The sequence below is a fragment of the Oreochromis niloticus genome, linkage group LG18 (genome assembly GCF_001858045.2).
Source record: "Oreochromis niloticus isolate F11D_XX linkage group LG18, O_niloticus_UMD_NMBU, whole genome shotgun sequence".
NCBI classification, from domain to species: Eukaryota; Metazoa; Chordata; class Actinopteri; order Cichliformes; family Cichlidae; genus Oreochromis; species Oreochromis niloticus.
The window spans coordinates 17181918-17326096 of record NC_031982.2 but is presented as its reverse complement, the minus strand read 5'-3'; the positions used below and the strand labels follow the sequence as shown (position 1 = coordinate 17326096).

General features: G+C 39.3%; 1 protein-coding gene and 1 long non-coding RNA gene across 2 annotated transcripts; both read left to right on the top strand.

The window, feature by feature from the left end:
* The first annotated feature begins 28173 nt into the window (after nucleotides 1-28173).
* On the top strand, nucleotides 28174-89575 carry cdh2 (cadherin 2, type 1, N-cadherin (neuronal)). Its single transcript, XM_005476357.4, has 16 exons — nucleotides 28174-28491; nucleotides 30158-30266; nucleotides 63698-63906; nucleotides 68426-68593; nucleotides 69490-69645; nucleotides 72553-72697; nucleotides 72951-73123; nucleotides 74121-74258; nucleotides 74742-74927; nucleotides 75649-75902; nucleotides 76612-76754; nucleotides 77812-78045; nucleotides 78860-79093; nucleotides 79328-79467; nucleotides 85539-85703; nucleotides 88284-89575. Exons 1-16 carry the CDS (start codon nucleotides 28432-28434, stop codon nucleotides 88488-88490), a joined length of 2721 nt encoding a protein of 906 aa, XP_005476414.1. The 5' UTR covers nucleotides 28174-28431; the 3' UTR covers nucleotides 88491-89575.
* A 3316-nt stretch (nucleotides 89576-92891) lies between these two features.
* On the top strand, nucleotides 92892-105974 carry LOC112842964 (uncharacterized). The gene is made up of 3 exons (XR_003215052.1): nucleotides 92892-92942; nucleotides 102695-102862; nucleotides 105781-105974. It is a non-coding gene; the product is annotated as an uncharacterized LOC112842964 (long non-coding RNA).
* The last annotated feature ends 38205 nt before the right edge of the window (nucleotides 105975-144179 follow it).

Here is a 144179-nt window from a genome sequence, read left to right as displayed (position 1 = left end):
AACTAATGTTATATTTCACAATGACACCAGAATATGTTGATTAATTGTCCAACTCCATCCTAGCTCACTAACATTAGCTCACTAAGCAGCTAGCTATCGTAGCTTAGTTTACCTGTTTCAGTAAGCTAAGCAACTGCACATTAGCCTCCCTGACAAACGTTACTGCAGTGGCAATGTGAAATATTTGCATTGACAGTAGAAGGCTCCACCTGACTGCACTTACTTTATGCATAATTCTGTTTAAACAAAACTAATGACAACAACAACAAAAACCATTCATCAAATAGGAGGAAAAGCTATCCTCCTGAGAATTAAAAAAAGAAGAAAAAGTGGATGAACAAGCAAAAACAAGCAAGCCAGTGCTGAGTGGATCAGATAATAATGATCATATATAATAGTAAATAACTATATGCTGCTAGTCTAGGGTTAAATGTAGTGGAGACACACTTGAATGACATCCCTTCCACTAGGATTATATTATTTGTTTGTTTACTTTCACATGAATTAGCTTAGTTTGGAATAAAAATACCTGCTGTTGACTTGTTAGCATAGTTAGCAGGCTGAAAGAAGCTATCATTAACACTTCATAACCAGTTAACTTGATCACGTGTTTTACGGAGTAGAAAATTTGCAGGGGTAAATTTAACAAATTTGGATGCTACTATTTAACCTGCGTCCAACTGAGTTAACTGTCAAGTTATGAAATTTACATATTTCTCTTTTTTTGTTTTTTTGTTTTAGGTTATGTATTATCTAATGGTGATAAACATTGGTTAGAGGGGCACCCTGTGAATTTTTGCCTAGGGCCCTAACAGATGAGAATTTTAATCTCAATGAGATTTTTACCTGGATTAATAACAGATCACTGACCCCAACACATATCTTGGTCTTCCGCAGACCCAGGGATCTGATGTCAAGCGCATGGTCTTAGACAGGAGTTCATAACAGTGAAATAACATTTTTTCTAATTAATATATTATAGGGAGATGTCATCAGAAATGGCAGCTTGTTTACTTCTGGCTCGTCCATTGGTTTGTTTATTTGTACTCTATATGTGACGTCTTCAGGGCTGCTGTGTTTTGTTTGCATATCCATAGGTCTGCATGTGTATAAACAGCAGTGTAAAGGGAACTTTTTGCTGCATGATTAACTAGGCACTTTCCATTAAAGCACGCGAGCCAGTGACCATGAAAGCTTTGTATAGACTATTGTTATCTATAAACACAAGTATTGAAACACTGAGGCGTACCGCCAGAAGTTCCGTCTTTCTGAATTCCTTCCAGTCGATATGAGTTGGAGTGGGTGCATTTCATAACTGTGTGATATTGTTTTGCATAACTGCATTTTGTTCTAAGTTTAGATCTCAAACTGCTGTACCGAGCAAAACTGGCAAAATCATTGTGGAGCTATAATAAGATGTGTTTCTGTTAGACAGGTGCTCCAGTTCTTTAGACACTTGGATAATAATCCTGATTTCAGTGCTAGATCACTGTTAATATATCACATTTTAAATTTCATACAAGTAATGCTCCAACTCAATATAATAATGATTTACAAATGTACTGTTTTATTTTCCTTATTTAAGTTATTCTAAGTGTATTATTCTTCATACATTACACCAGATGTGTAGATTTATGCTAGATTAAACCTTTGCTTCCAGAACTTTATTTGGTTTACTAAAAAATAAAATAAAATTGGTTCAGCACCTGTGGTGGTTAATGCTCTTTCACTTAACTGTAAAAAAAAAATCCATTTGCTGTAGAGTTCACTATTCACTTGCTTGGATTTAATGCATACAGTGAGTGTGGCCCAGGCAAATAGGGAGAGAAGTATTTTCTCTCACTGCCACAGAAATCCCTGCTAAGAGAGAAAAAGAAGCTACACTTAGAAGAGATCAATACCAGCTCTCGCCAAAGTAAAATGGATGACACGTCTGACCCGCTGAACTTGTTGGAACAAAAAGTCATCAGACCATTATCAGAGCATTCGTGCAAGACGCCCACAACAACAGAGAGAACAAGGGCAGCTTGTTGTGGACAAACAGGCTGCACTTCCCGAAGAACCCTCTCCTGTAAACTTCTGGCAAATACAAAACAAATCATCGAGTCATAAGACAAGTGTTGAAAAAGTGGTGACGATAATATTGATGGTGCAAATCTGAAAAACTTAATGTCTGGAAAGAGCCGTTTTGTTAATGAAATATGTATTACTGCAACTTTATGGCATAAGAGGCTAATGTATTGCATTGCTGCTGCTCCGAATAACTTTGTCTTAATTGATTTGACGGAGCTTATTCATGAAGCTTTTTATTCAACATCCCCATTGTATCGATCAGGTGAAAATGTACAATTGCCTTGCTATGCCATAAGAGAGGAATCACTTGGGGGAAACTGTCCGGTAATTAAGAGCCTGGCCAAAACCATTAAACTGCTCAGTAGCCTCTTTAGTTTGAAGTGCACAGCCTCCAACAGTCCATTACTTTGATCTACAGGTCACAGTGGAACAAAACTCAATACTCGGGCTTAGATAGTTTTATGAGCTATATCAAGTTCAGTTCAGTGTCGCTTGGAAATCCATGACTTTTCCATTGTATAGCAGCTGTAATTTCTCAATACGATGGAGAATTGAGATAAAAATAGCTTAAGACTGTCACAGCGCATCATTTCAGTAATACAGCTGAGCAGCTCGATGGTGAATAAATGAATGAAAAGCCCCAAGTCCAAACAGCTCCATCTGAATCCCCACATAACGATAACTGAATTTCACCACATTTGAATTTCAGAGAAGTATTTGCTGATCGTGTGCCATACCTCAAACATTAAATTGTATTTCTAGATACTGTGCTCATAATGCCAGTGCTCTGCTTTAAATAAAAATGCGATCACCAATTTTAATTGTATGTTTAACTTTTGATCATGCCATAATGAATAATCTATAAGACTATTGTAATGAAGTAAAAAATAAAATAATGACATTCTTACAGCCATCAGGTTACATTTTTTCTTGCGATAAAACAGTTTCATTATCAGTGCACTCACTACACAAGTGAGAAGGCAAGGTACTAGATTTGACGAATTATAATAATACACTCTTTACATAGCTGATTGATGCTGACAATTTTTAAGACTACTAAAAATGTCATTCAGTAGAGAATCAAGCCCTAACAAACTATTAGTTAGTGAGAATATGGTTTTCTTCAATTTCTGATGGAGAGACTTGATTAGATTTCATTTTATTTCTACCAGTATTTGACATCAAATTTTAGTTTGTGGTAGACCACTAGAGGGCTCCACTCACACCCAGTTTTCAGGAAGTGTTTTGCTGAGTTTCGTGGCGTAATGCGGTCAGTTGTTAAGAGGTGAAGAACAAAGCTGGAGTGAGAAGTGAGAGCTCTCGTGTCATCCGTGTTTACCTCCACATTGGTGACCCCGACGTGATGTGCGAGCGGTTTCACCGGTCACTCAAGGCCGCGCTCCGGGCTTCTCTAACAGGTGGCAACTGGGTTGACTGTCTTCTGTGGGTTTTGCTGGGATTGCGCAGCGCAGTTAAGGAAGACCTCAGGGTTTTCCCTGCTGAACTGGTCCTCAGCCAGCCCCTCCAGGAATTCCTGCCTGAGAGCCCCCCCTGTGTTTCGATACCTCTGTGCTGTCTCTCCGTTCCCCAAGAAAAACTCATTTTCTGTTCCTGGCCTGGTCCACCATTGCCTGCTCGACACTATTGTTCCAAGTTGTTGGACTCTTCTCGGTTTGTTTTCGTCAGGCACGATGCCCATAGACCTCCATTGCATCCACTGTACGATGGCCCATTCAGGGTTATTCAACCGGGCCAAAAGCATTTCCTTTTGGACTTTGGAGGTCGGCAGGAGGTTGTCGCTGTTGATAGACTTAAGCCTGTACATGTTCTGCAAGACGATCAGGTGGTGCACTCACCCGCCTACTGCCCGGCTGACGGATTCTGCTTTTTCCTCTAGGAGCGCCCATCGGAGCTCAAGTTGTCTGCAGCTTTTTATGACCGCCAGTGCCAGCCTTGTCCCCAGGCTAAGTTCCGGCCGTTTATTGAAACCCTGGGACTAGTTGCAGTTCTGCTGGGTGTTCGGGGGGGACATGTGTGGTGGATCACTAGAGGGCTTCACTCACACCCAGTGTTCAGGAAGTGGTTTGCTGAGTTTTGTGGCGCGATGTGGTCAGTTGTTAAGGGATGAAGAATAAAGCTGGAGTGAGAAGTGAGAGCTCTCATGTCGCCTTATTTAATGTCTAGTTTTAGTTGATGAAATATTAGAATATTATCGTAGACTGATCTGAAGCTGACTGAAATATAAAATCCAAGTTTTTTCGTGCGAGAGTTGTTCAACAGTTTACAAAGCAGTCTCATTTTCCTGGACATGCAGAAGTAAGAACAAATAAGTAAGACCAATGTATCCTTTGCTCTCTCGGCATTCTTCTAGGAATTTTTCAGTGCATTGGTTTACATAACTCTTGTTTTAATGTTTGTCCCCCCCCCCAGTGAAAGATTTAATCAGTCTAAAGTGTGGTGTTCAACAGTTGTTGTTGGCTGTGTGAATGATGTAATGCTTTTTAAAAAACTTATCTGGCTCTTGCTTGCTGTAGACAAACAAGGTGACGCTGACAGCTGCACTTTGAGTCTGAACGTGAGAAAAGTGTTGAAGATGATGAACATGGTGTGAAGGAAAGTACTTGAATCTTACTGTGATGATAGAAAAACTCTTTATATTCATTTTCTGTATATAAATTGATATATAGAGAGAGTAATTATTCTTGTATAGTTTCTTCTTTTTGTGTCTACACTTTTTCTCTTATTTATTTTTTATATTTCTACTATATCTCTAATTCCTGTTTTCTTGTTGACCCATATGCTGCTATAACAGTGGATTTCCCTGGTGTGTTTTTAATCAAGTCTATGTCTAATAAATTCAGTAGACCACCACTGGTAATTACCAAATTACTGTTTGGTAATCACCAAAATCAATTTTAATGCTTCTTAATCTTAATGTTCTTTAATTAAAGTGGTATTTTTAATGTTAACATATAATTATTGTTGTTATTATTTTTTGATTAAGCTCCCTAATTACAGTTATTTATTTGTATTCCTCAACAATAAAAATAGTTTTACTGGCTTCCTAAAGAAATCTAGTGTGCAGGTCAATATGAGATAAAAACGTGCCCAATAAATAACAATATCATTTTAGCTTTAAACAAGCTATGACAGATTTTTCTAAATTTCAAAATAGTTTTCCTATTTGTATGATGGGTTTTGTACTAAATTACTTAAGCACTATAAATATGTGTATCTTACTGACACAATTACAGTAATAAAGTTATCAGTGAGTCACAAAATACCAAATATTATAGACGTTAGATTTGTTTATTGTATGTTACAATAATAGAGAATATCTTCACACAACATGTGATTTGGCTTGGATACCTGTTTGTGATGTGTGTACTGAAATGCCTTTAATGTGTTCGGAAATTGGTTTTCCAATTTTCCCACAGTTGGGATAAGCTGAAGTGATTTGTCTCCGTAATTACCACCTTAATTCTACAGCAGCAGCCTGAAAAACCTATTTGGCCTCTTGTACAGCAGTACCATTATAATATCTGATTTCACTGGTCTTAACATGCAGGTACAATAAGTGGTAAATGATGCAGAGTTAGTCTCCCTGCAGAGAGGAATGCCCTGACTACTGCAATGAATTTGCAAAGCCCTTGTGAGCTAATTATGCTGTATTTCAGGGCAAATTTATCTAAATCAATCAGCACAAAACAATAGCATCTAATTTGTGCTCTTGTGTCCTATTCTGTTCCTCCATGGAAAAAAGAGGCAAAAGGCCCACCATTCTTTTAGTGTTATTAACAGTTTAAGCACTCACACACACACACAAGATACAAAAGAAATAATCCTTTTTTATACCCTGCTGATAAATACCTACAAAACAGAGCCAGCACAATACAGAAAACTGCATTATTTTGGAAATGTGGGGACCTTTAATTTCTTGAAATTTAAAAAATGCAATCAGGAAATTTAATCATGCCATTTGTTAGGCGAGTTGATTTCCCATGTTAGGTGAACAAAAATATTCTTTTCACGATCGCACTCTCTAGATCCCAACTGTCATTTCATGTGACAACAGCAGCAGTATCCACATTTTCGTTTGAAAACATAATTTTTTTGTAATACCTTAATCATTGCTGTTCAGTGACAGTTTGACACCAAAAGATGTTTTGTTTTTCTTATCAAAAAGTCCTTTTCTACAATCAGCCGCTTGTTTGTGTTTCCAGTACTAGAACATCTTTGATGACAATCTTACCCATCTAAATTTAGGCATCAAAATTCTCTGCAGTTCCTTTCAATAAGCCACGTATACCCAATAACTGTTATAAGCAGCGGGGGGTATAATAGTGTTCCTCCAGTGGTGGCCATTTAATCTGTTCAAAGTACTGTGGCATTTTATTGACCCTGTTCAACAGTTTTTGAAATGTTATTTGAAATGTAATCTCTGCTCAATGAAAGAAAAGATCATTATCGCTATTGCAGTCTAAAAATGAAATCCAAGGATCAAATGCAGGAGTCTGCAGATTTGTTAATTAGCTTCTTGTGGTTTTGTTGTGTTTTGAATACTATGAGGATAATGTTTTGCATAAGAACAAAAGTAAGACCTTTTCTATAATCCTTCAAAACAATAACAACAACAACAACAACAAAAATGAAACTGCCATTATCACCTGCCCACATTTTATGTTGAATGACTTTGTAGCAAGAAGGTTTGTAACAAGATCCTGAGAGTCTTAATGTACTTGTGAATGTTTGTCTGTCTCTTCATGCTTTAGATTGGAAGCCATATGAATCAGAATACTTTATTAATTCCTAAGGATTATCTCTACGACTAGGCTATGACTGTAGTCCAGCCTATTCAGATTCAAGATTCCCTTTATTGTCACTGTAAAAAATAATACAACAAAATTGAATTTCACCAATGTAAGAAACAGATCTCAAAAAGGGTGATTTCCATTAAGAAAACATTCACTTCACACACTAAAAACACACATCCAGTCAACGTGTTTAAAAGTCCCATATGCTACATGCTAGATCATTATAAACGAGTAGTATATATTGCACATGAAAAGGTATCAATGCACATGAACAAAAGTTATTGCACAGGTTTGAAAACTATTTCATAGCAGCATTCAGTATTTTGATGGCTTTTCAATAAAAACAGATCAATCAACGAGAGGAGAAACTGTTAAAAGAACTACAAGGAGTAACGTGGTTATTGAACGACATTGAAGACAATGAGATGAAACTATTAGAAACAACAAAACAAACAAAACCAAGCTCCAAAATCAGGATATGGCAGAGTTAACAGGTAAGACAATTTCAATGACCAGCATTTATAGAGTGATTATAAGAAGTCAGCGAGTGTGAATAAGCACTGAAAAATGTTAATGTGGTTGTGTTGAGTAATACAGCGAGTGCTGATACAACAGCTTTAAGAAGCACTTGTAGATAGTAATACTTGTTTTACACTCTTTATGTTGCTAGCTTAAAGTAACAGTGTAAAGGTTAGCGTCTATTGTACTAAAGTGGTTACCATTTAAACAATGTCAAGACAGAAATATTATTATGAGAGAGGCTTTTCCTGGTTACCAGAGACAGCACCGCCTACGTCAGGGCTTCTCATAGTCATGTATTAATCATGATGATTATGAAGATGACAATGAGCGCAACTAAGACTGTAAAAATGCATGACCATGACTGTTTTGCTGCCTCCTGATTATTAATGAACATCATGAGCATGTGCGTGTGTTTTCTCATTTTTTTTCACCATCATTTGTTAATAACAAAGTTGACCAATCTCAAACACTTTAAATTCTGTATGTTTTCATCTTTACAAGCCACACTTTAACTGTAATTAACTAAACAAACTTTAGAGATTGTTGACTCAGTGACTTTATAAAACCTTTAAGTGGTTCAGGCAGAGCCAGCTTTTGAATTACTATTAACTCTTACCAATTGCACCTGTACAGCAGATTTGTAAAAGAGGCTTCGCTCTCAGTAAGGTTGAAGTCATTTTCTGATTTTTTTTGTTTTTGTAATCTCTGGTCTTTCTGTATTGTGCTCAGTTTGCATGCTCCCTTTAAGAGTTTTTTTTCTCTGTAAGTGACTGTAATTCAGTGAATATTCTCAGTTGCTTGTCCAGCTATTTTTTTTAATACTGTTTACATCTCTATATATGACCCCTGTGGATTGTTCAATGGACTGGTTGTCTTTCTGTTTGTAACCACTGCATGTGTTTGACCAAAGATTTGGATTTTTGGCCTTAATACAGCCTCTCTGTCCTCCATTTGTGTCCTCTTCCTCTGTGAATGTGTTAAAGACACAGATGTTTTATTTTTGATAATACAGCTTAACTAACTGTACAGATTCATACTAAAACAAGTACACAATTGACAATCTAACATGCATTATTGGTCTCAGTCATCATAAATAGTGAGCCTGAGCCTATGACATGAGAGTATGCCATTTTTCTTCGAAGTCTTGTGAGCTGGGAAGAAAATGACCTCACGATGTTACGCTTTTTTTTCTATCTTGCTTCTTTTTTCTGTTTGTGTTTTCCTTTTTCTTTTATAACTGAAACTGTGATCAAAGCTACTCACGCTCACAGAGTGTAATAATATTGACAGTTCAGGGCATTATGGTTTGTTGAGCTAGGGTTAGGGTTAGCAATTCAGACATCAATCCATATTACTCTTGCTGGATCTAACAAATATGTAGGAATATCTTGAATTATAACTCGATTTTCATGTAATAATCATATTCATTATCAGTCCTTTGAATTTATAACCACGTATCCACCCAGGCTTGTGGTGGGGCTGAGCTCTATCCTGGGTTCCTTGAGTGAAAACCAATGTACACCCTGGCCAGGTCTCCATTCTATCATAGTCATATTCAATATTTGGTTCAAAAATATGAATGCAAACAAAAATCAAACTAGGATTCTTGCATGAAAATGAAAAGATGGCTGTGCATATTTAAGTATGTCTTTGACTGTATCGTCCACCTGATCCATCAAATCACCTGCAAGTAAACCTTATTCATGACATATTTGAAGGTAACAAAGTAAAAAATTAAACAGTGACGGTGCAGGCTGAATGCAATGTGCATTTTAAACTAGACTTCAGTGAATTATAGGAATGTGCAAGGAGCCATGCAGGACTGTAAAACATCAACTACAGACGCCCCCCTGTCTTCATTAAACCTCTGGATGGTTCATTTTCCTTTTTATATCAGATATTTTAAAGGTGTTAGTAAAGCTGCATAGTCATGGTGTGGTCAAGTGCTTTATATGTATGTTTGTGTATAATCAACGGCTATAAAAGGATTTTCTTAATGAAAAAGTGACGTTTGAATTTGAGTTATGGCAGACTGGCAGCTACATCACTTTGTAATGGGACATAGCCCTCCTACGCAGACAGCTACCAACAGGAATCATTCCGCCCAAAAAACAGTGGCTGCAACCACCACAGCAACTGCCTAGGATGACCTTAAAACATATTCAGCCTTCATAACTAACAAAAATATAAAATGATTTGCAAACAATGAAAGTGTTACAGCTGCACTGGGCTATGGCGGTATCTTTGGAAGCTGTTTACAAAGGTAATAATGTACCATGTGATGTAACCACAGAGACAGAGAGAGTGTTAGCTAGCAGTCAATGTTTACTGCAGTGAATGAAGTGATTGTGTGCACCACCTCAACACACTGCACAGGTTAAAGACATTACTTGATTGTTGTACTAAAATATATTTTTACTTTCTGTTGATATTCAATACAAAATCCTAGCATGCACTAATATTACACATCTGCAAACAACAATCAGTTACTAAAGAGGCATGTTGCTTTTAAAACCACGTGCAGTGCGTGACCATGACTAGCACACTGTAATTAGGATTTACACAGCAATTCAATGCAGTGTCTCAGGTAGTCTTAGTCTTTTACATCTGTTGATATCAGCTCAATACAAGTAACACTCTGTGTCAGGGAGCTCCTGTTTGGTAACTAGTGGTTTTTATGTTTGTAGTCATTTAACTTCTATTCATTTAACCATTTAACTTATGCATTAACTTATGGGGGAAGAAATGTCAGGTTTGTGCAGGCTAGTTAGAGGTGCTAGGTACATTTGGTGCCGTATTGTCTTTAACTAAATGAGTTAGTTCACCTTCTGGGGGTGTATCTGGGGTTATATCATGTCAGTTTGTGCAGGAGTGCCTGTCCCTGGTTAGACTTAGCAAGTTTCTCTAGGAACTTGTTGTTTTTAGGTAGAAGTGAATGTGGATAGAGCTTCTAGCTCAGAAGCACATCTGTGGCTGTGCAGGCTGCCAGTTTTTTAGTTGCTCTTTTTACCCAACTGCATTTGAGTTTGGAAATACCCCTCACTAGTTAACGCTGACTGCAGACTTGTGTAGTAGCGGTGGGTCTCCTGTGACAAAAAGAAAAACAATTATTATTTTTTGTAATCGTAAATAAATTCGAACATGTGAGCTTTTCTCTATGTGTCAAATATCAACAGCAGACCTCTTAGACTGTAAGCTTTATTCAAGGACAACCAAAAACTGAGTTGTAGAAGCTGTCACTCCAGATGTCTTATGATAACAAGATAAAATACCCTTTCAGTACACGGCCTCAAATATTTCTTCCCCGACTTCTGAATGCCATCGGCCTTGTCGGCTGATTTGAAGACAATAAACCACAAAAAACAGGATTTTGTCATTTTATATGCATCATGGAACTTCAATGTGTAATGAGATTGAAAAGCCATAGTTATCCCTCCCGCGTGTCAGAAGTATTGTACTGTACAGCATCTGATTGATATGTAAGAAATCCTTATGTAATATGATAACAACCATCTGGTCTAAGAACCACAATTTACTAAATAGCTGGATGAACATGAAGAATATGTCCATCATTGCAAATGAAGATAAGAGTCACTCGAATAATATTCAACTAAAGATTTAAACGATGTTCTTAAATGTCCTCTAAGTGGCAGAACAAATGAACAAACCATTGTTAATCGCTTTCTTGAGATGAAATCTGTTCAGCCACTTTGAAAGCAGCTTCTAACTGGTTCCTCCCTGGTAAGGCCATCATGCAGTCCAACAACCTTTATAGTTCTGCTTTGATTCACCAGGAATTGGTAGGAGATCCTTTCAGTGCCTCCAGCCTCCTCTGAAACACACGGGCATAAACATGTTCCACAGTGTTCCACAGTTTGATCATTTTGATTTTCTCATCCTGTGGGAAACAATGTACATGGATGCAGGTTGTTGTAAGGTTTATTTATTTAACATATCCACCTCCAGCACCTCTGTGATCCTGAACTGGATAATTAGTTAAGAAAATGTGAGAATGTCTCGTGCTCACAGACTTGGAAACAAAACTTTTTCAGACTTTTCAGACTTCATGAAGCTTTCCTTGTATATCAGGTGTATTTAACACAATTACCTTTTCTATCTGCTTTCCTGTTTTGTAACTGGTCATTACTTACATTTTGATTACATACTGTGAGTTTTTAAACTATCAGATAACATAAATGGAAACAATGTTTCCAATTCAGGGTTGGCTGTGCCCTCAGTGCAGTTGTCTCTGCAAGTGCTTCTGCTTCTTGTCTTCTCCTAATATTGACTGCCTGCCTTTAGTATCATTCACTGTACCTAAAGGAAAAAAAGGACAAACACTTGTCTTCCTTTAATAAATATATTCATACAATCTATGGAAACTCACTAGCTCACCCTATGGTAGAGAAATCCATTTCTCTAAAACATTTCTGTAAATGAACATCGTGTGAGAAAGAATGAAATGAGTTTTTCAGGTGGCACAGCAGTCCCACACTGATAAATGAAACTTCTGTGGATGAAGAAACTGCCAGACACCATCCTGGAAAATGTCGAATGAATACAAGACTGGTATATAAATGAGAAATATGTTAAACGCACATAAGTATTGTTGCTCACCTTTGTTTCTCAGCATGTCACTTTAAATAATTGTATGCCATCAGCTCTTAGGATTGGGGCAGAAAAAAAAGCTTTTAAAGACCTTTTGATTTACAATCTGGCTCTGAAAGAGCAATGGCAAAAAACTACAGTGATGTAATAATTAGACATGCTGCTTATTGGTGCAGCACTAAACACAGGTTTCCGAACTGTAGCCGATGCAACTTAAAAGTACTAAGGATGAAGCGACAATGCTTCTCTTTGCTTTTCCTCTGAAATCTGTGTTCTCTGTACTAAACAAAAACAAACAATGTAAAATGTATTAATAAATTAATAAAACTTACTAATAAATGTATCATTAGGCTCCTAAATTTGCAACTTTAAAGCTCTGTGAACCATCTTCAACCTGTTTTCAACAGAGAAAAGTCTCACACTCAGTGCAGCCTGACTCAAACCTGATTATAAATGTTCAGCAGAGACACACAGACAGAGAGCTTAACTTAAGTAACTGATCATTTACCGTATTCCCCAGAGTGAAAAGACGGCCATGAGTCTGGCTGTCGTTGCATTAAACGTTACTGTAAACTTCTAGCTGATTCTCAGGTGTGACAGGTGTGCCAGCAGGAAAGAGGGTCTATAAATCTGCATCCTGCGGTTTCTCATGCAGGATCAAAGGAGTCAGACTTTGTTCAGAAATGTCGAATTTTATTTTATCGACCCTGGCTGAGTCTCATACAGTTTAAATGAAGCGCTGGAACTAGCACATATTGAATATAAATGCACTGAAGCTAATCAGGATGTTTATTTCAAATCTGTGGCTGTGATTAATCATTTTACTGGTAACTTGATTAACTATCAACTTAAATAGCCATGACGGAAGCTAACAATTCTGTCATAACATCCTTTAAATAGTAACCGCGTTACTGCAATATATGCTAACCTTTACAAAGCGACTTTAAGCCAGCACCATAAAGGCATTAAAACATGTTGTAATATCTACAAATATATCTCAAAGCTGTTATATCCACTCTCACTGACTTCTGGTGGATTCAGCGAGAGTGGATTCAGGGGTCTTCCCATACTCCTGTTAGTGATCCTCCATCTGAATATGATCTGATATCCGCTAATAACATCCATTGAATGGACTGATAACACCTGAAGCAGGTGTTTCTGTAGCTAAACTGCAGGACAGAGAAGAAAAAAAGAATTGAAAAAAAGTACTTACAATTAAAATAACTGGAAATTGTGAAGGTCAGTGTGGATAGACTGAGAAAAATGTTCTTCACAACAAAAAGTCTTTTCAAGGCGTTGGTATTTCATTTATTTAGACCACTAAACAAACAAACAAACAAAAAACCCTAATGCATCTATGCCTCTCTGCCTGGACATAGACATCAACACGTGGAAACATTTATTTCATCATATTGTCAGTGTTTGGATAATTTAGGGGAAGGGCAGGTTATCCTAGAGGTTTTCTTCCAAGCTCGGGTTTTTTCCACACGTGTCCTTTCCTTCTTGACCTTTCCCCAAAGGTGTGTGTAGAGAGGAAAAGACCAGAAAGTCCAAACACAAGCATGACAGATTTCACTGACATCATCACTATACCAAAACTAGGTGCTAAGCCACGCTACCAATCAAGCAATCTCCAGGTGAATAGGCAGGACAGTTGAAGAACCAGGTAAGGCTCCGCCTCTGGAACACACAAGCGGAGTTAAACACATACCTGCATACACGGGCAGAGGAGAGAGTGAGAGAGCAAAAGGTAGAGGTCTGGGAAACCATGACTGTTAGGAGCTAATGCCTGACACTGACAAACACTCATAATTCAAACTCATTATTTTCTTACATGTGAGGGGTTTTTTTTAACCACATGAAACAATAACATGTATAAATATACAGGTAACTGGGTAAACAGGTTAGTAGGTGAAGCAATGTTCTATGCCGATATTATAATTTAATCCATACGAAGGATAAATCCTAATCTGGATATGGATAACAAAGTTTGTCCTCAACTTGTATGATGCAGTCAGTGAGTCAGTAGTTGGAAAAAATACTTTGTATTTGGAAAAAAGAAAGCAGATTATGAGGACCAACAGCTGCATCCTCAGACTGTCATAATGTCACTGATGATGTGGTGAGAATGCTTCAAGAGTGCATGTGGCAAGTAAGAGGATGTTTTGGTCTAGTTCTTGGAGCAGGTCAACACACCTGTACAACACTGAGGACAGCCTGATGTTTTGTTCATGCTGTATTTTGTCAAAGTCTAAATCCTGTCCCAGATTTCTCCAAAGGATTGACACTGTCAGACTTTGACATTCTTTCTCCCTCTGTGTATTATAAAACATTCCCTCACACATTCACTGGTCACTTTATTAGGTACACTTTGGTAGTTCTGAGTTGGAAACCCTTTTGCCTTCAGAACTGTCTTAATTGTTCATGACATAGTTCAAAAGCATGCTGGAAACCTTCCTCAGAGTTTTTGGTCCGTAGAGAACTGATAGCATCACACAGTTGGGGCAGATTTGTCCGCTACACATCCATGATGCCAATCTGATGATGCCAGCACATATTTGAAGTGGCCAGCAGGTCATCTTGATCAGGTCAACATGGTTAAATGCACCGAGTTGCTGCAATGTAATGGGCTTATTATTTTCAATAACGTATAGTGGCCATTGAGTGTATATTTGGAAGTTAACTCAATGATGGTGAAAACTGGTAAAAGATAACAGACATTTAAAGATACAAACTGATAGGTGATCATGACACAGAGCAGAACTTAACTTTAAGTTAGTGGTAGTGTTAAATAGGACCATTAAAAGTAATTTTAATGCTAATAAAATATTAAAGTGAAAAGTCAGACATGAAATCAGGTAAGAGCAATCATCCAATATTCCAGGACACCAAAATATTCAGAAATGGTGCTGTATCATTTAGCTCCCTAAAATGAATCAATGTAATAATTACACATCAATGTTGAGTAATTAAGAGTTCTAATTGACTTCTTACATTTTAGTTTCCACCTTAGTAGAGACTGGTAGCCTTTCCTCTACCTGGTGAGACCTTGCGAGTTTGTAACCATTTTAAGTTTTTAAATATCACTTTTTAAAGCCCTCATAGATAAATGAGACTCCCTCACTTCTGAAGAATATGTTCTGGCTTGCACTCCTGTTCTTTGACTGCTTACTGTATTCATCTTATTTGCGCTACGTACACGGAGAACACGTGGCAGTGTTAGTGCCAGGTTAGAGAGAATCTGTCAGTGTCAGTCCAAGGCCCCCCCCCGTCCCACAGTCAAGGCACTTAGTGCAAGGCCTTTATTAAAGATATCTCAGGGTGAAACTGAAGCAATGCCAGCAATGCAATTAAGAGTTGGGAAAAAAAAAAATCAAAGTCAAGCTGTAAGGAATTTAATGTGTTATTTTATTTACTCAGCCTATCTCAGATTACCTCAGTGTTTGTTTTATTATGTGAAGCCAAACTTTCTGTCAGTGCTGAGAAGGAAAGGGCAACGTTAAACCGATACCAGTTGTGAGCATCTGGATCTTGTGAAATTCAGAGCAGCAAACGTGTTTTACATGATTTCCGCTTCCATCTCAGTTTAACTTTCCACCAACAAAAACAAAACAAAATTAAAAAAAACAAAAAATGAAGTAAAGGTTCACCACATTAATTACGTGCAAAGAAACTTGCTGTTTAACGGAGCTGTCGCCTGAGTCTACCGACCAGGACGATGGAAACTTGCTGTGCAGTTAATAGCGGTGCTCCATCTTTGATAGGCTGATCATACAGCCACCGAACTTTCTATTTGTCATCACCCTCCAGAAACTTCTCAGTGTGGCAAGTTTCTCTCAGTGGAGATTAAACCCTCCCAAAACAAACATTTTTTAGCATATCTCATTTCTCACTGAGCAGATATCGTTGTAGAGATATGGAGATATGCTGTAATAGAGGTCTTTTAGAAAATGACTCATATACTCGATACAATAATTTTGGCTGCAGCAACCTCATGCAAAATCATAATTTGTTATCATGCCAGCATCGGACATTTAACAGATTTAAAGGGTTACACATAGCCCCTAGGTTTTTATTTATTTTTTTACAATACATGCGTAAGGCCAGACTAATCAAGAAATTAAAGACAAGAAAATTAATTCTTACGGAGAAATAACTCGAGGCCATATGATTAACATCGTTTTAGATCTAACTGATGAGCTCGCTACACAGACAGCGAGATGTTTCCACTCTGTTGGAAGGATTAATAACAATCATAAACATGGGTATGGTCCATGAAGGACACTGGTAGGAGAAGCCTGTTTAACATGTCAGTATTTGTATCAGAAATCTAATTAGCTATTTTAAGATAACACATTTTTTCCTACTTTGGATGCAGGGAGATGTCACATTGTCCTTTCAAATTGTAAATTGCGAACACAAATTAAATTAATATCATAATATAGCAAGGACAATTTTCTGAATCTGCTTCACACGATTGTTATTTTTATCCTGCTGTAGTCCCGAATACATCTCAGATGTTTGATGTGTTTGAGAAGCAGAAGAGACATAGGCATGGCATAGAATAAAGTGGGTTTTCACAATAGATTTCACTAATCTTTAGCCACATGTTTGGCCTATTTTTACCTAACTCGCAGCGAAGGTTAGGAAAGGACAGCAAAGATGTCCTGCTTTTCAGCTGAACGCTTTGGCAGGAGCTGGATGATTATGACAGAGAGCCACAAATTTGTTTCTCTCACAGTGTAAGAGGAATCATACATGAGCAGTAAATCATAAAAAAGCAGCTTTGAAAATATATTAAGGGGATTAAAGCATCCAAAATAACCTGCCTTTGAAATCAATCATTTTAATCCCATAAGTAATAATTCAGGTTAACAAGGTGATTTGCTGGATATTGAGCAGCATTTTAATTGAATAAAATAAACAAGAGTATATAAAATGTGCTAAAAATATAAATGTAATTAATAGAATTAAAGAAAGTATATTGCAGTTTTTTTAAAGAACAACAGCGGGGAACAGTGGAAAGACGTGGAAAGATTTTAAGGGGCATAAATATGGAAATTGAACAAGTAGACCACAAGTGAAGTTGCACGTACATATAAAAGCACAGCCAACTTGAGTTACTTTCCTAGATCCAGGATTGCTCAAAGAATTGCTAAAAATAACATGCAGGTAATGGAAAGAGGTAAATCTCAGCTGGTTCCTTTATTTTATCACCGTATTTTTCTGATTCCAACATGGTGCCGTGGGGAGATTGAATGTTACACCTGTTCCAAGTTTATACAGTGGATAGGAAGGTTTGATAAGCAAAAGAGCTTTAAACTTTAATCCGATTGTTTCTGTGTGATATAAAGGATTTTTTTTTCTTTTGACACATGGCTCTTAAGTGTTTCAGCCTCCCCGTGGCATCGCGGATTCCAAAATGTGGTGGAAAAGGTGGATCGGTGAGTCAAACTGAAGAAAATGCATGAAAATCAACAAAAGCATATTTCTGGAAAAATAAATCACAAATTATTATCTGATTTTTAAGCATGCTCATCTGCTGTGGTTAATATGTACTGCTCAATCTGCATGTGTGTGGGGTTTTTTTTAAATTTGTTTTGTTTTTTTAGTTGTTGTATGCTGAGGTCTCTCAGCCACTGTAGAAAAGTGCAAAGCCCAGAAACTGAGAAAAAAAAAATGCTTGGCTGCACCGGCTCTTCCACTCCGAGCATGAGCAGCGTAAGCTTGTCAGGAGTGAACCGACTCATCTGCTGACTGCCTCTCTCCACCTCAGTGCCACCTTGTTTAGCCTGATCCGCCAATCTTCAGCAAGCTAATGCAAGATGACACTTTGTCACCAGAATCCTAAACTCTACCCACAATACAATTTGTCATCGCATTCAGGATCCCGTGACATTCATAAGAGCTTCTCTGTCAGTATCAATTTCAGTCTTACTTTAAGGGGGTCTGAGCCCTGGCATTCTCAATAACAGATGCTCCAACAGTGTCCCCAAGGTTCATCGGCACTGTATCCTCAGAGTGCTCACGGCCCTGACAGCTGGTCATATTCATAGCATAATATCTACATCTGCTCTGCGTCTTTAGATTGTCCCTAATTGATATAGTCATTTTTAGTTTAGTTTTTAAATTGTGCTATGTTTAGAGACCTGTTTCAAAAATAATTTCATACATCAACACACACTTTTATAATTGTGCATTGAATTATGCTGCATTTACTAGCCTATGAGGCTGTAACATCCATCTCTAATCAAGGTGACACCTGTCTGATACGGGCCTAAAGGCAGAACTGAAATACAAGCGTAATGATGCATTTATGAGAAGTAATGTCTGACCCTTGAGGAAACAATGCAAATTAGACACCCGGACATTAACATACTGGTTCTTGACCTAACCGACATTATACTAACATTTACATTAGTTGTTCAGCGCATAATATGATCACTGTGGAGAAAGTTTTAACTGAAGGTTGACGCAACCTTTTCAAGAGTAAGGCTGGGCAATCAGTCTTAATCTTGGGGGAGCAATGTGCGGTTAACCTACTCAGGTTACATCACATCTAATATATCTGCTTTTTGCAATCTGCCTGTATTAGAAAAGCAAAGTAATGAATTGAACGTGGAACCTAATTAAAAGTAGACTGCGAATCTGTAAGTCAAAAGGTCAGCAATCTGTTTCACTGTAAACTGGGCCTCACAAAATTAACCTTGTCAAGTAAGATTAGGATAAAAATACTTGTGTGCAAATCAAAAAACACCAGTAGAACCAACTCGGTGAAATCAGTGTGACTTCAAAAGGCGAATGGCTGTAACCTTCTCCGAGTAACCGCTTCCTATAGCGAGACCTGGCAAAGCGATTAATCTTTTTATTTTTGGATCACTTTCCTACTTCTCTATTTCTTCATTTCTTAATGCAAAAGTCAGACAACAGTTCTGCCAGAAGAAATACTTTGTCAGCAAGTTAATTGCATTTACATGGTAGAGTGAAGCCAAAGCTGGAGCAAATTAGAGAACTCAGCCATGGACTCTGCTGAAACAACAGGCACTTTGCGAAATGCCACGTGAAAAATAAACACTCGACAATACTTTAAAAAAACAACATTTGTCAAAGTTACTCGCCATCTGCATTTTATACAAGATCTTTTCAATATTTTTCCTTCTGATTTGTCCACATGCAGATCATTTTATATCCTAAAATAAAGAAAGAAAAAAAATAGTCCTCCAAGGGAAAACAACAGGATAAAGAGGACTGCATACAACGGCAGATGGCCAGTATTATAACCTAAATCTCTGAGGGACAAAATCCATAATTTGGATATTGTGCAATGCATCCAGTTGTGGTTGTTGGTGTATGAGACATTTGAACACTCAGTCGATGTTTTAAATAATAACAGCTTGTCATTTACAGTTTTGTTTCTTTCACTTTCTCAGACTGATAACTGTGTACTCAATAGTACCTTGATTTTTGAATTTCTACTTTTCCTGAAATTGGTTTTGATTATTGCAAGAAAATATACTTCCGAATGGCTAACGGTGTAATTTGAGCACAGCAGTCGACCAGGTTTTGAAGATGTCCCTGCTGATTTAGAAGGCTTGATGACTCAGTGTTTACCACTAATGTTTTCAATGAAGTATTTCCACTGAAAAACATTTCCACTGCTGGCAGCTCTTAAAAACTCTCAAGGTGACCTCACCTCACTTCACATAGTTTATAGCTGGCCAGTACTCGCCAGTAATACGTCATCAAGCACCAGGCCCAGAAAAATATCGCTTCCTACATTATAAATAACATTTGGGGTTTGGATTTGATTTTTCTTTTCACTCAGCGCAGATTAGTGAATCTAGTTAGTGAACTGGAATAATGAAACATAAATTAACATTTTCAGCCAAACAAATTATTAACAAATGTAGCTTTTATTACTAGGGTGAGAAAACAGATGTTTATTTATATATCCAGTAAAGATAAAGTAACTTCACCAATAATTTGAGAGTAATACTCAATATAATTTCTCTAATTAATTCTGTTTGCAGTTCCAGGAAAAATCTGTCCCTTTCAGAGCCTCATTTCTTTGCACCATTCAAGTTAGTTGCAAGCATCGGGTGTTTTCTGTGCAGTTTGTGAAATGATTTTAGACATTCGCAGCAGTTTTTAAATATTTAATGGTTATATTTAACAATTAAGTTGTAGACAAAATGAAGATGCTAAAACTTTAGGCACAAGTAAGGGAAACCAGATAGTTGCTTGTTGTTTTTCGCTTTTCACGTTGCACCCAGTCTAAAACTTAAAGTTAATAAATAAATATTAGAAGTAAAAACTGACCACATAGTGCTTTTCTGGGTGTATCTATACTGCTGTAAGCAGGAGTTAAAGTGCACTGGAATGATGTGGAATGGTGTTCTGACACCTTCAGTAAATCAGTATTTAAGTAGTAGTTTAACTAGTGAGTCATTGCTTTTTATGCATTAATGGTGCAGATGGAAGAGTTGCTCTCATGGTACTTCAGCATCTAGCTCGTGTTACTAAAGAGCAGTGAGCATAAATGGAGTAAAGTGGCAGGTACTTTCAAATGCATCTTTTCAAACAGCTCAACAAATCACAAATCACCAAACTAAAACTTTTGTTCTGTGCTGTTTGTCATACAATGTATCTCATTAGCTATGTTTAAACTGGGTAAAAATAATGTAACACATGAGAAGAAGATAAGCGAATATTTTTCAAAGGTAAGAAATGCTCAGCTCATGACATTTAATAAACTGAAATTTTAAAGCTTACATGTAATGTCCTAATTCACTATTACTTGATGTGTTGCTGAAGTTATGATCTTTTCATGTTGGGAAACATCTCGCATGAAAAACTCTGCAGTTTAGTGCAGGGTTGTTCACAGTAATGCACTTTGTTGGACTGGTGCAGAGTACAGTGTGGCGTTCATGGTCAGTTAGGTTAAATAAAGGGTCGCAGACATCAATTTAAATTTATGGTGATGATGTTGATTAGATTTACTGACCAAATTCTACATTTTATACTAGCTTCATTATGTGAGGGGTTGGAAATTACCCATGATGGCCCACGAAACATCTGCTTGTAGCTTGTTAAACTCAGCTAGCTAAAGCCACAGAGAGCAGGAGAAGCGGCAGGACAGATCAGCTGATCACAACCTGCAAACAAAGTAAAATCTACTGAAGCTCACAATACAAATCATTGCGTGAGTTATTTCTAACTGATTCTTTTTCCCACGCTCCACTGCTGCACCTGATCTTAGGGTCCCCCCACCTGCCAAAGCCCACTTTAACCCCTGCCTGTAAGGTATGATTTGTAAATTGTCTTTGCAGTGTGCTCCAGGAATCCAAATCAGCCCATCCTGTCCATTAATTTAAAATGAAAAAAAACAACATTAACCAAAAAACAATTTGCAATTACAACCTCATGAGCGCACCAGGGGCCATTGAAAATTTAAATCAAACAATAAAAGCTTAATTTCATTTGTGCGTTCAGATCATAGGACTGCGAATACAACAGTTGTGTGAGGCTGATTCATGTAATACCCCCCCTCTCTCTGGTTCCAGAATCCCGCTGACACAGCAGCTGTGAGAAATCCGTTGTGCTTGTGTGTGTGTGTATGTGGGTGTGGGATCTGTGTGTGAGTGGGAGGGTGAGTGTGGGTGTGTGCACCTCTGCCTGCGTGTGTGCATTTGTGTGTGTGTGTGTCACTGTCTGCGTGATTGTGTGCCTGTGCAGGTGGTAAGAGGGAGGGACAGAAATGCCTGTGAGCTGAATAACAAATCTAGCATACGGCACACCTGAGGAGCTGTCACTGTCATAATCAGCCGTTTATAATGCATGGCAGAAGGGGGACAGGAGTCGAGAGGAGGAAACGAGGACACAGTTGGTATCAAAGCTCTGTCAGTATTATATCCTTTTCTTTTATCCTCTCTATTGCTGCATGCAGAATTGAAAAGGTGAGGCGAGACGCTTTTTTTCAAATTAATTTTCACTCTGTTCAAATGTTCTACGAGTGATGGCGTGGATTTTTTGCTCAGTCACATTTGTCACATGTGAAAATCTGGACAGCTCTACTTCCTCCTTGCCTTCATCCTTTTTTCACACCCCGCCTGGCCCAGCAGGTGTATGTCCGGACACCTCCTCCAGAGAGAACTCAAGGTGACACGTAGTTCCTCAGGCACAGATGAGAGGCTGTGTCCCTCGGCTTCCTGACAACCGCCAGTTGGCCCCCTCATTTCTTCCTTTTCACAACCGCACCAGAGTCTCTGCCCAGTGTGTACAAACACCCCTCCTCTTGAGCCCTGTGTTGTTTCAGTGCTACGCTAATCTATGGTTCAGCTGTGAGGGCCACAGGAGCGGCAGGTTGACTCAATTCCAGCTCACTGACACAATCATTCACTGCTTGCACTGGGAGTGCTGGGGTTGTGTCCGGGTAGCCGGAACGCTGCCTGTTAGACAGCCTGCCTGATATTTTTCCGCAGGGTCAGCAGAGACTTGGCCAAGCTAGCATCGTGATGGAGTAAATCAATGAAACCCAATTAGATACCAAGAAAGGTGAGGGGGTATTGAGTAGAAAAAGTACAAACAGACAAAAACGGATCCTTAAGACTTTTTTTTTGGATGAAAATATCCTGAAGCACAGAATATCATATTTTTAAAAAACGGAACTGCAGATAGCTTCAGTGAAGATCCATGAGATTTCCAAAGTATTGTGTGAGACATGATTTGTGTGTTTAAGGAATGTGGATTCTGTGATTCACAGTGATGAATCATTCTTTGGTTTAACCAAATATAGTAAAGCTCCGCTATGACTAAGGAAACACCAGAAACACTGACCCTAAAAACTCTTCACTTCAAAGTCTTTGCTGTGTCCTACTGACCCTTCCTCAGCATCCCAGCGGGTGAAAGGAACAGTCATGAGTCTGTGTGGAGGGCGAGAGTAAAGGCAATATGTCTCATGATCACCTCCTGAGTGAGCCAAATGAGGCACCCTTCGCACTGAGCAACCTGCCACTAACATCTGCTGCTTTGGCTACAAGTGCCTTTCTATGCTATATAATTTGTGTGCTGCTTAATGGTTTGAAGCATTGTCTGTGATACAAGGAAAGAGCTGAATAAAAAAACTACCATTAGTTTAACAAAAAAATGCATTTTTTTATTGATGTCAGTGGATCGTTTTTTATTTGGGTTTTTTTTTTTTCTTTGGATGGCAGAGAGTTGCACATATTGAAGGCAAACACAAACACTCTATCACTGGATGAAATCCAGGCAGAATCACAGAATGAACAACAATGCATTACAACCTTCTCCATATTGCTCATTTTCAGGTGCTTTATTTTTCAGCAATTATCTGTTCCAGATGAAAAGTGCAGCAATATTTTCAAAGTTAATGAAAGAAAAACATCACTTTTGATAACCTGCTGACTGCTAATGAGCTGTAAAGATAGCATTATGCACCAGATAATAATCCTGTTCATACTAATGGGGAAAAAATAAATACTAATATCCACGAGCAAGCGTGTTGGAGTAGGTACTATGACAATTACTGTGAACTAGGATCATATTTTAATCTCATTAGAGCACAGTATAATGTATCAAATCAACAATGTTGTCTTCAGTAAAATTCATAATGATCTTAATTTGGTTGTCCCTAAGACGATTGGTTTTATATTAAAAATAAGCATCTTAATTTTCTATGTTTAATCTATAATGATACACTGTGATGATGTTTTATATTCACAAACTTTCTTTTTATAATTTTTTCCCCCTTGTAATTGTAATGAACACACTGTACCGCTTTAAGCAATCTGACAAACTCCGAGAACAAGCCAGACCTTTGCCACCTTTTTAAGCCTGCAGTAATTATTAACACATTTTTGTTACCAGGCTTCTCCTTCATTTGCATTAAAGCAATCTAATAAATGTGAAAACTAAACTCTCCCAGCTGAAAACATGAAGATAACCAAAAAAAAACTCAAGCATTTATTGGGATAACCTCTAATCTCATTACCTCTGTGATTACAGAAAAAAAAACAACCAGTGTCTTATTCCCCAACTGCCTCCAAAATTAAGCTCCTAATAAGAAAGCCCAGTGTGAGGTAGAGGGAGATGCAAGGGGTAGATCAGCAGCAGCACCAGCCTTCGTATAAATCCCCTGATGCCCCTGTGCTTAGACAGGCTGTTGGTCCACTCCTAAATCATACGGGCTGGGCTGTCACGGCCAAAGACCTTGTCTTCTTGCAGATCAATAGTGATAAGGGGAAATACATTTTTGAGCTGGAAATACTGAAGACAAAAGAGACAACAGATTTCAGAAAGCTCAGGAGGAATGTTAAAAGAATAAAAAGAAATGTTATGTGTCAATTTGGAAATTGATAGTCTCCCTGCATTAGCTTATCATTTAGGCAATGCAGTGTGGTCATGCAGTCAAGTGCTGTGAGTGTCTGTATATGTATGCATGTTTTCTGCAGAAGCCTTACTTTGATCTGTCATATAAGATAACATGGTGATATGATAGCATTATTTATTAAAGCAAACTTTCAAGTTTCGCTCCAAAAGCTCAAGTGACAGAATCACAGGCGTGTAAAGGAAACTTGTTAAGCTGCTTTTCTCATAACCATTAGGATGTGCATGGCAGATATTTTATGCCATGTTTGCGGGTTGGGTCTGTGGATAGACTAAGATGTCTCAGCACCTAATGACAGAACACTCCCATTAGCTTGTACTGTAGGTGACTGTGTGTTTTGTGCTAATGAGCAAATGTAGCATGCTAACACTCTAAGCTGAAATCTGAGCAATAAATAATTGGGATAAGTGTCTTTTTGCACACACATGTGCCATTACAAATCAATAGCCACACTTTTATTGCATCACTAATTAAAGATGTTTTCTTCTCTCCTTGGGTTGCTCGGGAGTTCAACACAATTTCCCTCAATCAGGCAATCAATCACTATTAGATCTGTGTGGCACACCAGCATGCAGCAGACAGATGTGGCCTCCAGCAAAAACTGCAATCCATAAATTGGGGCAGACACACACTTGTAAAAGCCCCGTGACTCCGTAGACATTGCCAGAGCTGCTTGCAAAGCAGCATTTTGCCTTTATTTGTCGACAAAGGGGGTGGCACCAAGCTGCTTTACTGACATGTCTTTTCACAAGAAATTACAGAGAGAAAATGCTCAGCAGAAATCTTCGTGCATGTCTCCCTTGCTGTTTGTCACTTTGCAAATAATAAAATATAATCAGATCCTTTCAAGGTTACAAAACTTCAGCCAAGTAACCGTGCAATATTTTCGTCAACATGCCACGCACTATGTGGAGGATGCGAAGCGGAAACCTCGCTAAAAATCATTGTAAAAAGCAGGAAAAAAACAGGCGTATATCTGTGTACATGCTATACAGAGTTGCAGCTACACCTTACTATACGCCATGTCTCTTTTTGGCTCTATTGTTCAAATGGAATAAAAGACTCAATGAGCCGATTTGGAATGAGAGGAGAATAATCAGAGCAATACGACGGTCCTTAGAGATCCTTTATTGAATGCATAACAATGAAGCTTGATTGAAATTGATAATGGCGTTGAGGTGCTCCTTTCCACTCACTAATTTGTTCCAAAGCAACCTTTGACATGCATAGGACAATGGCAGTGACAATGTAATTAGCCAATTGTTGAAGGAGGTCGAAATATGTGTGTTTATACCCAAAGGGAATATATTTCAATGCTAAATACTACTATTTGCAAGATACAAAGCTGTGCCCACAAGTGTCATTGAATATTGTGATATACAGTAAATTTGGCTTTCGCAAGAAAATGCCTAAGCTCCGCATTACACTGTGTGCGAGCAGAGGGTGAACTGTGTCATATTCCTGTATCAACACAAAGTCAGCATGAAGAAGTGCCGCGGATGTGAAAGTGCTGCTGACCTCGTCCATTTTTCTTCCAGTGCGGTCGAGGCCACCGTGCTGCAATACACCACACAACATCCAATTGTGCAGACTAAAAGGTGTGGAATCGAGGGCTCCTCCGGGCCACCGGCCCCCAGACACCTGTGCTTATGAGAGTCAACAGCAGTGTCAGCATCACCACCAACATGCATCATATAGCTGCCTCACCCACGCTTGCAAAACAAAGTTATCTGTCTGCACACAGAGTCGCTCAGGCCTGAGAATATATTATCCATAGACTGCAAAGTGACCTTGATGGCAAAAATGTTCTCCCCTAATCGTACATTTTGAAGCCACGGTAAAACATGTGCTGCACGAAGAGTTCTTGGGGGTCTCAGATTGGTATTATGCATCATGCAATGTGATATTGTTTGATTGAATGCACCAAGTCCAAATTGGATTCCCACTAACGCCTCCTCCCGTCCCTGCCTAGACAAGTACTGATGAAAGATAACCGCCTCTGCATTAATCAAAGAGATGGAGCATTTTGATCCCACTCTCAATTAGATTACATAAATGTAACAATTTGTACAAAATGTGATATCAATTATCAACAGGTCATTCGGTTTGATCTCTTGCCCTATTCTGTCACAGCAAAGAAAGGAAGGGCACGTGAAATGTGGCTGCCTTGGGTAAATAAAAACATGACTTTGTGACTTTCTTTAATCGACGAAAGAAAGGGAAACGTGACCACAACAGTTTATCTGTGACAAGTGTGTGTTTTATTCATTTTTCATGTGCATTCTTTTTCTTCTTCTTTTGTTTACATTAATGAACGGTTTAATTATTACTTTTAATCATCAGGCTTGTTAATTAATGATAAGAGTCAGAGGTGACTTAAGTCCCTTTTCTGCAAAAAGGAAGCACTTAAAAAACAAAACTACACATGGTTTGCTTCTCATGTGTGTGTATGTGTGTTGCGTGTAAGAGGAATTTGATGGTGCTTACTGTTTGTTTAGGATTACAACAGACTCTCAGGAGTGGATGGTTTGATTTGTAGAAGGAGTGGAGGCAGCATCACACGCATACTTGTCTGCACCTGAAACCGCCAATAACTTGGAAAACAATAGATTGCCCAGGAGGAGGTGAACCGAAAGTCAGCCTTTGTTTATTATGTGCAGATGGAATAAGTATTTTTTTTTCCCCCTCCCTCATCTACAGAAATAAAATATCTCAGATGCGATCTCTTTTGTGGAGCTATCTCATGATAGTTAATTAGGTGTCAGCAGCACAACCCAGGTGACTTAACCTTCATCAGGCTGTATCACATGAGGAGGCAATTTAAGAGAATTATTCATTGTGTCTTTGAGTGGAACATGAAAAAAATATCTTTACTTGCAAATTCTAAGCCGAGGAAAGATGAATAGACTGCAGAATTCCAAATTCCAGAGCGAGTGAGCCATTTATGAAACAATGAGCTTGTTAGCCTGTGATGGGGTGCTCAGTGTATATGTGTATATGCATGCGTGTGTGTGTGTGCGCCTGTGTGTGTGTGTTAGAGAGAGAGAGATCAATAAAGGATAACCAAAGCAGATTCACACCCTAATCACTGATAAATGATAATCCTTAGGATGTAACATGCGGCAAACAATATTTATCCGAGGGCTGGTGTGATCTGAATGTCACACCTAATGATCGGTAAAATCTGGGCTGTTTTTCATGCCAGCTGACAGACAGCTAACTGGTTTACTGATGCCCATGACATTCAAAAAGCATTTTCTTTCTCAGAGGAGTCTGGAGCCAATGACCAAAGAGCTTGGCTGGGAAACTATAAGGAAATACCAAAATGTTCCACTAAATGTGTGACAATCAGAGGCTAAATAACTGTGTGAGTGTTTAGTTTGATACACTACTAAAACTTTGTAATGCCTATGTATATGAAAACCATATATACTGTTTGGAATCAGGACACTAATGTCCAATCAGCAGTTTTGTAATTGTGTATCTTTTCAGGCTGGAAACGTAAACCTATAGTTATGTCTTCTGCGTTTGAAAGCATACTTTCATTTGATGCATACTTTACCTATAAGACAGACAACAAGAACAACGGCAATAAAAATGCCATGCCAATAGTCATTAGACGAGATAGCTAAGGAGAACCCGCTCCTTTCCAATAGTGAAATTGGCTGTGTCACCGGCAGGGAGAGACAGTGAGATGGGCGGTTTACAGACTAGTGGCCGGGGCTTTTTTTTTTGTTTTCGTGTCGGACTGGATGGGAGGGCGCAGCAGCCTCAGTACCAGGCAGTGCTCTCCCTCCGTCAGCTACGGACTGGATAGATAGACAGAGGAGGAGGCTGCTACATGCTGCCGCCGCTCCTGCCTTTGTCGTAGAAGGATCTCTCTCTTTTTTCTCCATCGAGGGCTGTTACTTGAGTCAGCGGGATATTCTTTTTTTTATTTTTAAATTTCTTTTTTTCTCCCTTTCTTTTCACGGATTCGGAGGGAATTAAGCATTCACGGGCGTCCAAATGTACTCCTTACACGAGGGCAGCGGTCTGCTTCTGCTGCTGGTCTTGGCAGGACTGCAGGTAATGTAACGTGTAAAGCGGCTTCGAGCAGGAGTTACACCGGACAGTTTCGCCGCTTGTTCTCTTTAGTAGCGACGCTGTTAACGTTGAGTTTAGGGGACCCGGGCGAGCTGCTTAGACCCTCCAGCGGTCACTTTACATTGCGTGCAGTTTGATAAAAACAGTACACAAGAATCCGCTATAAAGTGGATTTGACTTAAATGGCTTATTTCTTTCTTTCTTTTCTTCTTTTTCAAGAGATGCTGCGTGCGCATTTTAGCCAAAAAATAAATATAATCATTTAGATGATTTGCAATCATGTTGCAGGCTAATATGTTCTCAGTTGGGCGATACAGGCCCACGTTAACCTAGTTATGACTTGGTTATATTTAGTTTGGTTTAATATTTATGTAGATTGCTGCAGCGTGTCCCTGTCCCCCCGGGCGAGTTAATTGCATCTGTGGTAGAAAAGAAAAGTATTTAAGAAGAACAATGAAAAGTAGCCGACTACATATTATTGTGGTAATTTCACCTCAGTGATGGGATAATGATTGTTGTCCAGCCTTAAGGTTGGAACCCCTCTGTGTAATGGGGTGACTTGTGGAAATGTATTTATTTTCATTAGTCAGACACTTTGAGCAACAGAAAAAAGAGCAATCAGGCAGTTAAATGAAAGCTTTTGGGGATTTGAAAAAACGGCAACTGTGATTTATGTTAACATTTGTATCTAGAAATATACATCCCTTATATACCTCCCTTATTCTAACGTGCCAGACTTCCAGCTCTGCTCCTCCTCCTGCTCCCCAACCCCTCCTCTCTGCGAGCATTTTCCATTTAAATTCCTCTGATTAAGAATGGCAAGTGGCACGGATACTCACAATGCTCTTTTTCAGCGGGGCTCCTCTCGTCTTACATTCTTTTGAGAGTGCACGCAAAGAAACAGGGCCAGGCCTCCCTTCCTAGGAGCTGTTAGTTGGCTACATTTGGGCATGCCTGGAGACCAGAGCATTTTTTCTTAATAAGTATACCCTGCGTGTGTTCTTCAGAGTCGCTGTTTTCTTTGTTTCGCGCAAAACTCACTCTTGATGGAAACACAAGTGTCAGTGATTCACATAAGCTTTGTTTTCTTTCTTTACACCAGGCATATTACTCTCTAAATATCTTGTCCCCCCCCCAACTATAGCTTTCTTCTTGAGATTAGGGTTGGAAAAGAAGATAAAAAGGAACATATTGATCAGTCACAACCTCGCAGAGTCTTTAGAAAAAGCTGTGGTTTGGGGGTGTTTATTCAGACATTCACACGTAAATGTTTATTCCCTCAACAGTGGATTGTTAGCATTTACTTTTTATTCCCTTGTTCCTGTACTTCAAAGTGAAGAGTGTTTGTCTAGAGTAGTGTGTTGATCAGAGGGGCTGGCCGAGAGCGTTGGCTATTACCCTGTGCCTGGGCCCCTACACAGAGACAAATGGAGCTTGTTCTTGCCTAGCCATGCTTTTTGGCTAATGCTTAACCCTTTTGGCCTCATTATCCTAATTGCGGTCCCTGCTATAAAAACAACAGATGCTTTTGTACAACTGTAGGGACTTCAGAACGTGACCAAGGGGTTTCGGAGGCAACAGGAGTACATTTCTGAAGGTTGATTTATGACATTGTTGCCCCTTTCCCACCCCCACCCCACTATTACAGATTGCAGCAGAGAGCAGGGGTGCCCCACCATGCAGGCCAGGCTTCTCTGAAGATGTATACAAGGTTGTGGTGCCAGATATCACCGAGAAAGGACAGCCCCTTTTTAACGGTAAGTAGTGAAACATTCCTTGCCCTGTTATGTCTCTCCTTGAGGGTGCGAGTGTGTGCATGCATGCATATCAGTTGAGCGTGCTCACCTACCTCCATGTAGTAGAATTCGGGGAGGATCAGAACAAGCCTGACAGATTTAAACAATTAGCTTTAGTGCTGTTGTGTGGTATTGCAAGTCATGTAGTTTGCCTTGTAAACCAGCTTAAATGTGCCTCAGCTTTTTATGGCTCTTTTCCGCTTTGCTTGCATGGTGTTTTTTTTTCTCATCTCAGAGCAAGTTGAAAACCAGGCACATTGTTAGCTGAGTGCTGGGCAAACACTGTGGCTACATTATTATTATTATTATTATTTTTAGTTGACCTTTTTAGCAACTAATATCTGGTGGATCAAAACTTGTTGAATCCAGTGAAGATATGCCTCCTGTTGCAAAGCGTTGAAACCCAATTACTCACACATTCGAACACTTACACAACGTTAATCAAGCAAACAGTTTAGTTATTAAACATTCCCTGCCTTGCAGTGATGGGATGAATCATTTTCATTATCTTATGCCATTGCCTTGCAATGTGTTGTCATAATTTATCCTCACTTCTGTACAGATTTAAATCAAACTCGTTAAACATTTCGCCTGTTAGTTCAAACACTCAAAAGTTCCTGCTACAATGATAGTGTTCTCAACTATAGGGTGACACTGCTAAGCCCACTCAATAGCAGTAATAACAGCAATTTAAATATCCTGGGGAATGTTTGTTACCTTCTTTGCTGAACACAGAAGTGGGTTTTATGTTTTTTTTCCAGCATATAAACTGGCGCAAACAAGAAAGTAGCAGTTCATTACATTGCAGCAGGCATGACCAATACTGCTTCTTTGGAGTTTAATATTGGTGAAATGAGGATGCAGCTACTGTGAAATGGTACGCAGGTCTGGAGACGGTAATAAAAGTGGAATATATCACCGGTGTGCCATCAGAAGGGTTTAGAGCCTTGAGGTCATTTGGACTAGGAAACATTTTCGCTTGTGTTGGATTTCACAGCGCGTGCCTAAAACTCGCACGCTGCCGTTGGTGTGAGTCTGAGGGGTGGAGGTGGCGGGGTAGCAGTGCCGAGGGAAGAAAGAAAGGAGCGAGGGAAGAGAGCGCTTCGATGGGTGGGTGCAGCTTTCACTGGGCTTTACCTTGTGCACAAGTTCCTGTTTGATCCAGCAGGTGATGGATTTCCCTCCGTCGGCTCGTGGATGAGCCGTGACTGGGGGTAATCAGGTTCTCTTTTGTTTGCCCCCACACTACCCCCCCCTACCTCCTCTTTTCTCTGCCCTCCCCTCCCCCAGACGAGTTGCTGCTCTGTGGAGATTTCCTTGACAGAGTGGGGCACTCCTGTGTCATTGTAATGCAGCAGAGCTCAGCAGCGTGGGATGATGTTAATGAAACTGCATTCTCTAATGAAAATCTCCTGTGGCATGTTTTGAAAGACAAAGCCCCCACAGTGTGAAGAGTATTCCCAAAGTTTTACAACGTTGCTTTCACCATGCTGGTGTAGAATATTGCTTTTCACTAGCAAGCTTTTATTTTTTTAACTAACGCTTCTTTAGCCACACTGAGCAGGCTAACGCTTTATGTTTCCTCGCATTTCATTAACGTCGTCAGTTGTGAGCCTGAAGGTTTTAAATAACGAATCGGAAAAGACACTGGCTGAATTGTGGAGTAGCTGATTAACCAGTGAAGGTTCATTTCAGTATGCAAAGTTTTCTCTTTAAGTTGTTGGTGAAGGGTCACCAGATGTCTGATGGTTTGATTAGCTTATTTGAAAGAGGATCTTCTGGACTGGCCCATGTAATACTATCAGTGCATTGTGTCTGGTGTCAGTAACATGAGTCCTTTGATCATATGATTTTGCATTTGACCCCAGATGCATTAGACACCTCGGAGGTGAGTCGTCTGACATCTTTGTCCCATCTAATTGCAGCGTCGTCTTTGCCATTGAATGACAATACACATCCCGAGGCCTGTAAGACCTGGAAATGGTGGCGGTTCACATGGAAACTGCTGACATTGTATGCGCTAATTTAAGACATCCTGTGGATTTAATGATAGGAACTGTGGCCAGCCAGTTAACAATGTGTATTTAGTAGTAAGCGTTAATCAGGCTTATGTAAAGCAGACTTTAACTGTTTGCTAACCATCTGAAAGCCCATTGATTTTCATTAGATTGGTAACAACTAATTGCATCAAAGTAACATGGCGGAGCAACACACAGAAAAGTCAGGGAGTACAACTATTCTTTTATGAGGATTCCTCTACAATGAGCCATTCAAGGGAGGCTGTGCTCATTGTTTGTAGATGCAAAACCACATCAGGCATGGGCAGTTGCGCGCTATGTCTCCTCTGGGCTGGACATGACCTTGCTTTTAGGCTGGAATATTTGCTTTGGCCTGAGACTACCGAAGAGAAATGACCAAACATAGTTGTTTATTATCAGACCATCACACACGTGAAGGCAGTGCTTCCCCCTTATCTAGTTTAGTTGTTTGACAAAGTGACTTTACTAAATTGCATTTAATTTCAGGTAGGCTGCGGCTGCGGGTGGTTTGCTCCTGGGTTTCTAATGGAATCCTTGCGGCTTTGGAGAGCTGACACACATTGTGCCGTTTTTTTTTTCTTCTTCTAGATGAAGCCTTTAAAGCAGGGTTGCAAAGCGAGTTTGTTGGAGCATTATTCAGCAGAGGTTTCCCTCCCTAAAAACTGGGTTAATGAAAAGCCCAAAAGCTTAATTGAGTTTAATACACTCTCTTATGCTGCTGTTCTGCTATCCCCACCCCCTCCCAACCTTCTATGCTGCTTTCATTTTTCTTTCCTCCACCCCTGAGCCCCGAGTTTCACTTATTTTCTTGACAATTATGGGAGCTCTGGTGATGAAAAAGAAGTATGTTTATAGTCAGCTTTGGCCTTGGTTCAAGTGCTTTAAATGTGCTGGTGTCAAGAGGGCCCAGTTGGCTGGCTGGCTCCACGCATGACTTGGAGGATGGATTTACAGTTGACCGGTTTAATAAAGGGATTGAAAAAAGCAGCATCAATATCAGCGAGTAGAATACATCAGGAAAATGTTTCCAGGCTAAATATATCTCAGAATTTGTAGTAAATGTATTATTATGACTAATTGCACCTCTTTGCTATGTTTGTTTAAGGCAAACCTTTCAGACAAACCCGATTTTGCTCTTTTGGCAGAAGAACGAATCTGTTTGGAAATTCAAAAATTCTGAACCAGATGAACCCAGTGTGTTGTTTTTCCGTCTCTCTGCTCTGTGTTAACATTCTAATACAGCCGGGGCCACTCATATGTGTTCAAGGGGCCCCAGTGTTTGGTGAGACATGACCCTGCTCGACCTGCTCTGCAAACTGGACCTAGTGCTCAACAACTCAAATTGGGAATGAGGTTGTTGGGGGTTTCCTGATGAAGTCTAGATAAATGGAATACCAGCCAAAAAGGTCCTGACCCATCACCGGGGGAGGCCGCAAATGCATAGCACTTCTACCTTATGTTATTCTGACCCGCAGAGATGATCATTCATCACTTAGAGACACAAACGCAAATTTAAAACCTGGGGTTTTTGAGACGTATGCAAGTTTCTAAGCATTTGCCCTCCAGCAGCATGATGGACAGTAGGTAACTATTATGGTTTTTGTTGAGTGGACCGAGAGCTGTATGGATCTGCCTTTGGAAAAATCTATAGAGGTCTTTTGTTTGTTGAAATATTTACTGATAACTCTGAAAAACAGGAGAAACAGGATATTTACTGAGCTGTTGAGATCTCTGTTTTTGGGGTGTGTGAGATAGATATATATTTTTAAACTCTGTGGCAGGACTCTGCATTTTAATCACAAAACATGACTTTATTGATATTCAAATTCATTTTCGAGATGAGATCCATAGGCACAGAGTAGATGGGAAAATTAGAAGCACTACGAGGAGACGCTCGTCCTTTATAGCAACTGCTGCTCCGTATTTCACGTATTCTCTTTGTCGCTGCGGAACAACGGGACCATGGCCATCTTTCTCTTTTACCTCCCTTCATTTTTTTAAGCTAAGGCAGCACTTTCACTATAACTTTGTTCAAAAGAGCAGTCCGCTGCCCCTGCCTCCCTCTTTTTTTTTTTTCTCAAAGTGAATCAATGAATTCAGGGTCTTTGTTTGCTGAGATCAATATGTTGTAATGAAGGCTGCGCTCCAATTCCCAGCTAAAGAATCACTGTCGGGTTCGGGTTGAATTTGTTTTATTCTTTATTGTTATCAGCCTGCATACATTTGCTTTCATCTGACTTCACTCTACCTTTTCTTTCCTGGGAGCAGCGTGGCCTAGATAACCACCACATATTGTGACGACAGATTGAATCTTGGCAGCAAATGGTTTTGGAGAGTAACCTCTTGTAAGTTGCCTGCAATATAACAAGGAAACAGAGTGACTGGAGTGCCATTGGTAATAACATCGCAGTCATTTGTCAGAACATTATAGCTCCATTGCAGTCCTAAGGCTACACTGTAACAGTGAAATACTAGTAATGTTAGCCTATGAAAGCAAATACACCTATTTGTAGCTAAATTGTGTGCGCTTTCTGAGCCTGCTGTGCAGGATGCATTTTATTGGTTTCTGAACTTAGCTAAGTTTTTCACCGAATCAAAGCTAGTATCAAATTAATACTCCATATTTGGAGGCAAATGAGTAACTTACACAGACACTGGCTCGAAGCTTCTTATCGGCTCAGTTCATGTCCCTCTTATCAGTTACAGGCCCTGCCCTCTACAATGGGCACCTAACAGCGTACCACTGACACTTGGAAGTAGTTAAGTTGCCCTTCTGTCATGCCTGTGAGTGTGCGTAGGAAGTTCGACCTTGGCATATAATTAGCTTGTTCTGCCCAGAGAGGTCTCGGTGGAGGTGGAGGTGACGAAGTATAATGGTGACTGAAGCTTCTATAACCAGCGAGGTTTAAAGGTTCTGTTAACATAAGATTTGACAGAAAATCAGCTGTCAGGCCGTGCTATATAATTTTGACTGTGACTGGTGTGTCGTAAATGGTCATTTGCCTCTCGCATAGTGTACACGTGGAACTCCATTTGCCAAATCACAATTTTAATGTCTGTTTTCAATGCGCAGTGATTGAAGACGGATTTGAGAAGCAGGTATTTCACGCGGTCATATGAAGGTTAAGGGAGTTTATGGGTTATTTGGTTCTAGATCACACCTGTGCTTCTAGTGCTTTCATCTAGAGACTGAAGAGAAATGAAGTTTTTATCTTGCCACGTTTGCAGTTGGTAGTGACATGAAAAAGATCTGGAACGTTCCTAGTTATTATGAATACCTGGCGCACTGGTTCTGATGTGTTTTATTTAATGTGAAGAACACCCAGAACGTGCAATAGATGACCCCGCCGTGTAATGAGGCCATGTATAAATAGCTGTATTGACCTGACTTTCTGCATATATGTCTCTATATAACTGGGCTAGTATTATTTTTCACAAGTGAAATGCTAGAACCAGTGTGGGAAAAAAAAGAAAATGCCAGCTTGCACCTAGAAGACAATACATCATCACTTTGGAGTGAATTGTTTTCTTTTCTAGGGTCTGATTTGTGGATTTCAGCGTCATTTTTCTTCTGTGGGAGAGCCTTTTTTTGGCTGGTAGAGCAAACAACTCCACGTCTCTTTCACAGATTCTGTCTCTACAGAGAAAGCGCTCTTTGTAGTGTTTCTCCAGCTGTTTATTGTGCAATAACCCTGTTCGATTTTGCCCACAGTTTCTGTCTGTGCTGTGCTTGTTTTTCTCATTATGTTAAGCTACATGAGTGCACGGAGGACTCTGTCCTCACGTTTATGCTGGCAGGCATGTGAAAGGAAGCCCCTCCCACTCCCCTCACTGCTCTCTCACTCTTGTTAAATCTTTTGTTCGTAAGGCGTTACATTTAACTCCAGCCTTTTTTGCTTTCCACCAGACAAGTAGGCATTCACTTACTGCTCAGGTGTAAAAGTCGTCGGCATTACCTGTCTTGCGTAGCTACGAACGACAGACAGCGGGCAGACAATGGAGTCTTTGAGCGCACGGTCAAACCAGGAAGCTAATACTCGAATGAATATATTAATGAGATCGTTTGTGCAAAATAAAGACTGAACAAGCCTTGTCTTTAGCCTTTTTTATGTATGCAAGCGACACACATATCTCACATATTTCAAGCCTCAAAATCAAGAGACTACAAGAATTGGCTTTGTATTATTCCTCTGACAAAAGCAAACAAGTGAAATTTGAAGCATGGATAGATTAATTGACCCACATAGTGTCGCCGTGTTCAAAAGGCCCAGTATCCTGCTTAGGAAGAGGCCAGTCCAACTATTGTGTTCTGCTGCAAGCTGAAATTTCAATGCACCAGCTTTTTTCTGGACACTAGCCTCTGATGACTTGCTAGGTTGTATCTTGTGACATTCTCCATGTTTGATCCAGTCCTCTATCACCTCCACCACTCGCCTTTTTTTCCCTTCCCCCTCTGCGTCATGATGAGTGCTTTAAGATGGAGGAGCTCCCCTGGCTCTATATAATGATTGATGTGCCTTAATTGGGTAATGCAAGGACAGTACTGTAGCATTTAGTCCTTTTACTTTGTTTCTTTCTTTCTTTCTTGGTTGCAGTGACCTTGGTGTGTTCTTGGTTGAATACATATATATATATGTAAACTAGTGCATAAAGCTTTCAGTTTAATATTGATTTGGACTGGCGATTGTAAATATTTCTTTACATTCTCTCCCCACAAACTGTTGGCTCATCATATGTAGCCCACAGTATTACTCGTCTCAAGTGATCTACTGTTACCAGGCCTTGCTGACACCAGTGTCTGCCAACCCCAGGGATATTATGATTGACCTACAGCAATTTCTTGCCTCCATTTGAGCATGCACTATAGCAGTGAGCAACATATCACTTTGCGGTCTGTGTTGTCTAAGTTTATATTATCTCTGTCGATATTTACTAAGACATTAAAGATCTTGGAGAATGTCACCGTTTTTCCCCCCAGTTGCACTGCCTCCTCAGCAGAACAGGGTCTGCAAGGGTAATGTTTCTTTTCTAATTGGTTATGCAAACTGCAGGTCTGATAGCTTCAAAGCATGTTTAACCAAGATATATGGTGCTTAGGCAGGTAAGAACAAAGAACGGGCATGTTTCAATCTGATTTTGATTGGTATCGCTCTTGTTATGAATGTACCTTTTCTGACATTTGTCTGTTTCCTTGCTTTTGTCCTTCCTATTCTTTATGAATTGAACAGCATTTGCTAGAAAACATAAGCTAGCTATGCAGTCAAGTAGCTACATTAGCAAAGCTTTGCTAGAAGTGGCTGTAAGATTTCTGAGATAGAAATGTTACCACAAAACTTACTTATACTTTCATATGAGATCTTAGCTAACAGTGGTGTGGTTTGCACAGAAGAAAACTTGAACAAGGGAAGCTATATAACTCCTTGTTACAATGCAATGCCATACTCTTTGGATGCTGCGTGATTGGAGCTGGTTTCCTCCCACAACAGGACACTGACCCAAAGCAGAGCTTCAAACTTTGCAAAAACTAAAGTTTTAAGAGAAGAAGCAGTCAGTTGTACATTGCCTGTAACAGTGGGCAGATCTCAAATGAATATTAATGAGATATGTTTTGCAAATGTGCAAAATAACGAACAGAGCAAGCCTTGTCTTTAGCCTTTTTATGTATGCAAGTGACACACACAGGGCGCACATATTTTAACCCAGATTTGAACCTCATTTTAAGCAGAGTGCACGAACTGGCGTTATGTATATTTTTTTCACAATACAAGTGAGATTTGAAGCAGAGGTATGTTAATTTGCATGAGTTCAAGTCAGCTTTTAATAATCTGTCCATCCCCAATTGGACTTAGGGATGGATGTTTAACAAGATTCAGATGAAATGTGTCTAAACAGGCAGAATTCGCAAGTCCTGCAAGCCTTTGACTTCTGCATTATTCTTCAAGATATTCAAATATGAAAAGTAATAATATATTTTAGGTGAAACTTATAACTTCTATTCAGCTACCTTAAAAACAACAACAGCATTGTGATGTAAATTATAGGTCATATTACACATGTCTGCCTATTCTTACCTGTCAAAGCAGCTCAGGTATTCTCACTATTTTAATGGCCACTTTCTTCCAAGTACTGGGCCATGCTTAGTGTCCCAAGTTCTTCCGTACTCGTTCATTTTCTTTATGGCTTTATATCATTTTATCCTGGGCAGATAGAATCTGCCTGTGTCAGAGAGCTGGCAGCAGCTGCCCATTAGATCTGCATGAGCACTAATATTAAAATCAATATTTACATTCCTAACTTTGAAATCTTATTCTGCATGTCAGTGGTTTTTTCCCTTTGTTTAAATTAGCAGGAAACCTGTTGGCACACTTGTATAGAGTCCAAGATGGTGGTGGTGGACAAAAACACATAGCTGGGAGAAGAAAATCATAGCTGTACTAGTGGAAGGTGAGATCAGATAATTTGCCCAATGCCATGAAGCAGTCAAGGCCATGAAACTACTATGAAATCCCAGCTGTTTCCATAGTTTAGTCTCTTGACGCCTGGAGCAGAAAAAGTAGTCTTAACAAAAAACCTTCAGGTCAGACGTTAGGCTGGTGCTGTGCTTGTGCTGCTGTTTTCTGGTCACTCATACTGATCTTTTTTTAGCCATGGGAAATGCATGGTAAATTCAGTGTATCTGTTTTCCCATACAGGGTGTTGTGTGATTCAAGGTTAAAAAAAAATACTCAATAAGGCTTTAAAGAAGTTTCAGAAATCACTCTGTATGCTGCGAATGTGACTTCGAAAAAGTCCGAATTGGTCGAGAGAATTGCACATCTCTGCTTTTTATCTTTACCCCATTGTGTATATTTCTAAAGATCAGAAAGTAGTGAGTTGAACTATTGCTCAATAAAATTGAACTTTGACAAACTGAACATTCATTGAAAACACAATAGAAGCCCCTCAATGGCTTTTTAGATAGAGTACCCGAAGTCGTTACACTTTGTATGGCCTGGATTTGAAGATGCTGAACAACATCCCACCTACCTTCCATGTGATTTCTCAGAAATAGAATATGCTCGGTCTTACTGTATATAGGTCCTGTGTCAGTTCTTCGCTGTCACACTAAGTGATCTAAATGTTGTGACCTTTGAAGAAGATAAGCTTCCTTTGGCTGACTTGAAGAGTTTGGAATAACGCCTTGAACCATTAATTCGCGGCACTGCTAACCATACGAGGGCTATGAGCCAAGGTTATTGACCTTTCACGCCTGTCACTAGTGATAGAGGGACCCACACCCAGAAGGGAAAATAAAATGTGCTTATTAAGGAGCCGAGCTTTGTATCGAACCGAGGGGGCAGCTTTATTCTCCAGATTGTTTTTCATTAGTTTTTTTGCTTTCATTTAAATCATTACTGTGTTTTTTTTAACAGTGTTTGAACAATTGTTTGCAAATAAATTAGACAGCGAGAGCACATAAAGCTAGAATTACACAAAATCACAGTGCTTCTATGAATATGTCTGGGAGAGATCGGGGTATGTAATGTGCAGACTCCATGGAGGATTAAAACTTGGAGCACAAAACACATTACAGCAGCCAATCTTAAACTGAGGTCATTATTATCTGATGGATTCAGAGCCACTCGTGAGCCTTTCTGCAAAGATAATTTGAAGGACCTTGGAGTTTTATTTCAATCACAAATCTTTGTTTTTTTGTTTTTTGTCTTCACAATTCTTGCTTATGCTTTATTGTGGCTGGAAGACAATGGGGTAATCTAACAGGCAGAAAAACCATTTGAATAAAATGAAGCATGTAAAGAATGTTTGTGTGGACTGTGGAGAACCAGAGCTGTGAATAGAGAAGACTGAGCACATGTTATTTCAGCCCTGTCCTCCCTCTGAGCTCCCAGCCTGTAAAATCTTGTGGGAGGGATGCATTTATATTGGATCAACATGCTATGATGTTATTTTTTTTTACAGCCCCGCTGGTTTTGTGTTCATAATCATACCTGTTATCTTACGGGATTCAACTAAAACCGGTTTTATATAGTGTGGAGAAGCTCTGTGATGCATTGTTTGTATATAGGTCTGCAATTACATCCCAGTGGAAAAGGAAATAGATAAAAACAAGAGACTTGTACCATAAATGTATTTTAGTTATTAGACAACTTTCTCAGTGCGGTTTGAAATAAGGGCAATTTTAATGTCGTGCATTTGTTTCGTTCACATGTACCTCAGATATTGCGTGCGTGCTTCACTATAGTCCAATTTGGAGAATCAGTAAAATTATGCTACTTACACCATCCTCCAAGGAGGGCTGCTATTTTTTCAAGTGTTTGTTTGTTTGTAGGAAGATAGATATAGGTTGAGGCAAAAGGACTAATGCATGAGAATTGCGTGCTTGAGTGTGCTGTCGGTGAGTGCAGTGCCTACTTATGCGTTATGGTGGTGGGGCTTGTTTTTGTGCTTAAATGGACTGTTTATCAAAATGTACAGTATAAAACTGGAAAAAATATTATCTTGGCCTGTGGGTAGCAGGGGTGGGTATGAGTGGGAGTGTGTATTTTGGACCTGAAAAGCTCCATATCGCAAGAGCTTATACGTCGAGCTGGTGCTGCAGACAAGTGGGTGGCAGCTGATGGAAAAACATGCACTTAGGGTATGATCACACTGTAGCTAAGCATGGCTGTCACCTAAATCTCGGGTTCACACACAGTTCAGTTACAAAAGAGGAGGACCACAAAATGCTGGAAATGAAAAAGTTGGCTGAATTTCAGCGTGTATTTATTTGAAATTTACAATGTGTGTTGAAAACACAGTGGCGAGATAGTTTTGCAACATCACTCATAACCTTTTTACTTTCTCCTCATTTCTCTTGGAGGTGTGAGTTGCCTGTGCCCTTTCAGTCGCAGATACAGATATAGAGACGGGAATAAGCTGTAACATCCTAACATTTTCAATCCAGACGGTGTCTTTGCACAGGGGCCGCCTCAGAATGTGGGACATTTTGCAGTCTGTGACCGATTGCAGCACTTCACACTGAGCATTTCTTTAAAAAAAAAAAAAAAAAGCCATGAAATTTGTCAGAAAGAAGAGTAAGTATTGTGCAAAAGTCTTGAGCCACCCCTCATTTCTTTATATTTTACTTCTGAGGAGACTTTCTTGTAAGGTTTTAAAGTGGTTCTGAATAAGCATTTCTCAAGGTTTTCTGAAAGTCTTTTAAATTTGGGTTTATTCAACTTTGGCTGCTGTTTTGCTCATTTTCAGTCCAATCCTTTTACCTAACCTTTTTCAGATGACTGTTTTTTTTAATTGTCCAGTTACTTAATACGGAATCGTTCATGGAAAAACAAAAGCCAGCAACCTGTCACAGTATTTGAAATTCATGTCCTTAAGAAATAGGAAAAATACAGCTGACACAGGACCTGAAAGATGCATCTGACCGTTTAGTTGACCCACTTGCTCTTCACAAATGGTCTGAGTGAAAGAGTGGCTTACAAGAAGCTATTTCTAAGTAAGGGAAAGAGGAACAAAAAGGCTAAAGTATGCCAAATGACACAAAAGCTGGGCTGAAAATTAGTGGCAACAGGTCTTATGAAAGTTTTTGGTTTAAATTGCCGTCAGTATGTATGAAGCAGGTCAGGAGAGAGGTACAACAGCGGGAGATACAATCTTCTGTAAAACACGGCGTTGGAGATCTTGTCAAAACTGACGAATTATGAATGGAGAAAAGTACAGCGAGAGTTTGATCCGCCATTCAGTACCACCTGGAAAGTGTCTGATTGGCTTCATTTTTCAGCATGACAATAATCCCAAACACACCTCCAATGCAGTAAAGGCATAGCTGGATAGAAAAACCCACAATGGACCTCAGCATTATTGAAGCAGTGTGGGGTCATCTTAACAAAGAACAGAACAAAAGGCAGCCAACACCCAGAGAAGAGCTCTTTTAATGTCCTTCAGGAAGTCCGGAGAACTATTCCCAAAGACAACTTAAAGAAAAAAACAAAAGAGGTGCTTAAGATCAGGCTTGTGTTGAAGTAAAAAGGTGACCATACCAAACATTGACTTTCAAGCTCTGTAGATTTGTACACGTGCTTTTTTTGTTTTGTTTTCATGGTTTTTTTCTTGATAAATTGCAGCACCTATTTGAGTTTAGACTTTTGCCCGGTATTGTAAATAATGTCGCTTTAATAAAATGAAAGCGATGTTTATTTGAACTATGCAGCCCTGGCGCTTTTGGCCATTTGTAACCTTTTAACTTATCATGTTCTGCTCTCATGGAGTTTGCCATTTCTAATCTCGGTTGGTGGTTGATAGGGCTGTCAGTCAGAAACACACAGTCCGAACACTAGCTGGCCACCTTAGTCCATTTGTCATTAGTGTTTGAGTCAGGTTTTTACTGGAAATGAGAAATTAGCATTCACTCACGTCACTCCTTTGTGGAGCAATGATGGTGAGGTGATTTTGCAAAAACACTGTTCCACTGGTTATCCTCTCAAAGAGTAAACAAAGAACTTTTTTTTAAACAACAGACAGCTGTTGATGATTTACCAAGAGCATAGACCATCAGGTTGACATGGCATTATTAAGCCAGTATTTAGTGTTTGTTTAAAGCTGCTGTCTCCTCCCCCGCCCTTCTCCTCACAGCACTCACACACACACACACACACAGCTTGTCTTTTAAAGGAGATCTTATTGGATAAATAGCGGAAAAACAACTGCGGTGAACCCGTTTGAATGTTTCCCCTCTGTCCTACCAAGAATGTGTTGTCTTGGAGAGCTGAGGTCAGACACACAAACAAGGCTTTGTTCTCCATTTACCAGGCTTATTCTGTGCAGAGTGACTGTAGTGGGCAACACTGGCACACATTGTTCATTTATGCATCCGCTGAATGATTGGGTAGTTAATTGGAGGAGAATATTTATTTATGAGTGTCAGTGCTGTGTATTAGTTTTATTTAATTTTGACTGTCAACACAGTCACAAACATCTTCGGAATTACAATATATTGAAGTTTTGCACTCTGAGGCTTTTCCATAGACCAAAAAAAAAAAAAAAAATGCATTCAATTAAATGCACTTATGTTTTTCAGAATTTAGACTATGCATATAGTGCATGCAAGCATGCAGCTGCTATTAGGATATCAGGATTTAGACTTTTTATTTAGAGTGATGTCATTTCTAAAGCAGAGCTGCATAAATGAATTTCCTGACGATGTCAGATAATCACTGTGTTATAAAGAAGATTGGTACAAATGTCAACAGTGTGGCTGGTGTTGCTTTTTTACAGACAGTGAGACTAACAACCAGAGCATCTTTGTAGGTATTTAAAAACATCTGAGCAGCATTCTATGAATCGCGGTCACAGAAAGCGTCTAGCCTTTGCGTCGCCCAAACCCTGGGTTTCATTTATACATCCCGCTGCAGCGTGCTTGGAAAATGCAATTGCACAACCCTTGATTTGTGTCTGTTTGAAACAAGGCAGTTGAAACACAGGTGGCATGCATTGATGTTAGGTTTTTTTTCTCCATTTCATATCAATGTCCATTTCACTGCTATCCACTTCTAGCAGATCCATTGGTAGCATGCCCCACAGGTGAAAACGGTGGTTCCTTAGTTCCTTATCGTGCCCTCTACCAGACCAACAAGGGGTCTAAGCATGTGTATACAGGCGCCAGTGCACCACCATTAAATTCCATTCTGTGCTGGATAAGTGGGGATTGGCATTTTTCTCTGCCCGTCAGAGGGGGGTTTCATCTGCTGGAAAACGTGACAGCTGGGCAGAATTCTTTCACTCTTCCCGTATCAGAAAGAGAGACAGGAATGAGGAGAGTCACGCAGAGAGTGGGGTAGCCACATTTTCCTGGCTGCGGCTTGAAACGTGGCAAACATTGGCACATGTGGTATGAGTTATCGCTAACATAACAGTTTTTTTAAGAGTGGCCTCAAACATAAAAGATGCGGCGCCAACTTCTGTTTTCTTTCGTTTGTCGTGATGCTCTAAACAGTGAGAAGTAATGGAAGGAAGGGTATAAGAAAAGTAATTTATGTGTGGACTAGAAGCATGCGATGAGCCCTCCCTTTGGGATTAATGGGAGTCTCTGTCTCTGTTCACAGGAAATATGAAAGGCCCTTTGTTGGTAAAGGGCTTGCTGCTGCCAGCAAATAACTACCCCCTGTCATATCAAAAAATCCCCCAACCTCTAAATTCATTGCGTCCTCTGCTGCTCATCCTTCACCCCCTTTTTTTTTTTCTATAAGCCTATGCTGTTTTCTGTCAAAGTCGCTCATTTATGATTCTACTCTGCGCCTGCTGTACGGAGGCCCATGAGACACAAGCTCGCATTGTTAGTATTCACTGTCACTTCTAGGGTTCCGGCCATTGGGTGAGCAGGGAGAAGAGTAGGAGCAATAGTCCTGTACAGGTGGTGATTTATACTTTCACCTGTGACACCCATGTTCACCCCTTTGTCTGTCCTTTTTCTGCCCGTGTTTAATTTCAGGACGCGCTATCTTATCAGGCAGGGAATAGCTGGTTTGCCGTGGTTGATGTGCGACTTGTGGGCCGTGCTGGTGGTAATGGTTTATTTTTAGTGTCGGTGCCGGTGAGTGTTGGTGTGTGTGTGTGGTGACTAAGAACACCTCCTTAGGCTGCTCTAAATTAAGAGTGGCCTATCAGTGAGGGGAAATGACTGTTTGCCACTAGACTGGCAGTGTGCCTTTCATCAGGTCACACATTGGTCTCCTCACACCTGCGGCTCAGGACAGGAGGGTGAAAGGCTGTTGGCAGGTGTTAATTGCTAAAAGAAATAAGACAGTGGAAAACGAGGCTTGATGCTGTTTGTGTTTTTGCCATAATTTTGTTTTTTCACTGAGCTGATATTTCATACATGTATCATTTCTGTTTTTGCATCTACTCTGGAGGAGTAAAGAATTTCACCAACATTTTTTTTTTCTGTATTTGCTCGCATTTCATTAATTTTCTCAGGTCTGTACAAAAATCCCTCATTGTTTCAGAGTTTACTACAACTCCTTTCCCCCTCAACTTTTCATTAAGCTCTTGGCTCACTGTGTATCGTATACACTGCACTTTTTTATATCAAAAAATCTTTTTTCCTTTTACTAAAAACTCTTGCCTTTAAAAAGTTAGTTGTTTAAAGCTTTCTGTCATACTCTCGGCAAAGTCTGCCTCAGCGTTTAATAAAAAGCGCATAATCTATTGGCTCCATATTGACTTCCCCAGGCTGACTCCAATGGATTTGACATGGATAACATGGTTGTGTTTGTAACGAAAGGGAGGGGAGGGGATTTAATAAAAACAGGAGACCCCCAACTGAAAAAAGGACGTAGGCAGAGTGAAATAAGAAGAGAGGAACTTAAATTAAGAGGGCTCAACTTGGCAAAAGCCACAGGTTGTTTGGGGCAACTGAAATGGTGCTGTGCAAGCTGCCTCTCTCACCCCCTCCCTTCCTGAAAGCTAACATTCAGGCATTCATCAGGACTGAATATGAGCCTGACATTAAAAGACTGAAAGAAAATGTACACACTGAACGTCTTCCCTATAAGTGATTTATAACTGACTTATCTAATTCTCTTCATGGAGTGTAGATCGTCAATGAGCTTCATTGTTTGATGTTATTCAATGCTTTAATTGTAATACTGGGGACGCCATTCATTTGTTTAATTTACTAGACTGGGTGCTGATGGCTGTGCTGGCATAGTAGGAGGGAGTTTAATGGCCATCTTCTGGAAAGGATAAGGCTTATTAGGTCTGATGGGCCTCCTGTCTCATGTAACCTAATGTGGTCATGATAGACAGAGGATTCTGGGTTTGGATGCATTGGAACTATAAATCGAAGCATATTCCCAGACTCTGGACTTTGTAATTGCCCATTAAGGGCCATGTTTGTAGATGGAGGGGCCAGATGTCCCTGATGTGGCTGAAGGTCCAACGTGTGCTTTGAGGCAGCGTGCAGTTAAAGCGACGAGGAGCATGGACTGGACATTACCCCCTCATTAAAATGACCCATTCTCTGCAAGCAGGCTCATAAAAAACCCTTTAATGTTCTTAACAGAGGAGCTTCACAATTTGCCCACAATTCCACAGCCGTAAAAGAGGAGGAATTGAATTCCATACAAATTCTCTGCTGTCTTAGCTCACAGCACCAGCTGTCTGTCCATGTTTAAATCTAACCCATGGGCGCCACTCCCTCTCAGTTTAGTGTGTTCCATATGCTACATGGATCTTAAAAGCTCAGCTCCCACTGGTCTATTTGAGCAGAAGACTCTGACTGGATTGAAAGAGACATTTGCAAGGACAACATCAGACATTTTAGTATTTCATGGAAGAAAACAAACGATCCCGGTGATGATAACCTGATGGATTTGTGGTACAAAAACGAGGCTTCTCATATTGCCACTCACATCATTTGTCCATTATTCTCTTTCTTAGTAAATATATGCAAATGCGTACTTGGTTCTGTGAAACCGGTTGTCATGAGATGGATGGTAATTTAATTTACTCCAGGCGCACAGTCAGGCATAGTGTTACTGTCATATTGTTCATGCACGACAACATCAAACCCCCGCTTTAGACAATAAACTGGCACGATTTGAGGCGACTCCCAAGCGTTAGTTAGCATTGTATATTTTTAGCAATGACAATATGGCTCAAAGTAAATACTGAAGTATGTATATCTGTGTATATCTGGTTCAATATGCAGTACTGCTAACAAGGATCTCAAAGAAGGATTAGCCTATGCTCACTAAATAATTAATGGAGTAATTATATTCAAACTTTTATTGAACATTATGTAGTTTTTGAAAGTTACATGCCGCACGTAAATAAAGTTACATTTCTACTTTTGTTCATATTGCGATGAGAATAAAAATGTGATTTGTTGTAAGTGCTAATAAAATCCTAACTCTGGTTTTTGTTTGGCTTATAAAACGCACTGCACAGCTGCCATTGATCTGTGAGGGGTGGGGGTGAGGGGATCTGTGATGCCGATGACCTCCTAATGTGGATTCCAGTGAGGTCAAAAGGCAAATGTTTGTGCTTACAGGTCTTCCCGGTATCCCGGGTTGCTACAGCTGTCATGTTAACCTCCTTTCGCATAAAACACCAGCTCGAAACACAACATATTATCTTCAAACATCGCAGCTGCTGACACTTTAATGCGTCTGCTGTTATTTTGACTGAAGTCACCCTATTTAATTGTTAGGTTTCCGACGCAGCCGCCCTCAGACTAACCAGGAAACTCAGCTGTAGCTGTTGAGGATGAAATCGTATTTCGAGCTCTTACAACGCCGTGCGCTAATGACACTGCTGAATGAACATACATTTTTATGTGGGTTGTGTTCTGGAGAAAGTCAATTCTCCGCTATGCTTGTTTAGTGTGCAACAACCCCCCGCCCACTACGTCTGTAATTTAATTGTTTTCTTTCAGTGGAATGTTAGCCTTGCCTGTATGCTGGCTATAATGAGTGCCGATGGAAATCTTATTTACACTAGCTGGTTTAAAAAGTGTTGGCCAGCACAGTGGAAAGTGTCTGCTCTTTTTCTGATGGATGGGTCTTTTAATGTGACAGCTGAAAGAAGCCCTGCAGTTTCTGCCATGGGCCAGGATACAATAAAACATCTACAAGCAGAGGACTACTTTTACCCCCTCCTCTTTCTCTTTGCTTCACAATGCCTTTGTAGCACGTATTGCTGTCTTGTTCCCTCTGCTCTTCTTGTTTGGCCAAAAAGTAATATGCAACGGACTGCTTCAGGTTACAATGCAGCATGTAAGATACTTTTCAAATGGTTAATATAAGGGGTTATAGTAGAGAGCTGAAGGAACGCAGCACCGAGGGAGGAGCTACTTTCCCCTTTGCGGCTAGGCTCAAAGCATTCAGCTCCTGCCCATTGTGTGCTCTTCCTGAAAGGGATTTGTTATGGGGATGATCTTTGACCTCTCTACACCCACATTATGTAAATGAGCGCACAAAAGAGAGAGGTGATACTATTATTTTTCTACAAACACAAGGAGCGTTAGTGCGTTAGTGCTTTGATTTTTGTGAGTTTGCTGACAAGCCAGATACTTGCTTGCATGTTAAAGTAGTTATTATACATTTGTCACTGGATTTCTGTAGGGGTTTTGTTTGTTTTTTTGGTGAAAATCACTGGACAAAAAGCCCCTCAAGCTGTGAAGTAGCACAGATACCCCTAAAGTAAGCTGTACCTGTTGTCATGCAACTAAACTTCTTCCGTATGTTGCTAAGGTAGTGGTTGGGAAGGTAACTGGATCCCCCCTCGACATCCCTCAGATGCCCTCCGCTCAAATGCTGTTATTGTCCCTGTGCACAAAGGATGGTGGGGGGGATGTGTAATGTAAGATGGAGCAACACGCTGAGGTTCATGGACAACGCCCTTTCCCAGACTGTATCCGAGTATATCAGCTAACCATTTCTGGCCTTAGAGGTTTTAGATTTCACACCGAGGAGACCATCTTGTCAGCTACAAGGGAAATAAACATAATAACAACTGATTGTCTCCACTGTTCAAGCATTTTAATTGATATCTGTATATTTATAAAGCTGAATAGTATGAGAAAAAAAGGGGTATAATACAGACTGATGTATTTAGTATATGGATATAATATGAAAAAGGAGCTGACCCAGTAGGCCGATGTTATAGTCCAAAGTACTTTTGAATGTCTTCAATAAGCGACTCATCAGTTATCATTTTGCTGTGTTTGTTTTAATCAGTCATTAAAAAATCCTGTTGCCCTTCCCCTCCTGCCTTTTGTGTGCAGTGTTAATGATTTTAACAGCCCCCTAGTTGACACTTTAGTAAAGTTACACAGCTGGACTTAATGGTTCTCAGTGTTGTCTTTTTATACACTTTCTCTGCTTTTATGTTGATTTTCTTTTCTCTCAGTTCAGTAATGCGCTTGAAAAACGGCGTAATGCCTTTCAAAGGAAGGACGGCCTTCGCACTGAATAAACTAAAGTTTTGCATCTGCGTGATTGGCAGTTGTTGTTAATGTGTGTCTACTACTGAAAATGTGCAGGCCATGGCGGGCGTTGTAGCCTGTAGTCTAGCATGTTAACACTACACACACAACGCTTTCCTGTGCTGATAGACAGAGTTTGTGGTTTACAGTATTTAATTTCAACCAGGCTGATTTCACCTGAGCTGTTTCAGCTTAAAAGTATTTTTATAGGTGGAAAATGCATGTTGCTGCTTAAAGGGTCAAACCGAGGGATGCTCACTGTCAAAAGCTATCTAGATTTTAATTTAAAACATTTGCTGGACGCCCATGAAACAGCCGGCTAAGTGTTTTTCTTTTGGTAACACAAGTACGCTGTCAGCATTTCTGCACATCAAGATCCATTTGAAATGTGTTCTTCAGTTTTTTAATTAATTCAGCATTTGCAAATATGCGGGACCTTTTGCTTGTTTTTAAAAACTCAGTCTGACTCTGATGTGCATGATTCGAACCATATGCTGCAGGAGCTTAAAAGGTTTCCAGTGCATCAACAGACACAGCTGGCCAGCAGTCTGTGATCTCATAGCATGACATGTTTGCTGTATTTTGCTGCATTGCCAAAGCCCTACCTCTGCTAACAAATTTTTTTTGCCCTCAGATGCCAAATCGCATGCTGATGAATAACCTTCCAAAGTATCCAGTGTTATGCTTTCGTTCAAAAACAAGAGCTGGTGAATCAGATACTGCGGTGAGCTTCAGGGCTCCACAAAGACTGTGGTGACGTCACAGAGCTGTTGAGACTGTAAAAATGTCAGCTGAAAGTTATTTATGCGCGCTCGGCTTTGGTGGAGCATCTCTTCGACACCCATGTATAGTGTTAGAATGAGAATTACAGTCTGCTCTGGCACTGAGGTGGAGATGGACAGTGAGTTACAGCTCAACTGTCATCACTGCTGATCATTAGCGGGCCTAACAAACTGGGCTATTAAAGTTTGTTTTACTGCTCCTATCAACAACCATGCAGAGCTATAGACATGTGCTATTGAATTCATATAATATGAGTTATTAGGCTGTACATCTTGAGTGTCCATGTATATTGCCACATCTGTCCTGTGTGGTCCTAGAGAAAATTGAGTAGCACAGGAGATCATATTAGTTCATAAGCAGCTGTGCCATACCCCGACCACATAAGATATGAAAAAAATAAATAAATAAAAGTTTATTGTTATCACCCCTGGACTGCTTGTCCGAATCCCTGTATTCATCCGAGGGTGGTCACACATTTGGCGCAGATACACTTTGTTCAAAACAATAAATAATAAGCTTACTTCTACCACAGGGTTTTATCAGCCAATGAAAGTAATGAGATTAAACTCGTAAAAAAAAAAGAAAAAAACTTAATTCCTGTGCCCACCCCAGTGAATCAGAGGCATGTGGATAAGTGAGGAGAACAGCCCTAGATGAGAAACAGTGCGAGCAATAAAATCAGCCACACACCAAGAGATGCAACCCCCATCACTCCTCTTGGTCTGTTCATGTGCTTTAAAAAATAGGATCAATTTTCAGTCTTGAGAACTGCTATTCTTGTACCTGCAGGCCTATCGGAGGAGTTTTAAAGAAAACAGGACCCCACCTGGAACAATTTAATTCCAACACATATTTCCAACAAAGAAGCAGTGCTGTATCGCACCCGCGTCATGTGCCTGCTGGCCAGTTCCTGCCAACGTGATCCGACTTTGGCCTTTTCCAAGTAATGAAAAAGTGGACCAGTGTCCTTAAAAAACAAAACCAAAAAACACCCGCAAAAGAATACCTTTTTTGTTAAGTAAGTTGTAATTCTCCTTTAAAACAGTCTTACAAGAACTTCTCAAGCACAGGACTCAATGTGAATTAGTTTGTCTTTTCAAATGAATACATAAAAGAAGAAAGCAAGACAAACAGCGGAACACATCAGGAATTTGGCGTTGGATTAGGGTGCAACAGTGTGGTTTGATGTTTAATCACTTTCTATGCGTAAGCTCTTCTAAGGGAGATAGAAAGGCTTTTCAGTAAGCTCTAATGACAGCGGGATGTTTTCTTGGTGAATCTTGCCTCGGCTGGCATAACACTCTGTAAACCGGCATTTTTAAAATTAATTTTTTTATTTTTTCCTGCCCGAGAGGTTCCACTGAAGCAGAATGATCGGACAGCACCAACCAAACATAGCACCTCACTTCTCTCCCTCTCCTCTATGTATCTCGCTCTCTATGTCTCCGGGTCTGTTAGCGTGACTCACGTGGAGGCAGCATGATCGCTTGCACGCTTAAAGTTTGAAAACCATATTTCACATTTGCAACGCACAGAAATAAGAAAGAAAAAGCCCAAACAAAAGAATTGTGCTACCAAATCAGGCTGCTTTTTCCCTTACTTTTAAATAATGGGCACATGAAGAAAAAGCAGGGAAACAGCGCTCGTCATTCGCTGTAAAACTCTGGGCAATGATATGTGATACACATGCAGAGACTGGCCGGCGGTGTGAGGAGCTGTCTGCAGTGATTCACATGTTTGTGCCACCTGCTTGTTTGTGCCACCGCTCTCGATGTTAGTGTGACCCTGACGAACATCGCTATCACCATGAGGCAACAGAGTATTCCCACGAGTCCTCGCATTAAAAACCCGAGGTCTGGAAACATTTCCGCAGGCGGCCTTTCCAAGCGAAGACAGATTTGTACACGGCCGTGCTTGCGGTGTGGTGTTTTAGCTGCAGACAAACTGAGGACAGATGTGTTTGTAGCTCCCTTTCCTCCTCTCCCTTGATCATCTATTCCCTTCCTCGCTACTTCCAGCTTCCCTAATCTGGGAGTCATTGTGTGTATAATAAAGCACAGCTGCACAGATTCTTTTTTTTTAACCCACTTAGTTCAGCTGATTACATGGGAGTAAAAAAAAAAGAGGGCTCTCGTCTCACAGAGTCCAGTTCACAGACATGCTCCCCACATGGTAATGTTCAACTGTTCCCCTAACACGGATAACGCTTGTGAGAGGAGACACTTCCTTGTGCTGGACCGATGCCAGGACTAATTGTTCACACCTGATGTTGCATTTGCACCGAGCAACTGTTACCACGGAGGGACTTCGAATATGAATTTCTATCTGTGATTTGCAAAACAGATTTTTTGCGCACAGTGGGGGGAGGAAACTGTGCAAGCGTACACATCTTCATGTCTACACGTTGTTAAAATGGGCACATGTTGTCTGATCAACAGGCTTTTTGGAATGGAAAACTTTTTTTGAATTAGACTTTTTTGGGGGGGGTAGTTTTAATCTTGCTCTTGCTGAATAATGTGAAGACTCCAATGCAGCATGTCAATTTTCTAGACTGGATTGTGTTAAATTGCTTCTGCTCAGAAAAAAAAAAAAAAAAAAGTCATGCATATGAAAGTGAGCAGCTCCAATAGAAAGATGTGTCTCTTTTACAAATTGGTGCCACATTGAGCGACAGAGGCTAAACTTCTGCAATAAAGACCGAAAAAAAAAGTAACAAAAATCAATAAAAAATTCTGAATTCTACCCAAACCGCTTGTCACGCGCAACATACCAACTTTCTACTTAAATGAGATAAACAACTGGTGGCAGCATTGCTTGTGCAGTTTGCTTGCAAATCATATTTTAAAAATCAACAATTTATTTTTTAAAAATTGCTATATTAGAAAAAGTTAAATATCTGCATGATTGCCACATATCTTGTTAATATCCATTTAAAACAGCATTACAGAAAACGACACTTAGACCATTACACAAAATCGGTTCAAGAGATCACGCCAAGAAACTGTTTCTCCACAGAAGAGAAGTTCATTTTAAAGTAAACTTTTGGCAGACTACTTTAAAACAGGGGTGTATTTCCACTGATGTAATGAAACCGTGGAATCGCCAATAAAAAGCTTGTTGTACAGTATGAGTCAGATGATCTGTGTCTTTCGGAATTTGTAGAAAATGGCCAGTTCGGCAGCTCATTTTAAAGTTGTCGTGCTTATTTTGCTTCTCTTCTGTTTTTGATCTTGTCAGTGTATGAATTATGCTGTCACCTGCTTGTTTTTGTGCATGTTTGTTAATGCACATATGTATATTTGCATCCATACAGTCATTTTGCTCTTGTAAATTGCCTTATTTTAAACTCCTTGTTCGCACAAAGGGCAGGTTTCTAAGATTTTCCTCTTCCTGCACCTTTTTTTATCCGCTTTGATCTAAGTGTGCGTTTGATCCAAGTTTTTTTTATTTTTATCCTTTATATTCTCAAATAAACTTAAATTCAGCTGTGAGATAAAGATTTGAGATGGATGTTAATTGCCTCGCAGTTAAGGCTTGTGGCTGATACAGCCGTAGAATAACAGCACCCAACCACCCCCACACTCCTATTATTCCACTTAGCTGATCTCTTTGAGCTCGAACTGAGTGTGGGGGTGCCAAGGTTCAGTCGGGTCAAAAGAAGTTGCATGCATTCACCATCTCAGTTGTGGTTTGATATCCCCAGGAACCAAAAAAACAGTGCAAAAGGATAAGCTCAGTTGACACACTAAGACGCTGTTTGTAAATTCATACAAATGCATGGTTTCCTCGCTGTTTGCTTTCTTCGACTTGGTGCAGCAAATAACAAGCTGTCATGTGTTGACGTGCAAGCTTTTGAGGGGAACATCGGACTTACCTTTAATCTTCCTTCTGTGTATTTTCTGTCTTTTTCTTTAAACATGGGCTAATTGTGTTTCAAGCAGAATTTGACACGTATTGATTCAAATGTACCAATGGCAAACGCGCATACTCTGTATATTGGCAGCGGCAGTAATCCCTGTCTTTGAAGAATTTCAGTCCTTACAGGGTTTTTTTTCCCCTTCCTGTCATTGTTTTGACGGTTAATTATTGTTTTTACGTTGTCTCTTCTACCCAGCGTTTCAGAAGATGCACGCTAACTCCACAGTGCCGAGATTTTCAAAATCACGTTGGTTTGTTTTAGTTCACGTGAAAGGGTTTCGGAGAGCGAGGGAGAGAGAGAGATTTCCAAGTGTCTCATGGTGTGTGGCATAGGGCAAGTGAGTAAAATGAGGCTAATGGTTGGTAGCTGTGACTGTAATGGTCTGCCTACCACGATGACTCATTTGCTTTGTTTAGGTTGAAAGGGAAGCATTTAAATGTCCTTGTGGCCTTTTTGGCAAAAGAGTGATTTTTTTCTCTCAGCTCCTTTTCTTCTACTCTAATATTTTTGCTTTGAAATGTAAAAATCCACATTCCATCCCTATAGCAACATTTCAGCTGATTAATGCATAATTTTTTTACAGTTTATATTGATGCATACGTATTTTTTTTCCTGTGTGGATGACTCAGTAATTCATCTTTCTTTCTTCGAGAGAGATGCAGAAGCAGCCTCGATCTTACAATACAATAGTCTACTCCAGAGGCTGTCAGCCTCATCTTCCTTTGTCTGCTGCTTTGTTTCCCAGCCAAAGCAGATTCACATGCATTCTCCTTGTTTCTCCCTGTGCCCTGACTTCTACACAGCAAAAGGCAGAGAAGCAGGAATTCCATTAGCTTTGTTCTCGAAAGCTCAGCATGAACTTGTGACTGTGCTATACGTGACATAATGGCCCCGGAACTGGTCCCATATCCCCACGCATTTTTTTTCCCGATAGCTTTTATTTTACATGATATTCTGCAGGTAAGTGAATCACATCCCTCCATTTACAGGCACTCTCTGTTCTATAAAATCCCCCAGCTTGCTGGGCTGGACTGTTGTGAGCATGCACATGGATAAAGGGAAACAGTATATGTGAGAATGTGCGAGCATACATTTTTTTTGGTGTGAAACTTAAGAAGAAAAATCAAAAAAGTGAACAAAAATGGCATGTTTGTGTGTGTGGTTAGGTTTGTAATTGGATGCAGTGGACTGTAACAGTCTTTACCTGAACTAGTCATTTGCATTGGTTTGATTGACAACAGAGCTATGCAAAGTAGGCACAGGCTTTATTCCCTGTGAAGGCAGAGACGTTGTAAAAAAAAAAAGCATCCTTTTTTTTATTAGCTATCACTTTTTTGTTGATTAATATTGAGTCATCATTGCTGAGAAAATTGTTAAAATAAAGACATGTACTTTATATTCAGATGCAGTCCTTGAACTGGAGTTGATCGTGGTGGATTAGCTCTCAGCATAGGTTGAAGCTATAATGGGCATTTCTGCAAATGTTTAGGAGACATTTGATCTTCCTGCACTCCAAAAAAACCCCTAAATGTCCTATTCTGTCCTTACACAAGCAGCAAAGCTAAAAAAAGAAACATCGGGTCGACTTTAGGATGGCATTTGTGCTTGAGATTAGTCAAGCACGAAAACACATCCAGGAAAAAAAAGCTGAAAGAAGGTGGAAGAAATAAAATTCCTTTCTATGTATGGTGCACACAGAAATAAACCTGGCTTCCCTATTATGCCTTGTACATTTTTCTACTGTTGTTTTCCAGTATACAGGATGTTGTTTTTTTTATTCCACCCACTTTAAAAGTCTGCTTGACTTCCACTCACTTGTAAATGTGCAATTATGACTCAACAAACAGATGGGAAGTAGTGCTTCTGAATCGTAGTATTATTCATACCATTTTGTTAGGCTCTTTGCAGACACGGGAAAAGTAAGATTGCTTCACCACGCTCCTGTCATCACACAGGCATTGGTCATTTTCATGTTAATATGCACTTAGACATACCTGTGACAGAGAGAACTGTCACAGGTATGTGACATATGTGCAATATCAAATTTTCTTACCATAGAATTGATGCTTCAATCTAGAAAGACTTGCATTGGAGCTTTCACAGAAAAATGACCAGCATTGGCTTTGCCAGTGTAAGATTTTTAAGGCCGATACTAATGTTTGGTGTTTAAAAAAAGCCAATATTCTGATATATCTTTCTTTTTTTCTGTCAGACACACAAAACACAAGCATTTCACTTTCTGTTATATTCGTTATTTGTAGTTACCTTCGATTCAGACTCGGATTATTTGCAGCTTTCCGAATGTGCATTGCTATCAGAGAAGTTCCAGAGTGCCTTTCTTGGTTCTGGTGCAACATTAACACTCATAACATGAAGGGTGTTTCTTTCATCTTGTCTTTAGTTTTTAAACTTTTCAGTTATCATCAATGGCAAAATAGTTAATATTGGTCAATATTATCAACATGGCAACAATGCCAGGTGGGATCTAGCTCGTTCAGAAGTCAAAGGTCACATATTCTGTTGAGAATAACTGGATGGAGTGCACATCTAAAAGGGTAGTCATTCATGTTGGCTGTTCACCGCCACCTATAAAACTATATTAAAACACAGTATTATTAATCTATAGGTATGCATGCAGTGTCTGAAAAGCAGGCGTCTCAGCATCGAGGTCCACTGACTTTCTATATTAAATGAACTCCATGTCATTACTTGACATAGAGAGGGTAGCCAATTTGTCAGAAGTTAATCACATTCTAATAAATAACTGGTAATATTATCAAAATTGTGGTCAATCTGCTGGGAAATAGCCTTGTCTTGAACATTCATTTGCACAACCTCGGTCCAGTCCAAATCAAAGTTTTAATTAACAGTGTGGTTTGTTGTCTCCGAGTAAAAGTCCTGTCTAGCTTTTTAACTCCCTCGCATTATATTTGGTGTGATATTTAACAAGTGTGTATGTGAAGACGTCTTACTTATCAGATTCTTTTTTCTTATTTCAACGCAGAACAAACCGCATTGTGACGAGACGATGGCCGCCGTTGTCTCCCGTCAGTGGTTTTAACATTGCGGCTAATTTCTTTGTTTCGTCTCTCAGAAACAAACGGAGACAGGAACCAATTTGTTGGTATGATTAAAAAAATCTTTCAAAGACCTGAAGCCTGAACATGCCAGCAGAGGTTATCTCATCACTGGCCACTGCTACCTTTTTTTGTCTCTTTGATTTTTACGATGGTGTTTTGACATGAATGATCAAGGGGAAGAATTAAATAGCTTTGAGTCTGTGCCTTTGAGATCAAAAGACCCTAATAATGTCACATTACAGGCTGCACTAAGGCAGTTTTAGTGCCTGGCCCTCGTGATCAGCCTCTTCAGAAAATAACAGCTCAGCTTGAAACCCGAGACACGGGGCTCATAGTGATAAGCTGATACAGTAATAGACTGCTTTACTTTTGTACTTTTCTCTTTTGAATATTAACCACCAAATTAAACCTGGATACCACTGGCTCTTTTAGCTTATTCACTAATAGGTTTAATAGTACTGTATCTTAATTGTGTCTGTCAAAATCTAAAAATTAGTGAAAGTAATACAACGGATAAGGTTATCTCACCTAAAGATTTATTTGAAGTTCTTGCATAGTTCATAGCAGCAGATACATAAATGAAAGCAATCAATATCTGATGTTTAATATTTATGGTTATATCTCACCCAACCAGAGCCTCGGGGATGCATTAACTTTCTGTTCAGCTGAAAAAGCCTGCGACGCAGCAGCGCTGTAGCAACACATTGGCGTAGTAGTGATAGATGCAGAGTGCAGTGGAGCATTTCCTAGATTGTGTATTACTGCAGTGTATGGTCACAATAGAATGACCTCTGTAATAGAGAAACAATAAAAGCTAATGCATGTGAACACCTAAAATGGTGTATTAGGCTTATTACTCACAATCTGATTTCCAAAAACGTTTCTCAGTGTCTCAGTCCACCTCAACCAAATTGTTTATCTTTTTATAAAAAAATTTTTAACCCCTCTTCCTTTTTCTATCCTCTGTTCTTCGTCATCAAAGCCTTTGTTGATTGAAAAAAATGACTATTGTTAGTACCTATAAGGAGAAGTAAGTTGTGGTGATGACTCAAGAATGACAATAAGGTCAATGGTTAGCTATTACAGACATGAATTGAAAACTTAACCCATTTCGCTGAACTTTGGTTTAAATGAGAGGTTCCGCATTGTAGATGTTTGTATAAGAGATAGGAGTCTGTGTTCTTAATATATGGTCATGCATCTAACATTTAGCCTTATCATAGTGTGCAGTAATTCTAGGTTTACTTTTTCAGTGTCAATTATAGTTCTTTGATGCTGAAGATGAAGGAAACTATGAACTATGTTTTTGTTTTTTAGGTTTTATTATAGAACCATTCTAATTTTAGTTGTTTTATTTTTCGACTTATTAATGCAACAACAATGCAATCAGCTTTACCTCCGGGCATTTACATTGGGGTCACAGAGCTTTCCTCAGAAGGATCGTGATGAGTAAGCGTAATTGACACGTTAGTAATGTGGTCAGCGTGATGGCATACTAAAGCCTGAGTATCAAGCTGCTTGTCTCAATAACTCACAGAACAAAACCCCAGTAGCTATGCACTGATAACTGCAGAAAGATGCAGCTTAGCCTTATCAGTTCTTCGTTTCACTGACACGGTAATCCACACAATGCTCGGCTGTCATTGTACTGGAAAACACAGGATCGTTTCATTTACCAACAAAGGCCTGGACATAATTGTGATGTTCCTTTGCTTCCTTCACTACTAACCCAGTGAGATTACTCATTTTCAAAGGCTAATTATTACTTATTCAAAAGAAACCTACTATCATAAATTTTTCTTTTCAAATAACCACCTTTTTTTTTTTGCTTCTGGAATAAGATCATTTTAGAAAGTGGTTGGTTGCATTTGATTAGCATTTTAGCCTAGTCAGAGCCCAGCGGGTATGTACCAAGCATGCAGTTGATATGTTCGCATTGGGCAGCCAGTGGAGAGGGGTAATGTTTCCCTGTGGCTCATTGCTGGAATATAACCACTGTATCCTACAGGACTAGGGAGAAGTGTTGAGACTCCTGGAGAAAAGGGAGATGATTCTTGTCCTGGTGGGTATTTTGCTTGCATTGTAATTGTCTTTGAGTACAATAGTTTATAAATGGGATTGCTGTACCCTAGAGAAAAAATGACCAAATGTACAAATGTGATATTAATGCAAGTTAAAAAAAAAAAAAGCAAGAAGAAGAAGAAGAAGAAGAAGGAAAGAACATCAAAACAAATTAAATTTGTTTCCATCTCCTAAGGGCCAGATTGCTAGATCAAGAGAGCTTAAAAACCCCAGTGTGAAAGATTAGGCATGCTTGCGCTGTATATTGTCATCCCCAGTCAGTGTGTACACTAATATGTATGTGTATGTGATAAGGAAAGGTAGTATCAGTGTGTTTTTTGAGAGCCTCTTCATAATTCCCTAATTGAAGTGGCAATTTTAGGGAGAAAAAAAATGATCTCCAACCATATGCATAAACCTCACAAACCAAATACTGGGGGAATGGTCACTGCAATCAAGCTCGGAAAATGAGCCAGATGCTTGTTAAATGTGTTTATGCTCTGATGCAATTCCTCTTTAGTTTTCCTAATTGCTGGAGACACTGAACAGAGAATAAACACTGCAATATTTTTCATGCAAATCCCTTACATATTTTAGGCCTAGCTATAAATGCATGGAATGCTTTTGAGCGTTTGAAGTGCAATGCATTAGTAAAACGCCTTCAAGGGCTTAGTCTGGCAAAAGGCAGTATCATCATTCCCAGATCCAAGCTTGAGCTACATGTTGGTTTCTCTGAAGAATATCCTATTTTTGAAAGAAAGGGGGAAAAAAACACAAATGTACCATGGGCCTCTATGTGCCTTTTAAATAAATCAATATTTAGCTTTTAATATAATGAGTGAGTTGTTGTTTTATGAGAATTTAATAATGCATGATGCAACCATTTCTGTACATTTGAGTACATTATAAATATCCAAAATATCCATCATTTGGCATAATTTATAAAACACATATGTTGCTAGAGATATAGATATCGACAGGAGGGCTTGAAAAATAATAAATGGACTCAGTATATGAAAACAGCTGTATTAAGTTGCACAGTGGTGTTTGTTTACTTACCAGCCTTGAAGGTGTAGTTTACACCTTCAGAGTAATAGCATTAGAAAAAAAAAACTAATCTTGCAACAATTTAGAATTTCATATCACAGCAGTTTGAACTGAAGTACAAGAGTGCGAGCTTCAGTGGGGGCTTAACGGGATCTTATAAACAGTGGTGCTGGCATGGATGTCTCTCACAGCACATTCAGTGGAAGCCTCTGCTTCATATCGCATTGTCTCCTTGCCAGTGCGGGCCACTGTACTAAACGTGGTCGCATTCATTAGTGAGGAATGCATTTTGTCAGAGGTACAGATTTACCAGTGCTGGGTCAGAGAGGCATTTACCTCAGTATGCAACACCTACGCTGAGTATTTCTCAACTGTCAGTGACCTCACTTCCCATAAAATGAATGATGGCATATTGATATGATCTCACACGAGAAGTTTCAGTCGTGTCACATTTATAGCGCATTAGGAGGGACTTTCAGCCTGCTCGCTTGCAGCCGATGCATTTGGCAGGCAGGCATAAAAGATGAGATTGTGGAACATATTCTTTGCTTCCGTGAAATCCCAGCCTTCACATTCTATGTTTGAAATTAAATGCATCTCTCGGTGCACCCCCCGCACCCCCACCCCTTCTCTCTCCAACTATTTGTGTCTGTCTGAGTTGGAGTTGTCACGTGACTCATCAGACAATAGAGAGGCACTCTTGCACTATGGAGAGGTTAGTCGGGGTTTTTGTGTTGTCAGGCAAGAGGGGGGATGGCATCTAAGCTGTGAATGGGATCATTGAGTTGGAGGTAATTTTGGGCCCCGGTGAAGGGCATTAGTCAGAGAGGCCTTTCTGCTGACATGCCTGTTTCCCCAGCTCTCTCTCTCCCGCGCTCCCCCCCATCTTTTTTAACCCCAATCCACAGTCACCCCCCTCCACCTATGCTGCATCGGCATTTCTGTCCAATTCCAGCCTTCATCGTTGTGCCCACGATGACATGTGTGTTAGGGCGTGGCAACCAAGACCTCTTTTCACCCTGTACCTTAGGGAGCCAACACTCCTAGCTATAGATAAGCAGCAGTGCCACACTACACATTTCTCTGGTTTTATAAGCCACCAGAGCAAGCCTGATAAATGAATAGACACATGCAGGACATTCACATTCATTATCATTGGAAATGGTTGTGCCTGCTGGGAGTTTTTGTAGCAATTGCTGTGGGGCCTGACTGTTGAAGGGCCTCTCAGAGGTGTCCTGATGGCCAAATTTCAGGCAATGTTAAGGAGCTGCAGCTCAGCTCAAGAAGAGGCCTGGGCTTAAAAAAAACTCACGGGGGAAATGCTGCTGTCAAGTGCATGTCTGCACACATTCACAAAAGACTCATTGTTAAAAGCGGCAGTAGGACAGAACATGGAAAATAGGAGGCAATATATGGTATGAACCTCCAAACTGAGAGAGCGAGCAACACCTAGATGTATTTATATGTAAGTGGGGCCATGAATGTCAGGTAATTTTTTTGGGGAGAGAAGCCAGTTGGGCTAGATAGACATATGTTGTCTATTAATTGCCTTTTTAAGGCTAGACATACCAATGCTTGTATGGCATTCCTATTTATTGACAAAAACCTGAATGAAGTGTCACTCAGTACAATGAGGAGGGGAGCAAATGGTTAGTTAGTACAGCTGAAAGAATGCAGAGGTGGATAAAAATGTTGGAGGGTTTGTGTCAATAATCAACCAAGCACAAGGCTCTCTGTTCCTGCAATCGCAGGTCATTAACTAATTAACAAAATAACCAGCTAATTTGATCAAATCTACGAACATTTGCTGAAAAGGATTATATATTTCTTAATCCACTTCAGTCAGAGCAGTGTGAGACTACCTACCTTACGCAGTGTGAAGCGTTTTGAATCTTTTGACTGCCTTCAGTTTTGTACGTTTTTTTGACAGCCTCTTACTCTGTATTCTGCCTCTGAGTATCTGCTGACTTGGGCTGGATCATGATAGCCTGAAGGCTCTGAGTTTACGTGTACCTGTCTTTAAGGTAGAACCTTCAGAGGGAGAAGGTCATTTATCTGATGTCAGCAAGAAGAAAACAAATGGTCAAGGGTAATTGAACCAGAAGGGGGAAGGTCAATAGAGAGTATATTCCAGTATGGAAGAAAGATGGTGTCATTTTTATCTTTATTATTTGAACTGTTGGATATGAACAGTTTGTAATGGAATGCAGAGCATGGTCCTTGCAAAAGATGTTCTCTTCCCATTTTGAAGAATGAATATGTGATCCCACTGCATGCCAATTTTCAAACTTTCCTCGGGCAACCTCATTGATTAATTCTCTCTCTTTCTCTTTTCTTCTCGCTTCTGTCATCACCAAGAGATTTAATAGTTGCAAGATGCGGTGTGCTTGTGGGGATTTCCAGTAGACCTTAAGCAAGTCTGCTGCATCCTCAAAACCCAGAGGAACTCAATGCTCTCCAAGAGCAGATGATGCTCTGAAGACATGAGCAAGTCCCCAGGGAAGCAGCACAAAGGAAGATTAGGCACCCACCTGCAAGGGTTTTGTTAAGTTATTCCACATCTGCTTTAATAATTCAAAGCAGCATCACCAGAGCGGCCATAGAAATGATATATCTGTTTTTCAAGTATGGGGTGGGATGTTTGGGGTGTGGGGTGGGTTAACGGGGAAACATACCCATACACAAAGAAATTACACAAAGATGTTCTTAAGTGTCCAAATATGTGTGTATGTTTGTGTGTATGGGCTTGTGCACGCACCTGCAAGAGCTACATAGGTTGTGCTGGACTGTCACTCACTTGTAACATGAACTGATGTTGTACCACTGCCACTGAGGCACCTGTGGGACTCGAAACTCCACCTGTCTGATGCCTCGGTGTGTTTTTTGTGAACTTGCCTTTAAAATAAATACTCATGCACATTCCCACACATGCCCACACCCACACAAACACACGCACCTGTCTTTCGAGGATCTGAGGATCGCAGTCCTCCACAGAAGGCTTCCCTGTGTGTCATCGGGGACAACGCTGCATGGAATGGCTTTAGCTGGAAAGAAAATAGTATTTAACTAGCAGGATAAACCATGTTTATGCACTTGCCTCGTAGTTTCTTAAACACAGGGAAGCATGCAGACTAGTCTAATTTATACATCTCCCTGTTAATGTATTGTTGTGGGTTTTGGGGCTTTTCATTAATAGCCCTTGAGGGGCACTCTTCCTCTCTTTTTCTTTAGTTATTTTTTTTTTCCTCCTTCCATCTTTCTCCTCCGCTGCACCTGTTTTGAGCAATACCTTTGGGGCACAGCTTGAAGTGAATAATGTATGAGCATGAGAAGGAGAATCAGAAAACCTTTGTGGACCTTCTGTCTGGCTGCCTGTCTTCCTTCTCCTTTGTCTATATCCCTAGCTCTTTCTTCTTTATTTTCTGGGGTTTTACAGTTAAACTAATTTTGAACTCAAATCTATTTGTCTCTGTCTCTTGCAGTGAGGTTTGTCAGCTGTGGCCGTGGTGGTCTGATGCGGTTTGAATGCAGCAACCCATCTGACTTTCGGATAGAGGCCGACGGAGTCCTTTATGCTGCCAGGACTCTTCAGCGCTCCACACTCCCTGTGTCACCTTTGCTGATCACGGCGAGTGACACCGCCACTCAGCAGCAATGGGTGGCCCAAGTCAGACTGGTGCCCAGGCAGCAGGTGAATACACCTCATCCCTTTTTATAACATTTCTAACTTGTTTGTTGAGTGTCTGATTGATGTTTAGTGCCATAAAGAAAGGTTGAATGGTCAATTCTCCCCTTGCATCAAATAACTTACACTTATTAGGTGCACTTCACATTCACAGTTGACTACTTCCCTAAATTGTAGCAGGTGTTCCGAAAGACTGGATGGATGCTTGCTAATTAAAAGTTAATGTGTCAATTTACTAGGAGCACAAACATACACTCAACACGGTCAGTGGGTAGCAAGAGCAGATGCCGAATAGCTCCCCATAAAGTTGATTTCACTGAGCGTGCCTTGTGATTGGGAGGTTATTGCCTTATCATGCAAAAGGGGCCACACCTCTTTCAGTGCTTTGGAAGATGGGGAGCATCTGTCTGAGCTGTAGAGTACCGCTCTAACTGTTCCTCTGGATGTGCTGTGCAGTCATCTGCAATTAGTCTGAATGACCATGTGCTCTTACGTCAACATTGTGGTTGGGAGGAGATCAAAGGAATTTTACCAAAAAAGTGCTCCACATGTCCTGTCTGTCAGATTTAGAAAAATGTTGTTGTAGAAGTCTTAACTAAAAGACAGTAGATTGTGTAATCTACTCAATTAAAAAATATCTGCTTACAGTGCAGACAGATACAATAATATATAAAAGACTTGAGCCACTCCTCATATTTTTTTCCCAAACAGCCAGATGTTTTCCTTCATTTTTTTAAAGTAATATTAAGCAATAGTTCTCATTTTCTCTGAAGATTTTTTAAAGTGTTTTTCAGTCCTTCTATCTGACCATTTTCAGAGGAATGTGATTTTGTTTGTTAAACCACTTGAAACTGACCTATGAATAATTCAAACATGGCACCTAACCCAAGAGATGGACCTGTGTTGTGTCTAAATGTAGCAGACATATTAGCAAAGAGACAATTGTATCTTTAGGCACTTCGTTACTGGAAACCTGTCACAAAAACACATAATATGTCCCTCTTTTTCATGCTTGTTGAATCTATGAAAATGCCAAAAATAACACAGTGTGACAGATACAAAAAAGGTTTTTGCACCAACGAGATGGTCGGCTGAAACGTTATCTCAGCATGGAGTTTAGTGTGTCCTTAAAAAAATCTGAGGAAACTGGACAAGTGGAGGACAAACGTAACTGTAGTAGGCCTAAACACTATCTACAGCAGATGAACAGCATCTGTAAGTCATGCCCTTAAGGATGGAAAAAAATCCATCTGACAGTATCTGAGAGACACATCTGGTCCTTCGGGTTATCTAGCTACCTGTCTATTGGTGCCTATCAAGAATAGACTCTTAAGGAATGGAAACTGGGAGAAAAGGCTGAGCTATGCAAAATTACACAAGAACCAGACTGAAAATCAATGGTAACAGGTCGTATAGAGAAAGGAATTTAAGTTATATACAGAGGAAGGTGAGTATCTAAAGGAATCCGTGAAGCCTGGTGGAGCTTCTGTCATGGTTTGGGGTTGTATTTCAGCCAGTGGTGTTGAGGATCTTTTCAGAATTGACTGAATTGCAAACACACACCCTTAAGTACCATCTGGAAAGCATCTGATTGGCATTGGCTTCATTTTGCAGCATGACAATGACCCCAAACACACTGTCAGTGCAGAAAAGGCATACCTGGATAGAAAACATACACAATGGAACACTATCAGTCATAGATTGACCTCCCCAGAGCCTGGACCTCAACATTAGTGGAATCACCTTGACAGAGAACAGAACAAAAGGCAGCCAATGTTCAAAGAAGAGCTTTGAATGTCCTTCAAGAAGTCTGGAAAACGATTCCTGAAGACGTCTTAAAGAAATTACTAGAAAGCTTGCCAAAGAACGTTCAGGCTGTGTTAAAGAATAAAACTTTGCTTTTTTTAATCTTATATACTGCATTTTTAATTATGTTTGCGTGTTTCAATAAATGCAGATATTTCTAAAGAAATGAGTGGTGGCTCAAGACAAACTACTGTACATAGATACTATTTTCATCTGCTACTGTCCAGTTTAGCCCTTACTATAAGGTTAAAAATGAGCTTTTAAGTGGCTCTGTAAGTAGTCATTAAAATCTAGTACTCAGTAAAAACTTTCATTGGCCTTCCGGTGACTCTCAATGAATTTTCCGAAAAGCAAAACTCTTTTCAAAAGACCAATGTTCTTTTAATTTCAATCCAAGTACTGGACTTAAATAAACTCCCAAAAGTATTCATTTCTAAATGTTTAGCAACACGGATAAAAAGTCAATAGTTATTTTGTGTGTTTCTAGAATTAATACTGACAGTTCTGTGTAGTTACTATCAGTGCTGCAGGCATAGTGGTCTGCTTGGCCGAAATTAAACTTAGTGGGCTTTTCAAAACACCATCGTTAGCCACTGACAGTCATTTGCTATAGGGACTCCTGCAGGTATATGTGATTTTAATGATACCATTACTCACTGTTGTTGGGTGGTCACAGGTAAATATATTTTTTTAAATAATCAGGTAAACATAGACTTTTCCCAGTTTCCGCATTGTTAAGTCCAAATCTCACGTGGTTGCTACATGTGTATAGAAATGATTAACTTTATTATCAGTATCTGAACTCTGATCTGTATCTGGTGAGAGCTGCTGGATTTGGCCTGATTTGCTTGTAATGAAATCAGGGATTGACTTTCCCGTATCTTCCGCGTTTACGAGGTCACGAGCGGCTATGTTATCTTCCCCTAGCACAATTATTGTCATGAATCATCACGCATCTCTTAATCACATCAGTGATTACATTTTTTTTATTAGTCCCCTGAATGCTCCAGCCTTGGGGAAACATTTTAATCAATGACAACCAAACAATATCCTCATTAACATGAGTGTGTACTTGCCCACTGTCTTGACCTCCATTAGAACCTGAGATCCGAAACAGTCCGTGAGGAGAAAACATTTCAATATCCGAAAGAAGAATTTCTCCTAAAAGGGGAAACACACACACACACACACATATGAAATCCTTTCCACACACTCACAAACACTCAGGCCATCACTCAGCCAAACACTCTCCTGCACTCTGAAGTAGACTCCTAGTCGGAAGATGAAGAGGGGTTCGCAGAGTGTGGATTGGTACAGACCTCCAGCGTACCAGAGATAGATTCGCGTTGGGCAGAACAAACCCACCATGCCATTCATCATTCCAGACACAAGTTGCAAATAATTACTGCTCTCACTCACACCCATTTTAATAGGGTAATAGATATTTCTGAAGCATGCTCCTTCACTATCTGTCCGCTTGCCTCTCTGCATTTCCAATGTGTGAAAGCAGTATAATCGGATTTCAAACATGATTAGTGGAAGCTCGGCAACAGCTCCCCAGATGTTAGAGCAGGGGGAGTGTGGGATATGGGTCATGTTATAAAGGTGAGAAAGTGGTAATTAATTTCTGTGTTTGCATAGGGTACTTTGTAGTTTTTAGGACTTGACTACCTCACAACCGGTCAACATTTAATTAATTACTTAAAAATAACAGTGGGGGAGATACTTGAAGGGGCACGGCAGCTCCATTAAAATTCCAGCTATCATAGATTGACATTGACGGATTTCGCATATTGTTTTTCTGTTTTCCTTTCTGCCTTGTTTTGTTCAAGGTTATTTTAACTTTCTCTGGCACTACTTCAGTCTCCTCAGTCTCTGGAGCAGCATAGGCAATTTGAGCCATCTGTGTGTTTAGTGTCTGGCTTTCAGGTACCATCCTCCTTTGTTTCAAATCTCATTCATTACAGCCGAGGGAGGATGGCAGATCCATTATGGAAGCTGCTCTATCTCTGTGGGTGTATTTTATCAGGACATAAGAAGACGTCTGCCATTTAAAGCAAACCAGAACTCGTAGTGTGTTTCCTTACCATGCTTATATTCTGAAATCGCCACGTTAGTGTTTGCCGATGAATGCTATTAACCCATAAAATAAATACATGTAATTACAAAGGAACGTCTTAACAAAAGGGTAAGAATCACTTTTATATATCCTGAAGGGAATGTACCACATTTTTCTGGCATGCATTAATGGTCTCTTCAGTTCCCAGATCCTGGTTCTGCCAGAGGTTTCTTCCTGTTAAAATAGAGTGTTTCCTTCCCACTGTTGCCAAGTGCTTGTTCATAATGGGTTATCTGGTTGTATTATTGTAGTATCCTTACCTTACAATATAAAGCACCTTGAAGTGACTGTTGTTTTGATTTGTTGCTATATAAACTAAATTGAACTGAACTGAATTCAGTTGTTCTAACCACAGTTGTCCGCCTGATGCTTGTGTCTGAGGTAGAGTCAGATCACTGAAGTCATCAGGAGTCTAAAATGCAAGAATCTTTGTGCAAGCATTCTCTGCAAAATGTAAAGTGACTGTTGATAAACTTCTGTGGCATTCAAACTTAAGGATCAGCTTTACCGTCCACAGAGCCGTGTGCTGGCAGGGCTAAAAATGTACGTGCTCATACTTGACCGCATACATGTGATCACTAAATCATTTGCTTTTGCCAGGTGCAGGAAGGCGCTGTCCCTCCAGTCATGTCCAAGGATTTAAAGGAAATAGCATTTCCACCACGAAACATGGACAGCCAGCTGAAACGCATGAAGAGAGACTGGGTCATCCCCCCAATCAATGTCCCAGAGAACTCACGAGGCCCATTCCCACAAGAGCTTGTCCGGGTAATGTACTTCACACAGGCACATGCATGTCCACGCACACACGCACGCGCGCACACACACACACACACACACTGCTGCCCAAACCAAAAAAAAGCCTTTTGCTTCATATGATAACCTTGCAGGCTCGTCCTTACCCTGGGCCTTCACTCAAAGGGTCATAGACAGGAGATTTGTGCCTTGAACAAAATGCTTCATATTTACAGCACTTTGCTAAAGGTTAGGGTTTTTTTTCCAACTGTATTATTTATCTTTTGTTTCAGGGAGCAGTCGGTACCAGTATAACCTGGCATTATTTAGAAGCAGGGAGAAATCTGAAGTGCTCACCAGCATAATTGCTCTTCGGTTGACTGCTGAGATATTACACTCCTTTTTTCATGGCTCAAGGACAGACACAACCCAATTCATTTACACCAATTCTCTAGTCAGGGCTAGGTGTGGGTGGCTGACAGAGGACACGGAAAGCTTGAGACAGCTAAGAAGTAGATCCTTTCAGCATATTAGGCTTACTTCCTTACGGAGTGTTAAGTACTGTACATTCTCTAAGTATGATTTATTTTTAATCCGGCCATATTTGATGGGATGTTTATTGGCTTTAGTGGGTGATATCAGGAAGAGGAAAAGCTCAGTTTGCTCAGAACGGATCAAGAGTGTAGGAGCTGGGGTCTCAGCTTACATGGCAAGCAGGATAGACAACCAAGAGAGAATTTCAATACGTGTATATGTAGACGCTCAGTTTTATGTACTATTGTATTCACATAACAACCTATTTTTAAACCAATATTGTGATTGCTGTTGAAATCATTGATTAGTACTGGAAATAATTAGCAATTCAGGGATTATTGGGTTTCATATATATACATATATGCCCTATCATTAACAAATCTTTATACCAACAGATCCGATCAGATCATGATAAAAACCGATCCCTGCGATACAGCGTGACAGGCCCTGGTGCTGACCAGCCTCCCACTGGAATCTTCATCATCGACCCAATTTCCGGAGAGCTGTCTGTCAACAAGCCCCTTGATCGGGAGCACATCCCCAACTTCCATGTGAGTCATGTAAAATAGTTAGAAACAAAGGCCCTCTTCAATAATTCCTTGTGATTTGAAAAGGTTTTTTCCATTCTGGATTATAAAGAGAAATGTTCTGTGGTAGCGCTGTACGTGCCTGCCAATTGGCATGTGCTCAAGAGTCATGTGTAGCCTTAACAATCTCAGACTCCATAAAGACTGGGGTCTCCCAGGAAATCTGACTTATCCGTCTGAGAATTTCAAGGATTTTGAATAAATTGCATGTGTGTTAGATATATCACAATGAGCTGCGATGCTGCTGTATTAGTGGTTTTTCCATTCCATTAAGTTTGACTTAAATAATGTGCTTGAAAGCAATATGGTAGAAAATCATGAAGGTTGTAGTTTAAATAAAATTATAGCCTTTGACATATTCGTCTTGTAAAGTCTAATCAACTGGCCTTGGAAGGTCACAGTCACAGATGTCTATGCTTGTCCAATTTAAGCTACATGTCCATAATTCTTCTGTAGTTTTTGCAATTTCCTCTATTAATTTTACTGTCTGCACTTGACACTGTAACATGAAGTCCACTGATTATTTTGCAGTTCAAGCACCAGGTATAAGAATCACACAGCAACTTGTGGCAAAAGGCTAGTAGATGATGCTATTCTGCTGCTGCACTCGATACATCACATGACCTGAAAGAAAACAGACAAAATCATAAAGATTTTATTTATCCTCTGCTTTGTAGTGTCAGTATGTGTGTATGTGTGTAGAGCTCTGTTGTAATAATGTGTCAGTTAAGTTGATTTGGCTTCATTTTATATACCATTTCTCCCCCGTGTGAGTTTCTTCATTACAAGTTGGTTAACTTTATCTTCATTCATTTGATGGGAATTATCACAGTGACTTAAGAAGTAGTATCTCTCAATCTTGCATCTAATAGAGTAACTGTATGCGCTGCCACAGATATAGCTCTGGATTTATATTTTGTTTTTATACTTTTATGCTATAAAAGTATGACAACTCATATATGGGTGAGTTTAAATCCCATGTTAGGCATGAACCATACATTATGTTGGACAAAATGGACTTGAACGGCAAAAAGATGCAGTGAATCAGATTTAGTCTTATAAAACAAATGGGCTTCCATGTTAGGCAGCAGTATAACTATGATAAATGATAAATATGGTAAATATGATATGAGTTAAACCAGAATGTATTTGTCTCGCGAGACATCCATGAAACAGCTGTGGCATTTCATTTGAATAAATATAGTCGTCCTTTATCTTTTGCTATACATGCATAGCTGTCTTTACAGCGCCTTGAAAAAGTATTCATACTCTTTGAATTTCTCCATGTTTTGTTATGTTACAGCCACAAACATAAATGAATTTTATTGGGATTTTATGTGATAGACCGACACAAAGAAGGGTATAATTGTAAAGTAGAAGAAAAAATATGCATCTTTTTATAAAGAAACATCTGAAAAGTGTGCCGTGCGTTTGTATTCAGCCCACTTGTGTCAGTACTTTTTTGAACCACCTTTTGCTGCAATTACAGTTGCAAGTCTTTTGGGGTTTGTGTCTACTAGCTTTGCACATCGACAGACTGCAATTTTTGCCCATTCTTCTTTACAAAATAGCTCTAGCTCAGTCAGATTGGATGGAGAGTGTCTGTGAAGACCAATTTTAAAGTCTTTCCACAGATTCTCAATAGGATTTAAGTCTGGACTTCAAATGGGCCATTCTAATGCATGAATAGGCTTTGACCTAATCCATTTCATTGTAGCTCTGGCTGTATGTTTAGGGTCGTTGTCGCTGTTGGAAGGTGAACCTCCGCCCAGTCTCAAGAATTTTGCAGCCTCAAAAAGGTTTCCTTCCAGGATTGCCCAGTATTTAGCTCCGTCCACTTTCCCATGATCTCTCGCCAACTTCCCCACAACATGAGGATGCTGCCACCACTATGTTTCATAGTTTTTTCAGATGATGGATTGAAAAGTGCTCTGTGAGATATTGAAAACCCAAAACATGTTTTCATAACCTAACCCTGCTTTAAACTTCTCCACAACTTTATCAGTGACATGTCTGGTATGTTTCCTGGTCTTCATTATGTTTTTTTGTTCACTAATGCTCTCTGAGGTTCCTAGAATGCGAGGCAGAGCCTTCACCTCTCAGGCCTCTCCTCTGTATAACCAGCTCCCAGTTTGGATTCGAGAGAAAGACTCCCTCTCTACTTTTAGGATTAGACTAGATAGACTAGATAGGGCTTATAGTTATGCCTGGATCAGGTGACCCCGAATCCTCCCTTAGTTATACTGTAACAGGGCCAGGTCTTTTGCCCCATCTTCCTCCTATTACCCCCAGATTGCTCTCTGATCCTGATTCTGCCACAGGCTTCTTCCTGGAAAAGAGAGTTTTTCCTTCCCCCTGTTGCCAAGTGTTTGCTCATAGGAGGTTATTTTAAGGTTGTCTCTGTATTATTGTTGGGTCTTTACCTTAAAATATAAAGCACTTTGAGGCACATGTTGTTTGTTTTGGACCTATATAAATATATTTGAATTAACAAACCTCTGAAGCCTTCACAGAACAGCTGTATTTATACTGAAGTTAAAGTACACATAGGTGGACTATCCAAGTAAAGGAGGCTGAAAAGAAATGCACATTTTATGTGGCTATCACATATAATATCTGTTAAAATATGTTGTTGTAACGTGACAAAACGTGGAAAAGTACTCCAAATACTTTTTCAAGGCACTGTATATGAGCAGTATCCCGCACACAAGTTGGTATAAGACTAATTCTTGTAATGGCTTTAACACAAAGTTTAATAGGTGAGACTGAGTAAGTGCTTTGTGGTTTAAGCCCATATGGTGTTTATGCGTATGAGAACATCCTTTACTTGAACAGTGCTTATAATACAGATGTGTTTGTATTTTCCTCCAGCTGAGAGCTCATGCAGTAGACCTGAATGGAAACCAAGTTGAAAACCCTATTGATATCGTGATCAATGTGATCGACATGAATGACAACAGACCCGAGTTCACCCATCAGATCTGGAATGGCACCGTTCCAGAGGGTTCCAAGCCAGGTAATAAAGTGTATTCTCTACCATTGTGTTCGCAGATTAAAGAGTATTGATGGCATTTCTGCGATGGCCACTGTGTTATCACTTTGTCTAGCGATCAGCTGTATTATAAGAAAACAAAAGCATTAAGGATGTATTACAGCAGAGCTATAATTCAGCGTAGCGGCGTTCGCTGAACTTCTAATGTATTTTGATTGCCAATTAGAGCGGTGACGTGAAACTATCGACACCCTGTCTCGTTCTTTCTATCCCATAGGATCATTTGTTATGACAGTAACTGCTGTTGACAAAGATGACCCCAAAACAGCTAATGGGATGCTACGTTACAAGATCTTGTCTCAGAATCCCGAGAGTCCAACCTCCAATATGTTCACCATCAACAACAAAACCGGAGGCATCATTACAGTGGCAGCAGGCCTGGACAGAGAGGTATTTGACACTTTTCTTTCCTTGGTGCTTGTTTAATCTGCTCAAATACTGTTACTACCTCACTCTGACTGTAAGAATAGTGTTTAAGAAGGTTGATTTAATAGGCATACTGCATCTGCGTTTAAGTGACACCTTCATTAGCAAGGCCATCCATTATATTCTGTGTTCTTCATCTTCTTACTCTGGAGATATATCAGTACAATTCAGGTTTATGTTTCGATTCCTTTTTAAAGGAATGCCAAACCTGCTTAAACATATATCAAGGCTGTCTGAGAGCTAACAAGCCAAAGGGAATATTTCTTATTTAGAATTAAAAGAGAAGTAGAACTGGACTTTCTTCATTTTCACCTTCTCTGTGTTTTTCTTTTTTTTTCCTTCTGTCTTTTTTCAAGCCTACGAGCTGTACTCTCATCTTAGTTTTCTATCTCTGGGATTGCAGGGCTCTATCTCATAATAAATAAAGTAATATATACAGCTAGTTGCCAGTTGGTTCAATTCTAGTGAGGGCAATCTGGCTGAGGTGGCTGCTCAATCACTTCCGCCCTGGGGGCCACCATTTTATGTCCGCCAGTTGCCACCATGAAAGTAATTTGGCCGACTCTCATTACCTAGCAACTGGTCCATCACCTGAGTGGTTTTTAATGTGAAAAGAGTCATTTGTTAGCTTCATGATAGTGTCCAGAGCAGAGATGTACTTTTCACACGCGCACACAGAGGCACACAAACAAATTCAGAGTACCTCACAGGAAATAAACCAGATTAATATAAAAAACCCACCATCAGTCACGATAATTATGAAGCTAGCCTGTTCAGTTTGGTTTCACTTTATTTGGACACATTAATACTGATTTACTGTGTGCTGCCTTCTTAATAGGGAGCCTCAATCAATTCAATAGTCTTAAGAATGGATCCTGTTTTTATGAAGCTTCAAATGGAGATTTTTTGATGATGCTGTTGGGAGTGATGCTAATTCAGCCTCTTTTTTCTTTCCCTTTAGAAAGTGCCACAGTACACACTGATAATCCAGGCCAGTGACATGGAGGGCAATCCCATGTATGGCCTCTCTAACACGGCCACGGCTGTCATCAGAGTCACTGACATTAATGACAACCCGCCAGAGTTTACTGCTGAGACGGTAAGAAACAAGCTCATATTGGAGATGTCAGCACAGCAATCTTAGCGTAAAAGAGGCACCACAAGGACTCCTGTTTCACCCCAATGTAGATATATGCACTCAGCCATCAGTTCTGCTCACTTACCTAGTTCTGCTTGCCCTGCATTTCTGAAGCCATACACAGATATACAAGTTACCAGCCATGCGTAAAGTGTTATATCCCCCTCCAAATGTTGACACATGCAAGTACAGGGGATGCCTGCCCGAGTGAAAGAGGCACTTACTGTGCCTGCGAATCACTGAAATTTGTAATGCTACTGTTGTGCTATCAGGGGAGCACGGGGAATGAGATGACCATGACGACATGATAAGTTACCTTAGATATCTATTTACCCAAGATCGGTCCTGCTGTGCCGTGTGAGGCAAGGCTCGGTGTATTTTTCGCTGCCACAGCAGTATCACTAACAGCTCGCTGCTCTCTGTGTTCATGGTTTATTCATGCAGTTTTTCGGCGAGGTGCCTGAAAACCGCGTGAATGTCATTGTGGCTAACCTGACAGTGACTGACAAGGACCAGCCCAACACGCTGGCCTGGAATGCTGTCTACAAAATCACCGGGGGCGACCCCACCGGCAGGTTCTCCGTGCCCACTGATCCAACCACTAATGAGGGCTTGGTAACAGTCGTCAAGGTAAAGCCTCCTATTGAAAAAGCTCTTCAAACAGCCTGTAATCCCATGGAAACGCATAGTATATGTATGCATATATGTTTGCAATGGTACATGACTTGTGGTCTTGCATGAAAAACATGTGGCATGTTTATTTGATTAGAACATGCATGGATTTAATAGAAGGAAAGTTGCCTCATATGTCATCTCACCTCTTGTCAGAAAAACACATTAGCAATCCATCCTGATTAATTATCTGAAAGTAGAAAAAGAATTTTGTGTAAAGCAAAGTAGACGAGTACTGATAAATTGCAGCGCCTCTCGGATTTTGTTTTTGATTTTTCTTTACAAAGGTTAATTTAGTGATAGCAATTCATATTTTGTAAAAGCTTTGCTGCTAGCAAATATTGTGCAAAATCAAAATTTTAAAACATAATGAAAGATTAAAATCCTTTTTTTTGTTAATTCCGACCACATTTCAAATGGAAAAGATTGGTTGCACATCTCTTACACCAGCTCTCCTGCTGTTTTGTATCCTTGAGCTGACCACAAAAGGATTTAGTCTCTTTATCTCGTCCCACTGTCCAATGCAAGTGTTCACTATAGCATTTTTCAGGCAAAGACAAAGAAAATGATTTAGTTATTGCTTTCAGATCAGTGACACATAACCACAACTTTCATGTGATTTAGTTTACCCTATATGTTTAAGGTGTGATTCACTCCAATCTCTTTTACTGTTTTTCAGCCTATTGATTATGAAACCAGCAGGACTTATGTGCTGACAGTGGAAGCGAGGAATGAAGTTCCCCTGGCCAAAGGCATCCACACTCCCCGACAGTCCACTGCCACCGTCTCCATCAGAGTGATAGATGTCAATGAGAGTCCCTACTTTGAGCCCAACCCCAAATTCATTAGGCTTGAAGAGGGAATGATGCCAGACTCAACACTGACCACTTTCAGTGCACAGGATCCTGATCGCTTCATGCAGCAAACCATCAGGTACATTTTACAGTAAAAAGTAAAAAGGAGAGTCTGAAACTTCACACCTCTTCAAAAGATTCAAGTCCACCTTTCAGATGTGGAAATTTGGAAGAATTCCTCTAATCTTTAAAGTTAGCCCAATTTCCTCGAATGTCTTCTCCCCCTTTTAAAGTACATCACATCCAGCTTCTAATATGAATAATGCTATTCAGCATGTGTGAAAAATACGGAGTAATATGGTAGGTTAAGGTGACAGCTATTCTCTCCATTAGGCCTGTTAAGATAACACTTAGCAGCCAACAGCAGTCTCCATCTTATTCTTCAGCGAGCCTTATTTTTTCCTTTTCATCACAGCTATTTGGCAGTGGAAGTATTTATCTGCTTGAAAACAGTCCATGAGAAATGAGCTAGCTTTGTAATTCCACGGCTTGTCCTACAAATTAGTTTGAGCTACTGATAACAATAAGCCAGTTTGGTTTCCCCTGTGAGGCTGCTCTCAAAAGTTAGAATAATTATGTAAAAATTCATGGTCTAAAATATTTATTCTGCGTAAACTAATAAAGACAAAAAGAATAAAATGCCAAGCTGGAAACAGAGACTTTTTTTCCAGCAGAATACAAAATTAAACCTTTGAGACGTTCTCGTTGCTTTTATCAGAGAACTCGGTAAATAACGCCTGGCTTGAAATAACGAGTCACTGTGTGAATCTCTTTGTATTTCTCTTCAGGTACTCCAAACTCTCAGATCCAGCCAACTGGTTAAGGATCGACACAAACACCGGCCGGATCACAACGATTGCCATTTTGGACCGAGAATCACCTTATGTGAAGAACAATCTGTACAATGCAACATTCCTGGCTACTGACAATGGTACGCATCTATTTAGATGGTAGTATAGTGGTTTAAAAATAAAAAAGTAAATAAAAAATAAAGTTCCTGTGATGCACAGAATCAATTTTTTTGTGTTTTAGCCAGGCTGTCACAAGCGCTCTGTTCCGGGCCTTACTGTTAGAGCATGCAGTAAGAGCTAATACTCACTTCTCTAAAGGAAGCCTAGCTGTCTAGTGTAGCCCACCTCTCAAAGGTCAATCTTCCACCTTGCATCACTTTGACTACCTCTGTGATGTGTTTCACCTGAAGCCAGTGCACAAGTGCAACGCATCTGCTGAAAAAAAAATCTATCTCGGTTAAAGCCACAAAGACATCCTCAATTCTCGAAGGTCAACCTTAAACCAGGCACTTGGCACATCTGAAACGCCGAGCACCTTATTGGGGGGTTAATGTGCTAGCAATCCCAGAGCATGTGGATGTATTCACCTCGTCTCTGAACTGGCGGGATTTACCTCTGTTCAGGTTTACCCTGTTCTACGGAGCATAGCTTAGGCCAATAGGCTTAAAAACTCCACCAATAAAGAGGTTTCTCAGCATTAATGGGTCAGGATTGGATGACTAGCTCCTTTGAGCGTGGCCTGAATGGTAAAAAAGCCTCTTAGCTGAGTGAATACATAGAGGAGCCTGAGAGGAGCGACAGTGGGCTCTGTTTGTCTGCTTTAGTATTCCCGACCCGTGCCCTTCGTCAGGAAGACGTTCTTCAGACACACATACAAACATACACACTCAGAGACACACACACACACACCAAATGTTCTGATATCCAAGTCTTTCGGCCCATCTCCCCACATAAGATTAAATTCTCAGATCAGTATTCATTTTGTGCAGATCTTCCTCCACTAGAGCAAAAAGCTTTTTAGAGTGGAACCCAAAGTTTAAACGTCATGCTTTACTTTTCTATGTCCACTGTATAATAACTGCAAAATGAGAAATTGCATTTCAATAGCAAGTATTACTTTCCATATGTGAATTTTGGGAAATCTTGCGTCTCGTAAAAAGTTGATGTTAACTATATGTGTGTTTTTATTTTACACAGGTATACCGCCAGCAAGTGGCACAGGAACTCTCCAAATCTTCCTACTGGATATCAATGACAATGCGCCCCGGGTGTCCCCTCAGGAGGTGGAAATATGTGAAAAGCCAGACCCGAATGCCATCAACATCACTGCATTTGATGGAGACCTGAGCCCAAATGCTGGGCCATTTGCCTTTGAGTTAGCCAACAGGCCCGCTGATGTTCGGAGAAACTGGACCATAACAAGAATCAGCGGTAAGATACAGACTGTGATTTCACCGTGCTGCTCAGGAACTCGAGCCCTGGGCTAATTAAGTAAAACTAATCTTCATGTTGCTGTTCCCCAGATAGTATGTGAAAGAAGAAGGCTGTTTTGCCCTTGCGTGCCCACGTTTGTGTTTGTTGGTGTAAAAGAAAAGTAAAAAGTGGCATTTGATGATTAATTAGAAAACTCCAAAGTCTCAAATCATACAGTATTTATAGCATTCACATCTGTTATCCTCCAAAGCACTTGTGAAATTTGTGTATTAGTAGAAATCACGCTGTAGAAATCACACAGCCAGATCTGACAATGAAACAATATATTAACCTTACTCAGCAGTCATTAATTGTTTATGCTAATTTACAACAAAACACGAGTGTAGGAACTCATCTGTTGTTTGTTAGCTACTAGATGGTGCGAGTTGAAACGCAGTGAATATATCTTAATAGGATAATGGCATTTGGATTATCGCAGCTGGGAATTTAGCCTAAGCAGCATTATCAAAACGCATTCAGTAGATTTATAAGCTCCAAATCCAAATCAGGACCATGTTTTGGATTAGATATGCTGATGCAACTTCCAGGTAGGAATTTATGTTGCATATTTGTGGTAATAGGAGTGTAATCGTGCTGCGAACATAGTCTACACAAACGAGCATTCAGAGTTTAGACTTAATCCCCTATGAAAGGCTTCCTGTCTCTTTTATATTTAAACAGCCTGAGTTATTTAATCTTTAGACTCACCACTCCAAATGTGTTTCCTCTAACAAGGTGCTAAGACAGCTCTTTTCTCCTGTCTGTCTCTCAGGTGACTATGCTCAGGTGAGCCTGAAGATTGGCTTCCTTGAAAGTGGTATCTATGAGATCCCCATCATAATCACGGACTCAGGCAACCTGCCCATGTCTAACACCTCCTACCTGCGGATTAAAGTGTGCCAGTGCGACATCAACGGAGACTGCACTGACCAGCAGCACATCATGGCCGCCGGCCTAGGCACAGGCGCCATCATATCCATTCTGCTCTGCATCATCATCCTCCTCAGTGAGTGTCTCAGTGCCTCTCTCAAACAGCACACCACGCGAACGCACACAGGGATTATAAAGACAGCTAAACATTATCCGAGATATCACTAGATTACCGCAGGATTACCAAAAAGATAGCCTTGATCAGGCCCATGTCCAAGCTCTAAAACACCGGATCCGATTACATTTGAATGAAAATATGCCGGTTATTATTTTTCATTGTATGAGATCTGTCTTTCTTTCTGCCTATTAGTTCTCGTGCTGATGTTTGTGGTGTGGATGAAGCGTCGTGATAAAGAACGTCAGGCTAAGCAGCTCCTTATCGATCCTGAGGATGACGTGAGAGACAACATCCTGAAGTATGATGAAGAAGGTGGAGGAGAAGAGGATCAGGTAAGAATCATGTGGTAAACACACTGTGTAACAGTTTGGGTGAAACTCTGAAGAATCAGAAAGCCTGCTGTTCTCAATAGAATAGGTAACAACAGATGTTAATTACTGATTGTGAATTTTACCAGGATTTAAATGATTTTAAGAGAATCTGATGACATTTGTGGCAGTGTCTGCTTTTTCATTCAGCCCCAAACAAACATCATAAAACCCAAACAGTGCTGAATTGAAAAGTTAAATTAATAATAAATAATAAATGAATCATAGAGTACTGTGCAAAAGCCTTGAGCTACCCCACATTTCTTTGTATTTTGTTTCCAAGGAGCCAGACGTTCTTATTTTTAAAATGGTCCTGAGCAATAGTTTTTCTGGATTTCTAAAGGATCTTTTAAAGCAGCAAATATTTTTATGGACAATTGCTGCTTTTTTCACTCATTTTCAGTCCAGTCTTTGTACCTGATTATTTTCAGAGATTTTTTTTTGTTTGCTTAACTTAATGGAGGAAGCTATTTTTCAAAGAGTCATAGTTAAAATTGTAATTTTATGCCTTTTACTAGTTACTCGCAAACACTTTCCCCTTCCATTTCTATAGTTGAATCTACTGAAAATACCACAGATTACACAGTTTGATAACAAAGTCTTTTTTGCACCAAGAAGGTGATTCCCAAGAGCTATTATCCAAAAACATGGCATATTTCACCACCAGAACTGAGGAAACTGAACAAGTGAATGACAAAATGCAAAATGTTAAGCCTAAAAACAAGGGCTGAATGATGCAAACTTCCACAAGAACTATAGTCAAAATCAAAATTAACAAAAAGTCTTATGGTGTGAAATTTTTCGTTCAGATTGTCGTCAGTACGTTCAGAAAAGATCAGGAGAGAAGTACGGCATGAGAGTCTACAGCCAACTGTAAAACACGGTGGAGGCTCTGTCATGGTTTGGGTCTGCTCTCAGTGTCAAACTTCATGGAATTATGAACGCAGCAAAGTACGATCAGATTTTATCTACCATGCAGTATCATCTGCAAAGCATTTAATTGCAACATAGAAATGTTTCAGCATGGCAAAGACCCCAAATACAAGTATACCTGAATAGAAAAACAAAAAAATAATAGACCACTATCAATCAGCTTTCAGCCTGGAGAACTATTCCTGAAGACTGCTTGGGAAAGCTTGCCAGGGAGAGTTCAGGGTGTGTCAAAGAGTAAAGGTGATCATACTAGGGCTGTGCGATATGACCAAAATCTCATATCCCGATATAAGACATCTATCGTCCCGATAACGATATAAATCACAAAATTTAACATTTTCTGTGAATTCTGTGAATCTCGGGCAGCTCGACTTGCGTGAAGTGTTTCCAGCTGGGCGTCGTGTACCTGGAGTCGAGTGTTTTAACCGATGCATGAAACTATACATTTTTAGACATAAGTTGTAATGGCCACCGTTTTCTTTGTGAGTATTTATTACACAGCGTGCTGCGGGGAAAAGCCTGTTCTAACGTTTGAGTCTAAGGTTTATGTTTTAGCGCCTGACGGCTCTTTTTTGCTTCTCATCCCTAAATACTCTGCATACTCTTTCAGGTGATTCAGTTTATTTTGAAAAGTCTCAACAGAATCTTGAGCTTTATTGTGAAAGGTTTATGTGGAAAATAAACAACCGGACACGCGATGGTTTTACCGTCGTTGTTGCTAACGGCAACGCATAAAAACAGGTGCTTGTCCGTCCGTAGTGTGGTTATATTAAATATAAGAGAAAGAGAGAACTTTAAGAAATTAAATTAATTAGGCATTAATAAATAAAGTAACAGAAAAATACTTTACAAATGGAAAGTTACATTTTTTTTTAAATTTATTTGGACTGTGTCAACATAGTTTAGTACAGGGAGATATGAAACAAGAAAACATCTCAGGGGCAGTTAAGAGTAACTGCAGTAAAATAAACCAGATTTTAATTCTTGGGTTTATTAAAGCATAAAAACCCCACTGGAACAAAAGACCAATAACTGCACGACAAAACAAGGCAAGAAGGCGCTCTCCGTGTTTGTGGCTCGCGAGGGAAGTCAGCCAAAGTTGAGGAAAAGATTCCTTCACCTGAACTCAGCCCACTTCAACTGACTCCTTCGCTACAGCCCTTTTTATTGTCACATACATGAATATGGAATTACAAATACACGTGACATTCTTAAGCAGGCATATCTGAACAACATCAGTGTCTGTATTCATGTGTGTGGGTGTGTGTAGGTGCATGTGTGTGTGTGTTTCCAGCCATGCCATACATAGACAAACGCAGAAGTAAGCATCTTGCTAAACTATAAAAACAGGAACTTGCAATAGGTCATTTCTCAAATGAACATTTAAAGGTGTGAAGTCTTGCACTTTAAGAAACAGAACAGTCTGGTTTCTAAAGCTATAATGGAAATTATAACGTCGAGGCTGCTTCCTGTCGTCTCATGGTACACAAGTGCACACAGAATCTTATCAGACCTAATAAGGATAAGATATTTTATCAGCATACAAATGATTATATGCTTTTAAGCACAAATGACAATATAAAAAATATCAATCCTGACATTAATGGTCCTAAATAACTGTAATTCTTTGATGTACCCAAAAAGTATCAAAATTCCACATCAGCACATTTTTAAGTTAATAATAACGACAATAATGCTCAGATTTCTAAAATTCTTTTTGCACTCTATCATGTTTATATGTTTACCCAAACACCTTTTTGTTCTTTTTCTTTCTTTTCTTGTTTTGTGGAGAACTTTTGTGTTATTGCAGCTTAGGAGTCTATTCAAACTGCAGAGAAATGCCATGCTATACACATCATTTAGCTGTACAGTGTGTGGTCTTTGTTGGTAAGGAATATTCAGGTCATATTTATGCAGCATGGAAGCAATTTCTGCATAGCTGAAGCTACTAAGGACATAGAGGACCACCTAGATTCTTTCTGCAAGCATGCATAGACTTACAATGCTTCATTCTAGCATGAGGTCTGCTCATTGTGCCGCTTTAGGATAGACTTCAGCAATTCACAATGAATTGTAAGACGGTTTTTATTGTAAATTGGAGGGTTTTTTTCTAGGAGGGAGCTGGAAATCGAAAGCTCGAATCAATAAGGCAAACACATTTTGATCCAATTGGTTCCAGAAATATTGGGAATGTCTCTCAACTGGAACTGCTCTCCGCTTCGCAACACCAACACAACAGACATACATTGCCACAGGCATCGGTAGAGTCACATCTCTATATCATCCCGCACTGATCAGGCTCACACACAGGCACAAATTCAATTGTCCTAATAACCCCTTGTTAGCAAAATGGAATCATTTCATAAAAAACAAGGCAGTAATATACCAAATGGGCTATTTTCTTGCTGCTTGCTGAAGTGCTTTGGTGGCTTAGATATAGCAGAAATGTGCGGGAGACCCCAGCCTGACCCAGAGCAGTGGCAAATTAGCCTGGGAGACTTGTAATTGGTAAGCTGATGTCATTTAGAGACAGACATCTGCTGTGGCACAATAATGAAGCCCTGTCTAAGGTAACAATACGACTGGAAAGCCATTACACATCTGCCAGTGATTAGACAGGAGGGACTGAACCACTTGTGTATTCGCGTCCTCACTTTCCAGCACAAAATGCACAAACTTGCGGCCCAAAACATGTTGAAAAGGAAACGGCCACATGATATAACACCCCTCAAAGGCAAACGAGCGGGTGCAGCGATTTATTGAGGGAAAACAAGCTTCCATTTTGAGTGGTGCTGAGAAGGGCAGGGAGCCAGGAGAAAATGGTCTTGTCTGTGGAATCGGCGAAGTCAGTGTTGGGTAAAAAATAGACCTGACTTTCCCAGCAATGTGGTCTTTATAATGCCCACCTCTGTTCTCCCTATCTCCCGCTGGGGAGGAAATTGAAGTGTCAGACCATTGGGTGCGCTCAGAGTATATGATTTTAGTTGTTGCTGCCATTGCCCTGGTTTTGTATTGCTCTGTGAAGTACGCATTTTATCAAAGGCAGACAGCTGATCAGGCACACACTCAGCACACAGTGAAAAAAGTAATAATAAGGAAATAATGACAGATGGACAAACAGTTGTCGACAGGTTTGCAAGTTAAAAAAATGGGAGAGAAAGAGCCATCTGCTTCCTTAAGTGACCTCGGGAAAATTTCCTTCACCTTAACCTAACCCAGCGTGGCTTTGAAGGCATGCTTTAAAAAAAAGAGAGAGGTTTTGATTTATTTTTCAATAAATGAAACAAATTAACCACCTGTTACACAGATAAGAAGACATTCTGCACATCAGAGGAACTATGACTTAACTTCAAGGAGAACTCCAAATTTATTAGAAAATAGCGCTTGCTTTTTTGCACCTTTGGTCATTATTTAAATTTTTCATAACCCTGAGCAAAAGAAAATAATTACTGAACTACATCTACAGCTTTCAAATAGTTTTTCAAATTTTTGGATTTCTTTTTTTTTAACTCTTGTTTTATTAATATTGCTGTATATAAGAAAAGGAAAACTATGCTCAAATCTGCACAGTAAGAAGTAACCTCAGCGAAGATGGGGAACTGCTTACAAGCAGCCCTGTTTCTAGTCTCTATGCTGAGCTAATGATAAGCTTATAATTGCATGGACATGAGAATGGTAGTAATCTTCTGATCTGATCCTCCACTGAGAATGATGACCAAACGCATCACAATAAAACAGAACGACAAAATAATCCTCTAACAGTCACCTTGCATTTTAAAGCATGTTTTAAAGTTTTAAGCATGGTTTGGACTTGCAGTTCAAATACATACATACATATATATATATATATATATATATATATATGTATATATATACATAGGGTGTATAAGGCTTAACAATGTTTAGTCTTCTTTGAATGTGGGTCATGAACACCGGTGGCAACTATTTCGTCAGGCCAGCGTATGTGTGAAGAGTCTGATCCCTGAAGGGGGCTGGTATATCATTAGACCTTCCTGCATAGTTCAGCCATTATATGGCTCCATTGCAATTCCTGTCACTTGTTCCTGACCCTTCTGGAGCACGACCTTAGACAAGGTGAAATGGGAGTTGGATCAAAATGAGCCAAAGATGATGGATACCTTTTTCGTGTGACATGTGATTGTTATTATACTCCATTCACCATCAGAGCTTTTGTTATTGGGTATTAAATCAAATAGCAAAAGAAAAAAAAAATAGAGTAAAGTAGTTGTAAACTGAATTCTTGCTTGGCTGTGTTTTTTCTATTCAGGATGTTGGTGCTTCATTTGAGGATTTGTTGTATTGGTATTTTTTAAAATGGTTTCAAGAATATCTGCACGTTTTTCCACTCTTTCGAGTGTCTGTGTGTAGGTACATGTGCAACTGAGCAAAGACAATTTTGAAGGGGGATATTAGAGATGGATGGATTACGAAAATCTCTTAAAGAGGGACAATCCATCATGCACGCTTATTAGGCACACACTCTGATTCTCAAATGGCATTTTCTCTATCATATCTGCTGTCACCCTGATACTATTCAGTCATTCAGCTCAGCTGGGTTGTTCTTCACCACAGCCTCTTTCTCGCTCTTAACTCCTTTTTTCTCTTCACCCTTTTTTTCCTCCTTCTTCCTTGCCCATGACTTTGCGCAAACTGCGAGCCATTCAGGTTGCCTTGGTAATGTTAATAGGATTAGGAATGGCTTATGCATATCCACCATCCCGTGTCTGGGCATTGATTAGAGCAAAACAGTCGCCTGCACATCCTTCCTGCAGCACACCGCCCAAGTACAAACACTCTGCAGCGTATGATGTGGTCCTCAGCTTGGCCCCCCCTCAGCGCTGGCGCTTTTTTATGTGTCAAATTGTCCCTGGGCTTGTACTTCACAGACAAGAAGATTAAAGTTTCCCTCGTGTTCCCTCAACTCTTCTCGCTGCATTCTAACTTTAAAATCTCCCCTCCACTGAGCTGAACTCCTTCTTCCTACTTACAGCACAGGATGTGCTTACCTATTTAAATAATCATACTCAGTTTGGGGTCTTTCCACGGTGCTTAGCTAAGTCCCTTCTGTCTGTGTTCCCCAGGATTACGACCTGAGTCAGCTCCAACAGCCGGACACGATAGAGCCCGATGCCATCAAGCCGGTGGGAATCCGCCGTCTAGACGAGAGGCCCCTCCACCCTGAGCCACAGTACCCAATGAGGTCGGCAGCACCCCACCCCGGAGACATCGGAGACTTCATCAATGAGGTAAAAACATCAGCCAGTAATGTTGTTGAAATCTGACATTGTTTTGCGGTGAGGTGAAAATCAAATCCAAAGATAAGAGCTGAAATAAAAGGATCAGAGATCTCGCAAAGCTTGAATTTCATTTCCAAGCTGACTGGTTTTCTTATAATAAACTTGTGTCTAAATAAACAATTTGGCTCATATGACTGAGCATCAAGGAGTTGCTCGCTCCCTTGTAGTTGACAGAGAAGTACTTTAAATTGAATCAGTCGTTATGAGAATTGTTTTCATCTTTTCCCAGCAGAAAGTTGAAACTTTTCTCATTTCAGAAATATCCACTCAGACATGTATAAAGCCCAAAAAGTACATGATGCTAACTCACTTGGATATAATTGTTTTTCTCCTCACTTTCCGCCAAAGTAGAGTTATAGATGTGTCAGCATAGAAATAGGAGATGAGAGAAGCAATACATTGGCTTTCTATCGCAGTGAACTGTTCAGCGTGCCCTCGTTTGCCTCAGGCCATCATTGACTCCAGCATGAAGGGAGAATGTAAAATGAAAAGAGCAGTCATATATTTTTCACAAGCTCCAACAGACAAGAGTTTCACAGCATTACAAATGGAGTTCTCCCCTAGTTTTTGGATGGTGCCCATGTTTTTAGATTAGAGCTAGCTCTCTCTGCTCTGCCCCCGAACATCTATCTCTCAGATCCCTTTACTCAGGCACCTCTTATTTTAATCTCACCGTGAGCCATGTTACTTGTCGTAACAGCTAATATGTGGTGAAATGTAATAGTCTGTGCTGTCCTGCGAGTAGCAGCCTGACAGTTTAAACCATTCTTGATCACCTATTTTTTTCTTTAGTTTTTTTTTTTAAACATATCATTTTATAGTGCTTGCAAGACCTTTGAGACATTTCCGAGCACCCTGACCTAGAAAATGCTGTTTTTAGTTCCAAATTTGACTGCCACTAAAGCTCAGTCATGGTAGCTTCAGCGTGCACATGGAGCTGGAATCCGACCTAACTGATAGGGCTATCTGCCAAAGGAGCAGGGAGACCGCGAGGGCTGGGGGAGGGGGAGTGTGTCTGATCTCCATCCTGAATGGTCTGCACATGCCCCAGGAGCTTGTGTCTCCTAATTAAATTAGATGGACAAAAAATAGGAATAGGTTTAGCAGAAGGACTTTAACTTGACAATCTGACAAACAAAGGTCTATTACTCCTGCTCTGTTCTGACAGAGGGGGAGGAGTTAGTTTAAATACAATAGCACCAACATCAAATGACCTTTGTTGTCCACAGGTGGGACGTCTCTCCACAGAGGGACGCAAACCTTAAATGATTGCGTTCATTGTTTTACATAGAGCCTGGCGGGGTTAGGTGTGCCTAGAGATTACAGTGGATTGATTGCACATCTCTTTGTTAACCGTGGCACAAAAAAAGAGACCGCGAGTTCACCATTTTACTACGAGTGGTTATTATCTTCGGTGCGGTGTATGACTCAGTTAACAATGAAATTACAGTGAGTTCTGTGATTGACTAACCTTATGAAACTGCCAGTGGGGTTGTGGTTGTAGATGGAGGGGGCTATAACCAGCAGAGCGATTATGGTTGTAATTGTAATGAACGATCCATCTGTCATATTTCCCACAAAATTATCAGCACCACAGCCCTGAGCAAATACTTAACAAAAAGCTAACAAGTGGAAAATAATCGCTAAGTGCCCGGGCACTTTAATTCAATACATCTTTTTATTTGAGAGCATTTCAGCACTGTAATGGCAGTGCGGAGGAAACTATAAATCTTCGACAAGTTCCCAGCGAGCAGAGGTCTCGTCTCTCTGCGTTATGTTGCTCCACTTTATTTTTAATTCATTTGTTATTTGTTGGGTGTCCTCAGTTCCGGGGGGTAAAAGGGAAAAAAGAAGCCTGGATCCAAATGGTTCATGGCCAAAGCGCATCTCAACTCCTAGACTGGCAATCCATCAACTCTCCCAAGTCCCGTTAAGGAAGGAGGCTGGAAATCAATAACAATCCATGAGGACTTTTCACACCGGTGTGAGGATTTCTGGGAATGTCAAACATGATCTTGAAAGTAGAACCGCTCCCACCAGCACCGCGGGCTTCACGATAACACACAGAGACACATTCTCTCTGGTTGCCACAGTTAGGCTTAGTGTTTAGGCCACATTCAGATATAAAATGTTACAAATATTTTGATCTGATGATAGACGACCACGTGTCGGTGCCAGAGTCGTGCTCCCTGTACGAAGCCAGAGGAGTGTTAGTTGGGGGAAGGGGAGATGGAACTGTCATCTGAGGCTACTGGTCATGCTCAATCTTGGCTTTCGATCAAGCCAGCAGCCTAGAAACATCAGGAGAATCCCAATGAAAAAACACAGAGGAAACACACAGGAACAGTAGAGCCTGATTAATCCAGACAAGAACCTTATTTCCTGAACAAGTGCGGAGGGAGCGACCGACTGTTTTTAGTACAGCCGTTTGTGTGCGGCAGTGGGTGGGAGAGAGTTATTTTTACGTGACTCACTCCTCGTTGGAGACGGTGTTTAATCTTCTCATCTAACTCTTTTTTTTTGGTACAGGGACTCAAGGCAGCAGACAATGACCCCACCGCTCCTCCCTACGACTCCCTGCTAGTGTTCGACTACGAGGGCAGCGGCTCCACAGCTGGCTCCCTAAGCTCCCTCAACTCCTCCAGCAGCGGGGGTGACCAGGACTACGATTACCTCAACGACTGGGGCCCTCGCTTTAGAAAACTGGCAGACATGTACGGTGGAAGTGACGACTAGGACACACAGTCACGCCCTGAAGGATATAAAGATGAGAGAAAAAAAAAATGAAGAAAAGGAAAGATTTCCTGTTGATGGACATGGACAGCTGATATTCCCTGAGAGAGAGAGGTAGAACCATGACAGAAAATAAACAAAAAAATAAACATTGATTCAGAATTTTTTTCAAAAAACAACCAACCTAGGCTTATTGTTGTAGTCTACGCATACATATGCTTGTTGAAAGCTTAGGCATAGACTGTGGTCCAGTTACGGAGGAAGTGGGAGGGAACACTGGTGGACTGTCACCATTCAGATTGTTGGTATTGAATGCGCTCAGTTACACTTGAATTTCACAGTACAGAAGCACTGGGATATAATGTGCCTTTTTGTACATTTTTTTGGATCTAAATGATTAGTTTTATGTTCAAGGCTTTAATGGTACTGACTTTTGGAGTGATTTCAAACAAAGTATGTTACACTCTGGTATGCTTCTACATGCTTTTTTTTTCTCCTTTGGTTACAAAAATGCTCCTGTTTGTTGAGGATTATTTAAATGAACCACAACGATGAAGAAATGAAGGATCATTTGTTAGTTTGGTTGGAAAAGAAAAACAGTTACGAGCAACACTGTACAGTATGCTAGACTTCTAGATTTTCTCACTAAAAAAAACACAAAAAAATTAAAAAATTATGCAGCTGGTTGCAAATAAAGGGAGTTATGAATCATACTTTTGTAGCAGCTTTTTGTTCTCTTTTTTTGAAGTGATGTAGTATTTTACAAAAACAACAAAAAACTTTTTTGGTCTAATCTATGTACACTTCATTTGCCTTAGTCATCATCTGGTATTTTCGAGTTTTACTTCACTGTAAAAAGATAAGATAATGTGTACATAATGTTTTCTTTTCTTTATCCTTTCTTTTGATGTAGTATATGAAGAAGTGCAAAAAGTTCCAAACTTGTAAATGTATAATTTGAACTACAAATTCAAGTTTTTTGCATGTTTTTATCTTTTCATGACAACAGAAAGGAAAAAAAAATTGTTGTTTCCCAAATTTATTTACAAAGTGGAAAGAAAAAAAATAAAAATCTGGGTGACATTAAATGTGTAGAAGTTAAGAGAGTTTTTTGTAAGAAAAAAACGAAGAAGAAAAAACACACTTAAAAAAAAAAAGAAATTAAAGTAGTGATCTTGTCAGCACAACTGTTGAATTTGTACCAAAAAGGGTTGGGGGTGGGGGGTGGGCACTAATTACAGAATCAGCTTTAAGACTGGAAAAAGGTGTTGGACTTAAGCTTTGTGGATAACCATGTGTACTGGAACACAAATTATACATCTCTGACCCCAACCTTCCAAATAAAATGCTAATTTTGGAGCTAAAAACTGCCTCTTTATTTGTTCATACTGAAACTCAACGTTGTTGCAGAGGCTTAATTAGATTGCGAATTATGTAAGCTATCTCAAAGGACAATAGAGTTAAACAAAAACAAAAATAAATAATAATTCTACAACATTCTGCCAGAAGCGAGAATTAAATCATTTAAATCCTTATTTATTTGTTTCTTGCACATACATATAAAATCAAATTGCTTAAGGCCAATATAAGGCCATAGATGATAAGTTGTGTGGCTGGAAGGCTACACGCTAAACAATAAGCTCATTCTGGAACACTGTGTGTCCCTAAAGCAAGTCAAGGTCAAAGGCTCATGGCAAACTCAAATCCATCCAGCACCTCTCTGCCATCAGGGATTTGTACTGTTGAGTACTGTAGGTCAGATTGGACTTGACCTCAAAATGAAGAACGCCTCCAAAAACTGCCTCTAGGGACTCTGCGTGTATCTTGACTCCGGGGACATTTGGGAGGATGAACAAGAACAGCTGTGCGTGTGTGTGTGTGTGTGTGCTCTACGTGGGGGTTGCGGCAGTAACGATGTGTTCAGTTGTCACGTGCAAGTCGTTTGGCCTTCACCTGCCTTTCGTTTCCACTCTCTCCTCTATTACATTGGGACTTGTAATTCACAGCCACCATTTGCCAAGTTGAATAGATGTGGACATGGCTTATTAATTCAACCAAATTAGACAGGCGCGAGTTTGGTTTTGTAGTCGTCACACAAAGCACAATGAATGTCTGTTAGAGAATAACCAGTGAACCGTACCTGGCTTTTGTTTTTCAGTTGGTGTAATCAGTGTGCTGATCTGTGTTAATCAGTTCCACATCCTGTACCTCTTAGCAGTCTTTCATATATCCTGCGTGAGCCGCGGCGTTATTCTTGCAGACCTCAAATGACCTTGTGCGGTGTGTATCATTTATCTTGCTGTATGCATAACCCTGCCCTCCATTTGCCAGAAGCAACATAAAATTTTACAGTGCCCAGTCAGATGAAATGTTTAACGATGAACTGCCTGACCTCAAAGTGTTGTTTCATCTGCAACCGAATCGAATTTGCTTTTCCAAATTACTCCCTTTAACTTTCAGGTTTTTAAGCCAGATGGCTGGTGGGGTTTTTTTGTATATCCCTTTGTTTCTGCTCTCCTGATAGAAGGCTTACACCACTTAAACCTTTGGTTAACTGTTTTCTTTACTTTGATCTTGAGCAGGGACAGATGTGGTTTGTGAATCAACGTCTTAAAAGGGTTTTCATAAAATCCTTTTGATGGCTCTGATGTGCCCAAACTGTGTATCCATAGTTTTTCAATCCTTAAAAGAAAAAAAACTCATTTGTTTCCCATAAAATAAACATAGAGTCCAAAAGTTCTGATTCATCTGCTGTTTCTATATATTCTGCTAGGAAAATAGGGAATGGGAACAGGTATTTATTGAAACATGCAAAGGTACTTGGAAAACTGCATAAAAGGTAAAAGCAAAGTTTGTACAATACTAACAAGCTTGAAAGTCAATATTTGGTATGACCACCTTTATTCTTCAACATACCGTGAACTCTCCTTGACATGTGTTCTTGCAATTTATTTAAGTAGTCCTTTGGAATAGTTCTCCTGGCTTCTTGAAGGAGATTTAAAGCTCTTCTTTGCTGGCTGATTTTTGTTCTGTTGTCTGTCAAGATGATCCCACACTGCTTCAATAATGTTGAGGTCCAGACTGAGCAGGCCAATCGATTTTACTTTGTTCTATCCTGATATGCTTTTGCTGTTGTGGCAGTGTGTGGGTTCATGCTGAAAAATGAAGCCATTGCCAATCAGATGCTTTCAAGATGGTACTGCAAGGTACATCAAAATCTGATCACCCTTGTGTGCATTTGCAATTTAATCAATTTTGACAAGATCCCCAGCAGTGTGGGATCATCTTGAAATGCAACCCTAAACCATGAACGAACCTCCACTAGGTTTTACAGATTGCAGTAGATACTCCCTGTTGTACTGATCTCCTGGCCTTCCTCCATACATACTGTCTGAATTTGGATTCATCACTCCATCAGACCTGTTGCCACTGATTTTCAGTCTAGTCTTGTGTTATTTTGCATTGCTCAAAATCTGACTGTATTTCTCTGCGTTAATAATTTGACAAGATCCCCAACATCCCTGGCTGAAACGCAGCCCCAAACCACGACAGACCCTCCTCTGTGTTTTACAGATGACTGGAGACCTTCACTGCTATGGATCAACTAAAAGGCTAGATGCATATCTCAGGTCCTGTCTCAAGTCTTTGCTCCTCAAAGACAGGACTTTTAGATACTGTTCATCTGTTGTAGACAGTTTTTTTTAGGCCTGCTACTTCTTCATTAATCCTGCACTTGTCAGTTTCCTGATATTTTTGAAGGGGACACTGCACACTATATCTTAGATATCCCAGATATGTCAGGTTTTGGCTAATAGCTCTTTGGAAATCACCAACAAGCTATGCCAAAATACTATTTTACGCCTGTCAAACTGTGTTATCGTGTTTTTGTGATAGGCTGCTAGTAACACAGTGCCTGAAGACGCAATATAATATTGGTTCCTTGCTAAATTGTCTCTTATGTGTAGCCACCAGAGATGGGCAGTAACGCGTTACTTGTAACGCGTTACTGTAATCTGATTACTTTTTTCAAGTAACGCGTAATGTAAGGGATTACTATTGCAAAAACGGTAATTAGATTACCGTTACTTTCACGTAGGAACGCTGCGTTACTGCGTTACTAAAACCGTGATTTTTTGCGAGAACGTCTCATGACAGTGACGTAAGCGAGTGCGACGTTCGTGACAACAGCTGTCTGCAGATCATAATATATGGAGTGCGGGACAGAGTGTAGCATGCAGCGTTTAAAGCGTGGAAGTACTGACCTTATTTTGAGTTTGATTCCATAAAAAGTGACAAAAACATTAGTGTCCGTTGTTCGTTGGAAGAAAACTTCTTTTTACAGCGAAAAAACCCCTAAACTTCCAAGCAAGCACCGAGTGTACTACGACGTAATGTGAAATTCACAGAGAAACTCGCGGATTCTTCCACTGACCGCCGCGGCACACCTGCACCAGGGTAAACCTCCTCCGCCTACCCCAGTCCTGCTTTACAGGTGAAAATAGAGCAACAGGACCGCTGAGTCTTTGATTTTATTTATTTTCTGCTGTGTTTTACTTGCATCTATTTGAAAGAGTGAGTGTAAACATAAAAAAATATTTTATTTTATGTGCTGGAATGTGCAGAAAATAGGTTTAAATGTTAAACAAATTTCTTCCAGTCAGAGAATGTTGCATATAATTTAATTTTTGCTTGATGCATAAAGTTAAAAGATTAAAACTAATAAAACAAGTTTTAAAAAGAGACTTTTCCATTTGATTACATTTTGTATGATGAATTATGCAGAAAAAGTAGAATTGGGCTGAAAGATCTATCGCTTTATCACCTATTCAGGTTGTAAATCGTGTTTTTAAAAAGTAACTAAGTAACTAAGTAACTAAGTAATTGATTACTTTTGAAAATAAGTAATCAGTAAAGTAACGGGATTACTTTTTGGGGGAAGTAATCAGTAATTAGTAACTGATTACTTTTTTCAAGTAACTTGACCAACACTGGTAGCCACTGATTCATACCTTGATTCAGGTGCCTTTTTTATGGTTGAATGAATCGTCGTTAAGTGTTAATTTGCTTAAAAAAACAACAAAACATTCCTCTGGAAATGGTAAAGACGCAATTACTTACTGAATAAATGAATTGGTTGCGTTCCTTGTTATATTACTTTTATTTTACTCTGAAAAAAATTACCTGAAATTCATTGCCACATAATTATCAGTTAACGATATAAAACTTTTACACTTATGCACACATCCTTATCCTAATGAGGACACACAGGCAATCTTTTTTTTTTTTTTTTGGTTTATATGTATGAACATAAAGCTGGCAACACAAAGCAAAGATGAAAACCGAATAGACAAAGATCAAATGGACTTCAAAGTGATCACTACAATGATTCTATTGAAACATATACAGGTATAAATGGAGACTGCAAGCCTGACTCCTCATTACTCCCTTTGTTAAAGTTCAGGGTCTGCCTGCTAATCTACAGTCGGCATGGACTCAGCTTTAATACTATTCTGGGTTCCTTGCTGTAGACCACTTCACTGTTTTCCTCCTTTAAGCACATCTACTGAAAAAAGCTGATTGTTGCACAAACGAACAGGAAAAAAAAAAAGTGTTTTTTTTCTGTCCAGTGTGAAAAACTGCAGATTATGTAACGCATAAAACAACATACTGATATTACAGTTAATTATATATATATATATATTGTTATATTATTACCGAAATAAGTACAGTAACGTGTCACATTACTGCATTACTGGAAAATGTAATGTGATTACAATAACACGTTAAGTTGGAATGTGTTCAATCCTAATAGAATATATTGTTTGCTTATCATGTTATGCTTCCCCATGCTTGTAGTTTTTATGCTAAGCTAGCTCTTGCCAATCTCTTGCCAAAATCAAAATAAATAGCTGTTGCGTTTTTTAGACACTTTTTTTTTTAAAATTGACACAATGCATTTTTTTAACTTTACTGTCTCATTTCTGCCTCCTCTCCAGCAAGATCTCGCCCACAGTACCTCCCATCCTGCCATATTGCCATCTTGATGTTTACATTGCTCTAGCCGGCTCCAAGAAGTCAAATTCTGTTCCATTTTTTAAAACTCCCAGCAGGGAGAAAAAAAGCATTGATATTCCAGCACTGCACTTCAATTTCACAACATGGATTATCCCCTAAGGTACCTGGCATAGGACATAAAGGCAGCTGCTAGACAGTGCCTTCAGTATCCTCACCCAAAACATATAGCTTTGCACTATTTATAGACATGTACTGTTAGAGACGGTGGACTAATGCAAGGAATGTGGTTTGCTATAGTTGGAGTGCAGCAGGAGTATGTTTTAAAAGAAAGTGAAAAGGATGTTATAGAGTATTTGGAAGATTATGTTCACTGACATTGAGTGATTTTTATCATTAATATGCCATATGTTCTAGCAAGGTTGAGCGAAATTAATGTTCAAAACATTATCTCATTTGCACATTTTTAGCTAGCTGACAAATGAGTGCAAACACCCATTTAAAATGGATTAATATGGATATGAATGACAGCAGTTTCTTCTGCCAGTTTATGCAAATGTCACACAAAATGTACGCTAAAAAAACACCTCAGCAACACTAAACAATAAATAATGAATGTGCTATTAATTGCTGGCTAGCATTATGGGCTTTGCTGTCCCTCCTGGGGTGAGATTTGGCTCTCGTGTGCATATTGCTTTCCAGTGACACCATATCTTTTCCCATTAGATTCTGCAATATGTGGCGGGCACATTATTATTTTAGGTTTTGTCCGAAAAATTAACTCCAAATACGAGGTGGGACTCAACTTAAACCCCCTCGGGTACTCCCAAGATGTTGTCTTGGAAAACTGCTGCAGATTGCTGTTCTTACAAGCACCCCAGGGCCACTTTTATTGACTGTGAAACAATGCTTTTACCATCACCCCCTACACCATAGCAGATTTACAAGACAGCCATCTCAGCTCCTCGGTGTGTGTGTGTGTGTGTGTGTGTGTGTGTGTGGATGGCTGCGCAAGTGTCACAGAGCCACCCAGCCTCCATGGGGGGACTGTCAGTAAACATGCAGAATACAGACTAGAATCCAATGCAAACCAGCTTCTAAGTTATGCTGCTCCTGACCTTTGGTGGACTTTGGGAAGATGGATGCTACCCAGGCTATCGATAGAATTTTCTGGCCTGAAGGAGAAAGAACATATTTCTTATGGTTTCCCAGCTCCTGCAAGCTACCTTGAATGAATAAGTAAGCAGGCTGGATGACAGAGAATGCACAGTGGGCCACATGAAGTCTTTAATGTATTTGTGTAGTGTCAGCGGCGTAGAATAAGTCAAATTCATTTCCATGCGATTGTTCACTAAGTATAATATGAGATCATTTTTGCTTGTGTTGTCTTACTAGCAGAGAGTGTAAGAGAACTGCTCTGGAGTCCCAGTTTTGTTTTGTTTTTTTGCAGTTGCACCAGCCTTGATCTACACCTCCCTGTGTTCACATTGACGGCAGGCAGATATCTCTCGAATGGGTTTCCCTCTGTTTCAGCAGATATTGTTCTTCCTCTGTTCGTGATACTGATTTATCGGCTCTCATTTATCAGCTGCCACCCTGCCATTATTCTCAGTCAACACACAGTTGTGACACTGGTCACAGAACTGAGAGATGGAGGGGCGGTTGATTACGTGATTGGGAGTGAGCTTGGTGGCGTGGACTGACATGAATATGATGAAAGCTATTTTTTTTTCTCCATAACATGCATATCAGCTGAGCATGAGACTTTCAGCTTGTATATGAACGTTCAATGTCACTTGTTCTTGCCTGCGAGTGCACTGAAGGCATTTCTCATCTTGCTCTGGTCTCTCTTGCATGACTGGTTGATGTGATCCACAGAGGACATGTAATCGTAAACCATGCACATGCACAGAAAGACACCCAGGCCATCACTTTGTCTTTCTCTCTCTCACACTTGCACACACAGCAGCACTGGCCATCTCCCGCACAACCTGAAACTGACTAAAAGGAGCAATTACATCAAGCAACTGCAACTCACTCCAGAGAAATACTTTTGAGATTTTAATTTTCAAATGAAATAGAATATGCAAAACTTGAGCTGGAAAAAGAGAACAGCAAGCAAAAAAGGAGCGAAACAAAGAATCCCTCGAGTACTGTTAGATTTATTCATGCTTTCAAACGCTTGACATTCCATCACCCTCTTGTCATTAAGGCTTTGGGTCCCCTTGGCCACATTCACACAATAACTGGATAATTTCTTCCAATAAGCACAAATATGTTACTGGGATCTTGGTGCTGACTACACAGGGAGTTCCATGATCACTGGCTAATAAATGTAGAGAGTCCTGAGATCAATGTTATATTATGGTCTATATGGAGGGGGGAAAGAGGCCACTGGCTAGTCAAGTCTTTCCTGTCTGCTGACTCTATTGTAGTCAGTCATTCATATAGATAGCCGAGAGCTAAAGTGACAAGCGACTCATGAACAAAGCTCCGGAGCATAGACGGTCTAAAGAGCATTGGTTTTCATTCACGCGTTGTCAAAGAATGCTGGACTTGATATGAGAGTGCAAATCAATTCAAGAATGTTTTATACACCATCTTATTTCTTTGGTATCTGTAAAATGTCGGTAATAACATGAAGAACATTACTGAATAGTAATAAAAAAGTGGTAGTCAGCTCTGACAGATGTGTCAAACAATCTACTGTGATGAGCTAAACACAGCAATTATGAAATCCCTTTACTCTTTTTTTGCTTCTTTAGATTCAATTTAAATTCCTTTAAAAATAAATTGCTCAAACTGGTGTTAGATAATAATATAATATATAGTGTAATATGCACCTTAATATCAACACTTTACTTGATGATGGGTGTTTGAGAACATTTAATTGAGATCAGGTTACTGTGAAGGCCATTTAAGTACAGTGAACTGGTTGTGATGTCAAGAAACCAGTTTGAACTTTGTAACTTGGTGCTTTATTCTGCTGGAAGCAGCCATAGTGATAAAAGGATGGACATGGTCAGCGACAATACTCAGGTGGGCTGTGAAGTTTAAACAATGCACAATGTTCGTTGCTGTCAGAATTGGCAGCCAGTGCGGTCTTCTGCTGCTGTAGTCCATCTGTTTCAAGTTTTCACATACTGTACGTTCAGAGATGCTTCTGTAAACCTTGGTTGTAATGTGTGGTTATTTGAGTTATTGTTGACTTCCAGACTAGAAGCAGTCTGACCTTTCTCCTCTGACCTCTAGCATCAACAAGGTATTTTCATTCAGAGAGCTGCTACTCAATGGTTATTGTCTGTATTTCAAAACATCCATCCATCCATCCATTCTCTTCCGCTTATCCTTGTCAGGGTTGCGGGGGGTGGGGTGGGGGTGTGGGGTTGAGCCTATCCCTGGACAACCTGGACAGGTCTCCAGTCTGTCGCAGGGTTAACACTGTATTTCAAACCATTCTCTGTAAACTCTAGAGACGCTTTTAAGGAAAAATCACAGTAGATCAACAGTTTCTGAAATACTCAGGCACTAACAACCATGCCCAGTCATCTAGTCATCTCTCTTTATGATTCTTAACTTTATCAGGGGGTCTTGAGCATCTCTATATGGCTAAATAGACGGACTTACTGCCATGTGACAGGCTGATTAGATATTTGTGTTAAGATGCAATTCTGTCTCAAGTTTTTTGTTTTGTGTTTTTCAAACAAATATTTTTAGCTAGTAGAAGAAGAAAAAGAAGAAAGGGTTTTAAGATGATTAGAACCATCATCTCACTCCAAGAAGGCTGTGGGTTCAAATCCAGCAGCTGATCTGTGTGGAGTAAGCATGTTTTCAGGTACAGGTACACTGGCTTCCGCCACACAATCCAAAGACATGCGTGTTAGGTTAACTGGCAATTTTAAACTGGCTGTAGGTGAGTGTGAATTGTTATCTACATCTGTGTGTGTTAACCCTGTGAGAGACTGTGATCTGTGCAGGGTGTGCCCTGCCTCTCACTCCATGACAACTGGGATAAGTTCCAACTCTCCTGTGACCTGAACTGGATAAGTGGGAGAAAATGGATGGATAGACTGATGAAAAAAAAGAACAGAGTAACAGGACTAAGAAAAATCATGAAACTAAAGCAGTGAGGGGACTATCTAGCCATGATTTGGAAGCAATTAATACAACACCAGATAATTTAGCATACTGCAACACTTAACCAGGTACCAGAGTTCATATTTGTGCTTATACACCTACTCCCATCCATGCCAAAAAACATTGTTTAGATTTGTTTTATTCTCCTGCAACACAGAGGCAGATTCAAAAGGAAAGCAGTACCAAATGCCAGATAAAGACAACAGTGAAAAACAAAAAGACAAAAAAACTAAGACCCCCATAAACTCTTCATTTTATAAACAAGTAGCAACGCATGGCTGCCAAAATGGATAAATCATCTTCATGCTTTTAAAGCCCCAAACACAGAATTCACAATACCGAAAATGACTTTATTATAAACGTGTGCAGCATGCTGGAAGGTTTTAGTCAGTTACACAAACAATAACAATGCTCAGTAGAAAGAAACGACAATAACTGTGTGCCCTTTCATACTGCTGTTTCAGTATCCCCATTTCTGGCAGCAAGTACAGCGCGCGACAGTCAAGATGATCAAGTATGCTACATACAGAACAGTGCGGCCAAGTAAATGCAAGCGCGCCAACAGATTCAGCATCGGCGTCATGTGGTAATAAATGGGTGGTTAGATGAAGTTAAATGAACAAAAGTAGCCATTCATTAATCTTTTAATCAATCAACTTCTAAATACAGTATATTGCAGATGTAATGAGAGGGTGTGTGACCTCACAAATGCCTTTACATTCATAATTCTTTGTTTAATTAGACAACCAATGTGCGACAATAAGACTAATTAATTCCAATTAAGCGTAAAATATGCTCACCCTTAATTGATAACATAACAATTTCAGCTCATTATCTCCATCTATTGATACCAAGGCCAAGCCAGTCATTGCACATGCTGCTCTTTGTGCATTTTTCATTGATTTCCCTCGTTTCAGTATGGACAACAAACTGCAGATGAGCATGCCCATACATGTTGCTCTCTTTAATTATGAAGGCCCACTATGCACTTTTGCTCCAGACCCGCTTTACAGCATCAATGAAAAATACATCAGTAGCAAGACAGGTATGAGACAGATATTGCATATGAGGCTAAGATCTATAATTAATTAGATGTTACACACCACAGTTTGGGATCTGTTACTGCCGATTAGCGTCTTAAATAGGAACTATAGAGATACCATTAACACACATTAGTCATGAATTGGCTATGCAAAGCCAATAATTCCTTGGTTATAGCTGCCTGGGTGAGAGCCATTAAACATTCATATGCAAAGTAAGGTTTTTTTGGTTTGTTTTTTTAAAGGATGTACTATTATTATATGGCTGAATCTGAATTTGTGCAATAATGGAAATCAATTACGGTGAAAAGTTTTTGTAGTACAAGTCACAAGCAGATATTTCTACCATGTCAAGGATCAGCACTGCACAGTAATATGGTAGCAAGACCTTTTTCCAGGAGTCTCGGATTGAGCTCCACCATCACTGATGGCAGAATACTGTGATCAGTCACACTTTATAATATGGAAGAGTTAAGGCTTACTTTAGTGCTTCGGATGATTCCTTCTTTTATCTGTGTCTCTCTTGCGTTTTCCTGACATATAAGACAGTTTTATAGTTGCAGTGTGCTGCATTGGTTTTAGCAGTCAGTCAGTCGTTCTTATGCAGCATAATTTATATGCAGCAGGAACTGGTGTCATTTTAAGACCTAAACCTGCCATGATGTTCAGGTTTACTGTAGGAGGCCTGTTTTAACTCATGACTTGAGAGAAATGTGACACTCAGCAAAATTTGGATATCGAGACAGAAAGATGCTTTTTAACTTTTAACTAAAGCAATGCATAAGTGTTTATATGGCTCAGCTTGTTTTATTATTTCCAGCACACAAATGTTTATATTAGATATATTTAGTGTATTTTCCTGAAAAATAGAGACTGAAAAGAGATTATACATATAATCTCTTTTGACAAAATCTCCACCAGCTGAAAAATGAGCTACTGAACAACACCATGGATAATCTCATCTGCAACGCACACATTGGAGTTCCTACACTATAAGAATTACATTTAATGGAGCACACTGTATGCATGAGTGATCGTAAAATCATTACCAAACAGCATCCAACAGGTAGACGTGAATATTTGTCTTTATTTAGTTATTCGCTTGCCTGCTTGTTTGCATATGTATTTAATAGTTTGTGGAGCCCCTGCTTTTAGTCCAGGCACACAGAGGAAGCAGGACATCAGCAGAATATCAATCCCCAAGGCTGATGAGCACGTATGGAGGAGTGTTGAAAAACACACGGGCGGCACACCGGCCATCTATCATCTTCACCGGACTATTCGGCACATCCTTACCAAGGACAACACTCATGTTTACACAATGGAAATGATCTCAGATGAATATCTGATAAGGCTTTCTCTGGCGTATTACTCCACATGCTTCACTGATAATAAAGTGTTAGTGTAAAGAGTACATCAGAGAAAACATTTTCTTAAACCTTTGACACAGTGTCATAAATCGAAAAAACCCCACAATGCATCATTGGAAGTGCTTTTAGTGATGATTGCATACATGTGTGTATATTTATGGGCCAGATTCTGTGTTAAGAGGTCAGATTGACAATGTTAACAAAACTGCAGCATACTAAAATATATTTTTCTTTTTGAATGATCTCTACTTCTACTTCAAGCAGAGCAGAGAAAGAAATTATATAGAGTGCACCAAATCTGTTGTTGCCGTTATCAAATCATGTTTTCTGGTGACTCCTAATGTGTCAAAGAGAGATAAGTAGAAAATAATCACGTAGCGGGCCTGTCACAGGCTGAAAGTCAAGTAACATTAGGTGCACAATGGAGTGTGAGGTTTTGTGAGCTTCTGATCTTCATGTAAAAGCCATGCTAGATTGTAAAAGTACCCCTTAGATAGTGTGCTAATCCCTTCATGTTTTTATTGAACTATTAATATTAAATGTCCCCTGCTTATTAAATGTAGTAGGTTATTTACTATATCTCTTACATTATGCTGAATACCTGCGTTACTTGGTACTTGGGAGAAATATACAGCTGTTGAGGGGCAGACTACAGGACTTAGAAAACAAAGGAACACATTTCATATGCAGATTTTGAATGACAGCTTGCTTTTTTGCTTGAGAAATACCAGGTGTCACGCGGTGCCACTCAAGATGGTGTTCAAGCGCCACTCAAGATGGTGTGTTTGACCACCATTTTTATTCACTGGGCGGCATCTGGCACTGAATAAACAGTGTTCAACAAGCTCTGAATGACATATTGTGAAGGGAAAAAAAACAGCTATTAAAACACAATTGTACAGAGAGGCCAACAAGCTTGAAGGCAGCGTGTCTGCTTTGCTTCTGCTGAACTTGTTTGTTCCTGCCACTCATCTGCTAAATTTAGCCGGTTAGCCCGTAGCTAGAACAACCAACAATGCCAATGTAACTCTTCATCAACCAACAATACAGCGCCCCTCCAATTAAACAGAGTACACAGGCAGAGTAACGAGTAACTTTGCTTATTAATAAGAATCCATATGCCTAAAAAGCTGAAGTTTATAGGTCATATTTTACATAACTGTAATTTTTAGATAACATATTATGATAGGAAATACATTTTTATAAGAAAAAAAGTTTCTAATTCGAAATCCAACTGGAAATGTACAGATTCCAAAACAAAAAGAGCAAAGAGTTCGGAGAGGATTTTCTTAAATGTTCCAAAAATAATTGGTATTAGTACAGGACTCTGCTCTTTGTGGCTTCACAAAAAGCATGATTGGACATCAAGCATTGTACATAGTCTGCTATCTGAATGGTGTAATTGATGTGAGAATTTGACTGGCTACAGTCCACCAGTAACCCTGCAGTTTTTCTAAGAAAAAAGCCTTTGTTTTCCCAGCACTTGACTTGAATCTTCCTCTGAGATTTGATCACCCTCCCAATGAAGGAAAGAGGAGGACTGGAGGGGGGCTCGGGCAGGGGCACTTTTCTCTTTATGCCAGTACCAGCTGCATCTCTGGGCACCCAGAGACAGTATTAATGTAGACACGTTTCTTTTGTGTTTCAGACACTGTGATGACTGCCAGTATTCACAGGTACTGCCTGGGATAGAGAGGGGAACCTTTGGATGTGTGTGGGTAGGATGCACCAACAGGAGCTCCTTTTACTTGAGAGGACACCCACAGGCTCCAGTGGGAGATGTTCTGACTGTGAGATGCCTACAAAGCTGGAGGTGGTGAGCAGAGGGAAAAAAAAAGCAAAGAAATGTAAATTCTTTTGCTCATTTGAAAAAAGGACAGACTGTGGGATACCGGGTGTTAAAAATCAGTTTACATCCTGCTTAGCTTTCTCAAAATAACCCAGTTTAGACAATGTTCTACAGCACAAGGGAATTAATCGGGCCCTGCAGGCAAATTAGTGGGACACTTGTACCTGCATGGCAATGCTTACAGGGATTCTGCTCAGCATTCAGAGCACAGGGAAACACATTAAACGAGGTAACTTCTGACTTTGGTACAAATGCCAGTTTTCATTCTTTGCACAGCTTTATTCATAACGCTCTCATAAAAAGACAGTGGAACATTTCTGAAAAGCCCATTTTTCTGGAAGCTTGTGCCACAACATTAAAACCACTCACAGTTAATATTGATCACATTACTCCAATCCAACCTTCTGGGGAATGCTTAATTCTGGCGTTCATTTGGATTGTATTTTGACATGTACCAACAAACTTTAACAGACCAAACATCCCACAAGAAATTTTTAAAAACAGCCAAGAAACTTTGCACCAGAACTTCCCATATCCCAGTCAGATTGCACATGCCTTATATTCTGTGTGTCATTACAAGGTCGTTCTACAGTTATAAAACATCCTTAGATGTCCATGTCCAGACAAGTCCGATCTGTTTTGGTGGAATAAGGGGAGGTAACTGGTTTTAATCTTTGAGCTGATAGTTTTGTTTTTTGGGGGTTTTTTTTTTAAATTTTTAACTATGAAATGCTGCGGGGAAGGATATTGCAAAATCTTAAAATTTTTTGAATTGGCTAATTTTTTATAATACGCTTTAATTTGGTGCTGTGATCAGTGGTCAGTACGCATGAACATCAATCAACATATTAAACCACAGGATTAAAATTTGTAAGAAATGTATAGCAAGAAAAAAATAACTACAGGTCTTGTAGAGCAAGCACAGACACAAAACACAAGCCTGTATTCATGGTGAGATGTGACTGAAGGTCTCTTCTTCTATATGAGGCCATTAACCCTGCAGGTCTCTCCAGCCCTATATGTTTTTCCACAGTTAAGCAAAGAGGTGAGGAGGCACTGACCCACTTCAATAATGAGGAGGGGGTTTGACCATCCCTTGTGCGCAGCCTATATTTTATTAATATGGGTATTAACACTGTGCTAGAGTGGGGATAGAGACAGTGATTAATATAAATATCTTGACAAAGGAAATGTACTAAAACGGTGGACCAATTTGCACTTTTTCGGAAATACTTTTATGGAAAAAACTAAAAGCTGGGTGATTAGTCAGGGCTCATTGGTCTCTGAGCTGCTTTGAAATAAATGAATAATGCTTGATACAGCCTGCCCCCTCTTAAGCCCCCAACACCCATCACACAAACACACACACCTCCCCTCCATCCCACCCAAGAAGTGGTACCAGCGATTAGAGCACCATTAACGGAGCACAGGGGGGGGCTGAGGTCTGGACCGCACCAGATTTATGATGGCTAAGGCCCACGCACCAGTGACCCTCTTCAAGCTGGCCCTTTGTAAGGCTTCACCATAGATACAGTTAATGGATGCACACAATGAGCCTCAATGGCCCTGCAATGATGGATCTGGGGCATTGTGAAAAGCTCTACAGACAAGGTATTTCAGAGGCCTGTCACCCAAACTTAGAAGTAGGAAGGAGAGGGAGTAGAGTGCACACTGCAGAAATGTTGCTGGGAACATCTGGAGGAAAATAATTGGGACACGGTATAGTATTCCTTACTTTTGTCTTTCTTTTAATTGTACATAGAGGGAATGGACTAAATTCGAATCTGACACTGGAGTGTCTAATTTTGTGCCAGCTTAGATAAAATGAACATATACACACACACAGACACTTACACAATAATGCATGTTAGAACAAAACAGACACTTAGGTGTCAGATTCAAATGTAGTCCATTCCCTCTATGTACAATTAAAAGAAAGACAAAAGTAAGGAATACTATACCGTGTCCCAATTATATTTCTCCAAGTATTCCATCAAAAAAGACCAGAGAGGAAATTAAAAAAAGAAAAATAAGTGTGATGACAGCTTATGTTTTTTTTAAGTAATCAATTAACAGATATGCTACTGGCATTTTAATATTTTCTTGAGCTATTGACACAATCAATTCTCTGGTAGAAAAAACCTTGATTCTGAAGCTATTGCCTTTGTACCTAATGAAGGTCAGCAGGACCAGACTGGTATTCACAAAACACATTAAAGGTAAATGAGACAGTGAGTTACATTTATGTATTTTTATGATATTATTTTAGCATTTTAACTTGTCAAAACACTGTTTCCAAAAATGATCATAACTACCTTTTTACATTGTTAAACCTTAAACCAGCTATAACTTTAAGTGTTTGAAACATTTACCCTGAAATTATACATTTCTTGCAATGAGGTATCTGCATGTGCACAATCTATAGGCAAGGGACAAGCTTGTTGGTACTGGAAGCTTTTTGGTGTTTGCTTGAGGTCAGTTTGTAGTTTGAGATCTGCTGGCCTTTATTGCATAAAGGAAAACACAGCAAAAGAGAGAAATGCAATCTTAACATATTCAGCGTCATGCAATGATAATTTAGCATTTTATGTATTTTTTAATTTATGTGCATTTGTAAATAATAATGACACAAAAAAGAAGGTATCGAAATGAAGATTATGTCAAAGTTCATTAAGGAAGATCTGTAATCACTCATCTGCCTGCTTTCATGGGCGTTCGGCTTCTTGTTTATTCTTTTCAACACTTCCATGTTTTCCATGCTGCCAAACTCAGTGCTGACATCATTGCTCTTGGCCAATCATTTTGTTGCCCGCTTTTTCTGAGCCAATCAGTCTCCGTTCTGCATGCTTTAAATCTCAGTGCGCTTGTGTCATTCTGCCTTTCAGACTGTCATTCGTGTGACTCACTTCGTCCCCGTCTCCGCCTCACCCGGGTGACCCAGAGCCCCATCCAAGCCTTCATCTTAATCTTCACCACCAGCAGCATCTAGACTCCAGGGGGTCCTGTCCTAATTCCTATAACCTCTGGTATCCAGTTCTGCTGTGATGGGTCATCTGAGTATAATGACCAAATAACTGAATTCTGCATCTCAATAAATCGTGTTCAGTTCTTCCAAATGATCTCTCCTTATTGAACTGGATATTCATTATTCTCTAGATGGCTATGTTAGAGGTCCTGAAAAAAACTGAGCCAAGAGCCAAAGTCATCAGACTAGCTGATCAGTTCTGAGGCTGAATTTTGTCTGGTTGAATTTCTGTAATTGTATTCACAGTAAAAAGCTTCATTCACAGATCAAAATATGCATTCAGAATTATTCAGCAGATTGCACTTAAAAATAAGGGCCCGCTCTCCGATGTAAACAAACCATTAGCAAGAAAAATGATTATAAAATGTTGTTGTCCAGTTATCAACAGAGCAGTCAATAAATGTGCAAGATCCATTATTGCATTGTGAATTTATTTTTCATTTGCTTCATTATTGTCTTGCCTTTAAATAGAGAAAAAAAATAAACAAACATTGGTAACTGACAGAGTGAAAACAAAACTAATTCTGTGGCTCGTTGATTCACGGGGAAAGCTCCAAGCTGCTCCATTGTGAGGAGGAACAATGACATCATACAGCGGGATTTATATCAGTGAGCATCACTTACAGCTTTGCAGTCTGCAACACAATTTGGATAGCTCTAAATTACACCCATTTAACTAGCTCCATTTAATTCCACCACCCCTTTACGGGTTTCTACTTGCCCCGTCCAATTCAGCTCCTTTCCTGAGCGTGCAGCCATTACGTGGTAGCTGTCTGCTGATCCTTGCCTCCACCCAGTGTCTAATGACAGTGGTTGGTGTCACACGTCTATCTCCCTCTACAGGGATGCAGCTCCTACCGGTAATACTCACTACAGGGGAGAAATGCGGTAATTATGTACAAGTAGGGAGACTGTAAATGGAGAGGGAGATTGCAAGTGTGCTACAGAATGGAGGTTGTTCCCTTGTCAGTTTGATTACAATGTACAGTGTTGACCGGGCCTCACACTCTGACATGCGTTTTTCTGTTGACGTTCCTGTCTTTTGTCACACCTCAGGTAATAATACGATTATTACCTAGGCTACTGTTTAATTACAACGCAGTTGCAGACACAGTATCACACATTGACTGGTTGTGAGGTTACACCATGAGACTATAAGGGTATTGACTGGTTATGATTAATGGATCGCAACAGCACGCCCATTTCATCCCACGAACTGCAGCGCGAGAGAAACTTTGTGTCGAGGTGATCTGTTTCACTACGCTACATACTGTCCTCCACACCCCCACTCCAATCAGTGTTTCTTCCACTCAGCAGCTTTGATCATGCTGAGATTGTTTTGCTCAAGCCTGTCCCAGTTCTTTTTTTCCCCCCACACTGAATCATTTCAGTGTCAGCAGTGCTGTCCTCCTGAACTCTGGTAACATAGAGAAAAAGAAATTAACAATGGGCCCCATTAGCCAAACAAGAGGCAGAAGTAATAAGCATTAGGAGATTTGCTAATAATGCACATTCTAAAAAATAATTAAACTGTCAGATAGACTGTGGGGAGTCATTACAAACATCTGGCTAGAAGGTTTTGTGTTATGAATTACTGAATAGATTGTGATGCCGGCTTGTCTTTAAAAAAAAAGTCTTTGTTATTTCTGAATATTTTAAGCAAAAAAATATTCAGAAAGCAAAAAATAAATAAAACGATAAATACAAGTGACAATATTGATCTATTTGTTCTTGACTTCCTTCTATATATTGGGGTCATGGCTAAAGAAAACAAACAGTACACGAAATTGTACCAATTCTAGTACCTGTGCGACGACAAGTGTATTTCATATTACTCCAAATCGTGCAGCCCAAGGCACAAGATCAAGAAACACCAGTGCTTTGGACCATTCCCAGTCCAAGTTCATGGTCACCTTGTGTACACACAGCTTGAGAAAAATGCCAAAGCTGGATGTAACAGTCAGGAAGAAGGAAAGAGGAATGTAAGACAGAAAGGTCACATTGACTCCACAGCTAATCTCCATCCTCTCCAGTCAAGTATACACGGTGACAGACAAATGAGCTCCTCTCCGATACATTAACACCATAAATAAATCTGCCATTATCCATCCTATTTCGATGTGCAGGTGCCACCGTCACCTCGGACAATCTCTCTCCTTTGTACCCGATGGGCGATCTCTCCATTAGCCCTGTGATTTGGAGTGTGATGAGTCTATCACAGGTGACGGTGACAAGGAGATCCCTCATTATACTTCATATATGAGCACACAGCTGCGAATTTCAAAAAAAAAAAAAAAAAATCCTGGTTGTCCTTTTTGCTGCTTTCAGTCACTTTATCATCCAGACACAATGACACCATATGGCCAATGAATTACAAGCAAAAGCGGATACTATAAAAGCGTGTCTCATGAATTATTCTTCACATATATTTAGCCTAAAGAGGAGAAATTGAGCCATTTACCAAGGAAAATATTCCCTTCTCATCTTGTGGACTAAAAAAAAGTGTCAGCCAGAAACCAGAAAATGCACACACACACACACACACACACACACACACACACACACACACACACACACACAAATGCTATTCGAAGTGTCATAACAATTAGGCACCTGGAGCTGAAATACAGATTCATGAGTCACTCATCTGCAACTAAATGCTTAAAATGACCTTGATATCAATAAATGCCATATTGTAACCGCGGAAAAGAATTGTTATTGTGGCCAATGCGTTTTTCATTCCACATTAGGCTGCAGGTTTGCCTATGTTAAATCTAAAGGGCATAAAGTTGCGGAGGCTCATATTTAAAAACTGGAAATCAATCATGCTTCCTCCAAATAATTGTGTCTGCGTGCATGTGCAGAGTTGTGCTTGTGTAACAAGAATGATCTGGCACGGAGCATATGGCCACTCTGCCAGTCCTAGTTTCACAGTTTCGTTATTGCCAGAGTAGTCAAACGGATTTCTACTGTGCCATGCGCTCCAATTGTTCTCAATTTGCAACTCCTGAAACACAATGAAGAAAGGGAAAAAAAGAAAAGAAAATGTGTAGACAGCACATTATCCTGTCCATCTACCTTATTTTCTCCTCAGATTTGTTGAACTAAGCAGCTTAAAGTGCACACAGGGAAAACTTGTCCTACATTATGAGCTGCTTGGTACTGAGGCATTCTGACAATCCATATATCTCTGTCTATCCTTTTGGCTGCAGCGTTGTGCTGACCTGATGCTCCTCTCTGCCGCATAGAGGCCCGGTCAAGATAAACAGTAATTCTCTTTCAGTTCACTGGACCCACACTTAAATTAAACAGCTACTGTTTAAAAGAACTCAGTGGAGTCTGTGGCCTGCAGGGATCCTGAGAAACTCACAGACGCAACTTAACTTCTGTCAGGGCAATTGCTTTTTTGCTGGATTGATTTTTGTACCACAGAGACATGGCTACTGCCCTTTCCCCCGTGCGACTTGTACTCCATTTTCAGTTTTGTGTGTGAGACAAGCATTTCTGATATTTTTCATCATGAGGTGTCACAGTAACGTCTGAACATGCATTTGTCCACCAAAAAATGCCCCCGAAACATCTTTGCATTTACACCATATTTCCCACAACACAATACGAACTAGCACTCTTAGTTTGCTTCTTGCTGAGAAATTGATAACATGACTTGTGTTTGTACATTAAACGAAAAGCAATAAGCTGCCTGTTATCTTAGCTTAGCAGAAAGACTCACTTTGTCCAAAAGTAAACTGCACTACAGCACCTATAAGCTTCACTAGTTACATGATATCCTGTTTGTTTAATATGTAGCTACAAAAAGAAGAGTGTTAAAGCCACTGTGAGTTTTTAAAAGGTTATGCACAGGACAGAATTTTGGCTTGGAGGCAGTCACCTCTTAGAGTCTCTCCTGATTGCTTTGTAGCTGCAAGTTGATAACATTTTATCTTTGGACATGCCAGGCTGGCTGCTTGCCTTGCAGTCTTTGTGCTAATCTGAGCTAAGTTGCTGCTGGCTATAGTGGGTTCATATACTGTACAGACATGTCATTGGTTTTGATGCTTTCATCTAACTTTCAGCGAGAAAGTGAATTAGAAAACTTCCTGAAATGTCAGTCTTTTAATGATGGTTTTCGTTTTGCAGAAAACATGGCGCAACTGATTTATTTTCTGATTGACTGTGAGTGATAATAAAGAGGAATCTGTTTTTCACTTCAACTTCAAGGAGTTTTAAAGGGCTTCCTTTAGATGTGTGAGGTTAGAGATGTGTGAGGCTAGGCTCCAGACAAAGACTAGAGCATCACTGATGAGCACAATGAGCCGCTACAATGTCAACCTGCAAAGTAATGGCGAGTGCACACAATAAAAATTTCCACAAGCTGAAGCATTGTTAGGTCACATGAATGTATTTGTGCAGTTTGAATGTGTGTCAGTGTGAGTTGGTTCATGTGCCTATATAGCAGTTACTCTTTAGGCACTTTAGTGCAGAAGTGTATGCATAACAATTCTCTGTCTCTCTGTCTCTCCCTTGCTGCTCAGTGGAGATCAGCAGAGTGTCACAGGGGAAATAAACAGCAGCAGCTCAGCAGGACAGGCCTAATTAAACACAGCGCCATAGCACTGTACCTAACAGGCTGCTGCAGCTTGGACCGGTCTAGACCTGAGCGGTCCCGCCAAAGACTATTCGTTGCCATGATCACCGGCTGCCACAGCAAGTGAATGCCAGGAAGAAAGAGGAGGACGAGCCGGAAGGCATATACAGTAGTTCATTCCTGCTCTGTGCAGCAGCTATGGACAGCACTCAGTCAGCACTTTAATGAGGTAGTCCTGAGGAAATGGACCTAGGACTTTGCTTTTTCTTCCATTATGACTGGAAAAGAAAGCTGAATCTGGGGATAAAGACCTAACATGAGATTTTGTTAGAAGTTTAAAGGCGTTAGACAAGTTTCGAAATTGAATTGCTATATCTGTGATACTAGGGGGGAAAAAAACATTATCGTTTTAAATTCTGCCCACGTTTAAGAGAGATTTTAACTAACTATTGTACCTCCTTTTGCTTAAACCTACAGTATAGCTGCCAAAAATTACTGAATGTCTCAGCCTGAATGCTGGAATGAGTTAGCCTGTAAATGTTACTGGTTAAGCTGCTTATTTATTTATCCATTTCTTCCACTTATTCAGGTCAGAATTGCTGCTGGGGGGATGGAGCCTATCCCAGCTGTCATATAGTGAAAGGGAGTGTAAACCCTTGACAAGTCATGAGTCTGTTGCAGAACTAACCCAGAGATAGACAACCATCATGCTCACTTCACACCTATGGCCAGTTTAGAATTGGTAGTTAACCATCTACTGTGAGAGGAAGCAGGAGAACACAGAGAGAAGTCACGGCAGCCATTTGTCTGTTAAGGCTTTTTCTTTTCATTACAGGTTTAATTAGTGTCATGTTAAAAGGTATTTATCTCATTTACTAACATTATAAAGTTATATCAAAAGTGGTGATGAACTAACAATATGTAAAAATTGAGTTTTTGACAAAATGAGAGTTGTGGGCAAAATAAGCCAGAACTCTGTAGGCCAAGATGTACATACAAAGGCATTGTTGTTTATGTTGTGTTTATCAGCTAAAACACCTTTTCTTAAAATAAACATGTAATTTAGAGTGACACTGATAATTAAAAAAAATCAGGTGGCTTATCTTACTGTCTCAGCTGGCCAACATAATCCTTTACATCAGGCAGGTTGAGCCAATTGCTATTGACAGTTAACACCCTTAAGTTCAGTTGTGTGTGTTATTTTTATTAATGTGTCATTCAGCTACACTTACATGAAAACTATAATTTTGCATCTCATTCTACATTGAAAGTGACTATTTTTAATCATTAGTTGAAGAACTCTTTTATGGAAAAACTTGTATGGATGTTTTAACCAAAACAGCTGTTACAGCTCTTCAGCTGCAAGATGTTTATTTACTATGTTTCCACAACACCTGTCTGTTTCTTATTTTTTGACATGATATGTAACGGATTGCCAGAGTGCTAAGAGTAATTGTCCTGTTGAAAGGTTCACTTTCAGTCCATGCTAATCTCAAATTAACACTTAAAAAATAATTTTATTAACATAAAATTTACAGATGACTCAACAACCATGACGTTGTCGGCCACTAAGGCAGAAAAGCAACCCAAGATGAGAACATTTCCACCAGCAAAATGCACAGTTTGTATACTCCTGGTCTGTTGTTGCTGTTGTCAAACTGTTCTTTCTTTGACTTGACTTTCCACAGCAAAGTTTGTTCCAAAAAAGCTCTTTTCCCCTCTCATTGGCTCACTGGCAAAACTGTAGTTCTGCTCTGATGGTTATTTGGAAGGCGCGGGGTTTTTCTTGGCACGTCAACAATTCGAGTCAACTTTAGGTAATCTCTTTCTTATTGTAGATGCATGTGTGTTGACACTAACAGTTCCAAGAGTTCAGTGCAGATCTGGTGATGAAATTTTGAGGGCCCTTTGAAAATTCTTTTTACATCAAATTGTCTGCTCTAGGGCTGAATTTGCTGGAATGGCCAGACAGGGACAAATTGGCATGGCATCTTTGCCAGTTGTAGTTTATTCATTACAGTGGAATGATTTATTTCAAATACATTTTTTAATCTTCTGCTAGACTCATGGGCATCCGCAGCCTTTTTCTCAGATGGTGGATGGCAGCATACTAAGGAAGAACTAAGAGAGCCTAGATGTCAGAGTGTCAGATATAATGCGTGCCACCTGTTACTCCTTGAGGAGGCTCTAATCATTGCCAGCTAATCCAAAGATTTTTTTGATGTGACTGATTTGTGATTTCATCAAGGCTGCTTTCAGCTGCTGGGTCTTCTTTTTCTTTTACACGTATTAATATCCACTAATCTACTATCTCTGAAAAACAAAAGGTTAGAACTGCAATATGTAGTGAAATTAGAAGAAATTTTTCACAGGATACTTTCTCCCACTGGTCGATGAGCCAAGAGATGTTCAACAAAAATGAAATATCAGAGCTGCCCTCGTGTGATTTAAAACAGCAGACTGCCGTAAGAGCTATTCCTGACTGTGTCTTTTAAGGTCTCACAGGAAATTACGATAAGCTTTTGTGAATGTTTGTGTGAAAGTGTGAATTGGATGGAAGCCAGGGTAAAATCATAAGGCAGTGTAGCTCTAGCAGGACTCTGAGCACTGACTCAGGTTTCAGCTCTGTTTCCTTTCTGCTTCACACAGACTCGCTTCCTTTATTGCGTCGTACATAATAGAAGATGACAGCAAAGACGTTGGTGAGACAGCATAACATGCAGAGTGGCATTTGAATCTAAGCACAACCCACAGCATTACCCTAGCATGTGCCTCAGTCATCTAATCTACTGAGCACCTTATTCGTCTGTTCCAGCCTTGTATGTTTCATTTGACCTTTTGGCTCTCATGGTGTCACTTAAAATAAGCAGCTCCATCTCTTGTGCTATTCTTAAACCACTTAAACTGCCAGAGCGAGAAGACGGGGAGAGGGAGGAAGCTCATTCCCAGTTTGATGTTTATCTGGCATTTTCCACTGGCCTGTGACTCTGAGTGCTGTGATTGCTAGCAGAACACATCAGGTTGGCAGAGGCTCTACCAGCGCTGGCTATAGGGCACCACACACTGGATGCTGCATTCCCGTAACCTCGCTCACACAGGAGACAGGAACGGCAAAATATTCCAATAGGATTAGAGGAGGAATTTGGACCCATTCATGCTTCTTGTTTCCTGCATCTGCATTGTGTGCGCATTTGTTTTGAGTGCATTCATCTGCATCTGTGCTTTTATTGTCTTGCCGAGAGCGCTGTCAGTTCTGTGGTGTCTAGATCCTGAGCCAAAATGATCATTTTTCTATTAAGTAATAATTCAGATCTTTGAATGTTTTTTTTCCCACAAAAAAATAAACAAACCGAAGAAAACACCTGATTACTCGGTGATTAACGCAGTATAAAAATTAGAAGAAAGTATGCTTGTCTTTAGTGTACTGCCTGATGTGTTGCGTAGTGTATGAACTTCCACTATGTAAACCTTTATTCCAAGATTGTAGCTTTCATCCTAATCCTCTCACTGCTTGCCAGTAATAATGGGAAGAGAGCAGCTATGCGGCACCCTTGAGATTATTCTTGTAGCAAAATGTATGAGATTCTCTATTGCTTTTTAAAGCTGTGCAGTCTATACATATGCAACTTTCAAGAAACTTCTGTTAGTAGCTGTGATGTGACAGCATAACATCCAGGTGTCCTGAAATAGGAAATACAGATGTCATTCCTCCATATTCAGATTTCATACAGCGAAACAGTGATTAGCATACATATCACATCACGACCACCTGCTGATTGAGTTACATTTTTGTGCCGCACCGATTCAAAAAATCTCTCACCTACACTCCCCACCACACACACACGCGCGCGCACACACACACACACATACGCACACACACACACACACGAGTGAAATTTAATTATTCCAGATGTTGCACTCTAATGTATTCAGTAACTGTGTATGCGGTGTGGGATTCAGAGCCTCTTGGTGACGATATTAAGATATTTTAGAACATGCAGCAAAGAGCGGGCAAATACACACTTTGGGAAACATATTTCCTCATCCTTGATTCAGAACAGCTTTTAAGCATTTAGGGTCACCGGTTTTCAAAACCACAAGGCCCCTCATAATAAGAGCCACATGTGAACCGGGGGCAGAGTCTGGTCACCAGAATCCGCAGTGCTAACAACCCAAAGCATTAGCCATGACACATTTTTCATCAGTTTGATCTAATCTTGTTTGTCTGCATTCAGAAGAAGGTTCCCAGATCATTTTTCACAGCAGTAGGCAGAAAAAAACCCTCCTTCCATTCATTTCCTTCTCTCTGTAGGCTGAAATTATCAATCCACATAAGTACAGCCTGCCTTTAGGTTCCCTGTTTCTATACCTGTTCTTTGCAGTGTAAGTCTGAGGTGAATGTTAAATACTAGGGCATTAAATAATGTAGGGGATTCACTCAAATGCAAAATTTAGTTGCCAAAGTGCAGTAAGTGTTCAGGCTACTCACTGGATGAAATGACTTAACAGCACAATTTAATGAAATGACAGCTTCGTATATAATCTTTCAAAAAAATGTATTTCAGTAAAATTACTTTTTTTGTTTCAATTTTCTCTTTTTATTCAAGATCAGAAAAGTCATTTTAGATATCAGCCCTGTTCTGTGACATTACATGACTTTAAAGGTTTATACTCATTTGTTTTCTGAATCTCACTTCAAACGCTTTGTTATTAGACTTTTCCAAGCAGAGATTTGAACTGTTAAAAGGACACCATATGTCATACATTACTGCGTCTATCATCAGTTCATAATTCAGTTCAACTCAATTTTATTTATATAGCACCAAACAACACAACAGTTGCCTCAATGTGCTTTATATTGTAAGGTAAAAGCCCTACAAAAATACAGAGAAAACCCCAATAATCAGATGACCCCCTATGAGCAAGCACTCAGTGCCACTGATTTTCAGCCTTTGTGTAATTTGACATACCTCAGCATTCTGTCCCTGTCCCCCGTCCTTAAAACTGCCTTCTTGACACTCACCCTTCCATTGGGTCCATTTCTTATGAGTGCTCAGAGATCAGTAGATGGATCAACTGAAGAGCAGCTGCATCTCTCTCATTAGGTCTTTGGTGGATTATGTGTTTCTGCAACAGGCGACTAGTAACAAAGTGCCTAAAGTTACAATTTGAAAATTTGTTCTTTGTCTTTTTGTGTGCAGATACAATACTTATTCATCCCTTGAGGTCAGTGTTGATATTTAGTTGAATGATTCATGGGTCAGTGATAAATGGTTTAACAAACAAACAAAGAAAAAGCTATCAGGACTGGACTGAAAAAGCAGCCAATGTCTAAAAACCTAAAAGACCCTCAGAAAGCCTGGAGAACTATTGCGCAACACCACGTCAAAAGATAAAAAAACTAAGTTTGACTTCTTAGAAGCAAATATAAAGAAATGAGGAGTGGCACAAGACATTTCCACAGTATTGTAGAGAAGAATACCATTTTAATAGAATATGATGTTATGAATGTATGTTTTCTGTCTCTAATAACATAATTATGCTGTGAATATGAAGCAGATTTATTTTTTGAAGAGGAAAACAAAATAATATTTATGGGACTGTAAATGCATGGAAGAATAATATAATTTTGTGAGTGCAGTGAGGTGTTATTAGTCCCTTTTTATGGTCATACAGCACAAAAATATGATTTCTGTCTTTGTGTCTTGGATTTTGGATGACATGCACAGTCTGCCATGGATGAGTTTACAGGCAGCAGGAAAAAGATATAACGGCAGACAGTCAGGTAGACAGTGACTTAATTTTAAGGATAAATGAAGGCATGTACGGGAACTGATATAGACTGGATTGCAACCAAGGGGGTATTAGATTGCAAAAATCAGTCCATATCATAAAAAAAACTATAAATGATATAACAAACCATCAGCAAGTTCACTCTGTGTAACACACACACACACTTGCTTTCATATCTTAGTGAGGACCTGCTGCTTACCCTAGCCATCAAAAATGAATGCCTAACCCTAACCCTTAGCCTAAACCGAAACAAAACCTAATTGTAACCCTGACACTAAAACCACATTTTGAGCCTCAATAATGTCTTCAAACTCACGGGGACGGGCATTTTGTCCCCATAAGTGATTGTTGGTCCCCACAAGTGTAGTGGCATGCCAGTTAGCTGTCTTCACAAAAATGTCTAAACATGTACACACACACACACACACACACGCAAGACAAGTGCTTGAGTGGGTGGGGAATGGAACAGAAATGCTAGGGGCATCTGGTGAGTAGTGGCATCTAGTGGCAGGTTCAGAGGTCAAGTTAGAATCTGTAAAAGAGGCAGCGAACTCGTAACACTGCCCGTGTATAATACCCTGATCATATAAGTTATTATTATATTGCACTTGCCATTGAAATTACTTTTTTTTTTGCAGATTCCACAGCACGTGTGGGACTAATAAAGGTTATCTTATCTTATCTTATTAAGTGTCCATTGTTGCTGACTGTTGTTTCATCTCAAGAGACCGTATTCTCTTCCCTCTGTGTTGCCTGGTTTCATCTGCGGTATTTTTATATTTGCATTTTCAGCTTTATTGATTCACTTATTTTGGAATCCAGTCTGACAGAAATGATCTGATACGATCAAAAAAAAAAGCTGATGGAAGTCCAAGCTCCTTCAGTATTAATCATTACTGAGAGATGTTTTTGGTTTGTGTTTGTCCTCCACTCTTCTCTAATCAAACGGTCAGGCTTTCTCGTTGATAGCCTGAGACACAGTGCTCATTGACAATGTTGTGTCCGGGCTCCCTCCTTCAGAGACTTCTGCACCAGTGAACAGAGAACCGTGCTAATTAAAGAATTTTAATTTTTCACACATGTAAGATCTTGTTGTGCAAATACCAGGGAACTGCTCACATTCTAGTTAACAGCAAAAAGAAGGAATTTTAAATGTCCAGTGAAATAAATTACATGTGGATAAACTGCCAGTGACTCACAAGAAATATGCCTATAAATGTGTATTTACACATTTACACACACACACACACACACATATATATATATAATATATATATATATATATATATATATATACATATAATTTTTTTAAATTCTATTAAAAAAAACAACTGTTTTATTTCAGCTAAAAAAGCCTGTTAGCCACTTCTGGCAGGCAACTTAAAATGCAATGCCACCTCCCACATGATTTACACTCCTAGCTGAAGTATACATCCAAGGCACCCTTTGCTGTAGCCAAAGATCTGTTTGTGCAGCCTTAATGCTACAGTTTTTTTGTGCTGCTCTCCCCATTTGGTAAGTTTTCCCTAACACTTGCTGCCACGGCTTCTTCTCACGTTAGCTTTCAAAAGAAGATATGTCTCCAACTTCAGTGTGACTTAAAGGCAAAAAAGAAGAGAAAAAAAAACAGATGTCGAGGAACAATAATGTTTTGGACCTTGCTCGCCACTGCTCTGACTTCCACAACACCATTCATTGTTTTCTTTATTACTTCTCAGCCACAGGATGCTTTAGAAGCCAGTGGACTGTTTTTCTGTCATTGGTGTGTCATTTAAGATCAATGCTGCTAACAAGTGGTTGTTTACTGAAATGCCAGGTATCACCACTGTTTCTTATCAAGATCAAGCACAGTTCACTTTACCAAACCAGCTCATGCCTTTGCGGCCTTCACTCTGTTTCTATGTTTTTTGCACTTAGTAATATGAAACCATGATCTGCTCCTAAGCAAAGTCTTAGTTTCTGCTTTCACAGTGCTTTATGTTGCTTCCTGCTTGAACTAGCTGCACCAAAAGCCACCTAATAATGATTTTAGGATTAGAGAAAGTTGTCTTTAATATCCTTTATAACTAAAATAGACATTTTATGATTGGAAATATCTGCTAAAATCCCTTCTCATGACAGATAGCTTACATTTTCTTTCCAAGGAGACTTCAGCCATCCATCCATTGTCTATACCAGCTTATCTATTTAGGATCCCAGCAGGGCTGAATCCACCTCAGCATGCACTGGCCAGTGGAGTACTGGATACCCTCAGGTTTCAACTGTATCACCGTGTTCTAAAAATAAATATAAGGAAATGTGAAAAAGACTTGGTTTCACTAAACATCAGCCATGGACGTTTGACATGAAAGCACATGTTAAACATGCAGTAAAAGTGCATTTTAAGTTATGGTTTTCTATTTCCCAGGTCTTTGTAAACTGCTTTTTATACATCTTGACATGCAGTGTTTATAGTTGTGATGTCTTTCCTGTGTTTTTGTGTTTTGCCTCTTGGCATTGGCAAACATTCCTGCAGATCTACTCTGTGATAGTAGCTGCTCTTCATTGTGTGCTGACCTTGCCGTGTTCGATTAAAACTGATAAACTCACACAAGCCATTGTTCGGATTGAGTAGAGGGTAGAAGAGAGCGGTGCAAGGTTATTCATCAACCCATCTAAGAAATAGGTGAATTTTTAGCTGTGTGAAAAAAATAAAAGTCGGGATAGAATATCCTTCCTTTGTTTTTGTTTTTGTTTTTTACAGAATTCTGACAGAAGAATCACTCGTGGCCTTTCTTAGGGAGACTTTGGATAATAAAGAGTGAAGCACGTAGTGTTTACAGTTAAATCACAGGAAAGTAATAACCTGGCTTTCTGGCTTTCCCAGAAATATGGGCAATTAAAAGTAATAAAGAGTAACATTTTGTTGAATATTTAACACTATTAATGGAAGCATATGTATTCCCAAAGGCTTGGTCAGATAAACAACTGCTGCAGATTTATGCTGTTATTTTTTTTATGATTTTATTTCCCCCTATCATTAAATTTACCATATGCTCACAACACATAAGAAGCTGATGGCTCTCAATAGAGCTGCACATCATCCTGTAGAGGATGGAAGAGGCGATATACAGCTAATGAGTATAATTACAATCATAATGGCCTCACTATTGTACAGTGTTAATAAAGGTTCAGAGTTCTATTAATTCTGACCTCCAGCTCTCACTTTCCTCTTTTGTGCCTCCCTCTAAATCATCTCCTCGTGTTGCTCTATGCACAGGATGTGAACCCACACACATATGTTTGACTAACTTGTGCATAAATATGTGTAGATGATTTGTGGCTGGATATGCCGTTACCCCTGTTTATTTGTCTTTCCCGGTCATTATGGAGGAGATTTACTGTGAACACATGGCACCATAATAATTTGTGTGCAATGCCAGTGCAGGAAAAACAATGAATGAATGGTGTGGCATTTCAAGTTTATTATTGTTAATATAACAAAAGGTAAAGACATTTCAAAGAAATACAAACAGACATGGAGAGAATGCAACAAGTTTGTTCTAGAAACTTGTACTCAACAGTGAAATTTTGAGAAATAAATGCACTTTGGGGGATTTTGTTGCAAAAATAATGTAGTAAGAAAGTCATGGGCTGCACACCAAAGTGACCAACTTTACTGTGTCATGAATTTAAGGGCACCACATAAGATGCTATTGTTATTGACTGACTTTATTGATCATCAATGGAGAAACAGAGGGGTCATGATTCCTCAGGACCTCCTCATTTCCAACAACCTTGCCTGGTCTGCTGACACTACAGCTGCACTTAAGGCTCAGCAGTGCCTTTACTTCTTGAGGTTGCTGAAGAAGAGCTGTCTGGATGAGAAAGTGCTGGTGGCCTTCTGTTGCTCCACCATAGAAAGTATCTTGGTTTACTATGTAACAGTGCGGTATGCCAGATGCTCTGCAGCAGATGAAAAAGCTATCCAGAAAACACTAAACACAGAAAAAAAAGACCACTAGCTGTGCTCTTCCTTCCCTGGAAGAGATGCCACTCAGGAGCCTAAAAGAAAATCACTCAAAGGCAGTTTACACCTTGGACACTTGCTGTTTGACCTGTTGCCCTCTGATAGACACTACAGGTTCATCACAACAAGGACCAACAGATTAAAGAACAGTTCTTAACTGAGTGCAGTGACCATCCTAAATCAAACATGACTACTGTAATGCACCATGACACCTTTGATTTAATTCTTGATTCCTTCATATTAATAACTGTTTTTTATTGTCTGCTGAAAGATCTTGGTTTAATATGTGAATGACTTTGTTGTTTTGTGACTGGCTTGTTATTTATTTTGAGACTGCAACAGGACTAGTTCCAGATTTTATTTTCCTTTCGAATGACCGTGAAACGAACTCTGATTCAAACTAAATATAAATTACAATAGCTGCTTCATAAAGATAGTTATAAAGCATCAAGGTAGCCATAGCAACATCAACTGGTAGTAAAATGCTAAAATTAGAACTTTCAAAGTTATTTTTCAAGTGAACACCCAGCAGTACCCCTTTCTTTTCTTTTTTCCTTTTTTTTTTCACTTCAGGGATTCATGGACCAAACCAAGACTGACATGTGGTGACTCAATATTGGGCTTATATTTGACAGGTAGAAGGAAAATAAAGACTCCAGTGGGATGCTGTGGTAGCTCAGTGTTTGTTGAATGTGTAAACAGCCAAATTTCTGCTAATACTTTAGCCCCAAGCACTTGATAAGCCGATGGTATATCAAGGCTCTGTTGATTCTGTTTTGGAGGCTCCCCTCTCTTGTGGTAAAAACTTAATGCAGGTTTAGGAGACATTCATTAGTGCACGACAGTACATGACAGACTTTCCTGGGGGACATCTTATTTGTACTCTTAAATTTTTTGTTTAATTTATCATTAGACTAGAGGCATTTCGCAATACCAATACTGTCAACGGAAGACAGTAAGCACAAAGAAGAGGCTGATCCTGTCACGTTCCTGAGAGTAGTGCAGAAATTTACCAAATGTTTTTTGTAAAATGCTCCAAACTTCACGTGTCAAGACACTTATGATTTATGAAGCCTTCACTCTATTGGTCCAGTATAGTTCATGACAGCTTGGAAAGCCATTAATCATGTGATGTGCATCTTGCACTTCCCATGGGGCTGATCTACTGTCATTGATCATTTTTATGTCAACAGGCCTGAGACTCAGCCTGGAGATATTAAACTTTAAATAAAGATGATGGGAGCATTTCTTAACATTACTTAATGGGAGTGACTATTATGACTCTTGACCGGGCTATCCTGTAACTCAACAGGACTGTGAATGTATTACATGAATGGTCACTCTCGGTGAGGGGAGATAATCCCTTCTTGGATTAACCTGAATGTTCACTGATGTAGTAAATATGAAAAGGCAGTTTGTGCTCTCATCTTAATTAAACATGGGGGTTCACATTTCAAGCAGATTAGATGGAGGTGACACGTTGGATCACATGAAATGTATTATGACCTCAGGTAACTTAGTGAAGAAGTTTAAGTCAGACTAGAGAACTGAGAAAATACTGGAAATTTGCATAACAATAAAAGTGAGATATTGCTAATTGATATATTTATCTCTCTCTATATGGAAAAGAGATCAATTCATCATTGAAACTGCACTACAAAGAATTTTGTCTAAACCAATATTAATTCTTTTTTACAAAGATGGGCACTTTGCAGCTTGGGCATATGACTAATTAAAGACTTCCTCATAGCTTCACTACAGTTAACACATTCTAATAAATATTATCAAAGCAAGACAGAACACTCACTGCAGGTGCAGTCCACAAATTGTTAAGCCACTTAACACTGACCTATGAATCATTCAAGCATAAAAAAGTATCTGACTCAAGAGATTAACCAGTGTTGTGTCCACAAATAACTTAGCAAATATTAAATGGTAAATTAAATGGTATCTGGCAGCCTGATGTTCCCACTTATTTTGCCAAATTAGCAAAAAAACAACCCCCCCCTCCCCAAATTACACAGTTTGACAGGCATAAAAAGTATTTTATTTATAGTTATGTCTATAAGAAATAGGAACAATCCAGCACAGTCTGGTCACAGGACCCAAGACATGCATCTGACCCTTCAGTTAATCCACCTACTATTTGGATATAAAAAATTCCCCCCAGTCTTTATTAAGCTTGGGTCCTCTAACACAGGCCTGGAAGCTTGAGGGTCCTGCGCTGTATCTTTGCTGTTTCTAGGACTGCGCTCTTCTGGACAGAGGTCTCAGATGTTGTTCCTGGGATCTGCTGGAGCCACTCGCCTAGCTTGGGAGTCACTGCACCAAGTGCTCTGATTACCACTGGGACCACTGCTACCTTCACCCTCCACATCTTCTCGAGCTGTCTTTCAGTCCAGCTTTGTCCAGCCACTGGTAGGATTTCTGGATGTCAGCCACTTCCTGTATCTGCCGATGGTACATACCGTGCAGGGGCCTGTCCTTCCATGATGATTCCTCCTCTTGCTCCTCTTCCTTAGGTTTCTGCTGCCTTAGGTATTCACTGAGCACGCGGTCAGGTTGGGGCCATCTTTTTGATGTACTCGTGAATGTTTGGTGTCTCATCCTGAAATGTGGTACTGACACTCACTAGTCCCCAGCCTCCTTCCTTCCACTTAGCATATACAGTCTCAGAGTGCTGCACTTGGGGTGAAATCCTCTATGCATGGTCAGGAGCTTCCTCATCTTGATGTCAGTTGCTTATATCTCCTTGTTTGGCCAGCTTATTATCCCAGCAGGGTACCTAATCATGGGCAGGGTGTAGGTGTTGATAGCCCGGATCTTGTACTTGCCGTTCAGCTGACTCCTCAGGACTTGCCTGACACTTTGCAGGTACTTGGTGGTTGCAGCCTCTTCGTGGTTCCCATTTGCCTGTGGGATTCCCAGCTATTTGTAACTGTCCTCAATGTCTGTTTTACATGTATATATATATATATATATATATATATATATATATATATATATATATATATATATCGGTGTTTATTAATGGTAATTGTAAAAGGTGCAATCAAAAAGCCATCCTTAACACTATGTTCTTTTGAATTTGTTTGTCTAGCATTCATTAACTGCTAATGGAAGTCCACCCCCCCCCTTAAAAACCAGGTAATTTTGCAGAGCCTGACACTGATTGAACTAAACAGTGTGAGAAGTAAAACTGTCACTGGCAACTGTAACAGATTGCTTCACTGCCCGGTTAAGGTTCAAAGAATATCAATAGCTCGTAGAAACATGGTAATCAAGTTTCACACTGTACACATAGTATAGACAGCCACCAATTTTCAGAGGAGATTGTGAGTAAAGCCTAAAGCGCTCAATGGCAATACTGTTTTAATCACTCTGTCACAGACTGGAAGCCAGCTTTAAGAGCACGCTAAAACATGATGAATGAGGGCTTAGGCTCAGCACAAATATGTAGTCTGCAGGATTGCTATGATACAACAGTAGAAAAAGCTGATTAGTGGCATCTGTGGACATGATTAATTGATGCAAACACATTTCAATTTAACGGCTCTTTGATCAATTATTAATTAACAGATATCCCTGCCCCCCCACCCACACCCCTCAACCCCTTCTTTTATTATGTACAACTTCAATTAACAGTCCCGCTGCTTTGACCCATCACTGCCCTCTCTTGCAATTCTAAAACACTGGAAGCAAGAATATCTCAAAGAGCAAATAGTTCATGCAGATTCTTATTTGGGAGAAATCGCCACTTTTATATGCGTAAATCTCACTGAGAGTTGTATGTGGTTCTATTTGGACGCTGTTATCTTTGCCTGAAGCTGGTTTTCACCCAAAATTAATGAAATTTAACAAAGAGCTGATTCCTCATCTGAGGGCAGTGATTTTGCACATTCTTGTGGAAGCAGTAAACTGGAGCACAGATTTCTCTAAGGACTTCTAGGTGAATGTGTTGCAGGTACGCTCAAAATTGTTCCCCTTAGGGCATCACTGCCTTCATTCTCATGATTTTGCTTGTCTCACAGACTGGTAGGAAAAGAAGAAAAAAAAAAGAAAATTGGAAAAAAATACCTTTTGAGGATTATCCTGGGGCAAATGTTAAAATGCTTCCAGTAACATGTGGATTTTATTGTTGTTTCTGATTGCCAGGTAGCCATGGGTAATATCTGACACCCACTTAAAACTGGCAGAAACCTGAAACTGGAGTAGAAATATAATGACTATGTTTGCTCTTACTCCACTGAGGTCAAACTGCACCTGAAAATGAAATATTTAAGGGGATTTGATCGATTTAATTTATGCAGCAGAGTGGATTATTACAGTTGAGATCAATTGTTTGCACGGAATTCATAAAATAACAAAGTGATGCTAAATATTTTTATTCAAAATTCATGTAGCTCATTGTTTTCCATTTCTGAAAAAAATTTAAGATGGTGCACGACCTATAATACTTTAAAACCTATTTTGGTAAAAGGGCAAATGATGCTTTCCATATCATTTTATTGCAGTCATCGCTCCTTTTATTGGTATGTTTACTCCGAGCTAAATGCGCTACCCCCTTGCTCTCCGTACTATAAATAATTCATTAAGGAACTGAGGATAGCAAGGATATAACAAAAAATATATGTATTGCTAGTGATCTGGGAGTACAGCCAAAGGATATGTCAGACATAGTTATGGGGAAAGGGGTGAATAATTCCTTCCATGTACTGATTTGGCCCCACTTGTCCCTTTGGCTCTGTTCTCAGCTCTTCTAGCCAGTGTGGATGGGTACATTAAGACACAGGTGGACTGATAGGGGTTGAAAGTGACCCTCTGCTCTTAACACTTGTGCAATGCTGCAGTGCATCAGGCTAAGCCACTTTGACTCTCCCAGCTCTCTTAATTGCTCAGTGAACCTGGCTGCAGCATTGAGCTGGCTGACTTGCTGCTCCCCTGAGAATGTATTACGAGTGCTCTGTCCAACTAATTGCCTCCTTTGTCCCCCATCATCCCCACATGGTTTGTCCACACATAGTGACAGACCAGTCATGGCCATACCAGCATTATCACGTTCCTCATGTTCCCCGGGATCCCAGTCACTATTTTATTTCCTCTATACACCATCATATACAGATATATGCAAGTAGAGCCGATAAAAGAAAATTGGATTTTCCCTGTTCTAAAGTCATAAAAATATTCTGCACGGACTTCTTCTGCAAACACTCGCTACAGTTCGACACTCTAACACACACTGGAAATTTTTGCATTCATTTTACATTCTTTTCTCTCTGTACAAGCCATCAGCATTCAAGGACACTGGATAATTTGATTTATAAAGATTGCTGTAGATCGAGGGCTCCTTTCTTCTACAAGGTGCACTTACAAATTAATATATTAGCTGTAGATTTAAGTAACCCTTGGGAAAGACACAGATACACAACAGTGAGTGGAGCATGTTTTTGAAAGGACTGGATATCACAAATTAGGGAAAAAGATAACGACTGCCAAGATGTGTTATCACTGTCTAAGGTATTTAAATATACTATTAAATGACCTTGACACACATTAAATTAGATATTTGATTTGCATTAAATCATGCAGATAAAAAATGAATCTATTAGAAAATTGTGTGCTAATACTATTAACATTATAATAGAGCAATAATTTAGGGGATATTAGGCTAACTTTGTGAACTGGCAGTCTAAGTCTGCATCCAGAACAAGAGGGGTAGAAAATGTAGATCTACTAAATACTTTTACAGCACTTTGTCTATAATTTCAATGTCATTTATATTGTCAAGAGACCTCTGAAGTGATTCTGGTTTATTTTTAGCGCAATAGTTCAAATCTAATCTTTAATTTAAATATTTAAAATGCATTTTCATGTTGTGGCCTCTGTTATTGTTTAAAGTAAAATAACAAAAAAAACTCAACAACAATATACTGGCAAGGTTCAGGAAGAAAGAGGACCTGAAAGCAGGACTTTCAGCAAACCAGGGAAACATAAAGCTGACCTTTTTTTTTTTATTAAAGTAGTAATCAAAAATCCCCAAAGTGCAAAAAAAAAAAAAAAAAAACCCCACAAAAAAACACAAAAAAACGGAATTAGGTAGAGTTTAATTAAAAAACAGGAACTCGTCATCACAGGGGAGGTTAAACAGACACACTGACAAAGACTGAAGGAGACTAAGGTTATAAATACACACATGATGGAAAAAAAGGGAGACAAGAAACACCTAGGAAACAAGAGATAGCTCAAAATAATCAAGGCAATGACAAAAGGTAGCAAAATTAAATGCAAGACACAAACATATGACAACAGAAATAAAATAGGAAGTGAATAACTGAAACACTGAATACATAGACATTGACTCAGGAGGGAGAATAAAGGGAACAAACACTCGCAGAAAAGAAACTGTAACCAAGACTAACAATCTAATGGGAAATGAAAGCACAGCTTACAGGAAAATATACACCGGTAACTAAGAAACCATTACTGAATGAAAAGAAATCACACACTTGGTAACAATTAAACTCTTGAATGATTCTATTAACATAATGATTGTTGTTTACCTGATCAGGTTTATTAAATGTTTAATGTTCATAGTATCTTGCGATACACTAATAAGTATTTAACCATAACTTTATTGGATACTTAAGACTATTTTTTGTCTGATTTTTTTGTTTGTTTGTTTATTGTTGTTTTGCATCTTAGAGTTGTAATTTTCACCTGGTAAGCAATGGTTAGAAAGTAATGAAGTTATGATTTATTTTCACTAATATGTTTCTCATTAGAATAAGTTTTACTTGCTATTTGCTCGCCAACTTAAGTAGAACTGCAACATCATTTATAATTTATAATAGCTAGGTTTTTTTGTATGTTTGTTTCTTTACCTAAGTGTTCATATTTTAATATATTGTTAATAGACATTTTAAAATACAATAAGAAATTCAATTCATTTGCTTTCTTACTTCTAGATTGTGTGTATGTGTTCATCTTCATCTAGTTATGAGCAGTATGTTTGATTTGGTGGTTTTACTGGTCATTTTGGGGGGGGATACATATAAAATCTAATTTAGGGTCACTAAAATCTAAGCACAAATTGTTAACCTGGGCTTTATCAATCTAGCTACCAGCACATTCACATGATTGGGGTGGTGTTGGTGGTATTTGGCCAATCAAAAACACAGATAAGTGTACTGGAATTGGAGCAAATGATTATACAAGTGAAGATGAAAGTGTAATACTGCAAAAATATGAAGATGTTAAACAAATAAACCAGACCGAAAAGAACAGAACTGATCAGACACATCAGCCTGTCGGTAACAGGAAAAGCAATGCACAGTAATATCTTTTTAAAAACGTTGCAGGAGCGTGTGTGTGCTTTACATACTTTGGTTGGTAAGACTGGAAATGAGCTACTATATTAATAAAGTTTAGTATACTTGAAGTCAGGAGGGAATGTCGGTAAGTGTAAGTTAACAGAGTAATAATGCTCTATCAGTAAGACACATTTGATGCATTACAGTTGATTTTCTTCTTTCATGTCCTCCTTCACTACATCCACAAATTTCCTCTGAGGTTTTTGTCCAGTGTCCAAATCGTCTCCACCTTGCTTCTCCAAACTGCTCATCCTAACCTGTCCCTCTGATGTTCTAATGTCTAATCTTGTCCATTTTGGTCTCTCCCGATGAAAACTTTCTTATTGCCACCATCTCCAAACCAAAAATTGTAGCAGGTCTCGCTACTGTGCTGCAAAACCTTCCCTTTCACTCTTGCTGCCTTCTGTCACAAATTACACCAGAGTCGTCTCCACTTTCTCCACCCTGTCTGCACTTTATTCTTCACCTTTCTTGAGCTCTGTCCATCGCTTTGGATGGTTAGCTCCAGGTATTTAAACTCACTCATCTCCCTTTTATTTACGCTTCTACTGCTTTCTTCGACTGACTTTCATTCCTCTTCTCTCCAGAACATGTCTCCACCTCTTCAGACTCTCTTCAACCTACTCCCTGCTCTCACTACAGATCACAGTGTCATCTTCAAACATCCTAGTCCACGGAGACTTCATGTCTCGGCCTGTCCTTCACAATCACAAACAAGAAGGGGCTCAGATTCCTAATGTAATCCCACCCCCACCTTGAACCCATCTGTCACTCCTACTTCACATCTCACCACTGTCTTGCTGTCCTAACGCATTTTGTGCATTAGCTTCACATACCTCTCTTCCACTCCTGAATTGCTCACACATTACCACAGTTCCTTTCTATCATATACTTTCTCTAGATCCACAAAGACACACTGCATTTCCTTCCGACCTTCTCTATGCCTTCCCATCAACACTCTCATAGAAAACATAGCATCTACAGTGCTCTTTTTCAGCATGGAGCCATAGTGCTGCTTGCCGGCTGTCACCTCTCTCCTTAACCTATCTTCAACAACTCTTTGATATAATTTCAAATAATTATCTTCATGGTATGGCTCATCACTTTTATCTCTCTGTAGTTACTACAGCTATGCACATCACTCTTGTTCTTGAAAGTCTGTGTCACTATGAATCTCCATTTTTCAGAAAGCTGGTGTCTAAGCCAGATGCCGAATCATAGTGAGGCAGAATGAGCGTCAGCATCTCGATGGAGGTTGCTAGGCAGGAGGACAGGGCCGGAGACTTTCTAGCTGTTGCTGAACAAAGGAACTCAAAGTTGCATACATAATGGTGGCATTTTAAATGCAAAGTTTTGGGGGCAAATTCAAAGAAGCATCTGAGCAATGACAAATGTGTTTATCATTCAAGGGAGGTGTTCGTGTTGACTGTCTTCTTTGGACAGCCCCATGAAGGGTTCAGAGGCTATTCACAAGAGAAGGTGGTTTTAGAGGTGACTTTTAATGCAGCTGTTAGAGAATTTTAGCCACACTTTAAACAATTTCAGTGAGTACATATTTACTGTCTTGATACCAGCAGGACTCTTATGGCACAAAACATCATGTTTGAAGCACACCAACATATAAAAAAACAAATAAAGGTCATGAAGTAATATCATCCTGGATTATATACATTTCTGTAGAAAAAGGTTAGAGGAGGGAAGTAGTGGGATGTCAGTGTGTCTGTTCCTGTGACACAGAGACAATCAGGCTCAAGAACAGAAACAACAAAGAAGTTAAATTGATTGCTGTGCTGTTTCTGGGGTTTGGGGTGTATAGCTGTTAACAGGTTTAGGGGCTAAACGAGGGGGTGTTTTAGGCATTGTAATCAAAAAGAGTGTGATGTTCTCAGTTTTGAGTAATATTTAAGTGTTCTACATCTAATGTACAGTTCTGTGTGAGTGGGAAACTTGTGGTTCTTTATTTCAGATGCTGAATGGGGGAGGAATGCAGCTTTACCATCTTTTTGTTCTTGAATTTAGTCCTGATAAGAGGTGTCATAATGTCCCATCCTGTGGCTCTCTAGGGTCATAAAATGCATATCTTTGTGGCCACTGGTGGTCTGTTTCAACAGGATAATCTATATTAGGGAGGCTGACAAAGTGTAGGTCTTTAGGAAGTCCTTGTTTTATCACAAATTCTTCTGAGCTCTGCCAGCAGTTTCCTGCATTGATGTTCAAAAGATGATGTTTAAATAGATAACAACAGATAAGCCGAATGGGTGGCAGGAAGATAACAGACACTACGTACTGACGGATATTACTCTGTGCAAATGACCTCTCATTCAAGAACATCTGCCCTTTTGCATAAGCTATGGGCCAGTATTTGGAACATGACCTTTAAAAACAATGAGATATTTACCCAAAGGAAGGTGCTGGCATATTAGAAGGACTAAAGAGATGAAAATATCTGCATACAGTATGAGACTGGCAGAAGGAATTAAAGATAATGGCTGTCTAAATAGCCATTTAAACGGCTGAATCTTTCAATTATAACATAAAGCCTCCCTCGCATTTCTTATATCTCACTCTTTTCACCATTTTCCTCCTTTTGTTCATTCTATATCATCATGTGGACATAATTTATTCATCCATCTTCACCAGCTTTCAAAATGACCCATCCCCCTCTCAAACATTTACCATTAATAAAACATTAAGTGTGTGTGGAAATGTAAACAAATCTGGTTTTTATGTGAACATGACGTCAATGAAGGACAATGTTGTTAAACAGAAAATCTAACATAAATTGTGTTGTACAATATGTGCTTGCTGTATGCATGGCTTTTCTTAATAAAGGCTTGTAATGCAAAGTGCTCTTTGTGTTCTCGCCTGCACCTTGAATCAACAATGTTAATGAAGCCTCTTTCCTGCACATTGCCACACATCAGTAACACATGGCTATGAGAGATTCGCTTCTCCCTTCCCTGTGTGGCTTTCTGCCTGTCTCTTTGTGTTTCTTTCGTCTTTTCCCTCCCTTCCCGCTTCGTCTCTCCTCCCCCTCTCGCTCTCTTCCTCTTCTGGTCTGTCTCCCTTTTGCTGGCATCAAAGAGGTGCATAACCTGAAATGAATGCATGTGTTAATCACTATCTCCTAAGAATTAAATGATCTCCAACCACGCTGACAATTCATGTGCAAAGGAGAGCTCTCAGTATTCATAAGCACTGTGCAGAGCATTTACATGGATAACGGTGTCAAAACATTAAGTAGGAGGTTCAGAGAAAATGGCTCTTGCAGGAGATGAAAACCTTTCACTGTTCTGTGTGAATTGGTTTTCCCATATGTCTCTATTGCAGCCTAGGAGTGTGTTTTGTAACCTAGATATGTTCCAGAAACGAACCTTTTCATGAGATTTTTAAGGTTTCATTTCTCCGCGGAGTTCATGCCGCATGAGTAATTAACAGGAAACATCAACATCACATAACCAAGCTAATAATACTTTCATGAGCATTAAACAATGATGTTTAGGCTGGCGTCTAGAGGCGTCTTTATCTTTGAAATCTACAGCTAGGAAAAGAAGAAGAAAGATCAATGAAAATAAAAGAATGATCCAGCTTTAGCTTTTTTTTTGGCCTATTGGAAGCAATCTAAATAAGCTGTGAAGAAAACAGTGAAATATTCTCACCCTTTACTCCACATCCATCAGGAACAGAGTAGCATTAGCATTTATTTATAGTCACTTTCCTTTTAGCCCTGCTTTTGGTCTCAACTCACTTCTCATGAAATTACCTGTCAGCGAAAAGTTCCTGCTAATGTTTTATGTCTCCAGTTTGGTGCAGAGTGGATTTCTGCAGCTTTGTCACTGAAAACATCTGCCTGCTGCATTGAGAGGCATAATATTAATTCCCAAAATTCTGCGTTAAACAGTATTTCCATTTAGTGCCATCCAAAATCCAAGATCCAGGGTTGAGGACCAAAAGTAATTAAATTTATATCCTTGTTTTACTCAGAGAGTTGAATTCATTTTAAACTTAAGATGCCAACTTGTGATCACAGAGTTATGACACATCCCTGCGAATTGTCACACAGCGGTTCTAAATTCTGTAAGTATGAAATGAGGGATGTGTCTGTTTTTGGAGCGGGTTAACATTGTTAGAAAGACACTTATCATCTTTAGAAGTAACAGCAGTAGGTAAATGAGAAGGAAGTGTTTTTCCTGATTTATGTAAATGGCTTTGTTGAAAAGCAGATGTAACTGTGGAGTGGAAATGTTTGCACTGTTTGCTTTCAAATACACAAAAGAATTTTGAACTCAAGGAACTCCAAAAATCCTGCTGCTGATGAGTATTCACAAGTAAGTCAAAATATTATGTGGGTTCGTGATATAACATTAAGCCATCCACTCTACACTCCACTGACTGAAGTGGCTTCATTTAGTCATGACAAGGATTTTTGTTGTTGATCGTTTCATTTTTGAAAGGAGCACCAGCATCAAGAGAACTGATGCAAGTGATGTTAAAGCAATCAAAAAACTCTTCAGAAGTGAGCGAAAGCACTGAAGTAGTGTTGGAAGAGAAAATGGGCTTAAAAGGCTTCCGTAAATTTGTTGGCTGATGCAGAGTTAAACCTTTAGAAGTAGACGAGTGTATAAGAGACTGGGCAACCATTTAAAAGGTTAGCATATGGTAGGCTACACACAGAGTACTTTGAACAGCATTAAATCTGTCACGCAGTCAGAGAACCTCAAAAAATGTTGTGGATACACTATGAATAAAATAGGCTATGTACCTTAAGCATAGTCCAGTGTTTATAGAGCATGTGTCAAAACAACTTAAGCTGTCATCACAAATGTCTTCAGAAATCTCCTCAAACCAGTGCTTTTCCTCGTGTTTGCTTTGCAGTTTCTATGGAGTGAGATTCTTTTACTTGACTGCCTTGGGGCTGAAAAATGAAGCCAACCCAGAAAGTAAGTCAAACCCAATAGACTCTCATGTTAAAACGGTTACATTCTCAGCAAAAATAAAAAAAAATTCGCTTTGGTGTTTGTAAGATAAGTTGCACCTTACCTACAAACTACATATTTCAAAAGCCAGAACTTTTACTTTGAAGGTATTTTGCCACCACTTCTGGTTCACTATTTAACTACTTCTTGGAGAGCAGTTGCATAGAGTTTGTAGGCAAATCTAAGTCCTTTCTGCAATGACCAAAACAATCAAAATCATGTTTTCATAGTAGCACTATGTGCCACTTTGCAACAAATTTCATGTTGGAAATGGCAGAGCCCTCCAGCAACTCCTCGTCAACCAGTCAGGGAATTTTTTTTTTCTTTAGCAACCTATGGTTGCCAAGGGATTACCGACTGGTGTCTACTGTAGATATTACTCATTGAACTCTATGTCTAGTCTATGTTTCTTGTATCTTTTGGAGCATTTTTGCAGCACAGTTAATATGGCTTGCTCTGTGGTTAATTGTATTAAAAACCCGTCTGTGCTCCACAATTTATCATTTTATTAGTATCTTATCAAGCACCAGCAAACAGTTGTACCACTCAACTTACTGATAAACCTAGCTAATGAAACATTTTTACAAAAAAATAAATAAATCACCAGCGGTAGGTCTGAGAGGGAGTTAACTGGTTGATATTTTTAACTTGGGCGAGAGATGCACAGTTTCAACAACTGCCACAAGTGTCGACGCTCTTTCCCGTTAAATTAAAATGTTGTGGTCTTAAGCAAAATAAAGAGATTCAGCCTGAAAAAGTCAAGTGCTAAAAATCACTGGAAAACTCAATAACACAGAAAAGGATTTGATCATTACTCGGCCAACACAATTCCTAAAATGAGAGGTAAAAAATGACTAAGTGGAGTGATATCATTTGAAATCAATTTGGTTTATAACTGCATTTTCATCAACATGAACAAATAGCCTTGATGGTTAAGGTATGAGTAGTTTCAATCAATATGGAAAATCCCCCGCCTCTCGGCCGCAAAGCTATTATCCGGAATCCATATTGAATTTGGAGATAATGAAGTCTTGATAAAAGATCAGACATGCATTTGACACGGGATTGTGTTTAATAGTCCAAAGTTGTCATTAGCAGTTGTTGCATTGAAGAGAGCCAAAAAATAAATGAGTGTGAAGTATGAGTCGCTGTAAAACACACTAAGAAAGGAAACAATGAAAATTAAGGAGAGAGATGACAAGTGTCTATGGATTTTGAAGACCACAAAGCTCCTGTTAATTAGTGTCGAGGTAATTTAAGAATAAGAAGAAGCAGAGAAAAAATAATGCCATACACAATAAAAGGCTTTCCTCATACCAGCCATCACTTAAGCCTCTGGTGCCTCTGTTTTCGTTTTACCGGAGCCTTAAATCTCTCAGTACATAGAAATGTTTATATATCTATACAAGCAAATAACCAGTTTGTTCTGCACAACCTGAGCTATCTGAATACAAATGTTGCCAGATTACTACGTTACATTAGAAATAGCTAAAAAAAACCAAAAAAAACCCCAAACAGGACTTTTAAAATTATTTCTAACAGCTATGCAAAAAACAAAAAAAACGTCAAATATTTATCCAAATAATTACTTCAACATAACCCACTTCTTCATATTATGCTATTTCACATATTACCAGCAGTCCATAATTGGCTAAAAATAATATATATTATACTGTCTACAATAAAAACATCAACAGTAGCATTTCTTTGCTGCATCATGTGAACTAGTCCTCAACCATGCAAGAAATTTAAAAAACAAACAAACAAACAAAACAGTCCTAGTAGGAACATTGTGTCAGCATCACTCCAAAAGATACTTAAAAACCACTTTAACTAATTTAATCCTCCAGGTGTACGTTTTGTTGACACGGGATTATAGAGTTAATACAGAGAAGATACTTAAGGCAAACCCCAGAAACCTCCCTCAAATCCCCCTTATTTCAGGAAACAATTAGCCCAGCAGCAAGTGCATGCCCTCACTCTTTCTTCATGTTGATACATTTCTTTCCATGTCATTCAATTGATACTTTGTTTTTAATGTTTTCAGACATTTCACTCTTTTGATTTTATAGTACTTTTATTTGCTTACTTTCATCCTGTTATACTATAGAAACTCAACAAAAGTTAAATGGAATATATCTACACAGCTATAAAGGATTAGAATCTAGTGATGCATTCAAGGACTTTGCGGATCCCAAAGCAGACCTTTTTTGGCTAAAAAGGAGCTCATAGGCTCTATTATCAGAAAAGGTTCAAATGAAGTCAGCAAACTGCTATGGAATGACATGAATTAAGTTCATTTCTTTCTGCTTATTCACGTTAAACATCCTTGAACATGTCAACAAATTTTCTGTTTTCCCAATGTGAAGGCTTTATAATACGAAAGAAAAACCCAAAACAAAAAAGATGGATGATAACCTAACTATTCAAAACAAGTTTCAGATTTTTCACATGTTTGCAGTTCATAATGAAGAAAGAGAAAAACAAACAGCCCAATCATAAAATGGATTCTTGGCACCAGTGTGAAATATACCACTCTTCGCTATTACCATTTGTATAATGTATTATATTTATTTTATATATATAACAAACAAACCCCGGCTGTCTAAAGATTTCTCTTGATGCCTCTTATGTGAAACATTTTCTGACGTGAAGTTTACTTTTGCAAGATTTACTTCTAAGCCTAATCTCGAAAGTTCTGTGCATCTATCAAAGTTCCACAACATTAAAATGAATAATGGGCTGCGAAAGCTTGTGCAGTGTCAGGCTCCCAAGGCAGAGTGTCTGTCTATTTCCCAAAGTACAGTTTGTAAAGGAAATTGGTTTATACTTATGAGCCATTGATCCACAGAGAACGGTATAGTTTGTCATTCAGCAGATCTCTGGCACAGAGGATGGAGAGATAGTGGAAACTCCAGGGAGAGCTGGATCTAGGCAGGTTACATCCACAATAGCTATCAGCACAGTCTAGGAGATACAGCTAAAAAGAATGTCTCAGTGCTTAAAAACTGTTTACCTGCATTGCTAATTCCACTGGTTTATCTGCTGAGATCGTAATTCACAGTGTCTGAGAAAAAAAAGAACCAAATGACATGGCTCTTAAAGCTGTTTTGCCAGTGTTGTTTGTCTACATTTAGAATATTTTATACTGGTTTAATTTGTACCATGAGATGCTTTAAATGCTTTTTTTCTCACTCAATCTTTCTCTAAAATGGCTCACTAGTTATATATGTGAAGCTGTTAAAAAAATAAGATTTTTATTTAAATACTTGCTTAACTAAAGAGAAAAGAAGATAGTAGCAGCTCTCATCAAGGGTTATAAAACACTGTTTTGATGTGAAATACAGTAAATATAAGGCATGTTTTGCTGTAGTGGTGTTTTGACATGTTTCTATGAGCTTCTCTTGTTTTTTTTAGTTGTAGAAACCTAGAAGCTATTGTAACCCTCGTGCTTTCGAGGCAGAATTCCAAGGTCACCACATAAAGTGCTCACAAATGAGAAAACAACACGTTGTGTTAGAGCTGCCTTTTGAGTCTGTTGAGTGAATATTTTATACCAAAAAAGAAAAACAAAACAAGGCATGCTTCTGTCCTATTTATAATGCATAATAATATTTGAATGCTTCAAGTTGCTGAAAATAAAAAAGACTGAAAATAAGAAAATAATGATAAAAAATTAATTCCATCTTCCTCTTCTGAAACTCATGGTTCAAAGGCAACAAGAAGATCAACCTAAGCAAGGATTCAGTGATAAAATAAAAGATTCAGAACAGATGTGGCATTTTGGCCATTGCTGTAAATCATTGAAGATAATGTGGCAACAATCTAAACTTCTTTTTGTGCTGGTAGAACAGTTTACTGGGGAATTGCATCAACTTTAGTTCACATTTTGCCCAAAAGCCGACATTATATTCATTTTTTGTGCTCTGACAACGACAAATAAACTCAATAAATACCTTATTTTCTTCAAATGGCGTCGACTCTTTTGAAAGGGAAGATTCCAGCACTTTTGATGCCCATGCTCCACTATCTGCATTCACAATTTATATGTCATCACATACTCAAGTTTCAGAAGAGCAATTCATGCTAATGGAAGTAATTATACAGAAATTACAACCTGTCTGATTGAAAGACTACAAATGAGCAGGCATGTGGCTGAAATAGGTGCTTGTCATACAATTAACACATCTATCTGTGTATGACATACTTAACCACTGTGCTCTCACTGTTCTTAACTACCGAGATGAGAGGAAGGAAATAGACTGACATTTCCATAATCTTACATGAACACTGAATTTGACCTTGTGTTACTTAATACCCTGCACAGCTCAACACTTGAAAGAACTCTTATCTCGATTTTGATGAATTTCAGAGGGGGAAGTGGATACATCCTTTTCCCCTGTGTAAATCCCAAAGGTTTATATCTACTCTCTTGATATTTAATATATGATAGTGAATCTGATATCACAGATAATAAAGATATCCTTTTTGTAATATCACGGAGCTCAGTACATTTTAAGGTAGCCAGAATTTGTTCCATTGGTGAAACACTGGTGATGTATATGTATTTGAAGTCTTAAAGTAATAATCAAAGACTTTTCTATAAAATCTTAAATCTTTTGTCTTTAACACTTATTTCATCATAGAGCATTTCTACAGCACTTTAGCTGACACTGCAAACTTTCTATGTAAGCTGAAACATGTGAAATGGTGAAAAGACAGGACAAACCGCAAAACGCTAAGATAAACAATATGGCATAAGATATTCTTTAATATACATTCAATATACACCAGACAAGAAAATATCCCCTACCCCACTACATAACCACCAGAGAGACCGCTAACCTGTTGACACAAGACAGAATGGATCAATACGTTCATGTTATTTACGTCAAATTCTGATCAAACCATTCAAACTTCAAGTCCTTTTTTGTGAGACCATGTGAATAGTAGCCTCATTTTTCTGTTCTAAGAGGAATGGGGCCTGGCGTGGTCTTCTGCATTCAGAGACGCTCTTCTGCAAACCTTGGTTGTAAAAAGTGGTTATTTAAGCTATTGTTATCTTCTTATCAGGTCAAAGCATCCTGGGCATTTTCCTCTGATGTCTGACACACACAAGGTATTTTGTTGAAGAGAACTGCTGCTGCTCATTGAGCATTATCTCTTTTTCATACTATTCTTTGCAAACCCTTGAAATAATTGTGTGGGAAAATCCCAGCAGATCAGCAGTTTCTGGAGTACTCGGACCAGTCTGTCTGGCACCAACAGCCATACCATTCAACGTCACTTAAATCACCTTTGCTCGCTCTGAACTTCAGCAGGTTTTCTTCATGATTTCGACATGCTTAAGTATTGAGTCGCTGCTACGTGACTGGCCAAGATATTTTCGTTGGCAAGCAGTTGAATTGCTGTAACTAATGAAGTGACCAGTGTGTGTAATGTGGTGTGATAATAAAAACAGTAACAATTATTGTAAGTAACGCGGTTGCATAATTTATAAGACACTTTGTACTATGTCAGATGGTGAAATTATAAAAAACAAAAATGAACTGCCATTACAGATTAGGCATTGGATCATTAATATTCATTCTTTTTTGTCCTTTTGAATATTTGATAGATGATCATGCATAGTTTTCAGATTTATAATGAGCACAAGAGCCATATATCTATGTGGAATTTACTCAAGCATGGAGCTTATTATAATAAATAGAAAGGCTTTTGACAATTGCACAGAGTTCGATGTATATCATGACTAATTGGAGGTGACAATACCTCTACTGTCAGTAGTTTGAACTGTGAACCTGGCATTTTCAGAGAGAACAATCTCTGAACCAAATCCAAAACCTTTTCTGGTGGAGTTGTGTGATGTTTTAAAGAGCTCCATAATGACTGATTGGGTTTAAAAGCTGAGGGACCTGGGTACCATTGAACCCCCAACCCTGACTGATATAACACAGTTAAATTATTCATTTGAAGTAATAGTCTTGCTGATGAAATATTCATCATTCTGTAATGAGGGATGTATTGATTTAAATAGCAGCACTTTGTTGAAAGACCCAGCTTCAGCCAGTGCAAAAAGCATAAAGAATGAAAGGTATTCCGCTGATCATCGTTTTGTATTTGATCAGCACTGAGCACTCATACTGATTACTAATAAGGCACTCTTATGTAGAAACTATTTGGAGGAAATCATAGAGCCTTCATACAGTAGATTAGAAATCAGCAGTTACTGATAATGAAAACATTGTTACTCTTTATTGCATCATTTCATTCTGAACTTCATTTGCCTGAAGCATGAAATTGTGCAGACTGTTCAGTGACCACTTGTTGAAGCTGTGTTACACTCTTTTTTAATTTTTTAAAGGCAAATTTAGAGAACCAAATTAATTATCCATGGTGGTAATATTTAATAATACTGGGGTATTAAAGTATGTGCTTCTTGCTTAGGTACACTATTGTGCAACTGCAGATGAAAATGATTAACCACCACACTAAAAACTGCAATTCAAATTTTCTAAAAAGGCCAACACTGAAACTATGGCACAGGAGCCTTTTACAGATCTAAGAAAACAGCAATTTACATATCATATTGGATGGTTTGACCCTGATGGACAACTTCCTCTTTACATTTTAAAACAGTATTTATGTAAATTTAGTGTTGAAATTGGGCAAAGAATTGTAATGCGCTGTATCCTGAGAAGAAGTTTTTCTTTTTCATTTTAATAATGAAAACCTTCTCGTTTCAAAACTGTTCACGCCTGAACATCATTTAGGTACAAATTTGAATCTAAATAATGTTTAGATATAGATGTATCATGTTATAAATATTTTTGTTGCAAATGTTCATGCATACATTTGGTATCTGGGATCATTTTACAACAACAGCATTAAGCGAAACAAAGCAGTCAGATAAGTGAAACTTTACTCAACTTAATCCTTTGGCTTCCTCCACTTCTGTACCATTGATTCATTAATGTTCAATTCTCTCGCAGCTGCTCTATTCCCATGTTGTTGCAGTATATTAATGACTAACCTCGTATTGTGGATGGATTATATCAGTTGTTCTTCTGACTGAAGTTTGGTCCGTTTACAGCATCCTGCCATGCAACTGCATTTGTCCCTAACCATCGGGATCTCTCCCATTAATGTTTATCAAGTGGAAAAAAGTTAGCATTCATCCTCCAGCTTCACTATGCTTATGTTATGCTAACATAGCTGGGTCGCTAGCGATCACGTAGCACGTCATTATATACCAGCTAGTCCAACTTCTATAACCCTACAAAAGTCACTGCTGTTTAGTTTTCTGTCTTCATTTATGTTGGAAGTGATAGCAGAGCTGTACGTTTTAATTTTTTCAGAAATCTCTCAGTCAGAACATGCTATATCATGTTTAGGTGGAAACTAGCGAGCTAACTTCCTGCTAACTTCTAACTCTGTTAAATTTAATAAATTCTGTTTTCATGGATGCCTGGATGTTAAACTTAATTGTTACACCTGGTAAAGCAGCAACGCTGACCATTTTATTAAAGGTGAAAGAATTTAGACAGTTTTTAACTCTCAGTGATGTCATAGTGTTCGTTTGACATTGGGACCTGAAGCGGACGGAGTTTTTGGACTTACTCTGCGAGGCTCCTGACTACGGTAGCCGTAATGCTCTGACAATCCATCAAGCGGTGCGGCTTCGTAGATAACCAAAGTCGTACTAAAACATTTTTTGACAGATTTTTGAGTGCCGTGTTCCACATAAAATCGGTTCAAGGTCAGTAAGCCCAACCAGAATTCATACATAAGGTGGACCAGGTTATAAGGCACACTGTCGAGTTTTGTGAAAATTTAAGTATTTTAAGTGCGCCTTATAGTGCGGAAAATACCATACCCATCTTACATAGCACATTTTAACAGACAACTCTTCCATCACTAGGTTTCACCTTTATAAAGATCAAGACAAAATAAAAGAAGACAAAAGTTCAAACATAACTGATTACAATGAGTTTTTAATGTTTACTATATTGTTACATTTTAATTTTTTTTACCACAGAAACAGCTATTTCGATGAGTGAATCATCTGTCAGTAAGAGCTCAGCCAGTGCACCAAAACACTATTTTGTAAATAAAATAAAATATGGAATAAACAAAAGGAAAGCTGCAGATTTAACACATTTTAATACCTAAACATGTAGAATAGTAACTATTTGCAGTCTTGTAACAAATTTTAACAACTATTTATTTGAAGCAACAACATTTAAAATGTGAAGTTGCTGTCATATAGCACCATTGATGTTCTAATGAAGCAATAAACAGCTTTCACTGAAACAGGCAATATGAAAAGCTTTTTTTCCCGACCATGTTCCTGCACAGCCTGATACTAGCTTTGATCTTTGTGCAGTATGGTCGTCATTATAAACGAATCCTGTCAAGAAATCGCTATTTGTGTGAAAACACAATATTGGAGGGGCTGTCAGACAGTTTATGGCAGAAACTAATGCCTTAGGATAACTTTGTTTACATCAGTGGAGAACGTGATGGCGTAGTATAACAGGTTTGAGTGCCAGTTTAGAGGATGCGCGTTAAGGATAAAAGAAGCACCATTTGTCTTGGGTAAGCACCGGCCTACGTCTGCTTCATGGCATAAACTGATGATTGAACATGACATATTGAGGGGGCTGAACAGGGCTTTGGAGAATTATGACACAATCATAAACACATAAGAAAACGTGTCCCTGCTGGCTAGCATTAATTAAATACAATACTAGAGCACTTCTTTATTTAGCTGAAAAAAAACTTGGGGAAAAAAAACATGGAGGACTGTGATTTTATAGGAACAGATGATTAGGTTTAAATTATTAAGTTTGACTTCATTTGTGATATTTTGTAAAATTATACTGGACAGATACACAATACAAAAATTTAAGTTATTAGTTACAGCAGTTTTTATCTTTATCTTTGGCCAAAGACAAATCTCCACTAAAAATGGTGAGTAACAAAGGTTTACACTGTATGCAAAATGTTGAGGGTAAAGTTATATCAGGCACTACTACTACTACTAAGACACTAATGGATTCAGATCCATCTATAGTTCATGGGATGAGTAAAAAGACAAAGTAGAAATGGCAGTGGATGTCTATTCTGCTGAACTGATCATTATTGTTTATTTTATTTTCAAAGCACGCAGAAAGTCCTGTAACTTAAAAGTAAAGTTCAGTTATATGGAATAATCTTCCGAGTATTCGTCACAATATGAAGATTTTCATGTCTTTGGTATTGTTAACCCATTCTTTTAATGGCAAAGATAATTAATTTTCAGCTCCTGTTAAATATGTATTATTCAACAGTGTTAAAGAAGAACTAGGTCAGCCCTGAATCTGAGCGGCAACAAATATGACAAAGTCATGAAAAAGTTACACCAATTAAATTATGATGACAAAAGTCTGGAATATTCATCAGAATACACTTTGACTGTCATTACTGTTGAGTTTTTGGCCTGCCCCATGTACTGAAGACTTCACTGTGAAGAAGACATGAAAATGATTAATGACTCGTAAATCGTGATGATTGAAATACCTTACTGGTTCTATTAATTACTGTATTGCTTTTACATTGTGCCATGCATGAGATTATTTTCAATCATGTTTGTTACTGATATTTAATGAGGTCTTTTGCAAGTAATTAATGCTTAATATAAAAAATATTTTTCTACCTATCCCCAAAGAAACAGACATCCATTGATGTTATTTTGCTTTGATGTTCACCTTTCTTTTTTTTCTTTTTTTTTGTGAGATGTGAAAAGTTCCATTCACAAATATTCCAGTTCATTCATTCCCATTGATTAGCGGTCTAAAATACGTTTAAATAGTATATCCAGGGTAAAAATTGCACAATATTTGGTTGAACGGTGAAAGTTAAATTATTGCCTTGATTATATCTAGCCATTATTTTTAAAATGCAAAGATGTGTTGTTATTATTTTTTTTGCTAACACAACATTTGAAATAGTTGACAGCCACATGATGTCCACTGCAGGCACACAGACTAATATTATCTTACAGCACTTTTTTTAATCATAAAAAAGTATCTGTGCCATTTATTTAGAGCTATGTATGTATTATGAACTGGAGGGGTGAAGTTATTATCACTGCTGCCTCACAAACATATTCTGTTGGTTGTTTGAAGGGTTTATAAAGAAGCTGAGAAGTAAAAGCGTCCTTTCACCTTCTAAAGAACTGAAGGCAGTTTCATCCAGCAAAATCATGTTTAATGTCTTCTCATTGCATTTTTGCTAGGTTGAGATGTTTAACATTTATTTGTAATTACTGTTTCATCACTATAAAGGGGTTAGCACAATTAGATTTATTTCTCAATTAAACAATACTGAAAACATAATATATAGCTGAACATTTATGTAATTGTTTACTGGGGTTTTCATTAGATTTAAACTTTTATTACAGAGAAAAATTACAATTTTCAGCAAATCCTTTTAACTCCCAGTGGGAAAAAGTATTAAATAAAGTCTAAAAAAAAGCACTCAGAGAGTGCAACTCCCCCCAAAGAGCAAGGGTTATCCTAAAACTTTGATGTTTTATGATATTTTTATGACAACATGAATTGTTGATGTCTGTTTTTATTATAGTATGATGATGTCAGCTTGTTATGGCATCATTGTGGCATTGTAGGGCACTGTATTGAAAAAAAAAATTTAAAAAGTGACTTGTACATCTCGCTCCATGACCTTCACTTGATATATTTTTCATTGTCCTGGATCTTTGACCCAGTATTTTGAGTTTTTTGTTCTGGAGTTAAGAAATGCTTGTGTTCAAGTTCAAACCTACCTGGCTCTATGGGAAAAAGACATATGAAACAAAGTCACTGACATCCATCATTCTGGAAAGGGTTACAAAGCCATTTCTAAGGCTTTGGGACTCTTATAATACATAGAACTAACAGCATTTCGTGAAAAGAAAACCATACCAAAAATCAAACATTGTGATGGTAGTGTGATGGTCGGACCTGGGTGACTCTCCATAATGGAAGGAACCATGAATTCCTCTCTTTACCGGAAAATCGTGAAGAAGAATATTCGGTGATTAGTATGGCACAGGATACTTAGGTATTGAAAGTTTACCTGAAATGGCTCAAAAAAAAAATTAAAAGAAGAAGGGTTTGAAGAGCCCCAGTCAAGCCCAGACTTCAGTCTAATTGATGCTTTCACATAACCTTGAAAATCTTGAAATTGCTTGAAAATCCTCCTGTGTGGCTGAATTAAAACAATTCTGCAAAGAAGGCTCAGCAAAAATTCCTTCACAGTGATGTGAAAGACTTACTGCTAGTTATCAGAAACACTTGATTGCAGTTCTTGCCGCCAAGCAAGGCAAAACCAGTTATTAGATTTAGGGGAAAATAATGTCTATTAAATTTGTTTGATGATCTGAAGCATGTCAGTGTGAAAAATTTGCCCCCAAAAAATGAATTCCAAATATTTTTTCACAGCACTGTAACCTCACTTTAAATGTTCAATAACCCACTAGCTTAT

Excerpts from the sequence above, each read along its gene's own strand:
- cdh2 (XM_005476357.4), top strand. The coding sequence starts at position 28,432 with ATGTACTCCTTACACGAGGGCAGCGGTCTGCTTCTGCTGCTGGTCTTG. Across the intron at positions 68,594-69,489 it reads TCCCACAAGAGCTTGTCCGG|ATCCGATCAGATCATGATAA; the intron begins GTAATGTACTTC and ends TTATACCAACAG. Across the intron at positions 73,124-74,120 it reads CAGCAGGCCTGGACAGAGAG|AAAGTGCCACAGTACACACT; the intron begins GTATTTGACACT and ends CTTTCCCTTTAG.